At 40.0% G+C, this 144,179-nt stretch overlaps 2 protein-coding genes and 1 non-coding gene across 9 annotated transcripts in view; all 3 read left to right on the top strand.

Annotated features, from left to right (window-relative positions):
* Positions 1-17,250, top strand: part of STRAP (serine/threonine kinase receptor associated protein) — a 22,378-nt gene extending 5,128 nt beyond the window's left edge. The window contains exons 3-10 of one of the 2 annotated variants that reach the window (XM_081589142.1): positions 5,749-5,830; positions 6,647-6,719; positions 8,904-9,000; positions 9,652-9,789; positions 13,714-13,850; positions 15,370-15,519; positions 15,904-15,966; positions 16,684-17,250. In XM_081589142.1, coding sequence (XP_081445268.1) covers positions 5,749-5,830; positions 6,647-6,719; positions 8,904-9,000; positions 9,652-9,789; positions 13,714-13,850; positions 15,370-15,519; positions 15,904-15,966; positions 16,684-16,745 — 802 coding nt within the window. In that variant the 3' untranslated portion in view covers positions 16,746-17,250. Of the gene's footprint in view, positions 1-5,748; positions 5,831-6,646; positions 6,720-8,903; positions 9,001-9,651; positions 9,790-13,713; positions 13,851-15,369; positions 15,520-15,900; positions 15,967-16,683 lie in introns of both variants that reach the window. The other variant, XM_081589140.1, reaches the window with a different exon arrangement.
* Positions 8,427-8,610, top strand: LOC145504095 (small nucleolar RNA SNORA23). Its single transcript, XR_014052074.1, has one exon. It is a non-coding gene; the product is annotated as a small nucleolar RNA SNORA23 (small nucleolar RNA).
* A 14,578-nt stretch (positions 17,251-31,828) lies between the features above and the next one.
* Positions 31,829-143,328, top strand: DERA (deoxyribose-phosphate aldolase). Of its 6 annotated transcripts, XM_081587326.1 has the most exons (11): positions 31,829-31,924; positions 39,038-39,111; positions 58,822-58,985; positions 70,713-70,810; positions 72,276-72,423; positions 74,301-74,396; positions 76,470-76,604; positions 94,003-94,131; positions 135,041-135,153; positions 139,639-139,788; positions 142,637-143,328. In XM_081587326.1, the coding sequence occupies exons 3-11, from the start codon at positions 58,877-58,879 to the stop codon at positions 142,691-142,693; spliced, it is 1,035 nt and encodes a 344-aa protein (XP_081443452.1). In that variant the 5' UTR covers positions 31,829-31,924; positions 39,038-39,111; positions 58,822-58,876; the 3' UTR covers positions 142,694-143,328. The 6 variants fall into 6 exon arrangements, with proteins under 6 accessions (XP_081443452.1, XP_081443451.1, XP_081443454.1 ...); XM_081587325.1 differs by lacking the exon at positions 39,038-39,111; XM_081587328.1 differs by lacking the exon at positions 58,822-58,985.
* The last annotated feature ends 851 nt before the right edge of the window (positions 143,329-144,179 follow it).

Below are 144,179 nucleotides of genomic sequence, written 5' to 3'. Positions count from 1 at the left end.
TATTCCCATTTAATGACCTGCATGGGCTCTGCTATTACGGAACTTGACCCGATAAAGAAGAGCTCCTTAGTGTAATTTTAGGTGTCATGTTTATCTAAAGGAGAATTTTGTCCATTTTTCTTACAGAGAAAGTATATTCAGCAGGGCTGGTCCGTGAGTCAGTTTGGAATGTTATCTTGAAGTAATTTGGGCAGTCAAGTCAGCTAAAACTATCCCTGAAACACCGTTCTCTTTATATCTTTTAATTCATAGAGCTAATGTTACCACCACATCTCCTGATCCTCTTCTCAGTCCTTATACTGCCTTCATGCGGAGAGGGCCAAAAGAAAGAAGGTTCCTGTGCTCTGTCCACAGAGTGCTTAAGTAGATCTGAGTTCAGGTATCTTTGGGTAATTAAAGCATGATCGCCTTTTTTTTCCCCCTCTTGTAAAAGCCAATAGGAAGAGCAAAATTTTCTCTGAATAAGGTTCTCAATAAATCAAAGGTGCTATTGTCTCCTTTTTGATGGCTTGGCCGTCATGTTAAGACAGGCAGTCATTTTCCCGAAATAGCTTAATTTTTTGTTAAGGCCTTAGAGAAATAAGTTAAGCAGCCCCTCTTTTGAGACAGGAGACAGAAATCAAGACCATCCGCAAGAAAAAGAAATGGAAAAAAGCAAAATGGCTGTCTGAGGAGGCCTTACAAATAGCTGTGAAAAGAAGAGAAGCGAAAAGCAAAGGAGAAAAGGAAAGATATATCCATTTGAATGCAGAGTTCCAAAGAATAGCAAAGAGAGATAAGAAAGCTTTCCTCAGCAATCAATGCAGAGAAATAGACGAAAACAACAGAATGGGAAAGGCTAGAGATCTCTTCAAGAAAATTAGAGATACCAAGGGAACATTTCATGCAGAGATGGGCTCAATAAAGGACAGAAATGGTATGGACCTAACAGAAGCAGAAGATATTAAGAAGAGGTGTCAAGAATACACAGAAGAACTGTACAAAAAAGATCTTCACGACCCAGATAATCACAATGGTGTGATCACTTACCCAGAGCCAGACATCCTGGCATGTGAAGTCAAGTGGGCCTTAGAAGCATCACTATGAACAAAGCTAGTGGAGGCGATAGAATTCCAGTTGAGCTATTTCAAATCCTGAAAGATAATGCTGTGAAAGTGCTGCACTCAATATGTCAGCAGATTTGGAAAACTCAGTAGTGGCCACAGGACTGGAAAAGGTCGGTTTTCATTCCAGTCCCTAAGAAAGGCAATGCCAAGAATGCTCAAACTACCGCACAATTGCACTCATCTGACACGCTAGTAAAGTAATGCTCAAAATTCTCCAAGCCAGGCTTCAGCAATACGTGAACCATGAACTTCCAGATGTTCAAGCTGGTTTTAGAAAAGGCAGAGGAACCAGAGATCAAATTGCCAACATCCGCTGGATCATCGAAAAAGCAAGAGAGTTCCAGAAAAACATCTATTTCTGCTTTATTGACTATGCCAAAGCCTTTGTGTGGATCACAATAAACTGTGGAAAATTCTGAAGGAGATGGGAATACCAGACCATCTGACCTGTCTCTTGAGAAACCTGTATGCAGGTCAGGAAACAACAGTTAGAATGGACATGGAACCACAGACTGGTTCCAAATAGGAAGAGGAGTACGTCAAGGCTGTGTATTGTCACCCTACTTATTTAACTTATATGCAGAGTACATCATGAGAAACACTGGGCTGGATGAAGCACAAGCTGGAATCAAGATTGCTTGGAGAAATATCAATAACCTCAGATATGCAGATGATACCACCCTTATGGCAGAAAGTGAAGAAGAACTAAAGAGGCTCTTGATGAAAGTGAAAGAGGAGAGTGAAAAAGTTGGCTTAAAGTTCAACATTCAGAAAACTAAGATCATGGCATCCAGTCCCATCACTTCATGGCTAATAGATGGGGAAACAGTGTCAGACTTTATTTTTCTGGGCTCCAAAATCACTGCAGATGGTGATTGCAGCCATGAAATTAAAAGACGCTTACTCCTTGGAAGGAAAGTTATGACCAACCTAGATAGCATATTAAAAAGCAGAGACATTACTTGGTCAACAAAGGTCCGTGTAGTCAAGGCTATGGTTTTTCCAGTGGTCATGTATGGATGTGAGAGTTGGACTATAAAGCTGAGCGCCAAAGAATTGATGCTTTTGAACTGTGATGTTGGAGAAGGCTCTTGAGAGTCCCTTGGACTGCAAGGAGATCCAACCAATCCATCCTAAAGGAGATCAGTCCTGGATGTTCATTGGAAGGACTGATGTTGAAGCTGAAACTCTGATACTTTGGCCACCTGATGGGAAGAGCTGAGTCATTTGAGAAGACCCTGATGCTGAGAAAGATTGAGGGCAGGAGGAGAAGGGGATGGCAGAGGATGAGATGGTTGGATCACATCACTGACTCAATATCCATGGGTTTGGGTATACTTCGGCAGTTGGTGATGGATAGGGAGGCCTGGTGTGCTGCGGTTCATGGGGTCACAAAGAGTCGAACACTACTGAGTGACTGAACTGAACCGAAGTCCTTTCTCAGAGTATGAAAAGTATTGAACAGATAACATTGATCATATGCAAAAAACTGGGGAGTTAAGAGGTATCGCTAGTTTAGGGAGATGGCAGGTACATCTTGAGTTGTGCAGAAATGAATGCTACAGGATTCGCTGTTGAGAGGGTATTGTTAATGCTGTTTCATTAAGCGTCTTCCTTCATGGACCCTTCCTGCCGTTTCTCTCAGGGGAGCTCTATGGAGGATGTCCTTTCCCCTGCTTTGATTTGATCCCTGTAGCCAGCTAGTTAATAACCGGTTTCTTGCCTGGAGTTTAGGTTATTCCAGGTTCCTTTTAGGATTCTAAGCTGTTTTTAGGACTCTTATTGTGAATAACGGAAATGTGCCAAAGTTAGTACAAGTGACTAGAACATGCTGTGTTGGAGAGTGTGGCACTCAATTTTACTAGTTCATCTAAGTGGGAGGAAAGCGAGTGTAGATACCTTGGCCCTCTGGATGGTACTATACAGTCGCTCCAGTTCTTGCCTCTGCAACAAATGAATGGACATGATCTAAGCAGAATAATTAGATTTTGGGGAGTTTGGGGAAGATGACTGAATATTCTTGAAATTAGTATCTCTAAGGACATCGCCCAGAGTTTCTTTTGAGACTCGAGAGTATGTGAATAGGATAGAGATTTCAGGTATATGTGATGTTTTCTTCACTTTTGATGTGCTTAGTCGCTCAGTCATGTCCAACTCTTGGCAACCCTGTGGACTATAGCCTGCCAGGTTCTTCTGTCCATGGGGATTCTCCAGGCAAGAATACTGGAGTGGGTTGCCAGGCCCTTCTCCAGGAGATCTTCCCGACCGAGGAATCGAACCGAGGTCTCCTGCTTGGCAGGCGAATTCTCTACAGTCTGAGCCACCTTGGAAGCCCTTTGATACCTTCTGTTATTATAGCAGTCTAATCTATGTGAACTCTTTATCACTGATTTCCCTGTGATTAAGAGTAAACATGTGGACAGAAGTAAAAGTAAAATAAACACTGTATAAGCTGAGTTCTATGGAAGAACAGAAAGGAATGGTTGATGGAAGTGAGAAAAATAGAAGGTTTAGTGAAAAAATAGTTTTAGTGCTGAACCCTGAGGATGAGTAGAACTGGGATAGCTGAGAATGTAAAGTTTGTTGTTGTTGCTTAGTTGCTAAGTCGTGTCCAACTCTTGTTGTGACCCCAGACCTTTGTCCATGGGATTTCCCAGGCAAGAAGACTGGAGTGGTTGCTATTTCCTTCTCCAGGGGGTCTTTCTGACCCCGGGATTGAACCTTCGTCTCCTGCGTTGGCAAATGGCTTCTTTACCACTGAACCACCAGGGAAACCTAAGATTATAAAAATACAGACTTAAGTAGAACACTATGAGCAAAGACAGAGGAGCCATGGCTTGTTTGAGGGATTGTTTATAATCTGATGTGACTACATTCAGAGAAATAATCCAAAATGAGGTTGGGAAAGTAGGGTTGGACCAGAGAGTTGAGTTGGAAATGGCAGAGGGTGGAATAGGTTTCCTGTGCAAAGAGAAATTAATATTTGAGAGTTTAGTAGCAATACCACTTACGGTTGACTTTGTTTCTCTCAGAACATATTTACTCAGCCACTCATGACTCAAATCTATGATTTCCAAGATTTATATTGTATCATAAGCATTTATTCCTGTTAGATGCTTCATGTTTCTTTAAGTTGCACATACTGTTATACTCCTCTACAGTGTTTCCATTTTTTCCCCTGGTGTATCTCTACATGCTCGTTAAGGCTACTGGTTTTGTTGCTTAGATTTTCTGGACTTTCTGACATAAATGGTGGTGTGGTTTTTGTTTGTGTCTCTATATCCATGTGTGTTTGTCTTTTATTTCTTTTCTTTTCTTTAAAAATTTATTTATTTGACTGTGTTTGGCCAGGTCCTAGTTGAGGCACTCTGGGCCTTCATCGTGTCATGCAGTATCTTTCGTTGTGGCTCGCAGACTTAGTTGCTCCCCGGCTTTTGGGATCTTAATTCCCTGACCAGGGATGGAGTCCATGTCCCCTGCATTGCCAGGCAGATTCTTAACCATTGGGCCACCAGGGAAGTCCCTTAATTGTATTTCTTAAACGTATTACTTAAAAAAAAAAAAAAATATATATATATATACACACACACACACACAAATATATATAGTTTTTCTTCTCTGCTAAAGGTAACACTACTGAGGCAGGAACTTTGGGGTCATGTTTTTTTTCTCCTTTTTCGGTCTTAGCACTGAGTCTTGAGTGATATACTTGTTACGTTTATTCTATGTTTAATGAGTGAAGAAAAAATACTCCTTTTCTCTACTTTTTTCTATTTTTCTTTTGCTGTCTCTGTTTCATTGTTCACTTTATTCCTAAAAATGTCAGTTACATTAGAATGGAATTACTAGAATAATTATTATGGAGTGTAACTTGTTCCTCATAACAATTTCTTTTTCCCATGTGGAAGGTTTTCTTGTTTATTTTTCAACCACCTCTTCTGATCTAAAATGAATTTTTTCTTCTTCTTTATTGTTCAAGCTTTTTTATTTGGGGGAACTTCTTAACAGTATTTCTGTGAACTATTATTTAATCATTATCCCCCGGCATACACATACATACATATATGTGTATAGACACACAGCCACACATATACTTTGGGTTGGGATGGATTTGTTGGAAAACCTACAATTGAGAGATTTGAAAACCTACAATTTAAAACTTCAACACTAGCATTATGTAATCAAAGGCTGATACTTTGTATGGAAGTTAATTGGACTAGGATTTGAAAATTAAGTCAACTTTGAGGAAGATATGGGAGAGTATTTTTTTCTCTACTGTCTTGATCTAAAATTTTATGTGATATCTTGTCAAGGCTTTTTATTCTCCTGTAAAAGTATTTATTGTTTTTCATTTATTGTTTCTCATGTATATGAGAGTATAGACGAAAAAAATTGGAAAGGTGAAACTGAATTGGTTAAAATGTTTGCAGTCGTGTTATAAGGATATTATGGCTACAGGCTAAAAGGAAAGTAAGGATTTATGGTTCATGGATCTTATTTACTTAAATTTGATCTTTTCCATTGTCAAAATTATATTGCCGTATTGTTTTTACCTTATGATACATTTATATAACATCTCAAGTATCTAACTTATTTGGTAACTAATTATCAAAATTACTATATGTTTGTCTTTTACTTTTAGCAAAGTGTGGGATGCTGTCTCAGGAGATGAATTGATGACCCTGGCTCATAAACACATTGTCAAGACGGTGGATTTTACGCAGGTATTAGAAAGTGGAGTTTGTTTTAGGGAGTTAAATTGCTGTTATTATAGGATATGGCTGTGGTTTTATATTTGATTGGTTTGTATTTAGTTCATGTTTGATTTTGTGGGGGAATATTTTGTATATTCTGGCTTGCATTTGATTTGACTCTAGATTAAACTATACACCTTTACAGTTAACTCTTGAATAACGTAGTTTGAACTGTACAGGTTCACTTAATGTGAGTTTTCTTCAGTGGTAAATACTGCAGTTTTACACAGTCCACAGTTGGTTGAATCTTTGGATAATGGAGGAACTGAGTGTGGGGGGGAACCACCTATATAGAGGACTGACTGTAACTGGTATGTGGATCTTCCACCGTGTGGAGGGTGGGTGGGTCCCTTAATCCCTGAGTTGTTTAAGTCAACTATTTTTTCTTGGTTGATGCTATGAGATTTTTAAGAACCCTGGAACTCTTGTATCAACAATAGCAACAAACATCTAAAAAACCCAAGTAATGTTTCCCAGTGACTTAGAAGGGAGAGGATAACTGAGATCATCACGGTCATACTACTCAGGAGGCAGCGGGACCAGAGCCAACCGAGAGGGGCCACATGGTTGGTGGTGCGACATTTGAACTGGGAAGCTTACAGGATTTGGCAATTACGAGAAAGACAAATGCTCTGTAATATTTTCTCAGGAATAATTGGTCTGTGTGCATCTCTTTGTAACATCTATGAGCTTTATTTGCACTTTATGTAGTGTTGAAGAAGCTGCAAAGAAATGTAACTATTAAAGTAGTTAGTCTAATACCATTTTACTTGTATGTGTTTTCAGGATAGTAATTACTTGTTAACCGGGGGACAGGATAAACTGTTACGCATATATGACTTGAACAAACCTGAAACAGGTAATTTTAATTTATATGTATTTGTGGTTTTGTTTTCTTTTCATTTAAATAACTTTTCCTGATTAAAGAAATTCATGTTCAGTACTCAAATTAGGAAAATGTAGTCACAAAGAGAAAATTAAATTTTAATCCACCATCCAGTCCATTCCCCCCACCCCCAGTCATGTGGCATCTTTTATTCCCTAACCAGGGATCAAACCCACACCCCCTGTACTGGAAGTGCACAGTCTTGACCACTGGACCACCAGGAAAGTCTCATCATCCAGTATTATTAATTAATGTCTTTAGGTTTTGGTTCATGTTTTTCCAGTCTTTTTTTTTTTATTATTTCAGATATTTTTAAAAAATGGATTTTTTTTACACTATTTAAAAAAAAATTTATCCTGATAAACTTTTATTATGACACTAAGTGTTAAAAAGGTACATAACAGTGTTAACTACCTTTCAGTTAGAAGTAGTGGTTATTATCTGTAGAAGGTGAGAAGGGTAAGAATTCTCAATGTATATACATACTTGGATTTTGAACTACATGGGTGTATCAGCTATTCAGAAGAATGTTTAAAATCTGTAGTAATTGTTTCATGTCTTTAAATACTCTATTCATTCTTTCTAATGACTTGTGTGACTTTCCATTCTATGGATAAGCGAACTAACCAATCTCCTATTATGGCCTACTTGGGCTATTTACAAATTTTAACAATTATAAGCAGTGTTATGCTAAACATTCTTATAGTTGCAAATATTCCACAATTGTTTCTGTAGGATATCTACATAGAAATAGAATTGTTGGGACAAAAAGGACATATACTTGGAAGCCATTAATAGATATTATTACCAACGAGGCCACCAGTGAAATATAAAAATGCCTATAGCCAACCTGTTCTAGCAAACACTGATAACTAGCTTTATCTTTGCCAGTTTAGTAGAAAAATTCTTATTAATGTGAACTTGAAAAATAACTCAGGTTAAAATACTGTTGAATACCATTTTAATTTACTTTTGTGGACTAAGGACCTGTTCATTCTCTTATTACCACTTTTAAAATTTATTCTAATTTGTCATTTGCCTTTACGTTTTGTTAGTAAGGTTTGTGGTATACACATTTTTAATAATTGGATGGTGAAATCTGTCATTTACTCTATAAATTCTCTCAGTGCACAGAAGTTGTAAGAGATACATTTTCTTCCCTAGTCCAGATATTCACCTCCATTTTGTAGTGTTTCATTGCTTTCCTAGTCACATGCTACATATTTTGAAAGCTACCAAAATATAAGAAAAAGAATTGTATTTATTATATATTAATTGGGTTCTTAAATTTTGTTTTGTGGGCACAGTTTATTCATAAGTCAGTAAGCTTTGGAAGCTTATAACAAAGTCAAAGCTACATTGGAAATTAAGCAGTTATCCTTGAGATAACCTTTTCTAAAGGTACTTCTAAGGTGAGGAAACAAACTGCATTTATGGTTTATTCTCCTTTGGTACCTGGGAATTAATAACTTTATGCTAAAACATGACAGACTACTCTGACCTCACCAAATCAGTGTACCTTTTGACTCAGTAAGATAGTCCAAGGGTTAGGCAGATATCTTTTGTCTTCTTTTTCCTTTCTCAGAGCTGCCTTTTGAAAATGACCCTTCCACTGTCTTGCATTAGGAAGAAGAGCTTTCACCCTGTCAGACACCAGATTAGAAACTTCAGGGGATGGCTGCTGTAATGTGTGCACGGTTTTCATCTGTGTCTGATAGCAGTGTCTGTCTGTGTTTTGCATTCAGCTCTTGCTATCCACACAAACGTCATGCAGCCAAAGAGGAAGTTGGGATCATAGTACTGGTCTAGTGTTGTCTCTTTGGACCTGCCCGCCACTGGCCAGCCTCCAAATTCCCACACACAAAACTTTGGGAATAGAGATTGTCGCTTCAGGGAATTTAATATAAGATATCTATAGTAACTTTTTCTTTTAAGTGGTGGTGCGGGGCAGGGGGAGCAACTTTAAATGTTTTGATTTTAAACTCTGAGGTATGTAACTATTGTTAATCCCAGTTTACCAGTGAAGAAGTGTAGTCTTCAAAAGGTTAAGTGGTTTGCCCAAAGTCAAAGTTGTATTGAATGGTATTGCCTGCAACATCTTTTGCCCAGACATAGCAAGTTTATTAACAATTGTATTTTAAATTGTTTTATCTGAAGAACCTAAGGAAATCAGTGGTCACACCTCTGGTATTAAAAAGGCTTTGTGGTGCAGTCAGGATAAACAGATCCTTTCAGCGGATGACAAAACTGTTCGGTGAGTAATTTTTCTTTAATAATTTAAAGTTTGAAAATATGTTTGACCTTGGGGCTTATAGTTAAGTTTTCTATAACTGTCATGTAGGAAGAATTGTGTCTGAACATTACAACTGTGGCTGCATCTGGGTCACATTTTTTCGGAGTTGTCTGCTATAAACATAGAGTGGGATTCACAAGACTCAATTAAAACTATTGACATCTTTATAAGCAGGTGCTCTTAACCTGGGTGAGTGGACTGCCTGGCCATAGTGTGTCCATTAAACCCCTGAAATTCTATACAAAGTTTTGTGAACTGTATTTTTCTGTGAAAAGATATAGTTATCATCAGACTGACAAAAATAAGAGTGTAAGAACCATTATATAGAGCAATGCTGAAATTGATTAAATTAGGAGATGTGTCTTAATAGCATAATCATTTGGGAAGTATATTTAAAGTATTAGTTTTGACTTTACCCACAAGCTACCAAATAATTTGATGTTTTATGTGAAAGCCACATTTCTCAGTATCATCTGTAATTTGTGAATTGGAGTGGAGGTTGTTTTACTAGCGTTGTGGTTATTTTTTCATTGGTTAATCTGCAGGTGTAATTTAAGCTGTAAGTATTTTTCTTAAATGAGTAAATACCATCTTCTTTTGTTTTTTATGCAGCCTTTGGGATCATGCTACTATGACAGAAGTGAAATCGCTAAATTTTAATATGTCCGTTAGCAGTATGGAATACATTCCTGAGGGAGAGATTTTGGTAATAACTTATGGACGATCTATTGCTTTTCATAGTGCAGTAAGGTATGTCTGAGAAGTATCTTCATTTTCTTTCCTGGTAACAAAGGGGCAGTTTAGTATACCTAACATTTAGAACGCATGTACTAAGGTATTTAATGCTTTTAAAAGCAAATCATGGTGTATATGATGTAATATAGAAGAAGATTGTTTCCATACCTAATAATGAGTTTTTTGAAAACGTGGTAGGCTTTAATCAGAAGAATTAATCAGGTTAATTTCCAGGTGTTTGGGACATATATTGGTAAAATTTAACAATTTTTAATGTATATTTTTCTTTAAAGATCCCTAGACTGATGCTATTGGAGAAGGCAATGGCAACCCACTCCAGTACTCTTGCCTGGAAAATCCCATGGATGGAGGAGCCTGGTAGGCTGCAGTCCATGGAGTCGCTAAGAGTCTGACACAGCTGAGCGACTTCACTTTCACTTTTCACTTTCATGCACTGGAAAAGGAACTGGCAACCCACTCCAGTGTTCTTGCCTGGAGAGTCCCAGAGACGGGGGAGCCTGGTAGGCCACCGTCTATGGGGTCGCACAGGGTCAGACACGACTGAAGCGACTTAGCAGCAGCAGCAGTAGACTGATGCTATAATTTATATTGTTCATTACTCTAAAACCTCTATGATCTTGATTCTGCCATTTCACTTTAAAATTTCAGAAAAATTAGTGATTTTTCTTTCTGTTTTCAAGTAGGGCATAGATTTAATGATTTTTTTTTAAAGCTGTTTTCAAGTAGGGCATAGATTTAATGATTTTTTTTAAAGCAGGCTTAATTTTTATGACTATAAATATATTAAATGTTTATGTTGGAAATTTAGAAAATATAATTTTGAAAAACTTAGGTATAATCCTATAGCCATAGAACCAGAAAGTTACTGGTAGCTGTATTTTTTGCTAGTCTTTTTTCTTTGGGGGGTGTGTGTGTGTTTGTGTGTGTTTTTTTCTTTAGTTACTAGGACCCTAAAAAGTATAATTTTCATTTTTTTATTCTAAGATACTCTTAGCCATTAAAATTCTTTGAAAACATTTTTACTAGGTATATTATTATAGAGTCTGAGTGAGTGAGTGAGCGAGAGTCCCTCAGTCGTGTCCGACTCTTTGCAACCCCATGGACTATACAGTCCATGAAATTCTCCAGGCGAGAATACTGGAGTGGGTAGCCATTCCCTTCTCCAGGGGATCTTCCCAACCCAGGGATCAAACCCAGGTCTCCCGCATTGCAGGCGGATTCTTTACCGTCTGAGCCAGTGGGGAGGCGTTATAGAATCTACCACGTCACACATTAGTTCCCCTGTTTCAACTCTGCAGTGAGATTGATGATACATCTCTTGCATGTTTCTTCACAAGAGAATCCTGTCAGTAGAATTACCAGTTCAGAGGTCAGGAATGTCACGGCTGGCACAGTCTGCAGCCTGCATGCAGCTTTGTCGCCTGCCCCTGCCTGCCCATCCCAGCCCCGGACAGGAGCCTCCCACTCATTGCACTGCTCTCGGGTGGGTAAAATCACAGAGAAACATGAGTGGATAACAACAGAAGATGGTGTTGGAATAGTTGGGATCAACAATTTTTCACAGGAATCTTTGGGAGATGTTTAGTCTGCCTGAAGTTGGAACAAAGTTGAACAGACAAGATGAGCAGGTGCTTTGGAAAGTGTGAAAACTACTCGTGAGTTCTGTTCTCTATCAGGAGAAGTAAGTTCAATTAGTGAAGCTCCTGCAGAAAAGCCAGGACTTGCCAACAGATCTTGTTATGAAGATGATGGCCACACTGAGTAACTCTTCAGAATTAAATGAACTGATGTGTGAAGAAACACGTGAGAAATACAGAAAATCTATTGAGGAATAAAAATGGAACTCCTGAATAAACTAGTTTACACAAACAAAACAGAGGGTAGGAATGTGTTTAAAGTTCTTAGTGTACATACCACTGATTTGATTTCCATAAAGAATGTACCACATTATATTCTGACCACTGATTTGATTTCCATAAAGAATGTACCACATTATATTCTGACCAGCAGTCCTGACCTTTTTCTCTGTAAAGGGCCACTTGCAGAGCTGAGCTTCACTAAATGGCGAAGAAATGAGAAGGCAATCAAGATGGAGATGAGCAATTAAGAATGCTAGAGAGTTCACATACACACACAGTGCATTGACAGTAATAGAATGTTACTGCCCAAAACCATTAAATTGTGCAACTGAGTTCATTGGTTGCTTCTGGACTTGGGCAGCGTGCAGCCCTGCTGTAGAACCTTGCCTGAAATGGTGGTGGAGGAGGTTTGCTGGCCTATTAAATATTCTGCCATTTAAGCCAGAAAGTTGCTATTCAGTGATCCTGTGTAAGTCATGACTAACTTTCATTTTCATGCTTTGTAGTGTAGGATGGCAACATTTCGGAGCTGGAATGCTCCAATGTTTTGTGTTGGAAGCCTTTCAGGATTTTAGGGTTAGACTGGAAAAGAGCCGATCCCCAAACTCATTGACATTCAGGGGAAGCTGTTGTTATGCATTGATTTTTATTATGTAGCTATAGTCTCAGATTTAGTTATTATTTTATAGCCTAATATTTAAAAACTGAGCCGTTTTGAGCAGTTTTATGTTTCACAGTATTAAAGCTTTTTCCTTTGCAGAAACTTAAAAGTTCTCAGCAGCTGAAAATAATATACAAATAATCCTTTATGTTAATTACTTGCTGTAAAGATTTCTTCTATTTACAAAGATAATGCATGTTTGCCCTGGAAAAATTAAACAATGCAGAATTAAAATTTTTATTTTTTTTCAAAGCAAAAATCCTAGTATATTAGCCATACTGTTTTCATTAGCCAGCCTAATCATTTCCAGGAAGGCATTCACTGCACAAAATGGATATCCCTCTATGGAAGGGGCTGTGTATTTTGAGGATGAATTTCACTTGGGCATAGTAGCCTTCTGTTTTGTTTTTTTTTCCCTAATATTATTTAGATGTATTTTTGTTTGGTGTTTTTCCTCTTTTAAAAATTACAGTTGATTTATAAGACTTAATTTCTGCTGTACAGTAAAGTGATTCAGTCATACATATACATTCTTTTTTATATTCTTTTCTGTTAAAGATTTATCACAGGATATTGAATATATTTCCCTCTGCTCTACAGTAGGGCCTAGTTCACCCATTCTCTATATAATAATTTGCATCTGCTAACTCCAGACTCCCACTCTATCCCTTCCCCAGCCCCCAGCCCCCTTGGCAACCACAAGTCTATTCTCTGTCTGTGGGTCGTTTTGTAGATAAGTTCATTTGTGTCATATTTTGGGTTCCACACATGTGATATCTTACAGCATTTATGTTTCTCTTTCTGACTTACTTCACTTAGTATAATAATCTCTAGTTCCACCTATGTTGCTGCAAGTGACATTACTCATTTTTATGGTTGAGTAGTATTTTGTGTTTATGTACGACATCTTCATTGTCCATCCATCTGTCAGCGGCCATTTAGTTTCCAGGTCTTGGCTGTTGTAAACAGTGATGCTATGAACATAGGGATGCCTGTATCTTTTTTAATTATATTTTTGTGTGGATCATGACCAGGAGTGGGATTGCTGGATCATAATGGCAACTGTATTTTTAGCTTTTTGAGGAACCTCCATAGTGTTCTCCATAATGGCTGTACCAACTTACATTCCCACCAACAGTGTATAAGGATTCCCTTTTTTCCACACCTAGAGGGTTTTTTTTTTTTTAGCAGCACTTTGTTGTTCAGTCACTGCATCGTGTCTGATTCTTTGCGACCCTGCCACACTCCTCTGTCTTCACATATGTCATTATGTTTGACTAAATGGATATTGGATTATTCCTCAAGTTTTAGAATTTAGGAACATTTTAAATGTAACATTATTTCTTCATATTATTTATGAAATATTCAAAACATACATATTAATAATTTTTTTTCTAGTTTGGACCCAATTAAATCCTTTGAAGCTCCTGCAACCATCAATTCTGCATCTCTTCATCCTGAGAAAGAATTTCTTGTTGCAGGTGGTGAAGATTTTAAACTTTATAAGTATGATTATAATAGTGGAGAAGAATTAGGTAAGTTGTCTTTTTTTTTCCTTAAGATTATGTAGGTACCTTGATCAAAGGTTAGGTTTCAGTGATTAACACCTCAGTTAGCCAATTTTTTAGCTCCTACTTGGTTTCTAGCTATCCTGCTTTACAGGCCAATGAACTTAAGCTTGTTAGGATTGTACACAGAGAATAAAACACAGTTTTGTTTTGTTTCTTTGGGAAAGCTGATGGATTGTGTTGGGTAAATGGAACGTCAATGAATACACTACATAGAATCTATTTTAATTGTTCAGTGTTCATAATTTATTGGTTGAATGTTAAGTGACTTAAATAAGAGATTCTTTCCCATTGTTTTTATTTAATGTCACTTTTCAAGTTTTAGAATGTTTTGGCCACATGTTTTATTCTCTGAAGAAAAGAAAGTAAATTATTTGTTGGGTATCTGAGGTTGCAGTTAGTGAATATAGAACCTTGGATGCAGACATTCTTATTTCAAAATCTCATATTCTTTCTACTCTTATGATAATTTTTTATATTCATGATAACACAGTCATGATATTCCCTGAGAGAAGCTAGTGCATGAATGTCTTTGGGTCAAGTGGACATGGAGACAGAATAAGAACATTGGTCTAGTAAACAGTTTTGAAAACTGGTTAAGGTGATGAAGCATTAGAAAGTAAGAGAAAAAAGTTTAGAAATAAGGATATGCCTTAAACAGAATAACACCACTACTAATGTGTACATTTTCTCATTAAACTTCATATAGGATCAGCATTGATCCTGTATCTTCATACTCTGTGTGATCGAATGACTAGTGGACTCAAGATGGTCTGCTAGGAGAGTATGAGAGGCAGAGTGTGTAAAAGAGCTCCATCTGGTGGTTCTCTGTAGTCATAGTAAGAATTGCTTCCCTGGTAAATAAAGCAGTGAGTTTAGGATTTGAAAATGGGGATTGAATTGATAGACTTTAGACTTGCTTTTCGTAGACTTGAAGTGGGGATGTCATTTACCTCCCTTTATCTTTTTTTTTTATTTTAAAAGAGATTTCTATATGTCTTTTTAAAATGTATTGTTTTTGGTTGTGCTGTGTGCAGGCTTTGCATCTAGTTGTGAGAAGCAGGGGCTCTTTCCTGGTTGCGGTGCTTGGGCTTCTCATACTGGTCTTTCTTCTTGCAGAATACGGTCTCAGTAGTTGCGGCTTGTGGGCTCTAGGGCTTTGGCTCAGTAGTTGAGACACACAAGCTTAGTTGCCCCGCACATGTGAAATCTTCCCGGACCAGGCATCAAACCCACATCCTCTGCTTTTGGCAGGCAGGATTCTTAACCACTGGACCGTCACGGAAGTCTCCTCTATCTTTACTGGAACATGAAGGCTTAGGGGTTTTTTTGTTGTTTTGGTTTTTTTATGATAAGAATCACTTTAGTTTTAATTCGGTATAGTTCTTTGACTTTGCCCCCGGCAATTTCACATCTACTCTAGTGTGTCAATACGTAATGTTCTGTTTTAAGTATTAGTTTATCTAATAGCCCTTCTCTTTCTCAGAATCCTACAAAGGACACTTTGGTCCTATTCACTGTGTGAGGTTTAGTCCTGATGGAGAACTCTATGCCAGTGGTTCTGAAGATGGAACACTGAGACTGTGGCAAACTGTGGTAGGAAAAACATACGGCCTTTGGAAATGTGTGCTTCCTGGTGAGAATTTTTATTCATGATTTTGTATCATTTTTCATCATTGATTCTCTGTTTCTTTCTTCTATAGAATATGGTTTAAGCAAAGAGTAGCCTGATGAATAAATCATCCAGTAATCTCTGAATAATACTTCTTATTGATCCTTACTAATAAAGTAGACATGTTTTTAATAAAAAGACTGTTATTGATCCCAAGTAGTTATAGTTTGGATCTAAAAGTATGAATCTGAAAGATATACTATTTTAGAATTACAGTTATTAAAAAAGGTGTTTTGTAGTTTATTGCTTGCCATAGTCTTGGTGTACTCTTCTTAGTTGTTAAAATACTAGAACTTGCTCATGACATTGTAATTCACGTAATCATCATTGCTTTTCTTTTCATAGAAGAAGATAGTGGTGAGCTGGCAAAGCCCAAGATCAATTTTCCAGAGACAGCAGAAGAGGAACTAGGTAAATACTAACACTTAACTTCTGTAGGGTCCTGGAGGATGGAAAAGTGAAGTGTTAGTTAACTCATTGACAAAGAAAATCTATTCAATGTAAGCATATACTTAAATAATAGGAAGTTTAAATATATGTATATTTATATATACATATAAATACATAAAAGATAAATCATTTTAAATACCTACTGCATGGTACTAGCCACGGAGATGTATCATGGAGGTGACTGATATGGTTACTCTTAAAGGACTTAGAGTTTGACTTAGGAGACAGATGCTAAAATAGACAGACTGTTGCAGTTGTAATTTTTACTTAACACTTGTTAAGCACCAAATGCTCTTTCCCAAATATAGAATTAAAATTGTAATGTGCTCTGATCAAATATAATATTGATTGAAATTCAAATCAATAAAGGAGGGAGCCAGATCTTCAAAAATATGACTTCAATTCAGTGTTTACTAGACAGTTGAAGTCACTGAAAATGTAGCCCAAAAGAGAGCCCCCTTGGAGTGGAAGAGCTTGATGGGAAATGGTCAAGTCTTTCCTCATTGGCTCTTAGTGGCCTGGGTTCATCGTTCATGGCATGTGCACTGTTCTCTTTTGCTTCCCCTCACCAGCACACTTGAAAAACTTTTTCATTCATTTCTTCATCTCACAGAAATATAGAGTGGCCTCTTTCCTTCCTTAAGTGGACTAACGTGACTTTCTGTTTTTGAATTGTAGAAGAAATTGCTTCAGAGAATTCAGATTCCATCTATAGTTCAACTCCCGAAGTTAAGGCCTGAGCGTCAGGCAGATGCCACAGACAGTACACAACTTACGGACTAAAACAAGCAGGGAAAAGCGTCAGCCTCCAGAGTTACTCTCTGCTTACAGCAGCATGAGCAGTAAATAATGAGGAATATGAATAGCTCCAGTGCTGGAACTAACCTACTTGGTGATACCTGTGAGTGAGAACACAAGAGTATTAGCTAAAGGCAGATGGAGTTATGCTCTTATTGTGTGATGGTCTGTTGTCTTTTTAATGAGTATGTGTAAGCCAACATCCAGTTTATCTTATTACAATTAGATTTCTTGTAGCTGTTTATGTTATTATGAAGAGGGAAAATATATTGGCCTATTTTTCTGACTTTTCCCTTAAAAGCAGAAAGCTTTTTTTTTTTTTTTTTGCTTTAGTTATAAAGAAGAGGGAATACATGATAAAGTAACAGTTTGATTTCTCTTTCATTGTACACTGCTTCTGAACACCTAATTGTTTTTAGTTGTCTCAATAAAATGGCTCTAAAACAATGCTGTGTGTGTTTCTTGGGGAAATTGATAGATTTGAGTAGTTGGGATGTTTGGCAGCGCACTTGACTGTAGCACTTGGGATCATTTTTTCAGTTGCAAATGCAGGCTTCTAGTTGTAGCATGTGGGATCTAGTTTCCTGACCAGAGATTGAACCCGGGCCCCCTGCATTGGGAGTGTGGAGTCTTAGCCACTGGACCCCTGGGAAGTCCCCATAGATTGTAGTTTTATAAATGGAAATGGCCAGAAAGTTTCTCTGTATCATATCAAGAGACCACCCAGTTAAAGAATCTGTAGTGAACAGAAATTGTTTCCTGATTTTGAAATTCAGTTACTTGTACTGGAGTTTTGAAGTATTCATGTGCTTTGGTAGAGTTTTATATACCTTTCTCCCTCCTAGATTGGACAGAAATGCTTGAACTGCCTTTTAAGAAAACTTTCAGGGAAAAAAATGATTTAAATGATAGATACTTGTTATAAGAAAAAAAAAGTTCAGAATTAGCAGAAAGATAGTAGAAAAATCAGGCAAAATCCCACTAACCCCTAAAATCTATTAAAATTATCATTGCACATTAGCATACCTTTGTGTGTATATATACACATAGAAGAGATTTTATAAAAATGGGGGATAATTGTAGTCCTGCATTGTTTGTTTCACTACCATTTTAAGTTCAGGTGATACTCAAAAACCCCTTCTACTAACCTTCTAATAAAATGGATCAACTGAGTTTAGATTTGTGATACATTTATTTTTTAATAATATGGGAGGAATGCTGAACTTGTTTGGAAATACTTCAGACAAATGAATAATATCTCTGCCAAATTGCTTTTTCTCTCCTCATTTATCTTGTGAATGATCCTTGATAATGTTCCTTAAAAGAAATGACCGACCCAAAAATAAGTCTTTGAGGATTTCTGGTAACGGGAAGAAAGCACAGTAGGCTGTGACTGCCTTAGAGGGCCGAGAGGTGTGTTGTGGAGAGTCAACTGATGGTCCACATAGGGTCACCTTGGGGGGGAGGAGGGTTGTATTTTCTTATCAGCTTGCCACATGCCTGATCCTTTGCAGCAGCAGTATTCTCGGTGTACCACAGATTCTAATCATACTCTGACTTACTGTAAATAAAGTTGAGCTTTATATGCACCAGATTGGAATTTTGAAATTGCGTGGTAGTTTATGAAGTTTATGACCAAAGAGAATTTCTTCTACTTAGGTTTCCTAAAGGTCGAAAGACCCTACGTAGATGCATACTTACACCATTCCTGGGTGGCAGATAGCTTGAAATCTCTAAACGTTTAAGCATGGAAGCAACCTAGGTGTCCATCAACAGATGAATGGATCAAGAAAAAGTAGCTGTACATAAATGCAATGGAATATTACTCAGCCATAAGAAGGAATGAATTTGAGTCAGTGCTAGTGAAGTGGATGATCTTAGAGCCTGTTACATACAGAGTGAAGTAAGAAAAAAATATCGTATATTAATGCATATATATGGAATCTAGAAGAATGGTACTGATGAACCTATTTGCAGGGGAGGAATAGAGACCAGACAGAGAACAAACTTGTGGATGCTATAGGGGAAGGAAAGGGTGGAATGAACTGACAGAGTAGCATGGAAACATATATTACCATATGTAAAGTAGATAGCCAGCAGGAAGTTACTGTATAGATCAGGGAGCTCGGCTCTCATGTCTGTGCTCTGATGACCTAGAGGGGTAGGATGAGAAGGTGGGAGGGAGGGGATATATGTACACTTGTGACTGACTAATGTAGGGCAGTAACCAACACAACACTGTAAAGCCAGTATCCTCCAATTAAAAAGTTTTAAGTTGAATGTCGGGCCATGGCAAGAATATACAGTGGAGAAAAGACAATCTCTTTAACAAATGGTGCTGGGAAAACTGGTCAACCACTTGTAAAAGAATGAAACTAGAACACTTTCTAACACCATGCTGCTAAGTCGCTTCAGTCGTGTCCGACTCTGTGCGACCCCATAGACGGCAGCCCACCAGGCTCCACCGTCCCTGGGATTCTCCAGGCAAGAATACTGGAGTGGGTTGCCATTTCCTTCTCTAACACCATACACAAAAATAAAATGGATTAAAGATCTAAACGTTTAAGACCAGAAACTATAAAACTCCTAGAGGAAAACATATGCAAAACACTCTCTGACATAAATCACAGCAGGATACTCTATGACCCACCTCCCAGGATATTGGAAATAAAAGCAAAAATAAACAAATGGGGCCTAATTAAAAGCTTTTGCACAACAAAGGAAACTAGAAGCAAGGTGAAAAGACAGCCTTCAGAATGGGAGAAAATAATAGCAAACGAAGCAATGGACAAACAATCTCAAAAATATACAAGCAACTCCTGCAGCTCAATTCCGGAAAAATAAATGACCCAATCAAAAAATGGGCCAAAGAACTAAACAGACATTTCTCCAAAGAAGACATACAGATGGCTAACAAACATGAAAAGATTCTCAACATCACTCATTATTAGAGAAATGCAAATCAAAACCACAATGAGATACCATTTCACGCCAGTCAGGATGGCTGCTATCCAAAAGTCTACAAGCAATAATTGATGGAGAGGGTGTGGAGAAAAGGGAACCCTATTACACTGTTGTTGGGAATGCAAACTAGTACAGCCACCATGGAGAACAGTGTAGAGATTCCTCAAAAAACTGTAAATAGAACTGCCATACGATCCAGCAGTCCCATTGCTGGGCATACACACCGAGGAAACCAGAATTGAAAGAGACACGTACCCCAATGTTCATCGCTGCACTGTTTATAATAGCCAGGACATGGAAGCAACCTAGATGTCCATCAGCAGATGAATGGATAAGGAAGCTGTGGTACATATACACAATGGAATATTACCCAGCCATTAAAAAGAATACATTTGAATCAGTTCTAATGAGGTGGATGAAACTGGAGCCCATTATACAGAGTGAAGTAAGCCAGAAAGAAAAACACCAATACAGTATACTAATGCATATATATGGAATTTGAAAGATGGTAATGATAACCCTATATGCGAGACAGTAAAAGAGACACAGATGCATAGAACAGTCTTATGGACTCTGTGGGAGAAGGTGAGGGTGGGACGATCTGAGAGAATAGCATTGAAACATGTATATTATTATATGTGAAACAGAACACCAGTCCAGGTTTGATGCATGAGACAAGCGCTGAGGGCTGGTGCAATGGGATGACCCAGAGGGATGGGATGGGGAGGGAAGTGGGAAGGGGTTCAGGATGGGGAACACATATAAACCCATGGCTGATACATGTCAATGTATGGCAAAAACCATTACAATATTGTAAAGTAATTATCCTCCAACTAAAATTAATTAATTTAAAAAAAAAAGAATTTCGGGCTACAGAACTCTGTCATACCATAGCTTATACTTGTATAACAAAGTTCAATGGTCATATCTCTGGTTGATTGTATGGTATTAATTGTCAAGTTCTTAGGTTATTAGATTCCAATCATCCAGTTAAGTCATTTTAGGTTTTGGCTTTTGCCAGATTAATAGAGTTGATCGTTAGCTACTTTTGTTTCAACAACAGAAGATATGTTTTTAGGGACTTGACTAGTTTAGCTCTGAGGGATACCCTTGTTTTTCTTGGTGGCCTTGCACATGCTAAGTATACAAACCACCTGACAGGCTGTGGGAACAGCCAGTGTTTGGTATCCTTTGTGTCTTAGCTTTCTATTGCTGCTGTAACAAACTTATCACAAATTCGTGGCTTGAAACAACACAAACTCACCTGACGGTCGAGGCAGTCAGAAGGCTGAAATGAGTCTCACTGAGCTGGAATCAGGTGTTGGCAGAACTCCATTCTTTCTGGTAGGAGAGAATCTGTTTCCTTACTTTTTCCAGCTTCCAGAGGCCCCCGGCATTGCTTGGCTCATGGTCTCTTCCTCCATCGTCAAACCCGACAATGTAGCATCTTCAAATTTCTGAGTCTCACACCACCCTCTTTCACATCAAAGACATTTGTGATTACGTTGGACCCACGTCAGTTCAAGATCTTTAATCCCAGCTGCAAAGTCCCTTTTGGCATATAAGAAACATTCGAAAGTTCCAGAGGTTAGGATATGGACATTTTTAGGGGGCCATTACTCTGCTTACCACACTTTATAATGCTAGAACCCTTTAGTAGAATTTATTTTAGCAAAAAGTTCAAGTTTGTATTTTAAAATTGTATCTGTCAAAGCCTCCAGTGTCCTGCGTGTTTCTAACCTAGTGGTTAAAAGCTTTGTTGCTGCTATTTAGTCACTCGGTCATGTCAGACTCTTTGTCGATCCCATAGGCTGTAGCCTTCCAGGCTCCTCTGCCCATGGGATTTCCCAGGCAAGAATACTGGATTGGGTTGCCATTTCCTTCTCCAGGGGATCTTCCTGACCCAGGGATTGAACCCGGGTCTTCTGCATTGGCAGGCAGATTCTTTACCACTGAGCCACCTGGGAAACCCCCATAACTAAACTTTTAGCAACATTCAATTGTCTTACTTCCTTGTTTTTGAAGTTTTTTTTGACTTTATGAAACTTCTATCACACTTCTGATTTTCCTTACATCTTTTTTACTGCTTCCGTATCTGCTAGCTCCTCCTTTTATGCTTGACCTCAGGTCTGGTCTGTACTTTCTAGCTCTGGTCTCCAAAGAGAAAATGTAGGATTCAGTATCTTCTGAAATCTTTCAAATTCCTATATCTGCCTGCGGCCCTGAGCGCCAGAATTTAATATCACAGTTGCTGCTCCACCATAACCGTTAGTAAGCATCTCAGGTTTACCTGTGGAAAACAAATCTTAATTTCTTAACCAAACCTATTTCCCCTCAACTTGTTACCCATTCCACGCATGGGAATACTTCTTCAAGATGAAAGACATAAAGTCCTTGAGTCTGTTCTCTTATCCCTTTAGTCTCTGTGTAAGTCCTGTGGGTTCTTCTGAGTCTGTACTTGTCTCATCTCCACTGTTACCACCCTAGGCCAGGATATTCCCATGTGGACTGTTCTAGTGCCCAACTGTTCCCCTTTTTATCCCTGCTCCCTCACCTCGCCCTCATCCCATCCATCCTCTACATAGGAAATCTAATTACTTGAGGATTTGAAGAGGCTGAGTGACTGTCTTGTATAAGTCCATAGTATCTTCCTATTATACCATATTTTTACTATTTTCTGACTGCTGCCATCTGTGACTTCATTTTTCCTTGTTTGTACTTGCTTTAGCCGTAGTGGCTTCATTTCTCAATATCTTTTTTTTTTTTTAAGATTTTTGTTTTTGATGTTGGATCATTTTTAAAGTCTTTATCGGATATGTTACAATATTGCTTCTGTTTTATGTTTTGATTTTTTGACCACAAGGCATGTGGAATCTTAGCTCCCCAACCACGAATCGAACCTGCACCCTCTGCATTGGAAGGTGAAGTCTTAACTACTGGACCACAAGGAAAGTCCCTCATAAGGCCTTTGACTTGGCTTTCTTGCTATTTCTGCTACTTGGGCCACTCTTATTTAAATATTTGCATGGCTGGCCCTTTCTTCAGGTGTCAAGTCCTTGTCCCTTGCTATTTTGTCCTATTTAATCTTCCTGCTATCTGAAATAATCTTGTTTATTTTTTTGTCTTCACCAATAACCGCTTTGCTTAGAAAGGTGGCTGGTATATTGGAAGTGCTCTCATAGATGTTGAAATAAGTCCCTAAACAAGCATCAAATCGCCACAGACCAGGGAGATGATTTTTCACCTATCCCCCATGGAGCAGACCTTTCTCTCCACTGAAAGTTGGATATGGCAGGCACCTACTCAAAGCATGTGCCTCTCTCCAGTGAATTCACGTATAGCTTCAGCTAACCTGAGATTCAATCACCTACAAGGATTTCAGCTCATGTGATGAGAGTTTCCCCATCTCCACTCTGTTTCCCATTATATTCTTCCTCTGCAGCTTCCTCTCCACATCCTAATCTCATTATAGTTCAAATCCTGCCTAATTTTTAATAATTTACCCTATGCATCATTGCTTCGCAGTTTTAGTGTCATTTAGAGGTTTTTTTTTCTAAGAAACCAGGATTGAGTACAGTCAACTCTCAAGAATATTTCACGTCAGTAAATAAAAGTTAAACACATTCTTTTTTTTTTTTTTTTTTTGTTTGGCCACACATTATGTGTTATCTTAGTTCTCTGACCAGGGCTGGAACCTGAGCCCTTTGCATTGGAAACTCAGAGTCTTACCCACTGGACTGTCAGGGAAGTCCCAACACATTCATTTTAATGGCTACGAAATAACTTACACATTACATTTTTTAACAGTTCAAATTCAGTGGAATTATTAACTTAGTTGCCTGATCCTCTTTGAGACCAAGGTGGAGGCAAATGGGTGTAACTTTTCAGGACAGAGCAACACTAAAATGGGGAATTGAAAATGCAGATCAAGGGAAAATATTTCTTCAGTAGGAACCTTATGTTCTACACCTGAATATTTTCAGACAGTGGTTCTGTTGTATTACTATATGTTACTGCACCCTAGGGGGGATTCCTGAAGGAAAAGAATTACTGGAACACAAACATTCTCAGATAGGCCTAGCTTTGCTGAGCTATAAGAATGCACAATTGCCAGTGTGACATAGTATCACCTAGACAAGTGTGAGTTTAAAATCAATAGAGTTCCTGAAGAAACAAATGAGACAGCTAACAAATTTACTTGAGTAAACAAGGCCCAAGTATGCATCTAAATGATAGCTAATGGACAGTAACAATACTTTATAGGCTGAACCAATTTATGTAATTAATGAGAGAATGGAACTTGGTCAAGCGGAAAATAACCGGTTTAAGTTTACAGATGTGTGTGGAAATAGTATTTAGTTAAGTGCCTTATGTTAGATTTACCACTTGGTTTTAAAATACTGTTACTTTTTAATTTCTCCAATAAACCCATGAGATAGGTAATATCTCCATTATGCATATGGAAAACTTCATTTCAGAGATTAAATGACTTGTCTAATGAGTTTGGCTTCAGAGAAATAGTAGGAACAGTAAGTATGTGTCTGTGAGTTATACTGCTGCTGCTGCTGCTGCTGCTGCTAAGTCGCTTCAGTCGTGTCCGACTCTGTGCGACCCCGTAGACGGCAGCCCACCAGGCTCCCCTGTCCCTGGGATTCTCCAGGCAAGAACATTGGAGTGGGTTGCCATTTCCTTCTCCAACGCACGAAAGTGAAAAGTGAAAGTGAAGTCGCTCAGTCGTGTCCGACTCTTAACGACCCCATGGACTGCAGCCTACCAGGCTCCTTCTTCCATGAGTTATAATGCCTGGGTTTAAATCATCCTCTAGCACTTATAGACTAATCTCTTTGAGCCTCAGTTTTTTTTATAAAAGGAGATGACAGTTTTCACACATAGATTTGCCTAGGGGCTGCTGCTGCTACTGCTGCTAAGTCGCTGCAGTCGTGTTTGACTCTGTGCGACCCCACAGATGGCAGTCCACCAGACTTCCCCGTCCCTGGGATTCTCCAGGCAAGAACACTGAAGTGGGTTGCCATTTCCTTCTCCAATGCATGAAAGGAAAAGTGAAAGTGAAGTCACTCAGTCATGTCCGACTCATCGAGACCCCATGGACTGCAGCCTACCAGGCTCCTCCCTCCATGGGATTTTCCAGGCGAGAGTACTGGAGTGGGTTGCCGTTTGCCTAGTGGGGAAGAGATCAAATAATTGATGGAGAGGGCTTAACTCGTAGGAAGTATATTAACTAGGCTAATATAACCTAGTGCGTGCATGCTCAGTTTTTTAGTGGTGTCTGACTCTTTGTGACCCCGTGGACTATAGCCCTGGACAGGCTCCAGAGGACAGGCTCCTCTGTCCAGGGATTTCCCAGGCAAGAATACTGGAGTGAGTTGCCATTTCCTCCTCCAGGGGATTTTCCTGACCCAAGGATCAAACCTGTGTCTCCTGCATTGGTAGCAGGATTCTTTACCACTGTGCCACCTGGGAAGCCCCAATATTATGTACTTATTCTATCAGTGATCCCTCCCAACTTTGGGATTTGTTGGAAAAATAGATGAAAAAGATGGGGAGTTGGTGTGAGTGACAAGATAAAACGGTCTGCTTCTAATTTTGCCAAGTGAGTCTATTAAACATCACCTACCACCACAATCTTCATGAAAGAAAGGACATTTTGAAATCCTAGTTGGTAGTGAAGGGCAAAGTCTCAGAATAAAGGGCTATTCCTTAAATCGAATAAATTTAGCTTCATAAAAAAGACAATATAATTCTTTTTTTATTTTTGGCCATGCCACACTGCTTGTAGGATCTTAGTTCCCTGGCCAAGGATTGAACCTTGGCCCTCAGCAGTGAGAGTACAGAGTCCTAACCACTGGACCACCTGGGAATTTCTTCTTATTTCACCATGAAGTAGGAATTAGAAGCTCTAGAAGTCACTCTACAGTTCTGAAATATTTCAATTCTAATATTCATACTCTTTCCCAACCCTCCCTGTTTCTACACTTTCCCCCATCTGATTTAGAAATACTATTGACAATCCACAGTCTAAGTGAATTTTTACCTAAGGAACATGTGAATGACTGCTCTAAGAAATCATACAGACTGCAGTTGAATATTGGACTTGTTAAAACAGCGGGCACTATGAGAAAGTAGCACAAACTGTAATAAATAATCATTCATCTAACAAATATTCTACTAGGCCTGGGTGTGTGACTAAGCAAACACAACTAGTTCATTCCCTTTGATCCTTAACATTTGGATTACTCCCAGGTCAGGTAAGTTCTTAAGTTTTCAACGTAAATAGAACATATTCTTAGAGCTTGAATTTTAATTGAAGGAGTCAGGGGTGGAAGGGTGGGGAAAAAATTAATTTATCTAACAACTTGAAATTTTTATTAAAAAACATCCATGGATTTCCCTGGTGGTCCAGTAATTGGGGTTTACGTACCAATGCAGGTTTGATTCTTGGTCCCGAAAGACCCCACATACCTGCGGCAACTAAGCCCAAGCACCACAACTACTGAGCCTGTGCTCCAGAGCCCATGCTCAGGAGTGAAAGAAGCCACTGCAATAGGAAGCCCACACACTGCAACTAGAGAGTAGCCCCCGCCCACTTGCTGTAGTTAGAGAAAGTCTGCATTCAGCAACAGAGACCCAGGGTGGCCAAACAAAAACCCCACAAAAACAAAACCCCATAGCCACGAAAAGGAATGACATGCAGAATTTGCATGGGTAAAAAGAATACAATAAAGACAGTTTTACCCTTTTAAAGACAGTTCGGGCCAGAGCTCCATATTAGCGTGCATGGTTTATTCTCTGCCTCTACGTTGGTGACTCTTCGCATTTAGCTTGCGTGAATACCATCTGAGGGAATGTTTTAAAAATAAAGATTTCACGGTCCTAGAGATTATTATTCAGTAAGGCTGTGGTGAAGTCTAGAATCTGCTTTAGGAAAAATCTTTTGGGAGAGTCCAACATAGCAGTAGTGGCCCATGGATCTGAGAGGCCTTACCTTAAGGATGGATACTTCAGCAGTTTCAGAAGGCAATAAATGTAAAACTGAAATCCACAGAGTGAAACTTGGCAACGTTTCTTCATTTAAAAAAAAAAAAAACAAAAAATCCTCGACTTCCCTGTTGGCTCAGTGGTAAAGACTCCACCTGCCAATGCAGAAGACATGGGTTCTATCCTTGACCTGGGAAGATCCCACATGCCTCAGAGCAACTAAACCTGAGAGCCACAACTACTGAGCCCACTTGCCTCAACAGCTCAAGCCTGTGCATCCTAGAGCCCGTGCTGCACAACAAGAGAAGTCACTGCAATGAGAGACCCATGCACTGCAACTGGAGAGTAGCCCCTACTCTCTGCAACTAAAGAAAAGCCCGTACAGCCATGAAGACTCAACACAGCCAAAAATAAATAAATACAAAATTTAAAAAAACCTTACTTTTTGCATTTTATCCCCACTGTCTCTGAATGCTGCCAATTTAAGATACAGTCAAACTGTAGAGATTAATTCCAGATTCGGTTCAGTTCAGTTCAGTCACTCAGTTGTGTCCCACTCTTTGAAACCCCATGGACTGCAGTATGCCAGGCTTCCCTGTCCATCACCAACTCCCGGAGTTTACTCAAACTCATGTCCATTGAGCCGGTGATGCCATCCAACCATCTCATCCTCTGTGGTCCCCTTCTCCTCCTGCCTTTAATCTTTCCCAGCATCAGGGTCTTTTCTAGTGAGTCAGTTCTTCGCATCACGTGGTCAGAGTATTGGAGTTTCAGCTTCAGCATCAGTCCAGATTAGTCCTGTGCAACAAGTTAGTTTTAGAGAAAGTTCTGGAGAAATTCTTGTCAGATGCACTGGCTAGAGGAGGCTGCTCTGATTTTGGTTTTATCTCTAAGTTAGGATCTCACAGCTTTTTGGATTTAATGAATTTACATTATTCATGAACACATACTGAGTGGCTCGGGATCTGGCTTAAATGTTGTTCAGTTCAGTTGAGTTCAGTTGCTTAGTTGTCTCCGACTCTTTGCGACCCCATGAACTGCGGCACACCAGGCCTCCTTGTCCATCACCAACCCCCTGGAGTTTACTCAAACGCATGTCCATTGAGTCGGTGATGCCGTCCAACCATCTCATCCTCTGTCGTCCCCTTCTCCTCCTGCCTTCAATCCTTCCCAGCATCAGGATCTTTTCAAATGAGTCAGCTCTTCACATCAGGTGGCCAAAGTATTGGAGTTTCAGCTTCAGCATCAATCCTTCCAATGAATATTCAGGACTGATTTCCTTCAGGATTAACTGGTTGGATTGCCTTGCAGTTCAGGGGACTCTCAAGAGTCTTCTCCAACACCACAGTTCAAAAGCATCAATTCTTTGGCACGCAGCTTTCTTTATAGCCCAACTCTCACATCCATACATGACTACTGGAAAAACCATAGCTTTGACTAGATGGATCTTTGTCAGCAAAGTAATGTCTCTGCTTTTTAATATGCTATCTAGGTTGGTCATAACTTTCCTTCTAAGGAGTAAGCGTCTTTTAATTTCATGGCTACAGTCACCATCTGCAGTGATTTTGGAGCCCAGAAAAATAAAGTCAGCCACTGTTTCCACTGTTTCCCCATCTATTTGCCATGAAGTGATGAGACCAGGTGCCATGATCTTAGTTTTCTGAATGTTGAGCTTTAAGCCAACTTTTTCATTCTCCTCTTTCACTTTCATCAAGAGGCTCTTTAGTTCTTCTGCCATACCTGCCGTTAAGAATAGAATTCTATTTATTGTCTTTGTATCTTTCTGGGATGTCAGGGCTTTCTAGTCAAAGATCACCAGGAACCACCTGTAGCTAGACAAATTTGTATTTACTAACTTGCTGCAATAATAGAGAGCCCTCACTGTGGGAACTGTGAGGTGTCTCAGTAAGAGGGTGTCAAAAATGACGTAGAATTTGGGCTTGTGTTTTGTGTTTGGGGAAGGTTCAAGGAAGTGGGCCTGATGTTGGTAGGAAGAGTTGATAATTCTGGGAAGGGCATTTTAATTCTTATCTAAAATATAAGAAGAGTGGAGTGAGGCTAAAACCAATAAGTAAAGACGTAAAAGACATCTTAGCCAGGATTAGGTGGCTGGTCATTTTTGTGGTTTGGACAACATTCACTTTTTGTGTTCAGACATGATTACAAATAGGGTGACAATATACAGCCTTGAGAAATCTGGCTGTATATTGTCACCCTGCTTATTTAACTTACATGCAGAGTACATCATGCGAAATGCCAGGGTGGATGAAGCACAAGCTGGAATCAAGATTGCTGGGAGAAATATCAATAACCTCAGATATGCAGATGATACTACCCTTATGGCAGAAAACAAAGAAGAACTAAAAACTCTCTTGATGAAATTGAAAGAGGAGAGTGAAAAAGTTGGCTTAAAACACTACATTCAGAAAGCTAAGATCATGGCATCTGGTCCCATCATTTCATGGCAAACAGATGGGGAAACAATGGAAACAGTGACAGACTTTATTTTTTGGGGCTCCAAAATCACTGCAGATGGTTACTGCAGCCATGAAATTAAAAGTCACTTGCTCCTTGGAAGAAAAGCTATGACCAACCTAGACGGCATATTAAAAAGCAGAGACATTACTTTGCTGACAAAGATCCATCTAGTCAAAGCTATGGTTTTTCCAGTAGTCATGTATGGATGTGAGAGTTGGACTATAAAGAAAGCTGCGTGCCAAAGAATTGATGCTTTTGAACTGTGGTGTTGGAGAAGACTCTTGAGAGTCCCTTGGACTGCAAGGCGATCCAACCAGTCAATCCTGAAGGAAATCAGTCCTGGGTGTTCACTGGAAGGACTGATGCTGAAGCTGAAACTCCAATACTTTGGTCACCTGATGTGAAGAACCGACTCATTTGAAAAGCCCCTGATGCTGGGAAAGATTGAAGGCAGGAGAAGGGGTCGACAAGGATGAGATGGCTGGATGGCATCACCGATGCAATAGACAGGAGTTTGAGTAAACTCTGGAAGTTGGTGATGGACAGGGAAGCCTAGCATGCCGAAGGCCATGGGGTCTCAAAGAGTTGGACACGAATGACCAACTGAACTGAACTGATGATTACAAGTGATCTTGTTTTTCTTAATTTATCATGGGCCCAGTGGCCTTGGCTGATGTTGGTGTTCTGTAAAACTGTATTATATTCTACTGGGGAACACGGTGGTCTAGCTTTAAGTGCTAGGCCAGCTCCGGGCTTTCAGGGTGAAGATAAAAATAGGTAAAATACTATTATATGGGACTTACCTGGTGGTCCAGTAGTTAAGAATCTGCCTACCAACGCAGGAGACATGGGTTTGATCCCTGGTCAGGGAAGATCTCATATGCCTTGGAGCAGCTAAGCCCGTGCGCTACAAATAGTGAAGGCTGTGTGCTGCAACTACTGAAGCCCGGGTGCCTAGTGCCTGTGCTCTGCAACAAGAGAAGCCAGTTCAATGAGAAGTGTGCAAGAAGGAAGAGTAGTGCCTGCTTGCTACAACTAGAGAAAGCCCATGCACAGCAGCGAAGACCTATGGCAACCAAAAACTAAAATAAATAAAAAATTTTAAAAATGTTGTTTTATGTATGAATGGGATGTAGACACATCCAAAATGTTCAGCAATGGCTTTGGGCTGACAAGGGTGAGAGGCAGTTCCATGTAGGGGAAAAAGACTGACATTACTTTTCCTATGAAGCTTATAGTTACTGTGTGGAGCTGACAATAACATTAACAGCTTCCACTTGTTGAGACCCTACTATGTGCCATAATGTGTTCTGTACTACTGCTTTATACACATACAACTTTGCAAGTCAAATCTATTTTGATCATCTGTATTTTACAGGAAGTAACATTCTTAGAATCAGCTAGTCATTAGATGGAATTGCTGGTGTATTAAGGAATTGGACCCATTTGGAGTCTGCTCACTTCCCACTGGTCTTCCCCAGTGGCTCAGCTGGTAAAGAACCTGCCTGCCGATGCAGGCAAAGCAAGAGACGTGGGTGGGGAAGATTTCCTGGAGAAGGAAATGGCAACCCACTCCAATATTCTTGCCTGGAAAATTCCATGGACAGAGGAGCCTGCCTGGCTACAGTATATGAGGTCGCAAAGAGCTGGACAGGACTGAGCACACATGCACTTTCCACTACGCCAGGATCTCTCTGTTCATAACTTTGGTGTCTCTAGGTACAACAATGGACAATACAGTACATGCTTGGCAGGATTGTTCCCAGACTCCACTGCTATCATCTCTCTGAAAGTACCTAGCCTAGTAACTGGCTCATGGTATACAAACTGTAGCTAAGTTTTCCCTGTTTCATCAGAGTGGAGCTGCTTCTGATGCTGAGTACGGAGTTGGTCAAGGGTCTGTGTTAACAGGTTAACTTTAACCAGGTAACTTTAACCTCCAGGTCATAAAAAAGTGAGGCTGAAAAAATTCACAGAGTCAGAGTTTTAGGGCTCCAAGATGTTGCCAAGGTGCTTTCTTACAGATGAGGAAAATGAAGCTTAGAAAGGCAGTTACAGCCAGTATCCCACTTAATCGCTGTCAGAGCAAAGCTGAGACCCCAGGTCTTCCCATTCCTAAACCCCCTGGTTTTTCAGGCCACAGAGCTGCTTCTCTTCAGGAAGCCTAGATTAGAAGTCACAGGACTTGGGACTCCGGTTTGCAGGTTGGTCGCCCTTACAAAGCTCGGGGACCACCGATGCCCTTTCAGGTGTGGGGCCGCAGAGCTCTGTTGACAGTAACTGGGAGGAGCTTCTCCCGTCTTGTTTTGTAATCCGGAAAAAGTTTCAAAATGCTTTTTGTTCAGTGCAGTCGGTAACTGAAGTATTTGACGACGAGTTCTCGCAGCATGATTTGCGGGAGTTAGTAGGGGAGTTTCGCGCCTGGTGGAGAGGACCGAGCAGGCGAGGCGGTGCGATTTCCTCTTCAGTCCAGGGAGTCGGGTTCCAGCCATCCGGGGCTGTTCAGTGGTCCCGCCCCCAGATGGGCGAGGCCCGGCGGAAGAGGGGCGTGGCGTGGCGAAGCAGGGGTGGGGCGAAGTAGGAGCTGGAGGAAGGAGGAAGGGCAGTACAGAGGCGGGCTCCCGGAGCCAGCTGTGCTGCGGTCTCCTCGACATGTCGGCGCACCAGCAGGGCACGGAGCTCGGTAAGGGCCCGCAATCGCTCCCTCTCCTCTCCATTGCTCTCGATCCCTTGCTTCCTCCAGCCTTGCGGCGCCCGGTGCCCTGGTCAGGGGTCTCCGAGGCGCGTGCTAGACCGATCGAGAGGCGCAGGCGCGGGGGTTAGCAACCCAGGAGATTCAACCCTTGGGCACGTGGACCCTGCAAGTCTTGACTCACAAGCCTTATCTTTATAAGCGGAGGAAGTAATCGGAAGGGATTCGCCTTTGATCTTTCAGCTCATTCGTTCACCTGGTTGCAAAGAACAACAACAGCAATAACCAAAAAACCCAAAGACCCGCAAACAAACCAGATTAAAACCTCCGTTCCATATTCTTAATAGAATTACCTTGCGTTATAATGCTGGCTTCCCATGGGTTATTGTTGGCACAGCTGTATGTCCAGAGTGGTTGTACTGTTGAAAAAGTTGGCAGGTCTCTGAACTGTGTGCTGCGTGCTAAATCACTTCAGTCGTGTCCGACTCTGTGACACTACTGATTGTAGGCTCCAGTGTCCATGGGATTCTCCAGACAAGAGTACTGGAGTAGGTTGCTATTTCCTTCCCCGGGGGATCTTCCCGACCCAGGGATCGAACCTGCGTCTCTTATGTTTTCTTGCATTGTGAGGCGGGTTCTTTACCGCTAGCGCCACCTGGCACTATATAGTCCATTTGCAAGAACACTGGAGTGGGTTGCCATTTCCTTCTCCAAGGATTATATAACTTAATGGAATTTGTATGATTTTATAGGTACAATGATTTCTAAAAATGCTTGGATTATTTTGCCATTTATTTCATTTCATTGATATTATCAAATATTTCTGGCAAGAAAACTTAGTTTTGATTTTCCTGAATGTGAAAAATTTGTAATTCAGACATAGCAAAACCATGATGGAGCCAAAGGTTAGGGATCTTAGTTTAAGTATGATAGCTTGGTTATGTGTATTCTGAATCTTCACTTTAGCTATGTGACTTTGGACAAGTAATTTACTCTGCTTAAATTTCTTAATCTGTCAAATGGTTATAATAGTGGTTTGGAGATTAAATGAGAGTGTGTTAACTGATACATTGTGAGCATCTAGTAAACTATTATATACCATATACTTACTGCTGCTGCTGCTGCTAAGTCGCTTCAGTCGTGTCCGACGCTATGCAACCCCATAGACGGCAGCCTACCAGGCTCCGCCGTCCCTGGGATTCTCCAGGCAAGAACATTGGAGTGGGTTGCCATTTCCTTCTCCAATGCATGAAAGTGGAAAGTGAAAGTGAAGTCGCTCAGTCGTCTCCAACTCTACGCGACCCCATGGACTGCAGCCTACCAGACTCCTCAGTCCCTGGGATTCTCCAGGCAAGAGTACTGGAGTGGGGTGCCATTGCCTTCTCGGATATACTATTTGTGTGGAGAAGGAAATGGCGACCCATCCCAGTATTCTTGCCTGGAGAATTCCATGGACAGAGGAACCTGGTGGGCTACAGTCTATGGGGTTGCAGAGTCGGAAACAACTAAGTGACTAACACACACACACACACACACACACTATTTGTGAGTACCTAGTAAACGATTATATACCACATATATCGTAAGTATAAGGTATATAATCGTTTACTGCTGCTGCTAAGTCGCTTCAGTTGTGTCCGACTCTGTGCGACCCCATAGATGGCAGCCCACCAGGCTCCACCGTCCCTGGGATTCTCCAGGCAAGAATACTGGAGTGGGTTGCCATTTCCTTCTCCAGTGCATGAAAGGGAAAAGTGAAAGTGAAGTCGCTCAGTTGTGTCCGACTCTTAGGTACTCACAAACAGTATATAATAGTACTCACAATGTGCCAAGTAAGTATGCAATAGTATAAGGAGAATTCTATTTTTAGGGGCCAGTTTTGAGAAAATTAGCAATCAATTTATATATATAATACATATGGGTACTTTTTTTTTCTCTGAAAGTGAATGTTCTCATTAAATAGCCTGGACTTCATGAGATGGTCCAGAACTTTTGTCGAACGGTAGAAGCTTGTTTTTATGAAGGCAGGTGATTTCCTCACCACATTGAGTCACCTTTACTCACTGCTCTTTAGTAGGTTATATTTTAAACTCTAGTTGTATCTTTGGAATGTGGACTTTAGTTGAAAAAGGAGTTTCCTAGATTGGAAGATCCAGAAAGATGATGGATGGAGGATAAGAATGGGCATAGGCCTTAGTCACCTTGGTATCTTCAGGGTATGGTGTGACTCTGTTTACCATTTGATGCAACTGTTGTTTCACCAAAACATAGAAGTTTTTCTTTCAAGAAGCACAATTAAACCATTTTTTGCTTTTTTTTCTTGAGTTATAATTGACATAGAACATTTTAATTTTATTTGCAAGAATTAGAATCATGTCCATTTCTTTGGTGAAAATAATAGTACAGACAAAAGAAAAGAAAAACAATAGCTATGTATAAACTATAGAAAAATTGGTTTTTGTAGACAAAAACCAATTGCTATGTAGAATAATAGTATATGTAATTTTTATGCAGCTATTTAAATGATCATAGTTTTGTTTTATTCTCTTTCTTTAAATAACATCAGATATTTTTCTTGTGTGTTTTTCCTTCACTGGTATTAATCATTAATCCACAAAGAGATTTAGCCTAAAATGCTAAAATAAGTTATTTGAAATGTTTATGTAGTGGGAAAAATCATTCAGTATTAATTTATGCAGTATATTACTTACTGCCTTAGTCTTTTGAAATAAACACTAACATTTTTAAAGAAGTGAACTTTTATTCCTTTATTGGGCTGGGAAGATCCGCTGGAGAAGGGATAGCTGCCTATTTCAGTATTCTTGGGCTTCCCTTGTGGCTCAGCTGGTAAAGAATCTGCCTGCAATGTGGGAGACCTGGGTTCGATCCCTGGGTTGGGAAGATCCCCTGGAGAAGGGAAAGGCTACACACTCCAGTATTCTGTCCTGGAGAATTCCATGGACTGTATAGTCCATGGAGTTGGAAAGAGTTGGACACGACTGCGTGACTTTCACTTCACACCTTGATTATAATTATATTATAGATTGACCTATGGTTCTCAAGTGAAGTTGCTCAGTTGTGTCCGACTCCTTGCGACCCCGTGGACTGTAGCCCACCAGGCTCCTCCGTCCATAGGATTCTCCAGGCAAGAATACTGAAGTGGGTTGCTATTTCCCTCTCCAGGGGATCTTCCCGACCCAGGGATCGAACCCAGGTCTCATGCATTGCAGGCAGATGCTTTAATCTCTGAGCCACCAGGGAAGCTCAAACTTGAGTGCCTTTCAGAACCACTGGAATGGCTGGGCCCCATGCCCAAGCTTCTGATTCACTGAGATCTCAATCTGTATTTCTAATGGGCTGTCACCTAATGTTAATGCTGTAGGTCCAGGAGCCACACTCTTAAGAAAGCAAGCACCTTGGCCAAAGCCACAGGCTGCTCAAAAGCTAGACCAGCTCTAGGGTTCTTTTTCCTTCTGATTCCAAACTGGTCAAACCTTCTCCATAGGAAGACACAGCTGTCACCTACCCACTTACAGCCAACACTGCTCAAAGCAAAAGATATAATCTATCTAACTATAATCTTTATAGTTCTGTGGTGCACCTTTGGCCCTTTGTTGTTGTTATTCTTTAGTCGCTAAGTCATCTCCAACTCTTTGCGACTCCATGAACTGTAGCCCACTAGGCTCCTCTGTCCATGGGATTCTCCAGGCAAGAATACTGGAGTGGGCTGCTATGCCCTCCTCCACGGGATCCTCCTGACCCAGGGATCGACCCACGTCTCTGGCATCTCCTGCATTGACAGGTGGCTTCTTTACCTCTAGAGCCACGTGGAAGTTTGAGTGATGTTCTACCTTCTTTCTCTTTTCTGAATATCATTAAAATTCAGTTTTGTTACTTGTGTCTTTAAAGAGATCTCAAGAGGCTTATGAAGGATGTTGGCAGTGTGGCTTCCTTCCAAATGTGATATTCTTTGGGGGCATCTGGAAAGTGGGGTTGTTGTATTAGGTGACTTCTAAGGATCTCTCTGCTCTGTGTCTGCCTGTATATCTGCAAGCTCTTGTGTAATGTGCTTGTGTGCTGAATCATGTCTAACTCTTTGCAACCCTGTGGACTACAGCCCGCCAGGCTCCTCTGTCCGTGGGATTCTTCAGGCAAGAGTACTGGAGTGGGTTGCCATTCCCTTCTCTAAGGGATCTTCCCAACCCAGGGATTGAACCTGCATTTCCTGCATTGCAAGAAGACTTTACCTGCTGACCTATTGGGGAAGCCAAGCTCTTGTGTACAGAAATTAAATTTTCAACGATTTCTGAAAAACAATAAAAAAAAAAAAGAAAAAACTCATTGAAAACTGATTTTTAGCTGGGACAGGATGGGGACAATTCTATGAGTTTCCTGTTTTGCTGTAAAAAGAAATTGTTTTAGGCATATATTTACAATTGGAATGATCAGGAGCCATGATTACTGAGGAATCTGTTTTGCTCTGTAGAAGCATTTTTTGTAATTCAAGTCAGAACAGACAGGGCAGTTTATTTGCTTAAAATACAGATAAAGGATATCAGCTTTGGATTAGTTGCTAAAGAAGAAGCAAGATGGAATTTTGTATTTTACGAAATACATTTATTCATCCAAAAGTTGTTACTGAGTAGCAGTTGTGAACTGGTTGACATTACCTTGGCTCTAGGGATACAACATGGACAAGGGGAGTCCCTGCCTTCACAGAACTAGGTCTGATGGCTAACTGCATCAAGCCAAGCTGCAGTTAAAATAAGTGCAAATGTGATACGCTGTTACTTTCCATTTATTTTTGTCTCTTTAAGAAATTAGATAATTGTGCCTAAATTGTACCTTAAATGAGTTACCATAACAGAGAAGACTCTTAAGAACCCCTTGAACTGCAAGGAGATCAAACCAGTCAATCCTAAAGGAAATCAACCTTGAATATTCATTGGAAGGACTGATGCTGAATCTGATGTTCTAGTACTTTGGCCACCTGATATGAAGAGCCAACTGATTGGAAAAGACCCTGGTGCTGGGAAAGATTGAGGGCTGAGGAGAAGGGAATGACAGAGGATGAGATGATTGGATGGCATCATCAACTCAATAGACGTGAGTTTGAGCAAACTCCGGGAGACAGTGAAGGACAGGAAAGCCTGGAGTGCTGCAGTCATGGGATCACAAAGAGTTGGACATGACTTAGTGACTGGACAACAGCAACAACAACAAGGGCAAATTCCTCAAAGAGTGCAAACTGTGGTCCTCAAATTGAAAACTTTAACATGAATTTATTATTATCATCCAACCCACAAACTTCAAGTTTAGCCAGTTGTCCAAATAATGTTTGTTTAGTTCAAAGAAATTCATTTCAGAATCATGTGTTGCCTTGAATCGTCACGTCTCTTTAGTTGTCTTCAGGCTGAAATGATTGCTTAGTGTTTCGTTGACTTTTGCCGCACACAGGCCAGTTGTTTTATAGAATGTTCCCCTGTTTCTGTTTGTTTGTTTTGTGATTAGATTTAGATTATGTATCCTTGGCAGGAATTTCACAGGAATGATGCTGTGTGCTTCTCATTGCATCCTATTAAGTAGCCCATGATGTTGATTTGTCTTTGATTTTGATAATTCGATTAAGGTGCTGTCTCCTAGGCTTCGCCACTGTAAAGTTACTTTTTAACCTCTGTAATTCATATATCTTTTGTGTTGTGGTACTTTGAAATTGTTTAAGTACCCTGTTTCTCCGCAAATTTTCCATTTATTTATGTTTGTTTATATTAGTATGCATTTGAGGTTTCCTATTTTTTTCAAATGGGTTGTAGTTTTTACTATTATTATTTAATATTGAAGTCATTGAGGTTTTGCTAATGAGATTCTCTTCATCCTAGCTCCTCTCTCTTTTTAACATGTCTCATTATTTTTGAAGTACTTCATTCTTTTCTGGTTTAACAAAGTGTCCCAGGCTTCTCTTATATTGGATTGACTAAAAAGCTCGCTCCGATTTTTCCATAACATCTTATGGGAAAGCCCAAATGAACTTTTTGACCAACTCAATACTTACCCTGGTGGCTCAGATGGTAAAGAATCTGCCTGAAATGTGGGATGCCCAGGTTCAATCCCTGGGTTGGGAAGATTGCCTGGAGAAGGGCATGGCAACCCACTCTAGTATTCTTGCCTGGAGATTCCGTGGACAGAGGAGCCTGGTGGGCCACATACAGTTCATGGAGTTGCAAACAGTCAGAAACTTCTGAGTGACTACACTTTCACTTTCAATACTTTCTCTGTCCCAGCACTAGAGTCAGCTCTTTCTCCAAGGAATGTTTTTTTTCAGTGGATAATGGTATTTAGAAGCCATGATCTGGGCAGTAGGTATGTTCATGGAGACTGGTGTGTCCCTGCTCCTAAGCCCCTCACTTGGTAGAGTTAGACTGTGTACACACACACACACACACATTTACTTCTGTAACTACCTACTTATCATCTATCTATATCTCGCTACATAGTGAAAACCAAGAATTCACACCAATTCTTCCAATTCCAGTCCAACATCACAAATTTATTCAGTTTTTCTTCCTTTGCATGTTTGAAACCCTTCACATGCTGGGTTGTACATACTCCATGCCCAGTAGACATTCTTCTTGACTTTCTCAAGTTCTGACCCCCTGCACTGGGCACCTGCATCCAGCCTGTACCCCAACTGCTACATCAGGCTGCTGCCCACATCGATACCCCCCAGCAGGTGGTTCTCTGGTTCAGTGACTCCCCCTGCTTCCCAGGGTAGGGGTAGGGTTAGGACAATTGTTAGGAGAGGATGGGGACCAGAATACATTTACAAAATTTATTTTTATCTATTATAAACTTACACACATTAAGAAAAAAAGAGTGAAGTAGAGTTCCTGCTGTTCCTAGCACCTGTTCCTTGTTGCTCATGATAATGGCTGGGATGCCAAAGTGAGCATAGCCTGGTCTCTGCTTTCCGGAAGCTCACAATCAAGTAAGGGAGACTGTCATGTATAAAAAATTATCACAGGATGATACAGGTGGCCATATTGTTGTGGTTATTTGTTTAGTTGCTCAGTTGTGTTTGACTCTTTGTGACCCTGTGGTCCGCAGCACACAGAGTTTCCTGTCCTTCACCATCTCCTGGAGTTTGTTCAAGCTCATGCCGTACAGAAGTAATCAAATTGGTAAGTTACAGAGGAATTTACAGGTAGTCCAGGGCAGGTTTTTGGAAAGGATGCTTTTGACAGGGAGTAGTTTCTGCAAAGGAACTGACCCAAAACAGCCTAGCATGTTTCATTAACTATAGGAACCCAATTTTCAGATTTCTAGTGCAATCTTCTCATTCTGTAATGACTAACCATAATATTTTAGTGAAGAAAAAAGAAAAAAGTCCTTCATATTCTATGTATGAAATTCATACACAGAGTCAATATATAATTATGTACAGTTTTAGGTTTTTTAAAAAATATTTTCTTTATTTGTTTAGGCTGCACTGGGTCTTAGTTTTGGCATGTGGACTCATGGTTGTGGGATGTGGAATCTAGTTCCCCGACCAGGGATCGAACTCAGGTCCCCCGCATTGGGAGCTTGGAGTGTTACCCGCTGTACCACCAGAGAATTTCCATACTTTTAGATTTTAAATGAGACCTCCTTTTCTGAACTTGAACTTTGATTTTATATTAGAAGTCTTTTACCCTTTGCTTATAAGCACAAGCAATAAAGCTATCTTTTATTATTCTGATACTATTTTGATAAATGGCTTCCCACGTGGCTCAATGGTAAAGAATCTGCCTGCCAATGTAAGTGACGCAGAACATGTGGGTTTGATACCTGGATTGGAAAGATCCCCTGGAGGAGGAAATGGCAACCCACTCCAGGATTCTGGCCTGAAAAATCTCATGGACAGAGGAACCTGGTGGGTTACAGTCCATGGGGTCACAAAGAGTCGGACACGACTGAGGAAGCACGTGTGATGCATGATTTTAGTAAATAGAAAGCACTATAAAGGAATCATTTGTGTTTATGGTATAATTAAATAATTAACAGTCCTGCATGGTGCCTGCTAAGTTAAAAAAATAAAGCATCTGAGCTCTGTGGATTTTAATTGTTAGAAGGGAAGACAGACTTCAAGTGCTTATGTGAAACGGGATGCCTCTGCCAGGAAAGAAAGACTAGTCAGCGAGACAGCGCAGAGAGCCCCGGAGGATGCAGTTTAGACGTGTCACTAGAAATTGTTTAAGTGGAGAGCGTCGGCGCTTTTAAAACACTGCCTGTCACTGGAGGATTGGGTCACCTTGAAATGTGTTCATCTTTGAGTTAAAGGCATGAAAAGGCACTTTGAAATTTTCCAGTTAACTTTGGTGTGTGTCGTGTGCGTGTCTGCAGTTGTATCTCTCCTCCGCCCGCCTCAGCCGTTCACAGGCAGCTCCCTGGAAACCAGAGTGGTCGCACGAGAAGGATAAATGTTTCATCTCCATTCCAGCAAACTATACAGACTTTTTAAAAATGTGGAGACACTCCAGGCTGCAAGTTCTGACTCTCTTTGTAGAGTCAGGCCTTCCTCCCCTAAAGCAGAGTCTGAGATAAGAGCAGCCTCTGGTAGTCCTTCCTAAAAAGGTGCCACTTAGCTGGTGCTTTGGTTCTCTTGGACTGTGGTTAATAATGTCGAGATTGCGGCCTTTAATGTGGGGCGAAAATAATCCAAATTAACTGCTCTTATAATCTAGGTTCAGATAAGGTTTTCAACTGAACACCTAATGGACCCAACTCTTGCTCCATGGCCACACGGTAGGGGATGTGTGTGTGTGTGTGTGTGTGTGTGTGTGAGTGTGTGGTTTCATTCAGTGTCTGGCATGTTTCAGGTAGAGAGACTGTTTATCTCTGATGTAGAAATCTATGTATAAACATTACTTAGGAATAGTCAAACACTGTTTTCTAGGAAAATAAACAGTGTCCACGTTTATAAGCCTACTTTTTTTTTTTTTTTTAACATGTCACAATTTCCTAGCAGGAAGGCATCTTAGGTATCAGTTTAACATCCCTGTGTTACAGACGAGTAAATGGAGACCTAAGGAAGTTAAACCTGTGGGCACATGACTGTTGCAGGTGGTACTGGCTCTCTCTCTGCTGATTTATTCCAGTATGCAGCATTACCTCCCTCCTGTTAGATAGAGAAGTGAAAATATTGTATGAGATCCCTTATATGCAAAATCTAAAAGGAAATGATACAAAGGAACTTATAAAACATACTCACAGACTTAGAGGATGAACTTATGGTTGCTTGGGGGAAGGGATAGTTAGGGAGTTGGGGATATATATGGACACACTACTATATTTAAAATGGTTAACCAACAAGGACCTACTGTATAATACAGGGAACACTGCTCAGAGTTATGTGGCAGCCCGGAGGGGAGTTCAGGGAGGGAATGGATATATGTATATGTATGGCTGAGTTGCTTTGCTGTTCACCTAAAACTATCACAATATTGTTAATTGGCTGTACTCCAATATGGGCTTCCATAGTGGCTCAGGAGTAAAGAATCTGCCTGCCAATGCAGGAGATGCAGGTTTGATCCCTGGGTTGGAAAGATTCCCTGGGAAGAAATGGCAACCCATCCCAGTATTCTTGGCTGGGAAATCCCGTGAACAGAGGAACCTGGTGAGCTACAGTCCATGGGGTTGCAAAGAGTCAGACTTAGTGGCTAAACAGCAACCCTCCAATATAAAATAAAAAGTTTAAAAGAGGCAGATTCCTGACCTCCACAGTAGCTTTAACTATCCATATGAGAGGAGAAGCCCAGGAACTTGCATTTTCACAAGCTCCCCAGAAGGTTCTTAGGAACATTGCAGATTCAGAACCCTGCAGTAAGCCAGAGTGACCCAGATTAATTGGAGTTTCAGAGAACCTTCAGTGACTATTCAGTTGGCCTATATCTGCAGGTTCTGCATCTGTGAAGGGCTGATGGTACTGTGCCGTTTTCTGTAAGATGTTTGAGCATCCACAGATTTTGATATCCACAAGACTCTCAGAACCAATCCTGTGGATACCAAGGGACGACTAGATTATTTTTTGATAAATCCTTTTTCTGTAACTTTTGCCTTAATATTAATATCTTTATATGTCATCGTTTTTTTTTTTTTAATCTTTGGTTAGCTAAGTTTCTGTAAGCAAATTTGGGGAGAATTTATCCTTTTATTTTCTACTCAACATATGTTGCATGATGTCTAAAGCATATTGTGAAGGCAGTGTTGGAAGCATCAGGAGTATAGGACAGTTAAGTAGGTGTATTTATCTGAAAAGTGCATTAGATCTGAAACGGAGCACATTTTATTCAAATAATGCCACTGGCTAATAGAAAAATGTGATCAAACAGTGGTCTTTGTGATGATTTTGGAAACTGACCCGAGAGCATCTTCTCTGTGACCTCAGAGACTGGACGGGCCAGACCCTGAAGATCTAATACCCAAAGGCGCGATGTTGTCTACCACAAAGAGTAATTTAGTTAATTTTCTGGTGGGAAAACGAACATATTCATGTTTTGTTGGAGATTACTAATTAAGTTTGTATTGTGGACTCAGGGAGGAAGGGGACAATCCTCTTTACACTTGTATTTGGCAAAGTAGCTCCAGCTCTGTGTATTTTGGTGCATTTGAGGGGAAATTTTTTTATTTTCTTCAGTATTTAAGGAGAAACTTAAATGCTTCTGATAATTTTTTTTAGAAAGAAAACAACATATTTCAGTCTTCTGTGTCTTCATAAGCAGAGTTTATTTTCCTTTTGCAAAAAGTGTTGACTCTTCAGGAAGTAATCGTTATTATACTCTCAAATCCTTCCATCCAGCACAAATATGTAGAGTACCTAGTGTGTATTCAGCATTGTCGTGTCTTTGTGAAAGAGACCAGGGCCATAGAAGTTGGAATGCCCCACCCTTGAGAAACCTCTTCGTCAACCTTTAAAACGTCGCTGGGAAGGCATAAAGCTTCACTCTGGCCAAGGAAACCAGACTTGGCTCATCCTTGGGATGTGCATTTGCCCTGTTTCAGATCATGAATCTGTCAACATGGTATTTATTACTGACCTTGGGGTAATCATTTAAAAGTACTGTGGGAAATCTCTTGGGTGAGACAAATGAAGATCTCGTATGGGTTTTTATCAGTGGCAACACCTCATGGATCTGGCTCCAGGAAGAAAAAGCCACAATTTCAGTCTGCAGAGGAATGTTGTTGGCCTGGTTATAGTATTACACTAGTCATCACATAAAATAGAGAAGTTGTGGAAGCTAGTGTTTAATATGCAGGGTCCATGCAATAAGCATCAGTTCTTTCTGCTTCTTGTAGAAAGTGCTGACAGTAGTACTTTGACAAGCCAAGTAAACTCAGTCATCCCACACTGTGAATGTCCAGGGATCTGTGCTTGGCTGGATATGCTTCACCAGGTTTATGCATTGTGGTTTTTCTGGAAAGCACACAGAATTGGGACCTGGGCATTTTAATCCTTACTCTGGCAGCATCTGGCTATGTGACCTTGGGTAGGGAACTCCAGTGCACTGGCTTGTACTTTACAAGTCAGTGGAAAGGATGCATGACAGTGTACATGTATCTATTGTAGCAATTGTGCCACTGTAGGGGGAACATTGATAATGGGGTGAGTATGCATGTGTGGTGGCTTTTTGTTTGTTGTTGTTTAGTGGCTAAGTTGTTTCCGACTGTTTGCAACCCCATGGACTGTAACCTGCCAGGCTCCTCTGTCCATGAGATTTCCCAGGCAATAATACTGGAGTGGGTTGCCATTTCCTTCTCCAGAGGATTCTCCCAACCCAGGGATTGAGCTCGAGTCTCCTGCATTGACAGGTGGATTCTTCACCACCAGGGAAACCCAGTGGGGCAATCAGGAGGTGATAAACAGGTTTACCAACTAGTAATTCTTTAAAGACTGGAAATAGGAATGTCTGTTAACATCTGTTAAAGTGAAAGTGAAGTCGCTCAGTCGTGTCCGACTCTTTGCGACCCCATGGACTGTAGCCTACCAGGCTCCTCCATCCATGGAATTTTCTAGGCAAAAGTACTGGAGTGGGTTGCCATTTCCTTCTCCAGGGGATCTTCCCGACCCAGGAATCGAACCCGGGTCTCCCGAATTGCAGGTTACCATCTGAGCCACCAGGGAAGCCCTACATCTGTTAAAATTTCATGCCAAATAGTTGAATTAAGTAAATATACTTTATGCTCTAAAGATTCTATATACAGCATCCTAGAAATAACTTTGAGTTTGGAATCATAGAGATCTGTTTAAATCTTAGTCCTGACATGTGCTGTGTGACCTTGGACAAGTAATTTAATCTCTGAGCTTCAGCTTCCCTGGTGGCTCAGATGGCAAAGAATCTGCCTGTGATGCAGGAGACTGAGTTTTGGTCCTGGTTGGGGAAGATCCCCTGGTTCTCCAGGGGAATGGCTACCCACTCTAGTATTCTTGCCTGCAGAATTCCACAGACAGAGGAGCCTGGTGGGCTACAGTCCATGGGGTTACAAAGAGCTGGACGTGACTGAGCGACTAACACTTTGACTTTACACTTTTTCAGTTTCCTCATCTATAGAATGGACCGAATGTCTTCGTGGCAGAGTTAGTGTGAATATCCAAAGAGAAATATAGTTAAATCACCCTTAACTTGATGAGTGGTAGCCATTATTCCAGTGATCTTCTGAAAATATGGCTTTCATTATTACTTCACCTCCTCCTCTAAAGGCTTGCTTCATTTCCTTTGCTGTTTACCGCTCATCTCCCAAAGTCCTTTGCCTTCTCTTATGGCACCGACTGATTTCTGTCTTGTGTTTGCATTTTGTAGTGATGCTTTATTATTATTATTTTTGGCCATGCCTCATGGCTTGTGGGATCCTAGTTCCTTGACCAGGGACTGAATCCCCACCCACCACAGTGGAAGCTCAGAGTCCTAACCACTGAATTACCAGAGAATTCCCTGTTGTGATGTTTTATTAATATCTATGTTTGTAAGGTCTCTACATCCCTCATAGTACTTGTTGTTGTTCAGTTACTCAGTCATGTCCGACTCTTTGCAGCCCCATGAACTGCAGCATGCCAGGCTTCCCTGTCCTTCACTATCTCCCGTAGTTTCTTCAAACTCATGTCCATTGAGTTGGCAATGCCATCCAACCATCTCATCCTCTGTCATCCCCTTCTACCTTCTTTTTCTGTGCTCAGTCTTTCCCAGCATCAGGGTCTTTTCTAATGAGTTGGCTCCTGGCATCAGAGTACTGGCCAGAGTAAAGACCCTGGGAAAGATTGAAGGCAGGAGGAGAAGGAAATGACAGAGGACGAGATGGTTGGATGGCATCACTGACTCGATAGACGTGAGTTTGAGGAAGGTCCAGGAGATGGTGAAGGACAGTGAAGCCTGGTGTGCTACAGTCTGTAGGGTCCCAAAGAGTCGTATATGACTGAGTGACTGAACAACAAAAAACTGGATCTTCCCCTTCAGCATCGGTCCCTCCAATTCAGGGTTGGATCCTGGACCTTTAACCTCTGGGTAATTAAGAGTCAGCTCATGTTAGGGATTTTCCTTATGAGGCAGGGGAAATTTTGACTCTGGGGCACCTGCCTCTTGCTGCAAGTTTTCCTTACCCCTGCAATATATGGAGGGTGCCTCTCCCTTTGTTTAAAAGCTGTCTGGGAAATCTCCTTAGTAGTCCAGTGATTAAAACCCCCCCTTGCAATTCGGGGAACTGGAGTTTGATCCCTGGTTGGGGAACTAAGATCCCACATGCCACAGGCCAGCTAAGTCTGCAACTGCAACTAAGACCCTATGCAGCCAAAAATAAGTGTTCCTTTTTTTAAAAAAAAATGTTGTCTGGAATAAGAACAGAAAATTCCCTCCTCACCAATGAGTGAGTGATTGATGATGTAGAGAGTTCCTTTTCCCTAGGAAGGGTAACTTTAATAAGTACCAAGGAGTGATCCTTTAGTTGTGCAGCTGGAAACATTTAACCAGGGGGAATATTGGGTGGCTGGCGAGGAACCTTCTCGCTATTCCCTGCCATTTTGACTTCTGTCCACTCTGTGTTTGGTACAGTTGACCTTACAGAAGATCTCTCAGGCTTCTAGTCTTCCATAGCTGTTAGATCGTCCCCTGCAGAGGGGAGCAGCCTTGTTTGTAATACTTGGACCCAGCTCCTGTGGAGAGCTGACTCAGTCCCGTGACTGCCTCAGGAGTTTCCGGTTCTGGGGCCGGCAGTGGGGGGCCTGTGTTCCCCGGGGTACACCCTGAGGGGGACTGCTTCCCCGACGTTTCCCAATGAGGAGCGTGGCCTCAGAGATCCTCTTCAACAGCTGATTCAGCTGAATTTCCTAGTTGGCACATCAGATCCCTTCTTGTTTCAAGTAGGGGTGATTTTAAGTTTTTGGTGATGTGTCCCAGAGGGTCTGGTAGAAGCAGCGCCCTTGTCAAAATCCTGTGCCATCAGAGAACTTCTTCCCGAGGAGAAATTGTGGAAGGCGATCAGGTGCTGCTGCAGGAGGCAGAGTTTTGATTATGCACCAGGAGTGGGAATTGCTGCCCAACTTCCGTTTTGAGCAGAGATCCCCAGGCAGTGTTGACAGTCACTGTGTTTCATCACGTGGTGGGGGTTGGTGTGTTTGTTTGGGAGGCAGCATCAGCTTCAGCCCTGCCTGCTCACCGGCAGGGTGTTTTAGCACGTGTTAGATGCCTGCTGCGGAGAAGGCAATGGCACCCCACTCCAGTACTCTTGCCTGGAAAATCCCATGGACGGAGGAGCCTGATAGGCTGCAGTCCATGGGGTCACTAAGAGTCGGACACGACTGAGCGACTTCACTTTCACTTTTCCCTTTCATGCATTGGAGAAGGAAATGGCAACCCACTCCAGTGTTCTTGCCTGGAGAATCCCAGGGACGGGGGAGCCTGGTGGGCTGCCGTCTATGGGGTCGCACAGAGTCGGACACGACTGAAGCGGCTTAGCAGCAGCAGCAGCAGCAGCAGATGCCTGCTGTTTAAGGGGTACTCCTACATCCCAGGATCCTTCTGCATATGTGTAGATATATGTATTTACACACAGATAAAGGCATTTCTGGAGAGCAGGATACTGTGGTATGTAGGGCTGTGGAAAGCATTGATATTTTCTGTATATCAGAGAATATTGAGAAGGTGATATAAGGCATGTATGGTACATAGAGTAGCTATGCAATAAATGTTTCTTTTTTCAATTTTTCTTTCAAAACTTCGTTCACTTCACTTTCAAAGGGTGACGTCCCAGTTTGAGAATTTGGGTATGTAGTTGTAACCCACTTAGGTTAAGTTTTTTCTGCAAATAAATATATATGTTGGGATGGTTACCCACTTAAGTATATAGCCTCTTTTTTGGAAGGAGATTGGCCTTTGAAGTCAGACTGCCTGGGATTTGAGTCCTGATTCTTCTACCTATGATTTTTGAGTTTTCACAGCTAAAAATATGTGGTGAATAAAAGCTGGGTCACAGACTGAAGATTAAATGAGGCATTATGTGTAGGGCAGCTGGCATGGTGCCTAGAACGTGGTGAGCTATGGTAAGGATTACTTACCCTTCTCTTTACAAGAGATGTAACAGAAATGTTGAAAGGTTTTGACCTTAATGCTCAAGAATAACTGGTTGTGAACAAGAGTATTGCTGATTGGAGTATAACCTGGGGTTGTTAGGGAGAAGTTCAAAGGATCTAGGGCATATGGAGGCCTAGTGTATGCTGGAGTCTGATGTTGAAAGAAGGGATGTAGTCAATAATGCCAACTCTTTGTGGCTCCATGGACTATAGCCCGCCAGGCTCCTTTGTTCATGGGATTCTCCAGGCAAGAATACTGGAGTGGGGTGCCGTTTCCTACCTCAGGGGATCTTCCCAACCTCCTGTCTCTTGCATCTCCTTTGGCAGGCAGATTCTTTACCACTAGCACCACCTGGAAAGTCCTTTCTAGTGACTTGCTTCTCTTCCTTTGGAAATGTATTATAGGTGGTTATCATTTGGAGGCTTTTCCCCCGCCTCCAAAGAAGGGAATTTATTCATCCCAAATTCTTTTATTTTTCTAATTCTTGGGGGGTGATCAGCATCTTTGAAAATTGTTAAATAACCAGACTACAAAGTAAATGTTTATTGGCTAAGCATCGTTGATGTCATCCAGTAACTGTTTTAGGCAAGTAATCCCAGACAAGTCAGTTCAGTCCAGTTTACTTCAGTCGCTCAGTCATGTCTGACTCTTTGCGACCCGGTGGACTGCAGCACCCCAGGCTTCCCTGTCCATCACCAACTCCCGGAGCTTGTCCATTGAGTCGGTGATCCTACCATCTCATCCTCTGTCTTTCCCTCCTCCTCCTGCCTTCAATCTTTCCCAGCATCAGGATCTTTTCCAATGAGTCATTTCTTCACATCAGGTGGCCAAAGTATTGGAGCTTCAGCTTCAGCATCAGTCTTTCCAGTGAATATTCAGGACTGATTTCCTTTAGGATTGACTGGTTTGATCTCCTTGCAGACCAAGGGACTCTCAAGAGTTTTCTCCAACACCACAGTTCAGAAGCATCAGTTCTTTGGTGCTCAGCTTTCTTTATGGTCTGACTCTCACATCCATACCGACTACTGGAAAAACCATAGCTTTGACTAGACCAACATTTGTCAGCAAAGTAATGTCTCTGCTTTTTAATATGCCATTTAGGTTTGTCATAGCTTTTCTTCCAAGGAGCAAGCATCTTTTAATTTCATGGATGCAGTCACCATCTGCAGTGATTTTGGAGCCCAAGAAAATAAAATCTGTCACTGTTTCCATTGTTTCCCCATCTATTTGCCATGAAGTGATGGGCTCAGATACCATGATCTTAGTTTTTTGAATGTTGAGTTTTAAGCCGCTTTTTCACTCTCCTCTTTCACTTTCATAAGAGGCTCTTTAGTTCCTCTTCGATTTCTGCTGAAAGTGCTCATCTACTGTTTTTGTTTTGGTAAAAGTGGGTATTGGTTTCAAAATCAAAATACACAAAGTTTAATAGCAAAATTCTGGTGATTCTCCTTAGGACATTTAAAAAGTATTTGCCTGAAAGGTGAAGTGTCAGGAATAATATGAACTCACAAACTTTAGGAAATAAGTTTATGCCTCTCTTAAAATGTGTTCTTCATAATTTACTACATCTTACCTTAGAGACAAAACATAAAAGTAAATGTTCCTATACACAACTATGTATACAGTAGATAACAAATGAGAACCTACTGAATAGCACAGGGAACTCTACTCATTGCTCTGGTATGACCAAAGTGAAAGTAAAAGCGCTCAGTCGTGTCCGACTCTTTGCGACCCTATGGACTATACACTCCATGGAATTCTCCAGGCCAGAATACTGGAGTGGGTAGCCTTTCGCTTCTCCAGGGGATCTTCCCAACCTGGGTTGGATCCCTCCCAACCCAGGGATTGAACCCAGGTCTCCCTCATTGCAGGCAGATTCTTTACCAGCTGAGCCACAAGGGAAGCCCAAGAATACCAGAGTGGGTAGCCTCTCCCATCTCCAGGGGATCTTCCCAACTCAGAAATCGAACCAGGGTCTCCTGCAGTGCAGGTGGATTTTGTACCAACTGAGCTATCAGAGAAGCCCCATAGTGACCTAAATGGGAAGGAAATCCAAAAAAGAGGGGATATATGTATACTTATGGCTGATTCACTTTGCTGACAGCAGAAACTAGCACAATATTGTAAAGCAACTACGTTGTTTAGTCACTAAGTTGTGTCCGACTCTTCTTCGACCCCATGGAGTGTAGCCCTCCAGGCTCCTCAGTTCATGGGATTCTCCAGGCAAGAATATTGGAGTGGGTTGCTATTTCCTCCTCTAGGGGATCTTTCCGACCCAAGGATCGAACCCATGTCTCCTGAATTGGCAGGGGAATGCTTTACCACTGAGCCACCTGGGAAGTCCCAAAGCAACTATACTCCAATAAAAATTAAAAAAGAAAAAGTAAATCTTCCTGGGAGAGCTTACGTATTGCCTTACATTTACAAGTAAGTGAGACGGTGTGTTATGAGAACAGAAGGACAGGGCAGGAGTAATGGGGGAACTGGTTTCAGGAAAAACAAGTATAGGTTTTAAGTAACTGTTGTGTTCCATTAACGTATTTGTTCTTTCTTTTTGGAAGGGAGCTTAACATACTTGTTTAAATTGAAATGAAGTAGCTTTTATTCTTGTTTTAAGTTCTGTTCTGCAGCCTTTAAATAAATTATGTTTATACTTTGATAGGATTAGTTGTGTGTAAGTCTGTTATAGCATTTAAGTATCCTTGCAGACGAACTTGTGTGACTGGCATGACATCCAGCAGAGGTACAGCTTTGTGAATAATGTTTTCTATTTTAAAAAATGCCCAAGGCCTTTTGGGACACTGTCAGATTTTAATTAGGAAAGTCTGTCATCCAATCTCTCATTGAGAGGAAAGAGTTAAATAGGTTTTCTCTGAGGCTCTTAGCTCCTAGAACAATCGATCAACTCTTCTCAAAGGACTGAGAGATGGATCTTTACCCAACAGGGGGCCAAAGTTTTCCAGCTTTTTGATGAATTTCTCTGAGGTCTAATGATTCCTTTTGAACACTGGGCACACTTAGGGGCTTGGAGAAACTCTGATAAGAAGTTTTCCCAAAGTTCATTGAATTGAAAGGCTAACTAAGTAGCTGAACATACTTAAAACCAAATGTGTAAGCCTTATAGGGTGTCTTTATGAAAGGGTATAGTGGTAAAACCAAGATCTTGGCAAGGAAATGTCTTATAATATGGGAAATTTTGTCGATTAGCAAATTTATTTAAGATGCTAATTTGTGTAAAAAACATGTGCTTTCCAAATTCAAAAAGCCTATGTACCTTCCCAACTTGCTTTGCCTGGAAAGGGTGTAGATAGAGGCTGAAAAACCAATGCTTGATTTAGGCTGATAGAATAAGTCTGTTTCATAAAGGTAAAAAATAAGGTAGAGTGTCAAAGAAATTGTAAAGGACCTTTTGTCTTCTTGCTTCTTAGATTTTTTTTCTCCTATCGTTACAAAGCAAAGCATCAGGGATATGATGAAGTGTCAATTATCATGTAAGTCCATATGTTAAGTCCTCCAGAATGTGAGCCCTGGTGGTCTATAAGCATGGAGAAGCTTCATCTTTTAGGAGTATAATGGTATACTTCCTAATGACATTTCTGAAATAGAGGGAAAATGAAATATAGGAATGCCTTGTTTTATTGCACTTTATTGTACTTGGCAGAAGTTATACTTTTTACAGACTGAAGGTTTCTGGCAACTTTGCATCGAGCAGATCTACCCTCACCATTTTCCCCATAGCATTTGCTTATTTCTTATCTCTCTGTCATGGTTTGGTAACTTTTGCAGTCTTTCAAACTTTTTCATTGTTATTGTATTTGTTATGGTAATCTGTGATCAGAGATCTTTCATGTTACTCTTGTAATTGTTTTGGGGCACTGTGAACCATGTTCATAGCAAACTTCATCAATAATTGTTAACTGGGTTCTGACTGTTCCAGCGACCTGCCATTCCCCCATCTCTCTCCGTCTCCTCAGGTCTCCCTATTCCCTGAGAGTAAATACTATTGAAATCAGCCCAATTAATTACTCTACAAGCGTGTGTGGTAAATCGCTTTAGTTGTGTCCTACTCTTTGTGACTCTGCCAAGAAGGGGGTCCTCCCTGGCATCGCAAAGAGTCGGACATGACTTAGCGGCTAAAATAACAATCATAGTAACAAAGAAAGGTCAGGAAGCTGCAGAAGAAAAGTTTGAAGCTAAAGAAACTATCTCCTAAACATCAAAGTGCAAGGTGAAGCAGCAAGTGCTGATGTAGAAGCTGCAGCCTGAAGGTGGCTTCACTGAACAATAGATTTTCAACTTATAAATGATGTGAGAAATGTTGGTTGTCCTGGGAAAATTCCTCCCAGTGTTTGTATCAGTAAAAAGCTCATTAGATGCTTCTGGGGGCATGGATGGGCTTATCAACCAATAGGATGGTTCTGCTGGGCTGTTTCGTTGAAAGACTCTCAATTGTTCATTAATCTGTGGTCTTCCCTTGGCCTGGTCCATTTCTGTGGAGGTGAATCCTCCAGTCTTTTTCCTGGGGGAACATAAGCTAGATGGCTACTGTTCTCAAAGTGGAGGGGAAGCAAGCTGGTGGTGGCTCTGGATATCAACCTTCACTGTTCCTTCTATCTGCTCTGCTATAATCTTGACGACAGAAATAGTACAAGGTGTTGGGGGAGCACGTTAGCAGGGGCACCCAATGTATGTGGGGTGATAGGGAAGGCCTCCTCGAGAATGATTATACTGATATCTGAAGGATGAGAATGGAGCCAGCTAGTAGGAATGCTGCTGCTAAGTCGCTTCAGTCATGCCCGACTCTGTGCAACCCCATAGACGGCAGCCCACCAGGCTTCCCCGTCCCTGGGGTTCTCCAGGCAAGAACACTGGAGTGGGTTGCCATTTCCTTCTCCAATGCATGAAAGTGAAAAGTGAAAGTGAAGTCACTCAGTTGTGTCTGACTCTTCGAGACCCCATGGACACTACAGCCACCAGGCTCCTCCGTCCATGGGAGTTTCCTGGCAAGAGTACTGGAGTGAGGTGCCATTGCCTTCTCCGAGTAGGAATGAGGGGAGAGTATTCTAGGCAGCATGCGTGTATGCTCAGTCTGGAAGTCATGTCCGAATTTGTGTGGCCTCGTGCACTGTGGCCCACCAGGTTCCTCTGTCCATGGGATTTCTCAGGCAAGAATAATGGAGTGGGTTGCCATTCCCTTCTCCAGAGGATCTTCCTCACCCCAGGATCAAACCCATGTCTCCTGCATTGCAGGCAGATTCTTTACCACTGAGCCAGCTGGGAAGCCCCGTTCTAGGCAGAGGGCTTATAAATTTATTTGAATAGATGTGTCTTGTAAGGGGGACCAAGTAAGTTGTCAATTTGTTATAGTAGTTCATATAATCAGAAGAACAGCACCGGGGATGTAATACCAAAGGCACTCTTTCTTTTGGTGGTTAGCTATATTAACTAATTAATGTACTTAGTCGCTCCATCATGTCTGACTCTTTTTGACCCCATGGACTGCAGCCTGCCAGGCTCCTCTGTCCATGGAATTTGCCAGGAAAGAATACTGGAGTGGGTTGCCATGCCCTCCTCTAGGGGATCTTCCCAACCCAGGGATGGAACCCAGATCTCCCTCATTGTAGGCAGATTCTTTATCGTCTGAACCACTAGGGAAGCCCAACTAATTAATACCATGTCCTTTTCAGATATGTAAATAACAGCAATGAGGTTCTAAATGGAATGTTTGCTTAGGAATTCAGATTTACTGAATTGAGTATGAGAAGTTGGACTTTGTGAGGAGTTGAATGATTACATTAGTTGCAAGGTTTTCTTGTTAGTTTGTCTGTTGCTTGTTGACTTTGCCTTCTGGGTGTCACCTGAGATTTGTTGGTTCGTTTCTGTAGTGGTGATATGACTGATTAGACTGGTTTTAAGCAGATACTGAAATTTAGATTAGCTCTTATGTATACCTAAGTATTCAAGCTGAGGGTTTGAAGAACTTTTGAAATGCCTTTAGAATCCTAGGGCAGATTATAATGACGCATCCCAGATTTAAAACTTTGATGTCTCCCCTTTTTGTATTGACTTAGATATAATTGTCTCATTCTATCAATCTTGACCTTTCATGAAATGTTCCCAGCCTGTCTTTCAGGCTCCATTCCTGTTTCTCTCCGATATGTTCTCTTGATTCTTCAGAAAAGAAAAGACGTTTAATTTTCCCTAAGCTATATTTGAATTCTTCCACCTCAGGGTCTCACTTAGAATGCAGCTCTTTGCCTTCTCGGCTGCCCCACCCTCCCCTTATCTCTACCCCTTCACAGCTGTTGGGGTGATTCTTTCAGCCTGGCATTTTTTTAGTTCCCGCACCAGCAGACTCTCACTTTCTCTCTCTCTTTTTTAAAGAGGGATTTTTCTTTTGGTTTGGCTGTACCTTGTGGCATGCGGAACCTTAGTTCCCTGACCAGGGTGCAAACCTGTGCCCCCTGCATCGGAACTTGAAGTCTTAACCACTAGACGGCCCGGAAAGTGCAGATCCGCACTTTCTCTTAAACTTTCATAGCACTGTGTCCCTTGTTTGTTCATTAAAAAGGTAGAATAAGACGTAAGGTCCCTATTTCTGGTCTTATTTTCACATCTTTTGGTTGCAACATATCTATAATTTTGGCCAACTCAGTAATTTTGGCGTCTAGTGTGATGTGTTGTGCCATGCTAAGTCTCTTCAGCCATGTCCGACTCTTCGTGACCCTATGGACTGCAGCCCACCAGGCTCCTCTGTCCATGGGATTCTCCAGGCAAGAATACTGGAGTGGGTTGCCATGCCCTCCTCCAGGGGATCTTCTTGACCCAGGGATCAAACCCTCATCTCGTACATCTCCTGCATTGGCAGGCGAGTTCTTTACCATTAGCGCCAACTGGGAAGTCCGTCCAGTGTGATAGGGCTTACTAAATCTGTTTCTAGCTGATTTGAATGCAGATTCCTATTTATTTCCCCTGTGATCTATCTTCAAGTTTTCTCAGTCATATATTAGAGAGTATATGTAAGTGTTCCAAGTTATCCTTGTTCTAAACATCTTCAGAATGTCCCCATTTTATTTGTATCTTCATTTGACATTATCATTTGATATCAAAGGCAAAAGAGCCTACCCATTTGGCCCTACTTCTTTTTCCCATTTAACCATTTCTTTTAACTATTTTAAACTAACTTTTATTTTTTTCCTCCCAGATTTTGAGAAAGTAAGTGTTCATTATGAGGCTTCCCAGGTGGTGCTAGTGGTAAAGAACCTACCTGCCAACAACCCACTCCAATATTTTTGCCTGGGAAATCCAATGGACAGAGGAGCCCAGTGGGCTATAGGCCTTAGGGTCGCAAAGAGTTGGACACAACTAAAGTGACTTGGGATTGGCCTTGGTGGTTCAGATGATAAAGAATCTGCCTGCAATGTGGGAGGCCTGGGTTCGATTCCTGGGTCAGGAAGATTCCCCTGGATAAGGAAATGGCAACCCACTCCAGTATTCTTGCCTAGAGAATCCCCGTGGATAGAGGAGCCTGGTGGGCTTATAGTCCATGGTGTTGCAAAGAGACCTGACTGAGCAACTAACACACAAAGTGACTTAGCCTGCACACATGTGTTCATTATACAGTTGGCAGAAACTGGGCTATAGTTCCTGCCCCCGCCACCCTCCCGGCCTTTCTATTATGTCTAACATACCAACTGATCAAATAAATTCATAGTAGTTCTCCAGTACTTCACATGTGGAGTCCTCTGGCTAAATTTCAAGATTCGCTGTGACCTGATAGCACCTTACCTGTGCTGCTGTAACTTTACTCCCAAACAGAACTTTTGGTCATTCTTAGTGGTTCTGTGAACAAGCCATCACAATTCCCATATTTGGTCTTTATTCATATTATACCCAGTATGTGAAATGTCTTCCCTCTCCTTGACTTGTAGTTCATTTCTGCTAATCTGTCAGTGCAGGTGGACTCTTTGAAATCTTCTTGACTGTCCTAGTCTTCTCATAGTGACGGATTTGGAGCCAGAACCCAAGCTCCTGCCTTGTTCTGCACTGTCATGTCCTCTGTTTAGCATTCCTGCTCAGATCCATTGAATGATGGCTGTCACACCACGCTGGCTGTTTCTTTCCCCCTTGTCAGCAATGGCTTTCTAACTTGGTGGGTAATTTAATCACAGAAGACCTGCATCATCACACCACAATAAAAACATTGTGAGATAGCTAACAAGTGCATGACACGGAGGCAATGGTCCATAAACAGCCGTCCATGGTTTTCCAACTCCAGACCCAGTGATGCTCGTATCGTAGAGCCAGAAGCTAAAATTCCTTTCTTCCAGGGCACTGCTGTGTCTCCAGAGCTGATACTCCTTACACTTCAGTTAATCTCTATCCTTGGCAATCTAGTACAAGGTCTCAGTAGATGGCCTGGGGGTTTGGTCGTGTTACCACTGTGCTGTTTAAGTTTTACAGTGAACTCACTCGGAACTCTAGTAAATTAAAAACGAAAAGGGTGGGGAACTATTGGATATTTTAACTGCCTCTTTCTTTGATTTCTTGGTTCAAGCCAACAGTATATTTTTCAAACAACTTTGATATGTAGACTGCTGAGGAAAGCTATATGGTCCCAGCCTGGAAGGTTAAGAGTTCTTTGAACTAGTTAATGAAATGCTTCATACTGGGAACCTGGAGAAATATCAGCTTAGTTTCTGAAAAGCCTTTTGATAATGCTTCCCTTAAGGGTTTAAGAAAAATGCCAACAGAGTAAAAAGTATTGCTTTTCTCATAGATTTCAACATATTTAAACAATAGCAAAAAAGAGTACAAAGGAAAAACTGCTGTTCTTTGCCCAGGGAGGTCAGTCATTGGTTGATACCAGTTTTATTATGGCAAATAATACTGTTAGTGCTAACAGAACTCTTTGGAGGAGAGATTAGAAAGACAATTGATGGAAGTCAAGTTAAAGATATTTTGAAAAGTGAAAAATGTGTTAGCTTTGTAAATACATTGAGACGAATTTAAAAACATGGGCACCCACTGCTGTGATATTTTAACCTGTAGCATTTCACTGTAATTTTTAAAAACAAATTTTGTTGAGGTATGTTTAGGATGCTTTAGCAGAAATACCGTGGAATGTGCAGCCTATAAGAAACAGAAATTTATTTCTCATAGTTCAGGAGGCTAGGAAGTCCAAGATCAAGGTGCTGGCAAATTTGATGTTGGATGAGAACCAGTCTCCTCATTGGTGGCTGTGTTTTCACTGTAAACTCATGTGGCAAAGGGTCAGGGGATCATTTGGGGCCTTTTTTTATAAGGGCAGTGATTCTATTTGTGATGGCCCCATCTCATGACCTGGTCACTTCCTAAGGGCCTAACTTCTGAATATAGTTACTTTGGTGATTAGGTTTCAACATATGAATTAGGATCGGGGGAGGGTAAAGCCATAGACCTGGTGCTGCTGCTAAGTCGCTCCAGCCATGTCCAACTCTTTGTGACCGCATGGACTGTAGTCCACCAGGGACCTCTGTCCGTGGGATTCTCCAGGCAGAATGTTCTAATCCTAAATGTATAGTTTAGTTTTTACATACCTATACAAGTGAATTTCAGTGTAATTTGATTTACACATTTGTATTAGTAGAAGGTTAAATATTTACATTTTTAAAAATGTAGTGTATGCTATACACCACTTTTATTTAGTATATTTTAAATATTTACTTATTTATTTGGTTGTGCTGCATAGCACAGCATATGGAATCTTAGTTCCCCGCCCAGGGATGGATGGAGCTTCATGCACTGGAAGCTCGGAGTCTTAACCACTGGACTGCCAGGGAAGTCCCAGATACTTAGATTTTAAAGTTTGGGAAGGAAAAAGCATAGCTCTTAGTCTGCTATTTTATAGTTGTGAATCAGTTTCTTACTACAAGCTTTTCATATTGGTTTCTGTATGTTCTGTATGTTAATTATTGCTATAAAATAAATTGCTATTTGATGATGCTAGGTTACGAGACCTATGGATTGACCCAGCTTCTAGATTTACCTGATTATTTCCTCATGATATCCTTTAACTTACTTCTGTATCTTCTATATTTTAAGTTGGAAGTTACATCTTATATTAATCTACTACTAGAACCAGTAGTAGATAGATGGATAGACATATAGATACATACCTAGCCACAAACACACATATGTGGTGTGTGTGTGTAGCTTTTTATTCTAGTCAGATCTTTCTTCATTAGATTGGCTGAGACCCACCTACCTTGGGGAGGGCAATATGCATTACTCCATCCACCAATATAGGCATTGACCCCATCCATAAACACCCTCACAAGACACACCCAGAAATAATGTTTAATCACATATCTGGGCACCTTGAGGCCCAGTGAAGTTGATGCATAAAATTAACCATCACAAATCTAAGACTTGATTTGTTCTTTGTTCAGTCACTAAGTTGTGTCCAGTTCTTTGCGACTGCATGGACTGCAGCACGCCAGGCTTTCCTGTCCTTCACTATCTCCCAGAGTTTGCTCAGACTCATGTGCATTGAGTCTGTGATGCCATCCAATCATCTATCCTCTGTCACCTCTTCTTCTCCTGCCCTCAATCTTTCCCAGCATCAGAGTCTTTTCCAATGAGTTGGCTCCTCACATCAGGTGGCCAAAGTATTGGAGCTTCAGCTTCAGCATCAGTCCTTCCAATGAGTATTCAGGGTTGATTTCCTTTGGGATTGACTGGTTTGATCTCCTTGCTGTCCAAAGGACTCTCAAAAATCTTCTCCAGCACCACAGTTTGAAAGCATCAGTTCTTTGGTGCTCAATCTTGTTTGTGATCCAACTCTCACATTATTTAAAAATCTGTAAAAAAATTCATTGTAAAAGAATATATATTCACATGCACAAATAAAAATATATTTGTATAAATTATTTTAGCACTATAGTGTAAGTTGATAATTACTCAGCTTTAGTTTCTTAGTTGTATCAGTCTCTGATATCATGCCATTGGTAGGTTTTTTTTTGAACAGTAGTTTTTAAAAATTTCTTAAAGTATTAAAATGTTCAGCAATTTTTCAAGCTTTCATTTTATATTTCTTAAATTTGAGATCCTTGACACAATCAGTTGATTTTTCTGTGTGGAACATAATATTTTTAATTGAGAAAATATGTACAAATACATGGTACTTGGTACACTTAGAACAGATTCTATAAATGGAGACTATTCTCAATTCTCATTTTTTTGATATTGAAATGTGTAAATATTTTAGTACAAATAGTTTCACGGTTAATGTATTTTTCTCCATTTTCCTGATAGCTCAGTTGGTAAAGGAACTTCCCTGGTGACTCAGACGGAAGAGCGTCTGCCTACAATGCAGGAGACCTGGGTTCCATCCCTGGGTCAGGAAGATCTCCTGGAGAAGGACATGGCACCCTACTCCAGTATTCTTGCCTGGAGAATCCCATGGACGAAGGAGCCTGGTAGGCTACAGTCCATGGGGTTGAAAAGAGTCAGACATGACTGAGCGACTTCACTTTCACTTTTCAGTTGATAAAAGAATCTACCTGCAGCGCAGGAGACCCTGGTTCAATTCCTGGGTGGGGAAAACCCCATGGAGAAGGGAAAGGCTACCCACTCCAATATTCTGGCCTGGAGAATTCAGGTCGAAAAGAGTTGGACACGACTGAGCGACTTTCACTTTTCATAAGACAAATCTTGTCAAAAAAGAGGTCTTGATTTGATTCCTTGAGTGTTTTGCTAAATTTATATACTATAAAATCACAATCTGTCTCAATTTCATTTTTGTGGTGTTGTGATTTATAATAAGAAATATATATTTGGTGTTCATCCATTCTTCTTGGCACAGAACTCCTAAACTCTTTGGATTTCCTGTGATAAGAGCTGTAAAGGTGTCTTGTTACGTTAATGGAACTTCCCTGGTGGCTCAGATGGGAAAGAATCCCTCTGCAATGCGAGACCTGAGTTCAATCCCTGGATTATTTAATGAAGTGACTTTTGGGCCTCAGCTAAGCATGGTGGCTGGTGCTTGGAGAACCAACCACTGATTGGGGAGTTGGAACTTTATTTTTTTTAACTTTTTGTTTTGTATTGGAGTATAGCCCACTGGGGGTATGGACTATGGGCTTCCCAGGTGACGCTAGTGGTAAAGAACCCTCCTGCCAATGCAGGTAGACATAAGAGACCTGGGTTTGATCTCTGAGTCAGGAAGATCCCCTGGAGAAGGAAATGGCAGCCTACTACAGTATTCTTGCCTGGAGAATCCCATGGACAGAGGAGCCTGGCAGGCTGTAGTCTATGGGATCCCACGGAGTTGGACACAACTGAAGTGACTTAGCATACACTCATCAAGGCACCTGGCAGATTCTGTGTCTGCTGAGAGGTCGTAGCCGATTAGCAAACAACGTCGTGATAGTTTCAGGTGAACAGAGAAGGGACTCAGCCACACATATAATGTATCCGTTCTCCCCCAGGGGAGTTGGAACTTTCTATCTCATTCCCCCAGCTGACCTCTGGGTTAGGGAGAAGGGCTGGAGGTTGAGTTCAGTCATCTGTGACCAGTGATTTAATCAGTCTTGCCTATGTAGTGAAGTCTTCATAAAATCTCAAAAAAGATGGGGTTTGGAGATGTTCTGGGTTGGAACACGTGGTGATTCAGGGTGATTCAGGGTCCCTTGGAGAGTACTTGGAAGCTCTTTGCCCTTTCTCGTACCTTTCCCTTTGCATCTTTTTCATCTATTTTCATCTGCTTTCATCTGGCTGTTTCTGAATTACATCCTTCTATAATAAACTGATAATCTAGTAAGAAAAATGTTTCTCTGAGTCTTGTGAACCACTCTAGCAGATTAATTGAATTCAGATTAATTGGAACTTCCAATGGTAAGTTGGAAGCTTGGGTGATAACCTGGACTTGCACCTGGGGTCTACCATGGAGTGGGATGGGGTGGGGGGTTGGGCAGTCTTGTGGGACTGAGCCCTTAACCTGGGGAATCTGATGAAAATATCTCTGGGTAGATAGTGTCATAATTGAGAAGAATTGTAGGACAATTCATACTACATTGTTGTCTCAAGCATTGCATGGTGGTATAAGAAACTGCTTCTCCCTACATTGGAATTAGGTGTAGACCCCCCACTTAAGTTCTTTCCAGTACAGAATATCAGTGTATTCAGTTTAATGTTGGAGCTTGTGGTAGCCAGTCTCCAAAGATGGACCAGGTCTCTGAAATCAATGACTTTGTGTTGTCCTCCACTGCATTGATTCAGGCTCTCCCTGAGACTCCCTGTAACCAAACAGAAGTGATTAATAGCTGTGGTATGACTGGGGAGCCCTGAGCAGCTCTGTGAGAAGTTCAGCTGCCCTGTTGGAAATGGCTGGTAAAGAAGGGGATGCTCTGGACTGACATGGAGGTGTCCTGGCAGAGCCCAGGCTCCTGCCACTCCCTCTGAGGCACAGGACTTGGGAGTGCAGCCCCATCACCACCTGGCTGTGGTCACAAGTTGCCGATCTCAAGTGAGAGCAGCAACAGAACTGCCCTGCTGAGCCTAGTTAACCAATAGAGTGAGGAGAAGTCATAAAAGAATTGCTGTTTTTAGGCATGACATTTTGAGGTAGTTTGTTACACAGTCACTTCAGTCATGTTCAGCTATTTTCGACCTCATGGACTGTAAGCCTGCCAGGCTCCTCTATCCATGGGATTCTCCAGGCAAGAATACATGCCCTTCTCCAGCGGATCTTCCCAACCCAAGGGTTGAACCTTAGTCTCTTACATCTCTTGGATTGGCAGGTGAGTTCTTTGCCACTAGTGCCACCTGGGAAGCCCTTACACAATAATTGATAATAATCAAATCAGATAGGTTGAGATATTCCCAAGTACAATTTTAGAATTTTAAAATTAAGCCTTGTACACGGGTTGAAATCTCGTTTAATTTGTTCAAGCCCTCTCGTTTGCAGAGGGATAAATTTCAGGGTCTTCTTCTTTGCAATATTTGCAAACAGTTGTCAACAAATAATTGTAGTTCACTATGTTTAAAAAACTGGAGGATTTGGATGTTTTATTTACATAATAGGTTTTGTTTTTTTGTTGTTAATTTTAGTTTTGGTTGCACTGGGTCTTCGTTGCCGTGCAAGGACTTTCTCTAGTTGCAGTGAGTGTACAGTTGAGTCTAGTTGTGGTGTACAGTCTTCTTGTGGTGGTGGCTTCTCATGTTGCAGCGCAGGGGCTTTAGAGCAGATAGGCTCAGTAGTTGTGGCACATGGGCTTAATTGCCTCGTGGCACATGAGGTCTTTCTATATCAGAGATTGAATCCCTGTCCCCTATACTGGCAGGCAGACTCTTAACCACTGGAACACCAGGGAAGTCCGTACTTAGTTGTTGTTCAGTTTCTAAGTCATGTCTGACACTTTGTGACCCCATGAATTGCAGCACGCCGGGCTTCCCTGACCTTCACTATCTCCTGGAGTTTGCTCAAACTCATGTCCGTTGAGTCAGTGATGCCATCCAAGCATCTCATCCTCTGTCGCAACCCCCACTTTGCTTGCTCTCAATCTGTCCCAGCATCAGAGTCTTCTCCAGTGTGTTGGCTCTTTGCAACAGGTGGCCAAAGTACTGGAGCTTCAGCTTCAGCATCAGTCCTTTCAATGAATATTCAGGGTTGATTTCCTTTAGGATTGACTGATTTGATCTCCTTGCAGTTCACGGGACTCTCAAGAGTCTTCTCCAGTGGTTTTTTTAAAAAAGATTTTTCAACTGATTTTCAAAAAAAATAAAGCCAATATTTAAAAGTCTAATTTATAAAATAGTTCATGACTGACATATGTCAGCTTAGATTGGTTGACAAAATGGTTCTTCCTTTTCAAAGAGTCAGATGTTCCTAACATTCAACTGATGATAACCAGGAAAGAGATAGTGCACACTGCCAGGAAGAAATATTTATTTTTAATTAAACATCAGTTTTCTCACAAAGGTCAGGTAGTTCATTTATTCTGTGTATATATAAAATATTTAAAATTTGATAGTAATAGCTTACACTTTGATTGTTAGACATTGGGAACTTATTTGGATGAAATTATAAATTATGTGTCTATCACAACCAGATCCAACTGTATTTCTGCTGTCTCAGTTTCTTAATAAGAACATTGTTTCTATTTTGATGCTATATTCCAACAAAATTTGCATCTATGGCATCTCTGCAAAATCAAATAATTGATTCGTTCAGTGCTAACCTGTTTAAATTTATAGTGGTGGTCACAATAATGTCAGGTCAACAAAATAGACTCTTAAATTTTTTCTTGAATTTAATGTTAGATTTTTTAAAAAATGAGCCAATATTTGAATTAATTTAGCTGATTTTTCTCTTTAAAACACCCATGACCGATATAAAATGGCGTTTTCTAGTTGTTTGTAAAATTCTTCTGCTTCTGGAGCCGACAAATTAATAAATACTGCCTTAAACATATACTAGGAATTTGGGGTGTAAAAACAAGCACTATATAGAATACTCATTTTATCTAAATGAGAAGTCATGCTTCATAGTTTTATATAACTGTATCTGCTGAGGCTGTATTAAATTGCCATCGTTAAGCACAGGCTTCTTAACATAACTGCTAATTTTTTAAGTAGGTATGAATGCTTTTAAGCAGATTTGGGTCTTGGAATCAGTGATATTTTTGTAGAGATATTTTGGCATGTGATAAATGTTGAAAAGCATTTTGTGCAAACAGCAGATCATGAACTTTTCTGAGAAATGGAAATTCAGAATTTAATTTTTCAAAAGAATATTTATTTATTTGGCCACTCTGGGTCTTAGATTCGGCACACAAGATCTTTGATCTTTAGTTGCGGCATATGAAATCTAATTCCCTGATCAGGAATCGAACCCTGGCCCCCTGCATTGAGAGTGTGGAGTCTTAGCCACTGGACCACCAGGGAAGTTCCTAATTTTTCATTAAACATACTATTTTGAGCTCATTGTTGCTGATAGACTTTTTTTTTTTTTTTGGAAAAATAAAAAACCCTAATCCCAAATGCATAGTTTATGCGAGTTTGATCCTTGGGTCAGGAAGATCCCCTGGAGAAGGAAATGGCAACCCACTCCAGTATTCTTGCCTGGAGAATTCCATGAGCAGAGCCACCAGGGAAGCCCCATTGGTATCATATACAGTTCATATAATAGTAAGGTTCTGTCTGGTGACCCATGGTGCTAAGGTTTTTGGTGACCTTTTCTATGGAAGCAGTTAAAGTGGCATCTGACCTTATCATATCTGCCTGGCACCTTGTAGTCATGTCAGGTTGGCTTTGTTGGAAGAGCTCTGTGGCCAAAGATTGGTCATGAAAGTGTTGGTGTGGTAAAATGCCCCAGAGAGACATTACATGTGCTAATGCCTAGGCTACAGCAGCAATCTTACTGGTCTACCTACTCTAGTCTCCCTCCCTTTCTTCCTAACCTGCACACTGCTATCTGTCAGTGCCTCTTAATTCCAAAGAGTTAAGTATATTTTGCTTTTACTGTTCAATAAGGTAATGCATGCTCTTTGTAAAAACTTTTAAGTAAAAAAGAAAAAAGTTTTAAGTATTATGTAACTATAAAGCATGGGGAAGTAAAAATCTTATCTGATTCTACCTCTGAAAGCAAACATTGTTATCAATTTGGTCTATATTCTATTATTTTTTTGCACATATACCAACAGAAATATATTTTGTATTTTTGGATATTAGATTAGACCTTCAAATGAAGACTCATTCTAGACCCCACCTGTTGGAAATGATGAAGCTCCTAGCATAGTCTCTGTCTTATATCTCTACGGTGTAGAAACTGGGCAAGGCTGAGTCATCTCACTAATATAAACTGAATATTTTCTGAGCCTGACTGGATCAGATATATATTGACATCCAAGGCTTTATTTAAAAAAAAAAACACACAAAGAAACAAAGCTAACCTTTTCCAAAGTTAAGGTTGAAAGACTAGACACGATGAAGTTGATACTTCAGTTGTTCAGTGTCTAAGGTAAAAAAATAAATTTACTGTGGTGTGGTGGGCTTAGTGAGCACCTATTTCCGTGCTTGGCATTTGTGACTGATTCCTAGCAAGTTGCAAATTAGAACTGAAGATAAACAACATAGGAAAAATAGACATCTGGGTGCCTACAATAGGAAGAGGTACTCTGTAATAGATGCTGGGGTTAAAAATGTACTATGAAAGTGTATCTCAAGAACCGACTGTCTGGGGACAACCACTAAGGCACAAATTTAGTGGTACAATGAGGTATAAAAACCCAGAAAGAATGAGAAGTGAAAACATAGGAAATTTAATCTTTATTACTTTTCCAAACTTGAGAAAGTCTCTGATGAAGTATCACCATGTATTTTTCTCCATTAGGAGCAAAGATAAAATCAAAATACAATATAAACTTCCCTTTGTGGAGTTATCATTTGGTATTACACTTTTTAGGAATATTGGGAAGAAGTACAGGAACAGCCGTGAACATAAGAGGAAGTCATGGAAAGGTGAAGTGTCAATTTTCAGGGAAAATGATGTCTGTCTCCACGGAGACTTAAGTAAGAAAGACAATAATGATTAAAAAAAATGTGAAAAGAGTGTTTAAGAACAAATTTATAATTGAAAGAAGGGCCTGAAAGCCCCTGAAATGGCATACTGAGAGGAGCACTGGGATTTTCTCCCTGGAAGAGTTTTCTAAAAGGGGTATTATCGTCTTCCAATTATGGCTTTACGCCTGTTCTCCCCAAAGACACATGTGCTTGAAACCCCTCCTGGCCCCGTAAGAGAAACTTCTGTGGTCCTGATGAGATTGTGTGCCTTAGAATCACTTCTCCGAGAAAGGAGATGCTAAAGGGTACTCGAATAAAATATTAAAAATTATGAAGGACATAACAAAGGCCAATCAGTCCTTTCTTTTCCCCAGACCCCGTAATAGGAGAACAAGGGTTATCTGATGAAATTAAAGAGTAGCAAATTAAGTGCTAATAAAATGGGATAGTCACTTATATAATTCATTATCATGGGAGGTCACAGAGGCAAATTCCATGGCTGGATTAACTGTGGGGCTGGCTGATTTTATGACCACTAAAGATATTTTTAGCAGTGGAGGCTGATATTGTGAGAGAAGTTATCCTATTACATTCTCCCAGAGATGGTTTGCAAGGACCTCTAGCAAGTGGTTTCTGAGACATGTGAGAGCCAGCCTCGTGGGTTCTGATGTTTGGTGGGAAATTGTAGTAAAAATTAGTTTTTAAGGGGAATGTCCTCAGGTATTGTATTCATGTTTCAGTCCCAACTTCTCTTGTAGAGATCCAAAAGTCCTTTAATGAGAAGCAACTGGGGTACAAAGTTTTGTTACACAAGATGGGGAATTCCTGAAGATCTTTTATCTTTTGTCCAGCAGAGTGACTATAGTTAACAGTGCTGTGTTGTATACTTGAAATGTGCTATGAGAGTAGATCTTAAATGTTCTCAGCATACATAAAAAGGAAAAAGAATATGGTAAATGTGTGAAATAATAGGTAATGTTCATTAGCTTGACTGTGGTGATTCTTTCACAGTGTATATATTTATCAAAACATACACCTTAAATATATGCAGATTTTATTTGTGAAGCTGTGTGTGCGCTCAGTTGCTCAGTTGAGTCTGACTGTTTGTAACCCCATGGACTGTAGCCCTTCAGGCTCCTCTGTCCATGGGATTTTGCAGGCCAGAACACTAGAGTGGCTTGCCATTTCCTCTTGTAAATCTTTTTGACCCAGGGATCAAGCATTTGTTTCCTGTCTCCTGCGTTGCCAGGCAGATATTTTACCACTGAATCTCCAGGGAAGCCCTACAGATAGGAGAGAGCATTTCAAAACAGAAGCAACAGAGATGTCTCTGGGAATTTTGCTGTTGATTTTGTTTCTGGCTGTGCCGGGTCTTAGTTGCAGCTTCAAGATCTAGTTCCCTGACCAGGGATCGAACTCCCGGCCCTCTGCATGGGGAGCATGGAGTCTTAACTACTGGACCATCAGGAAGTCCCTCTCCCAGAATTTTGAGCAGCTTGTTTTTTCTTTTCCCTCTTTTGACTTTTTTTATTTTAATGCTTTAATTTCTAATACACTTTGAGAAATTCGCCTTTGGGGAAAGAATAGGGGTATCCTATCAGCATCTAATAGATATTAATCTTATCAGTGAGGGGATATTGATCAAGGGTTCCTTTAAGCCCCAGTGTTAATTCATTTATATGTTTATTAACCATTCATTCTCTTGGACTGGGCACTCCCAAGTAACTCTCTGCTGGCAGAAATGAGGCCCATGACATGAATAACACAACGTTTTCCTCCACCATTAGGCGTATCTGTGTAATGAGTCAGTACAGGTTCTCCTAGTTCCAATTGTATTTGATCCAATACAAGCGTTAAGACTACGCTTCCAATGCAGGGGAAGTGGGTTCGATCCCTGGTCGGGGATCCAAGATCCCACATGTTATGGAACCTTCTCCAGAATAGATCACATCCTGGGCCATAAATCTAGCCTTGGTAAATTCAAAAAAATTGAAATCATTCCAAGCATCTTTTCTGACCACAATGCAGTAAGACTAGATGTCAACTACAGGAGGGAAACTGTTAGAAATTCCAACATATGGAGGCTGAACAACATGCTGCTGAATAACCAACAAATCACAGAAGAAATCAAAAAAGAAATCAAAATATGCATAGAAATGAATAAAAATGAAAACACAACAACCCAAAACCTATGGGACACTGTAAAAGCAGTGCTAAGGGGAAGATTCATAGCAATAGAGGCTTACCTCAAGAAATAAGAAAAAAGTCAAATAAATAACCTAACTCTATACCTAAAGCAACTAGAAAAGGAAGACATGAAGAACCCCAGGGTTAGTAGAAGGAAAGAAATCTTAAAAATTAGGGCAGAAATAAATGCAAAAGAAACAAAAGAGACCATAGCAAAAATCAACAAAGCCAAAAGCTGGTTCTTTGAGAAGATAAATAAAATTGACAAGCCATTAGCCAGACTCATCAAGAAACAAAGGGAGAAAAATCAAATCAACAAAATTAGAAATGAAAATGGAGAGATCACAACAGACAACACAGAAATACAAAGGATCATAAGAGACTATTATCAGCAACTATATGCAAATAAAATGGACAACTTGGAAGAAATGGACAAAATCTTAGAAAAGTACAACTTTCCAAAAGTGAACCAGGAAGAAATAGAAAATCTTAACAGACCCATCACAAGCACAGAAATTGAAACTGTAATCAGAAATCTTTCAACAAACAAAAGCCCAGGACCAGGCTTCACAGCTGAATTCTACCAAAAATTTAGAGAAGAGCTAACACCTATCCTACTCAAAACTCTTCCAGAAAATTGCAGAGGAAGGTAAACTTCCAAACTCATTCTATGAGGCCACCATCACCCTAATACCAAAACCTGACAAAGATGCCACAAAAAAAGAAAACTACAGGCCAATATCACTGATGAACATAGATGCAAAAATCCTTAACAAAATCCTAGCAAACAGAATCCAACAACATATTAAAAAGATCATCCATCATGACCAAGTGGGCTTTATCCCAGGGATGCAAGGATTCTTCAATATCTGCAAATCAATCAATGTAATACACCACATTAACAAATTGAAAAATAAAACCCATATGATTATTTCAATAGATGCAGAGAAAGCCTTTGACAAAATTCAACATCTATTTATGATAAAAACCCTCCAAAAAGCAGGACTAGAAGGAACATCCCTCAACATAATAAAAGCTATATATGACAAACCCACAGCAAACATTATCCTAAATGGTGAAAAACTGAAAGCATTTCCCCTGAAGTCAGGAATAAGACAAGGGTACCCACTTTCACCACTACTATTCAACATAGTTTTGGAAGTTTTGGCCACAGAAATCAGATCAGAAAAAGAAATAAAAGGAATCCAGATGGGAAAAGAAGTAAAACTCTCACTGTTTGCAGATGACATGATCCTCTACATAGAAAACCCTGAAGACTCCACCAGAAAATTACTAGAGCTAATCAATGAATATAGTAAAGTTGCAGGATATAAAATCAACACACAGAAATCCCTTGCATTCCTATACACTAACAATGAGAAAACAGAAAGAGAAATTAAGGAAACAATTCCATTCACCATCGCAACGAAAAGAATAAAATACTTAGGAATATATCTACCTAAAGAAACAAAAGAGCTATAGACAGAAAACTATAAAACACTGGTGAAAGAAATCAAAGAGGAAAAATATACCTTGTTCATGGATTGGAAGAATCAATATAGTGAAAATGAGTATACTACCCAAAGCAATCTATAGATTCAGTGCAATCCCTATCGAGCTGCTAATGGTATTTTTCACAGAACTAGAACAAATAATTTCACAATTTGTGTGGAAATACAAAAAACCTCAAATAGCCAAAGCAATCCTGAGAAAGAAGAATGGAACTGGAGGAATCAATCTGGACTTCAGGCTCTACTACAAAGCCACAGTCATCAAGACAGTATGGTACTTGCACAAAAACAGAAATATAGATCAATGGAACAAAATAGAAAGCCCAGAGATAAATCCACGCACCTATGGACACCTTATCTTTGACAAAGGAGGCAAGAATATACAATGGAGAAAAGACAATCTCTTTAACAAGTGGTGCTGGGAAAACTGGTTAACCACTTGTAAAAGAATGAAACTAGAACACTTTCTAACACCATACACAAAAATAAACTCAAAATGGATTAAAGATCTAAACGTAAGACCAGAAACTATAAAACTCCTAGAGGAAAACATAGGCAAAACACTCTCCGACATAAACCACAGCAGGATCCTCTATGACCCACCTCCCAGAATATTGGAAATAAAAGCAAAACTAAACAAATGGGACCTAATTGAAATTAAAAGCTTTTGTACAACAAAGGAAACTATAAGCAAGGTGAAAAGACAGCCTTCAGAATGGGAGAAAATAATGGCAAACGAAGCAACGGACAAACAATTAATCTCAAAAATATACAAGCAACTCCTGCAGCTGAATTCCAGAAAAATAAATGACCCAATCAAAAAGTGGGCCAAGGAACTAAACAGACATTTCTCCAAAGAAAACATACAGATGGCTAACAAACACATGAAAAGATGCTCAACATCACTCATTATCAGAGAAATGCAAATCAAAACCACAATGAGATACCATTTCATGCCAGTCAGAATGGCTGCTATCCAAAAGTCTACAAGCAATAAATGCTGGAGAGGGTGTGGAGAAAAGGGAACCCTCTTACACTGTTGGTGGGAATGCAAACTAGTACAGCCACTATGGAGAACAGTGTGGAGATTCCTCAAAAAACTGGAAATAGAACTGCCATATGACCCAGCAATCCCACTACTGGGCATATACACCAAGGAAACCAGAATTGAAAGAGACACATGTACCCCAATGATCATCGCAGCACTGTTTATAATAACCAGGACATGGAAGCAGCCTAGATGCCCATCAGCAGATGAATGGATAAGGAAGCTGTGGTACATTACACAGCCATTAAAAAGAATACATTTGAATCAGTTCTAATGAGGTGGATGAAACTGGAGCCTATTATACAGAGTGAAGTAAGCCAGAAAGAAAAACACCAATACAGTATACTAACGCATATATATGGAATTTAGTAAATCGGTAAAGATAACCCTGTATGCGAGACAGCAAAAGAGACACAGATGTATAGAACAGTATTATAGACTCTATGGGAGAGGGCGAGGGCGGGATGATATGGGAGAATGACATTGAAGCATGTAAATCATCATATGTGAAACAAATCGCCAGTCCAGGTTCGATGCATGATACAGGGTGCTCGGGGCTGGTGCACTGGGATGACCCAGAGGGATGGGATGGGGAGGAAGGTGGGAGGGGGTTCTGGAAGGGGAACACATGTACACCCATGGCGGAGTCATGTCAATGTATGGCTAAACCAATACAATATTGTGAAGTAAAAAAATAGATAAATAAATAAATTTAAAAATAGAGATGCAGCCAAAATAATAAAATATTTAAAATATACAATTAAATTAAAAAAAATAGAAAAGTAAATAAAAGTTTCAATACTGATAAGTCTTTCCTTTTGAGGACTGTGTAAAAAACAAGTGAATGTATTTAATAAAATCTTCAAGTTTTAAATTGTTGTTCTTTTTGCTTCTAGACCTTAGCTGGATCTCCAAAATACAAGTGAATAAACCGGCAGTGCTAAGACGTGCAGAACAAATCCAGGCTCGTAGACCTTTGAAAAAGGAGTGGCAGGTAAGGGCTTTTCTTACAAACTCTCTCCCTTGGTTTATAGGCCTGATCTCTTCCCTCGAGGCCAAAAGACTGAATGGCACTCAAGCTGCATCTCAACTTAAAAGATTGCAGCTGTCCATGACTTATTTTAATAATTCATATATGATGAAGATGGGTTGGAGAAAGATAACATGTTTATCCAAACAGGTTAAAATCTTATCATTCTTGAGTGGCAAAGCTGCAGATGAATTTGAGGCATCTTTATTCATGAGTGAATTAAATGGCATATTTTCTCAACATACTTATTCAGTTTCTTAGACACCTTTGGTTGTCTTCTATTTTAATTTTAAAAGCGTAACACCTAAACCTGGTGGGTCCATTGTTGGAAGCCCTGAGGTTATGAGAGTTGATCTTCTTGGATCATCATGTTTACAGTACTGTTAATTTTCCCAAATTATCTTTCAAAATTTGAAAAATGGTGTTTTGTAGAGTACTGGTGGTCAGCATATTCTTCAGTATGCACCAACCAAAGACATGCTATGCATCTCAGGACTGAAAGGAATTCAGAGTTCATTCCACAAGTGAGGCAAAATATCATGATTGAATCCTTTAGGGTGACAGGTTGCATTTTGCTCATCCTTAGAAATAATCTGATTGAAAAGATAAAAGGAATTTATTTGAATGAGTTGTGAAATGTGAATATTGTTTTAAAATTGAAATTGGATTAAACTGGAAAAAAAAAAAAAAAAAGAAAGTAGAGACTCTTTATTGTGTCTCATTCCAGGTCTCAGTGCTGGAGGTCTAATATAGATGGAAACTTTTGTTCCCGAGTTCTCCCTTATCAGGGTTGAACCTTCCCAGGTTGCTCAATGGTAAAGAACCTACCTGCCAATGCAGGACATGCAAGAGACATGGGTTCCATCCCCGAGTCAGGAAGATCCTCTGGAGAAGGAAATGGCAGCCCGCCTCTGAGTCTCCTTGTGGTTGAGATGCAAAAGTCACACATGGGGAGACTTGTTCTATTAGGAATTTCCATTTGGGTTATCTGTGGAAGAAAAAATATTTGTAAGCTATTTTTTTCCCCTTTTATTTTACTCTATGTAACATTCACCTTTTTGGTTAAGCTTGAACACATCAGAATGTATGCCTCAGAACAGCATAGACAGGAGATTTTATTTTATTTAAAGCAGTTTGTTTTTAAAGATTTTTTTGATGTGGACCTTTTTTTTTTCTTCCGGTTTTTGTTTTTTTTTTTAATGTTTTGGTTTTTTGACCCCAAGGCATGTGGGATCTTAGCTCCCCTGCCAGGGATTGAACTTGAACCCCTCCTTACCTTAGAAGGGGAAATTTTAACCACTAGACTACCAGAGAAATCCCTAGACATGAGATTTTAGCACCCATATGTGCCTAATGGTTTTCTACTAACTAACTGGATTGGAGATTAATTATTTTTTTTAAACCTTGTTTTTACTTTTCTTCAAACCAGGCTGCATGGCTCCTGAAGGCTGTTACCTGTATAGATCTTACTACACTTTCAGGTGATGACACAGCTTCCAACATTCAAAGGCTGTGTTATAAAGCCAAGTATCCAATCCGGGAAGACCTCTTAAAAGCTTTAAATATGCACGATAAAGGTAATGTGTACAGTCTGTCTGGTGTTTACCTTTTTTACAGTAGCAATCACTGAATCTAAGAAGACTTAAGATTTGGATGCTGAAATGATAGTAACAATAAAATCTGTGATAGAATTGAGTATGCAGAGTAATAATTGAGATTCTTCTGTGAAAAACAGCAGAGAGAGAATCTGAGTCTCATTTTTAGGTCAGTTCTTTCCCATCATGGATTAAAGTTGCAAGTATTGAGTTTCTTTATTTTTCGTTCCAGTTCTTCAGTTTTGGAAATTTTCTGTCTAGTGACTCAAATACTATGATTCTGACTCCCTAGCGACGTGTGAAAAAGCCAGTCTCATTACTTAATAATCACATCTCATACATAAAGTATTTTCTGTGAGTAAATGAAATGCTTTTGAGAATAAAATACAAATGGGAAATATTGCCAGCTTGTATATTGGGTTAGATCTTTTGAAAAAAAAGTTATATTCACTCTCTTCATGTACATGAAAGAAAGGACTTTCTAAAGTTGCCATAAGTTTAGAACCTCAACCTTTTAGAAATGGAGGAGACTTTGAGAGTTAATGCCCTTGTTTCTAAATGTGTAAACTGAGACCTGGAGGGTGAGAGGACAGTGTGCCTTGTTCCTCAGTAGGCTAGTTTTAGGAGCCAGATCTAAACCATGAAGGGATCTTTCATGGTTCCTAGGTGCCTGTCTCTAATGAATGCAACTAATGCCGCATTGACCCAATGCAGGTATTTTTTTCACAAATATTTTGTATTAATAGATAACTTATAGATCTAAATAGCTGCATAGCATTTAAAAAAGTATTTAGTATGTTTCTTTTATGCTGACAGTAAAACACCTACCATTTATAACACTTAAAAGCAGCAACTTTATATGAGTCTTATGCTACTGTTTTATAGTGTCTCTTTGACTTTTTAATTTAAGAGCTTATTCCTCAAACTGAGGGCTCCAGATCCAGATTTTATTATTTTCTGCAAAAGAGACAATAGGATTAGTGACATATCATTTTGCAGTGCAGGCATACCTTGTCTTATTGCACTTGGCAGACTGTATGTTTTACATATTGAAGGTTTGTGGCAACCCTGCATTGAGCCAGTCTGTTGGCATTGTTTTTCCAACAGAATTCGCTGACTTCTTGTCTCTGTCACATTTTGATAATTGTTTCAGTAATGCACACTTTTTCATTATTGTAATACTCATTATGGTCATATCTGATCAGTGATCTTTGACGTTACCATTGTAATTATTTGGCATTATGTTTTTAAAAAGTACGTACCTTAATTTAAAATTAAGGTACGTACTTTTTAAAGATAATGCTATTGCACACTTAAAATTGACCACAATATAGGGTAACCATAACTTTTATATGCACTAGGAAACCAAAAAATTCCTGTCACTCACTTTATTGAGATACTTGCTTTATTTCAGTGATCTGAAACTGAACCTGCACTATCTCCAAGGTCTGCCTGTATTATCTTGCAAGGTTCACTTATATTTTTCTTCATCTACTGTCCTGTGTGAACCCTGTAAAAACTTAGACTTTGTTATCTACATGAAATAAAACATTTTCATTGAGTCAAAGCCGCTAAGTTTACCATTTAGGATATTTTTTCAACAAATGGTACTATATTAACCTCCAGGAACAATGTATTAAAAATATTTTATTCTCTAAGGATGAGAAAATGATCCATGTTGTCAAGAACTAGAAGGGAATGTGGAAAGTAAAAGCCTTTTAATTTGTTGCAATGTTGTGGGAGGATTATTTTTTTCTCTGATTTTGATTTCTGCCAACGTTGAAGTATAAATAATAATTAAAAGCATATTGTGTGACTTGAACTTTACATGAAGGCCATTATGCCTCCTTTCTCCATAGGCATCACTACAGCTGCCGTTTGTGTTTACCCTGCCCGCGTGTGTGATGCAGTGAAAGCTCTAAAGGCTGCAGGCTGTGACATCCCAGTGGCATCAGGTAAAGTCTCTGGTTTCTGTTGTAGCTTTTTCAGTATGTTTCCCTTCAACTCAGACACCTTGGGGTATTATCTATATTCTTATTTTATTTTATTTATTTTTGACTGTGCTGAATATTCATTGATGCACTTTAACTTTCTCTAGTTGGCCTTGAGCGGGGGCTACTCTCTAGTTGCGGCGCGCAGGCTTCTCACTGCAGTGGCTTCTCTTGTTGCGGAGCACAGGCTCTAGGTGTGTGGGTTTCAGTAGTTGTGGCATGTGGGCTCAGTAGTTGTGGTGCATGGGTTCAGTTGCCTGAGGCATGTGGGATCTTAGTTCCTACACCAGGGACAAACTTGTATCCCCTGAATTGCAAGGCAGATTCTTAACCACTAGACTACCATGTAAGTCCCTATCTATATGATTTTATGCTGCTGTACTGTGTTCAGTTATTTCCAACTCTTTTTGCAACCCCATGGACTGTAACCCACCAGGCATTCTGTCCATGGGATTTTCCAGGCAAAAATACTGGAGTGGGTTGCCATTTCCTTCTCCAGGGGATCTTCCTGACCCAGGGATCTAATCTGCCTCTCCTGCGTCTTCTCCATGGGCAGGCAGATTCTTTACCTACTGAGCCACTTGGGAAGTCCTATATAGTTTTATATTATGACTTTAACCAGTCTTGTCTATTTAATTGATTGTATTTGTTTGATTGGATCTCCTTGCTGTCCAAGGGACTCTCAAGAGTCTTCTACGCCACAGTTCAAAAGCATCAATTCTTTGGCACTCAGCTTTCTTTATAGTCCAACTCTTACATCCATACGTGACTACTAGAAAAACCATAGCTTTGACTAGACGGACCTTTGTCAGCAAGGTAATACCTCTGCTTTTTAATATTTTTCATTAGGCTCAATCAGTTCAGCTTTTCCTTTATACAACAGGGAAACATGCTTTCCTGTGAGGTAGCAGACCCAAGGAATTTAATAACATCAAGGAAACATGAAAGGTTACCTTTAGACACAAGAATGAAATCAGTGATGAGCATGTTAAAAATGTTAATACTTTTTCCAAAAGTGTCATTTTGTTTTTATTTTCCTTCTGTTCAATATGGAAGACTGAGTTCGATCCCTGGGTTGGGAAGATCCCCTGGGGAAGGGAAAGGCTACCCACTCCAGTATTCTGGCTTGGAGATTCCATGGACTGTATAGTCCATGGGGTCACAAAGAGTTGGACGTGACAGAGTGACTTTCACTTTCATACTTGGCCCAGTTCTTCCCGACTCACCACTGCTCCAGTTTTGTGGACTAATTAGGTGCTTTTCCATCATGCAGTTACTGCTGCGAAGTCGCTTCAGTTGTGTCCGACTCTGTGTGACCCCATAGATGGCAGCCCACCAGGCTCCGCCGTCCCTGGGATTCTCCAGGCAAGAATACTGAAGCGGGTTGCCATTTCCTTCTCCAATGCATGAAAGGGAAAAGTGAAAGTGAAGTCGCTCAGTCGTGTCTGACTCTTAGCGACCCCATGGACTGTAGCCTACCAGGCTCCTCCGTTCATGGGATTTTCCAGGCAAGAGTACTGGAGTGGGGTGCCATTGTATCTCCCCTTTATTCTCATCTGCTCGACTGTTCATTTGAAGATGGGCAGTGGATGGATTTGTTTACAACAGCTATAAATATGAATGTGTAAGTCATAATAGTGATAGCCAACTTGGTCAAGGGTAGGATTCAGAATTAACTGGTGTCCATCCACAGGACTACTGCTACTACTTTATGAGTATCACTATGATGATGACATATCTTCTTAATCACTATTTTCCTAAAGCTCCCCCATTAGCATCTCTGCCAGCAGCTTAATTTCAGATCTTCCAAAAGATATACTGCTAGTATTTATCCTAACGTCAGTGCTATATAAGATCGCATTCAGTTTCTTCACAGTTCACTTTGCAAGGTATGCATGAAGTTCTAAAGTGTCATTTATACTTTGGTCTGAATACTGATTTTTTTTGGTCTGAAATTCTTTGTTGAGATGCTGACCAACTGAAATTTGTCTCCCTCCCTCTCGTCCTTCCTTCCTTCCTTCCTTCTTTCTCTGCTAGTGGCCACTGGCTTTCCAGCTGGACAGACTCATTTGAAAACACGATTAGAAGAGATCAGATTGGCCGTGGAAGATGGAGCTACGGAAATCGATGTGGTGATTAACAGGACCTTGGTGCTGACAGGCCAGTGGAAAGGTGAGTGCACGTGCTTACCTAAGAAGGGGCTTAGTTATTCTCTGGTCAGTCAGATGGCAAGGATCTGAAAAGAGGCAGCGTGGTTTGGAAGTCACTGTTTTAGATTACAAGTCACTAGATCAGAGGGCGAATGGAGAAGAAAACACGACCAAGACTGCTCATCCTGTCCCTTGTAACTCTGGGCAGTTGCCCACCTGCATGAACTTTTTAGATCCCCTTTAAGGAATCAGTTATTTCCAGGCAGTGAATTATTAACTTTTGCTCTATTCTCTGCTGTTGTGTTACTCAGTACAAAAATCACCCCAGGCAAGTATTTTATGCAGAGTTTATTTTAATATGCTGGAGGAAGCTTCCCTTTTTTATGTTAATCTTTGTGGATTTTGAGGATGTGGGATTATTGATTAGTTTATGAAGTCTGTTTTTACTCCTGTTCTTGAACATAGCTCCTTTGGATTTTATTATGTATTCACCTTCAAGATTTGTGATTTACTATCAAGTCAATTACAATAAGACATTGCCTAGTCCAGTAACAAGCTATTTCTTTTTTTTAAGGAATTGATTTTACTTCTGCCTTAAATATATTTTATATACTTAGAGATTGGTTTTTTTTTTTAAGTTAATAGACTATTTTTTAGAGCGGTTTTAAGTTACAGGAAAACTGAGCAGAAAGTATACAATTCCCATGTACCCCCTGTGCACACTCCACTACATACAGTTTCCCGTATCATTAACATCTTATATTATTGCAGTATGTATGTTAAAATTGCTGAAGCTGAACTAATAACATTGATACATTACTTAATCAAAGGAAGTAGGACGTGCTCAATCATGTCGACTTTTCTGACCCCATGGACTGTAGCCCGCCAGGTTTTTCTAGACAAGAATACTGGATTGGGGGTTGCCATTTCTTACTCCACAGAGATTGTTGATAGTTAAAATAAATACAATTCTGTATTTAAAAAAAAAATCATTGTAATATGTAGCTTAACTAAAAATTTTTAGTGAAATCATAGGATAAAACCAGAATAATATATTGTCTCTTTAGCTATGTGGATATCAAATAAATGGCATATTTTATTCTAATTACAAAGGGTAATTTGTAATTAATTAATTAAAATTAATTCTTACTGTTAATTAACCAGTAATAAAGGAAGTAGGTGTTCTACTTAATCTCCTCCCCTGCAAATAACCCTTGATAACACTGCAACACACAACTTTCCAAGCCACCTCCCCTTCATAGACACACATGCAACTCCTACCATTTTGTAAAGTTTGAAATAAATATTTTTTTTAAAAATGAAAAAGTTATAATTAAAAATAGGATCATGTTTAATGTATTTTCCCTTAACCTAACAATTGGACTTGCCAATATCTCATAGGTATCTCTAGAGTCTTATCTATCAATGCATCTAGCTCATCTTCTGTAAATTCTAATTCCATTGTTTATCCATTAAAAATTGCTTTTGGTTAGGCAGCAGCAAAGATTCAGTCAGTGGTTTAAATGCTCAAGGATTTACTCTATCATGTAATGTCTATGTTCATGCATAGTTACTCAGTCCTGTCTGCCTGTTTTGTGACCCCATGGACTGTAGCCCACCAGGCTCCTCTGTCCATGGGATTCTCCAGGCAAGAATACTGGCGTGGGTTGCCCTCCTCCAGGGGATCTTCCTGACCCAGGGATCGAACCCATGTCTCCTGCATCTCCTGCATTGCCAGGCAGATTCTTTACCACTGAGCCACTTGGGAAGCCCCCTCACATAAAGTCTAGGCGTAGGTATTTCGGGAGTATTGTGGCAGTCCCTCAGAGTTCTTAGAGACCTGAGCTTCTTTTACCTTCAGCTTCCAAAGATCATAGCATCTGATCTCAGTCTCAAGACCATTCCATTGTTTACAATGGCTTTTGAAGCTCCAGCCCTTACACTTGTCTCCCAGATGACAGGAAATAGGGACTTGTCCTGTCTCTATATCTCACACACCATCTTTGCTTACACTTCATGGGCCCGAAGCGAGTTCCATGGTCAGGCTTGACTGCAAGTGAAGCTGGAAAATGTTATCATTTGGCTTGGAATATTCACTATGTTTCCATTCATTCTTTATACGTTAGATGGTGCACATTTCTGTGCCTCAGTGGAAAGGAGTGAGGGAAATACTGGTTCAGAAAGAGACGGTGCCACAGGAGCTAAATAGGATGTGATCTTAAAAAACTTGACAGCAAAAGTTGAGGCAAGGGGACTTCCCTGGTGGTCCAGTGGCTAAGACTCTGCATTCCCAAAGCAGGTGGTCCGAGTTTGATCCCTGGTCAGGGAACTAGATCCCACAGGCCATAACTAAATAATTGCACCACAGCTACTAAGGTCATGCACTCTAGAGTCCTCACACCGTAGCTGTGGAATCCAGTGCATTGCAACCAGAGAAGTCCTTGTGTTGCAATGGAGACCCAGCCAAAATAAATAAATTAATTTTTAAAAAGTTGAGGCAAAACAACAATAGCAACATTTAAATAAAAATATTTATAAAGTCAATCTGGACCATGAGCTATGGGGCAGGTTGTCTCAGAGATTTCCGTAGCCTCTGGGGAGCATCACTGTATTCCAGGAGAATCCAGTCACTAGTACAGCAGTTCTGAGTGAAAGTGAAAGTCACTCAGTTGTGTCTGACTCTTTGCGACCCCATGGACTATACAGTCCATGGAATTCTCCAGGCCAGAATACTGGAGTAGGTAGCCTTTCCCTCCTCCAGGGGATCTTCCCAACCCAGGGATCGAACCCAGTTCTCCCACATTGCAGGTGGATTCTTTACCAGCTGAGCCACAAGAGAAGCCCACAGCACTTCTGAAGGGTCTCGGAAAAAATGTCAGGTTGCTCCCCTTATCTGATACTCCCATCTGTACCCACCAACGTTTTTAAATCCTTAGCAGTTTTCAATATTTTTTTTTTCAAATTCTTTGTTATTTATGTATTTGTCTGTTTTTGGCTCTGCTGGGTAATTGTTGCTTTTTGTGGGCTTTTCCCTAGTGCAGTGAGCAGGGGCTACTCTTTGTTGTAGTTATGGGCTTCTCACTGATGTGGCTTCTCTTGTTGTGGAGCATGGGCTTAATTGCCCTGAGGCATGTGGGATCTTCATGGGCCAGGGATTGAACCCATGTCCCCTGCATTGTCAGGCAAATTCTTAACCACTGAACCACCAGGGAAGTCCAGGTTTCAGTTCTTGACAGTGCACAAATACCTTTTTGTGCTTTCGATTTTTGTCCCTTGTCTTATGGGTCATGTGTGCCTTGGGCATTTACAACCATCCTTAAATGGCTTATTATAAGTAGACGTCCCTTGTCCCTATATATTAATTCTGCTTGTCTGCTTCTTGTGACAGATTTCAGTTCAGATTTAAAGCTAGAGTAGGAAAAAAATGAGTAAGCTTTATGTGCTAAGTTGCTTCAGTCATCTCTGACTCTTTGCAGCCCTGTAGATGTAGCCCCCCAGGCTCCTCTCTCCATGGGATTCCTAGGGTGGGTTGCCATTTCCTCCTCCAGGGGATCTTCCTGACCCAAGGACTGAACCCACGTCTCTTACATCTCCTGCAAAACTACTAGCGCAAATTTAGAAGTAAACTCTGTGTCATTTAGTTGGATAAAAAACTGTATGTTCTTTTTCTTTTATTAAGTAATTATAGACACAGAAGTATAGATTGTATTATAACTTGTGCTCCTGCCTTTAGAATACTACTAATTGGAAAATCAAATACAATAGGAGATGAGATTTGATGTAATTGGCTTTCCCTTAATGAAGCAGAAATGGTTGTTTTTAAGAACTGATAATTTCCCAATAATGGACATTCATGTAAAATATAATAACATACCTTTGTCCTAGACCATACTTGTCTATTAACTCTTTCTATGGTGTTAATAACCTCTTGACCCCAAACAAATTGAAAAGGACCATTGAATATGAGAAATTTAATTCTAACTAGAAGCCTGCAAACATCTTGCACCCTTTTTCACTGCAATATTTTGTCTTAATTTCAGTTCTGAATTTGATTACATATTGTGTTTTTCAGTGTCATGTTTTAATATTAGCTGTTTTCTAAAATATGAGCCTATCATCGATTTCTTGGAATTTGCTGATGGAGGCATCTATGAGGCTGTTAGACATTCCAATCTAGGTCCCTCTTCTCTTTGCACTAAGGTGTGGAGGACACTGGTTAAAAACCAAGAGAAAGAATCCTGTTTTTAAAACCTGGCCATTCAGAGTGTGTCTTCACCGTTTCTCATGGTCACAGGGGTTCACAGTTTAGGATCTGAACTCAGAGGGGAGATATGAGAAGGACTTGTTATTCCTCTGCTTGGATTCTCCTTGGTGGTCATTTAAAATCTACTTCCTCAGGACTTCCCCAGTGGTGCAGTAGTTAAGTGGAGAAGGAAGTGGCAACCCACTCCAGTATTCTTGCCTAGAGAATCCTGTGGACAGAGGAGCCTGATGGGCTGCTGTCCATAGGGTCGCATAGAGTCGGACACGACTGAAGTGACTTAGCGTGCATGCATGCGTTGGAGAAGGAAATGGTAACCCACTCCAGTGTTCTTGCCTGGAGAATCCCAGGGACAGAGGAGCCTGGTGGGCTGCCATCTATGGGATTGCCCAGAGTCTGACACGACTGAAGTGACTTAGCAGCAGCAGCAGCAGTAGTTAAGACTTCGCCTTCCAGGTCAATGCATGATACAGGGTGCTCAGGGCTGGAGCACCGGGATGACCCAGAGGGATGGGATGGGGAGGGAGGTGGAAGGGGGGTTCTGGAAGGGGAAAACATGTACACCCATGGTGGATTCATGTCAATATATGGCAAAACCAATACAATATTGTAAAGTTAAAAAATAGAAAATAAACTAATTAAAAAAAAAAAAGACTTTACCTTCCAGTGCAGGGGCTGTGGGTTCAATCCCTGGCCAGGGAGTTAAGATCCCATATGCATCATGGCCAAAAAACCAAAACATAAAACAGAAGCAATGTTGTAACAAATTCAATAAAGACTTTAAAAAATGGCCCACATCAGAAAATTAAATAAAATCTACTTCCTCAAACTTTTAACTTTTCCACCCACCTTGCATGCATGCTAAGTCACTTTAGTCACTACTGAGTCTGTGTTCCCTAGAACCCATGCTTCGCAACAGGAGAAGCCACCACAGTGAGAAGCCCTCTCACTGCAACTAGAGGGTAGCCCCTGCTTGCCATGACTACAGAAAAGCCAGTGTAGAGACTAAGACCCAGCACAGCCTAAAAAAATCAGTGAATCGTCACCATAGCAGAGAATCCAGCCATTTTAGAAATCCATTAAAAATATTTTCATTTTCCCAACTTTATTTACTTATTCTATTAAATACAGCTTATTTTTGTCTAGGTCATTCATAACAGTTGTATCAGTGATTACGGGCACCTCATTTGATTTGGCTTTGCTCTATTGCACTTCACAGATTTTTACAAACTGAAGGTTTGGGGCAACCTTGGGTTGAACAAGTCTGTAGGCACTGTTTTCCCAACAGTGTTAGTTCGCTTCATGTCTGTGGATCACATTTTGGAAATTCTTACATATTTCAAACTTTTTCATTATTATTATTATTATATGATGGTGATCTATGACCAGTAGTCTTTGATGTTACTATTACACAAGGATTGTGACTTGCTGAAGGCTCAGATGATGGTTAGCATTTTTTAGTAATAAAGTATTTCTTCCTTTAAGGTATGTACACTGTTTTGTTTAGACATAATGATGCTTTACACCTAATACAGTACAGTATAGCATAAACATAACTTTGCGTGCACTGGGAAACCAAAAATTTCACGTGACTCATTTAATTCCATTACTTGGTTTATTGCGGTGGTTTGAAACTGAACCAAAGTATCACTGAGGTCAGCCTGTGTATTATTCTGGAACACAGTGATGCTCTCAGGGGCTGAAGTCTGCGAGATGACTTGCCCCATAGCTAATGGTCCCATAGCTGATGGTCCCATAGCTGATGGCTCCATAGCTAATGGTCCAGGTTGCTATGCTTTTTTTTTTAGACTTCATATATCTTTTTATTGAAACATCTTTGTTATTGTTGTTGTGCCTGGTCCTTTGCTCTTAGGCTTTTTCCTGTCAGCTGGTTTCACTGTCCTTCCCTCACTCCTTTCCATCTGGGCAGAGAAATGTACACCATCTAATTTGTTGCTCGGGACAGTAGTTCTGACTGGGTAGGATGTGGAATGTCTTGCTCGTTCTCAGACATTCTCAGATTATTTGCCTCAGCTCCCTGCCTCATAGAATCCAGGACATCCCCCCGATTATGTGTACTGTCAGAATTGGGGGCTGGATTTAGGCAGGTGTAGGGTCTACATTGAAAGTCACTCCAGATCATTTGGATTCCACATCCACCACCCCCCCGCCCCCTCCAGCCATCCCATATATTCCTAAGGAGAAGCACTAACTTGGAGCATCTTTTTTTTTTTTTAAACACACTTCTAGTTCTTGATTCTACATAGGTTAGGCATGTGTGCTCAGTTGTGTCCGACTCTCTGCGACCCTATGGACTGTAGCCTTCCAGGTTCCTCTGTCCATGGAATTCTCCAGGCAAGAATACTGGAGTGGGTTGCCATTTCCTCCTCCAGGGGATCTTCGTGCATCTCTTGCATCTCCTGCATTGGCAGGCAGGTTCTTTACCACTGGCACCACTTGGGAATTAGGTGCCACATAATTGAAGCATTGTTGAAATTGCATATTCATTAATTAATACAAATCATATTTCCCATGTGTTTGTTATTTATTGAGCCTGGTTCTGCACTGTAAACAGGAGGCTTAAGGAACAGTGTTACTTTGTTGAGTTTAGCCAGGAAGACATCTACTTTTGTGCTCTTGGGAGGCTAGTTCTTCTCTGCCTGGGAAGACTGTGCCTTAGGTGAAAAGAGTAGTTGTCCTGTGCTGGACCCAGAGACAGGTGGGGTCAGCTGGCCAGATGAGCCAACCATCACTGGAGTCACAGTCAGACCCAGAAAGTACCCAGGACAAATATACTGTTGAGTAAGAAGGGTGGGAGTGCTTCCCAGGTGGCGCTAGTGGTAAAGAACCCACCTGCCATTGCAGGAGATATAAGAGACAAGAAGTTTGATCCCTGAGTTGGGCAGATCCCCTGGAGGAGGGCACAGCAACCCACTCAGTATGCTTGCCTGGAGATTCCCATGGACAGAGAAGTGATTCATAGTATCACAAAGAATCGGACACAACTGAAGCAACTTAGCACGCACGCAAGCAAGAAGGTGGGGGATTGCTCCAGGAGACCGGAAATCTTTGGGTCTTTGCAAGGTCTTTGCATTAGACAAACCCTGGTTGGAATCCTAGTGCTATTGTTAGTAGCTGTTTGCTCTTAGATAAGTCAGTTAGCCTCTCTGTACCTTCTGTTCCTTTTCTGTAAAACAGGCATAGTGGCATCTGCTTCATAGGGTTATATTAGTAATAGGGATTAAATTAGATGATGTCCATAAATTGGTCATCCTCTTGCTTGGCCCAGATGAATCTCTCCATGCCCACTGTGGTTTTCTCTCTCTCCCCCTCCTCCTGATGAAGGTAGCGTGTTGCCAAGGGAAGTAACGACATAGCAGAGGCATCGAGTTGATGAAGAAGAATTCTAAAGACGTAGGTTTTAGTACTTATCATTTAGCTAATTTACACCTGGTCTGTGAGCACTTCTCTTCTGTCTGCCTCCCTCCGTTTAAATAGGCTACCAGGGACTTCCCTGGCGGTCCAGTGGTTAAGAATGCTTCCAAGCTTCCAGTACAGGGGATGCTAGTTCGATCCCTGGTTAGGGAGCTAAGATCCCACATGCTGTGCAGTGTGGCCAAAAAATAAAATAATAAATTAAATTACTAGTGAGGGGATAAGACATAAGGATTTTCTACAGGTGTTTCCAGCTGTAATGGCCTGTGATTTTGTATTTGGTGTTGTTCCTTGTCTGTGTGTATTATTCCCATGATAAGTCCTTGTAATACAGTATTCTTTAATGATGATATTGAGGTTGACACCTCAGTTGCATTCCTTAAACAGTTCTTTGAAGAAAGAATTCACCAGAAGAGGTTCATCACATCATAAATCTTATTGAGCAAGTTTTGAAAATTAAATGCATTCCATGCTCTGCAAATATACAGAGGTTTTCAATTTTTTAAAACTTTTTTATGACCACTCTCTGCTGCATATATTTACCTAATATATTACCAGTGACATGGGAAGAATATCAGATTCAAGCATCTTCCAGGACCTAGAGCTGGTGTTACTAGTTTTTGGAAACCATTCCACACTGAAGCACAAGCAGGTGGTGGGGGTTTAGCCACTAAGTCGGATCCGACCCTTGAGACCCTGTGGACTATAGCCCGCCAGGCTCCTCTGTCCATGGGATTCCCCAGGCATGAATACTGGAGGGGATTGCCATTTCTTTCTCCAGGAGATCTTCCTGGCCCAGGGATAAAACCAGCATCCCCTGTATTGCAGGCAGTCTCCTGCATTGCAGGTGGATTCTTTACCTACTGAACCACTAGGGGCTCCCTGGTGACTCCAAAGGTGGCTGCATCTGGGACACTTTTCCAGCATTATGTGTTCAGAATCACATCTGGGATTATCGTTTGTCTTCTGTATCCACAGCCTCACATACCTTTTACCCTGTTCAGTTCCATTTTTTTGCAGTTGTTTTATTATTTTTTTCTTTTAGTTGTTTACTTATTCAGCTGCATTGTCTTAGTGGCAGTACGTGGGATCTTTGTTGAGGTGCACAGTCTGCCTAGTTATGGCATGTGGACTTAGTTGCCCCAAGCCATGTGGGATCTTAATCTTAGTTCCCCAACCAGGAATCATACCCTCATCCCTTACATTGCAAGGCAGATTCTTAACCACTGGACCACCAGGGAAGTCCCTACCCTGTTCAGTTCTTTAGCTCTCCTAAACTTGGTTTGTGGAGTACATGCCTCGTGACTCTCAGGAGCTTTAGGATGGTACAATTTATTTTTCTTATTTGCTTAGTTTTACAAAAGAAGGGTGGTAGAAAGAATATCTCCTAAAAGAAGTTAGGGTTTTTCTTTGTTTTGTAGAGCTGTTAATCATAATATCTTATGAGAAAAGCAATCTCTAAATCTATAGACACTTTTTTGGGAAAGAATCACATAATCTATAACCTGGGCTTTCTGTTTTGAGGGTTGTTTATAACAGAAACCCTTTGGAGATACTTACGACTGCTGTATGCTTTTATGGTTTTTGTTTTTATGCTATGATTCTTCAAAACTTCAAATACTATTGACAAAAATGTGTGTGTTTTATCTCTTGTGGGTTGTTATTTTACTACCTAGTGTTTTAGCTCATCTCTGTTTTAGTCTTGCAAGATTAATTAGTTGCCTTAGTGGATGAAAACTGTGCTTGAACATTTTGTGACTTTTTTAGATTAGAAGGTTGCCGTGTAATTTTATATTAAGTGTTTTACTGTACATATAATTATCTTAAGAGTGATTTTGAGGCCACTCTTGCACAGTGTTGAACATCTTTCTGGTACTCAAAAAATAATTGCTTAGATATGTTCGTTAACAATTATTTTTAAGTGCCTTTGAATAGCACAAAATATAAAGGCAAATCTACTTTATGGCTTTTAGATGGGCAATATAGTCTTTAAACACTTGGGTTCTTAACTTCAATCATAATTTCTATACACTAAAGCTTTACTAACACAGTTTTCTATGTCTATGTGCTTTTGTGTTCAGTGTCTCAGTTGTGTACAATTCTTGGCAACCCCATGGACTGTAGCCCACCAGGCTTCTCTGTCCATGGGATTTCCCAGGCAAGAATACTGCAGTATTGCCAGAAATGGCAGTTTCCTCTTCCAGGGGATCTTCCTGACCCAAGGTTCGAACCTGTGTCTCCTGCATTGGCAGGCAGATTCTTTATCACTGAGACATCTGGCTAGCCCTTTTCTATGTCTACAGTAGTACTTTCTCCAGAAAGCTTACCAGGTTGCCAGCAGCCTCAGGATGAAGAATTTGTTTTCCTTTTAGGTAGGAGCTGGAGAGGAAGAAGAGACTTTTAGATAGAGAAAAGCTGAATTCTTGAGATGCAAGTTCCTGCTGGCACAGGCAGCCAGTGGATGCTTGTTTTGGATGCTCTTTAAAACCAATGCAGTGTGACCTCCTCTGTCCCCTTGGGTCAGCATCCAGGCCTTTCCCAGAGTGGCTGAATTTTCTAAATCCTGCCAGGGACCACTCCACCGGCTCAGCCCCACTTGATTTTCCTGCTGGCAGGGACAAGCAGAAAGTCAGGTTATGACCTCCACGTCTCCGCAGTGTGGCAGCAGTAGGAAGGACAAGGGGGGACAGACAGGAGACCACGCCTCTGCTGATTGTGCCGTTATATTGATTAAGCATCTGCAATGTAATCCATCTTGGGTTTCTAGGACACTCACTTTTGCTACTCCTGAAAACTTCATTGTAAGTCAAAACATTTATTACCAGGTTTCTTAATGTGACATCACTCTGCCAGCCACTGCTCTGGCGTGTGTGTTTTGGTAAAGTTTTCATTATTCTGATAATTTGCAGTCGTGGTGTTTGAATTCCATTTTCATTAGCCAGTCACCTTTTATAATAGCTTTCCAAATTATTATTTTTCTGATACGTGCAAGAATTGTTCTTTTTTTTTTAAATGGGGAATTTTCAGTTTCTGTAATGTTTGAATTTTTAACAATGAATGTGTATTATGAGAATGTGAGCAGAAAAATTAATAAATGCTTTAGGGAACAAGGTCACGATATATGCAGAGACTTAACCATAAAGGGGTTTACTGAAGTATTGTTTATAAGAGCAAATAATCTGAAACTTTGAATATCCAGTAATAGATGGTTGAATACATTGTTTATGACCATGCAATGGAAGATTGTGCAGCCATTAAAAATTGTGCTACAGACATAAATTTATTAATTTGGAAAGATGTCTATGATATATCAAAGGGAATAAAAGCAGGTTACAAATAATATGTACTATATATAATCAGACATTTAAAAATAAAAACACTACTACAATATTGTAAAGTAATTAGCCCCCAACTAAAATAAATAAATTTATTAAAAAAAAACAAACAAACAGTAGAATAGTTGATAGTTTCAAAAGCCCTCCCATGAGATAACTACCTGGATGCTAAATAAACTACAACAGTATAACAAACATATCTTTTTTTAACTTTTATTTTTGAATAATTTACAACTTACAGAAAGGTTACAAAAATAGCACACAAAACTCCCATTTATTCTTCACTCAGATTCCCCAGTTATAAAATTCTACCCCATTTATCTTTTTGCCTTCCCTCTTTCTCTCTCTGTCTCTCTATACATGTATGCAGAGAGAGAGATAAATAGCTATAGATGTATTTTTTCTGAATTATTTGAGATTAAGTTGCTGACCTATTGATACATTACTATTAAGTACTTCAGTGTGTATTTCCTAAAAACAAGGACACTCATATGAAGCCACAGTAAACCATCAAAATCAGGAAATGAACATTAATGTCATTAATGTTACCCTTAGATCTCCTGCATCTTCTGCATTGGCAGGCAGATTCTTTACCCCTGAGCCACCTGGAAAGCCCACATGGCTCTTTAGGCTTCTTCATTCTGGAATAGCCCTCAATCTTTTCTCATGTTTGAAGAATTGAGGTCTATTTTGTAAAGCGTACCTCAGTCTGGGTGTGTTAAATGTTTTTTCAGGATTAGATTCACATTAGGTATTCTTCATAGGACCACCACTGAAGTTTTGCTCTGTTCTTCTCAATGTCCTCTGCTTTCAGGAGTCCTGAAATGTTGATCTGTTCCATTATTGACGGTGTTACACTTTTACTTGGCTAAGATGGTTTCTGCCAAGTTTCTCCATTGTAAAATTAATAAATATTTTGTATTTTAGTAAGTAATTAACATCCACTGAGAATGGAGATATGGTTAATATCCTTTCTTCATCTAACTTTTACTCAGTGGTTTTAAGTGTTCATTGATAATTCTTCAGTTATACTCTGATAGTTGGCAAATGGTGATTTTTTTCTGATTCCATCATTTCTTTTATACTCATTAGTTAGCATTGCCTTCTTCTCTCTCCCTTTCTTCCTCTCTTCAAGAATTCATAGATGCCTGTCTTTTTTTTCAGTTGGTTATAATCCATTACTATCATTATTTATTCTGATATTCAAATTGTCCCAGATTTGGCAAGTGGGAGCTGCTTCAAACTGGCTCCTCTGCCCTTTTGACATGCTTTTGTTATTCTTTAAGACCATGCTTTGTTATTCTTTACATTTATTTAAAAGATATTTCAGGCTTATTTTTAGCTTTCTCTGCCCCAGGCTTGGAATCAGCCACTTTCCCAAGGAGCTTTGCTTGTTTTCATGGAAGGCTGGTGTTTAGAAACCAAGATCTGGGTGCTACAGGGTGCTCATTGCTACAAGGTTGCTGCTGTTTCCATGCCTCCTCAGGGGATAGATCTACGAAATACATAAATGTATACAACGCACACCTATAAACATACATACAGCTCTGTCTATCTATCTGTGATGTTAGGAAAGACTGAGGGCAAGAGGTGAAGGGGGAGACAGAGGATGAGATGGTTGGATGGCATCACCGACTCAATGGACATGAGTTTGAGGAAACTCCGGGAGATAGTGAAGGACAGGGAAGTCTGGCGTGCTGCAGTCCATGGGGTCACAAAGAGTCGGACACAACCGAGTGACTCAACAACAACAGTAGTAAGCTAGACATCTCTTCTTGTGCCCCAAGGAGGTTGTATCTTATGTTCTTTAGGAAATGTGGATCATAGTGTCCTCTGCTTTTTACTTATTTATTTATTTATGACTGCACTGGGTCTTTGTTGTTGCACATAGGCTTTCTCTAGTTGTGACGAGTCGGGGGCTATCCTTTGGTGCTGTATGCAGTCTTCTCATATAAATCCAGGCAGTCAGAGCACCCACACTATTGTCCATTATACCATACTTCCCAGTGTATATGTGTTATACTGGAGTCATAGGTTGAAGACTAATAAACCAATGTTGATGATCCCATGGACTGCAGCCCGCCAGGCTCTTCTGTCCATGGAATTCTCCAGGCAAGAATATTGGAGAGGGTTGCCATGCCCTTCTCCAGGGGATCTTCCCGACCCAGGGATCGAACCTGGGTCTTCCACATTGCAGGCAGATTCTTTCCTGTCTGAGCCACCAGGGAAGCCCCATGGTAAGCTGAAAGGGGTTTATTATTTATTATTAGGAGAATCTGGGGTAGCTTACAGAATCAGTGGGAAGCAGACTTGGAACACAAGCAGGAACATGAAGACTGGGGAGCAGAGAATAAGCCAGATGTGTCACAGAAAGAGTTTGGTTACAAGACCAGTGCTGTTGCTGCTGCCAGTGGCCAGCGTGGGTACCATGCTAGCTGGTGACCACTCTGGACTCTTGGATCTACTGCCATTGTTGATATTGCATTACTGATGAAAATCTCTAACTGTCCTTCATCTTTGCATCACTCAGTAAAATGTGAAGGATTATGTAGAAGCATTCCTTTGAAGAAGCCTAGACCTCATTTTGGGCTTCCCAGGTGGTGCTTGTGGTGAAGAATCTGCCTGTCAATGCAGGAGACTTGCTTTTAGTCCCTGACTCAGGAATATTTTTGGAGGAGGGCATGGCAAGCCACTCCAGTATTCTTGCCTAGAGAATCTCATGGGCAGAGGAGCCTGGTGGGCTACAGTCCATAGGGTTGCAAAGAGTTGGACACAACTGAAGCAACTGAGCACAGCACACACAGACTGCATTTTAAAAATGAACAGTGTGGAGATTCCTTAAAAAACTGGGAATAGAACTGCCATATGACCCAGCAATCCCACTGCTGGGCATATACACCGAGGAAACCAGAATTGAAAGAGACGCGTGTACCCCAATGTTCATCGCAGCACTGTTTACAATAGCCAGGACATGGAAGCAACCTAGATGTCCATCAGCAGACGAATGGATAAGGAAGCTGTGGTACATATACACAATGGAATATTACTCAGCCATTAAAAAAATACATTTGAATCGGTTCTACTGAGATGGATGAAACTGGAGCCCATTATACAGAGTGAAGTAAGCCAGAAAGAAAAACAACAATACAGTATACTAATGCATATATATGGAATTTGAAAGATGGTAACGATAACCCTTTATGCGAGACAGAATAAGAGACACAGATGCATAGAACAATTTTATGGACTCTGAGGGAGAAGGTGAGGGTGGGACATTCTGGGAGAGTAGCATTGAAACATGTATATTATCGTATGTGAAACAGAACACCATTCCATGTTCGATGCATGAGACAAGGGCTCAGGGCCAGGGCAATGGGATGACCCAGAGGGATGGGATGGGGAGGGAGGTGGGTGGGGGGACCAGGAAGGGGAACTCATGTAAACCCATGGCTGATTCATGTCAATGTATGGCAAAAACTATTACAATATTGTAAAGTAATTAGCCCCCAGCTAAAAAAAAAAAAAAAAGACCAGATTTGGTATGCTTTCTGATTTAATTGTCCTGGTAGACTCTGGGCAGAATGGTAACAGAAACAAATAACAGCTTTCCCAGTGTTGATCTTTAAAGATGTAAGATACTTTCTCGGTTAACCTTGATCCTGTTATGTGATGAAACAGGTCAGTAACATAATTTAAGGAGTTGGCAATTAAAGAATCAGAAGGCACGGGTTGCATATTGGTTAAATCCAGTGAAATTCAGAGTGACCATTTTTGATTCATTCTGTTTGGGTCATGGATTAAAAAGCATGAATTCCAGGTGGTTGATAAGTGAGTCATAAAATACATCTGGGTTTTCTGGTTAATTTTAACTCTAGGTGAAGAACTTCAGTGGATATTAAAAGGTAATATATTTTAGAAAAAGGCTGGTGATTTTGCTCATAAATATGCTCAGGATCAATGTTTTAAGAATTTTGTTATACAGGCCAAAGTTCCCTTTCACAAATGCTGTAACAAAATATTTTCAAGCCTTATCTGATGGTTCACTGAATGTAAGCACTAATCCATATAATAAAATTTCAGTGTAGTACAAAAAGTTGGGTCAAGCCATGAACCAAATTTCACTTTTATCAACAACACTTAGTGGAAATTCATTTTACTAGAATTCTGAACTTAATAATAATGATTAAACTTTTTGAATGCTTACAATAAGCCAGGCAATGTACAAAGTTCTGTGTGTGTGTATTCCTATCTATCTGTATGTATCTTATCTTTTAATCCTCAAATAACATATAAAATAAATATTATTATTGATACTTAAGGCTGGAACTGAGGCTGGGAGAAATAACTTGCCTAAGGTCACACAGGAAGTGATGGAGTTGAGTGTTAAATCCACATTTGTTTGACCCTTGAGACTGCTCATTGTACTAGGAAGAAAAATCCTTAATTAGATCACAACTTAACTCCAGATTATCATTCTTGAATTTTTAGCTCAAGAGGTTTCCTTGTCACTAGTTCTTAGAGGACAACTTTCTATTTTCAAGAACTGTTATTCCATCCAAGATTCATTCTCTGAGTTAAAAGAATATAAATTGTTACTGCCACATACTCTTTTGCTATTTATTCCTATTCTTGCATGTTATTGTATTGAATGTGTGGCTGATATGATTTTCTCATGGTTTAGGTGGGACATGCAGGGTAAGGTGGGCAATGTGGCATCTCAGGTCATTTCTGATACAACTACTGACTGTTAGGAATTTGTGAAAATATTCAGTCCTTTCTTGAAAAAACCATGGGTACCTCTTGGAGGCAACAAACATTGTACTTTTCCATGCGTCTTGTAATAAAATCCTTCGAGCTTCAGGTTAAGTCTGGGTTTTCTAGAATTGAGAAGACAAGTTTTGTTCCATCTTTATCTTTCTTGGTCTGGGGACTTGCCTGGTGGTCCAGTGGTTACGACTCCATGCTTCCACTGCAGGAGGCATGGGTTCCATCCCTGGTTGGGAAACTAAGATCCTGTATGCTGTCTGGCATGGTGCATATCCCCTTCAAAAATAAAAACACCAAAAACTTGAGTGGTTTGACTTAGTTTTCTGACTCGAGACTGATTTTTAATCTTTTATAGGTACTTTAGAAAACCTGTGAATTATACAACTCTCATTTTGGCATTGAAAATGCTTCTCCTAACCCTAATGTTTATTATTACCCTAATTCTGGTAGTGTAGCAATAACCGAAGTTCAGGAAATAAGATGTGGCCAATCTGATGCAGGGTAAGAGCTTGGTGTTATTGGCAATAGACAATCTTAAATAATTTTTCAGAATTTTAATACTCATTATATTGTACTGATTTTGTTTGCTAATATTCTGTTACTTTGAATATGAAATATTTACCCCTCAATTTAATTTTATTGAGTATAATGGGTTTGGGGGGTATATATGTGTGTATATGTATAAAATAAATATATATATATTTTCAAGTCAGGTGCTTTAAGAGTGCTTTATGGAGCTCCAGGAGGCAAATGTGGTAATGGGGTCAGAGGTTAATAGATTCAAAGCTGCATCTCTGAATTCCTCTATAGCTGAATTTGTGTACATAGACCCATCACTCCCTGTCTAGGCTCAACGCTTTTTAGTCCGATATATCGGTGGCTCTAGTGATAAAGAACCCGCCTGCCAATGCAAGAGATGTAAGAGACCCAGATTTGATCCCTGGGTCGGGATGATCCCCTGGAGGAAGGCATGGCAACCCACTCCAGTATTCTTGCCTGGAGAATCCCATGGACAGAGGAGCCTGGCGGGCTATACTCCATAGGGTTGCAAAGAATCAGACATGACTGAAGCGACTTAGCACACATGCATGCATATACAAATACCCTGGCAGAGAGTGGGGCAAACTGTTATGTCTTTATTTTCATTAGCAGAGCTCTCAGGAAAGGCCTGCTTTATGTTCCAACAAGAGAACTTATTATATGTGAGTGGGAGAATTCAAAAGGACTAGAGGATTTTTTTTTCTTTAGTTTGCAAAGTGATACACCCCTGTATATATGGCAGATCAATTTCTTTTTTTCTCCTAAGTAACCATCCTAGGGAAGCAGTAGAAATTATTTGTAATTTGCATGTCTTTCTAATGATTCTTTAAAAGCTCTGTGGCTCGGGACCTGGGGCCAGGGCATAGAAACTGTTTCATGGTAGCAAACGAAGGAGTTCCTTAGAACAGGAGGCGAACTGCAACAGAATGCTCGAGGCAATATTAAATCGGGGTGATTTTTTAGAAAGTGACAAATGGTTTATGTTTCCTAAATCTGAGATGGGTTCTACCAGTTCTAAACAGCTGCCAAGTTATGTTATCACTTGCCGGCTTTGTAATGGCCTCAATTATTTCCTTCCTCAGCCCTGTATGATGAGATTTGTCAGTTTCGCAAGGCCTGTGGGGAGGCTCATCTCAAAACCATCTTAGCCACAGGAGAACTTGGATCTCTCACCAATGTCTATAAAGCCAGTATGATAGCCATGATGGCAGGTAAGTGTTTTATATTGAAATGATGGTATATATTGAATGGATGCTTTTAAGAGAAATTGGTAAGTCGAAGCGTTTGGCTATTAACTGAAAGTGCTAACCACTTGGAGTTTTTTTTTTTTTTTGTGGGAGAGGTCAGCTATTTTATGAATACACGTGCAGTGGGAAATGGTCACAAACTTGGCTTTCTTCTGCGTTTTTGGGTGGCGTTTCATCACTGCATTATCCTTGTAAGGCAGTAGATGGCTCTCTTGTTAGTGAATTGCCTTCTGCGTTAGTCTTTGATTATTCATTCATCAACATATGTTAGACAGGAATTTCTTTAACTCTGACTTATTCCTCTCTGTGAGTTTAAGTGTTTGATATTTTTCAGAGATCCATATCCATCCTGTCTAAGGCAGTCTGAGCTTTTGTCTGTTTTATTTTTTTTTTTCTTCTTAAATTTAGGGCAGTGTCATTGTTTTTTGTTTGTTTTTTTTTTTTGAAATGTAGCTGGACTCAGTCTTTGTCTTCACAAACAGCAGGTCTAGCTATTCATACACCCAAGCCTGACACTGATTCCTTTTTTTTCACCTTCGTAGGAATCAGTGAATCAGCCTCGAGAGTTCGGTTTTTCGCTGTATCTCATACTTGCTCTCCATCCTGTGTGCTGCTATGTTAGGCCACTGCCATTCCCCGCATGGATCACTTCAACAGTCATCTAAGTAGTTTCCCAGCCTCTGCTTCTGTCCCCTTTCAATCTGTTCTCCACACTGTTGCCAGAATGATCTCTCAGGAATGCTAATTGGGTTGTGGTACTGCTTGTCTAAAATCCTTCGGTGGCCGCCCTTCGTTTTCAAGATACAGTATGAATTCCTTCAGCTTAGCTTTGATAAAGGTCCTTCCCAAGACCCTGCCTGAGCCTCCGCGGTCTCCTCCTTCTCATATGCGGGGCTCCATGGCATTACCTGTCGTGCCCTGCAGGTGGCGCAGGCTCTTCCGTTTTTGTGCACAGACTGTAGCTCTGGCTCAGGGGCTCAGTAGTTGCGGCGTCATGCTGGCTTTCTGGTTGTGGCACATGGGCTCCAGAGTGCGCAGCTCAGTAGTTGCTACCCTTGGGCTTAGTTGCTCTGCAGCATGCGAGATCTTAGTTCCCCAACCAGGGATCAGACCCTCATCCCCTGCATTGCAACGTGGATTATTAACCACTGTACCACCAGGGAAATCCTCCCCATAGAGGTTTATTGAAACCTCTGTCAGATAACTTACTATACCGTGACGGAGTGTTGCATCTTTAGCTGCCCTACTAGTGGCTCCATGTTTGGATGAACATATGTGACTTCTTGGTTCTTAAATTCAGGCCTCTATCGCAGTCACCCTCTGGATTTTTCTACTCTTGTACTTTTCATTGAAGACTCTCTCAGACCTAGCATGGTTCCCTGCAATTGTACTGAAAATCAGCCGACCAGGCATTAATGAAACTGTTGCTCTGGTTTGCTGCTGTATCCAAAAGATCTGTGCTCTGCTTATTTTATTTAGAGTGAAATCTCTGAAAACCTGAGGATAGGGAAGAATGGAACATTGTAATGAATGAGTCATCAGTTATATTGGCATTCCAAAGGTCCCCAATGATAGAAGATGCTGGAACCCTCAGGAGCCTGGGGAAAGCCCACTGGAGTCTTAGGTAGACAGGTAGCCTCCCTTTTCATGCTCCTAGAAACAGGACCAGGGAGTTAGCCCAGAATAGCGTGATCCAGGTCACAATGAAAGCATATTCATTCTGGGTGAGCAAGCCAACCCTGTACCTGTTGCCTAAAACAGGAACATTATTAGGTCCTCATGCTTGGACATGTCTGTTCCCCCCTCCACCCCACCCTTTGCATCCACAGACAGAAATGTGACTAGAAACATGCCGTCACCTGTCTCTTCCTGTTGGCTCGTATCCCTGTCAATCTTGTTTACCTCCTTCAGTTTTTCATCTGACTCTGAGTGATAGAACTTGTATTTGTGATGTGCTTTACTAGATACTTTAAAATTATTTTCCTTTACCTCCACACCAGCCCTGTAGTTGATGAAGAAACTTAAGATGGAGGGACTTGCCTGATGTCCCAAAGCTAATTGATCATATAAGTCATTATTTGAACCCATGTGTTCTGGCCTCAGGTGTATTGCTTTTTCAGTTTTAACTCAGCTGTCTCCCAAGGCACTGTGCCAGACCTTATCATGAATTAAAAGCACGGTCTTTGTGAGATATCATGTATGAAAGCATCTAGCACTTCCTGACCCACAGTTTTTGCTTCTCATTCTGTTACGGAGGTATATAATAGAAATGAAGTAATTTTTGAAAAAATTTTTAAATGAAATTTGTGGACTGCCTTCGTGTTTCATCCTGTTTCTGTATTATCTAAAAACTTTGTTTTCTTCAAAATCAGCTTCATTGAAGTAAATTTATATTCAATAAAGTTCAAGTGTTAACATGTAGGATATGATGAGTTTTGACAATTTGTATGTTCCATTTTCCCAGGAACAGCCTTTGTTCCCCTTTGCCATCAGTTCCACTCTTTTTAACCTCCTGCTCCAGGTGCAATAACTGATCTGATTTTATCACCATGGATTAGCTTTGCCAGTTTTAGAACATCATGCTTATACAGTATGTATTCTTCTGTGTTTGTGCACCCACATGCCCTGAGGTGTAATACCTGTGAGATCTATTCATGTTGTTCTGTGTATAAGGAGTTTGCTTGCTTGTTTTTCATTGTACAAATATATGAATTGCTGAATTTATTGATATAAGGTGTTTATAATATTCTCTTACTAGTCTGATGTCTGTAGGGTCCGTAGTTATATCTCCTTTTTTATTCCCAATATCAACCATTTTTCTTTTCTTTCCTGTTATTGTTGTTGTCCTTTGTTTTGTTTTGGTAGAAAATATAGTCTTGCTAGGGATCTGCCAGTTTTATTAATCTTTTCAAAGAACCAATATTTTGCTTTTTTTGCTTTATCATTCAGTTAAAAATGTGTTCTAATTTTTCTAGTTATTTAGAATGTTATTGGAGTGTTATTTAGAATGAAATGTTTAATTTCCAAATATTTTATGTTTCTATGGATATCTTATTATTACTGACTTAAAATTTGAGATTCTTTTATGCTCAGAGAATATCCATTTTAAGAATCTTTTGCCTTTTGAAATTAATGAGATTTATTTTATACCCCATTTTATGGTATATTTAAGTATCTGCTTCAAGTGCACTGAAAAAAGTGTCATTTATTTGCCAATATCAGTCGTAATGTTCCATAAATGTCAATTAACTCAAGTTGGTTGGTCACATTTTTTAGATCTGATTTTGTTTGGTTTTATTTTGGTCTACTTGTTCTATTAATCTATTAACATCAAAGATTTCTGATTGCAGATCACCATAACAAATACAATAGTAATGAAATTTTTTGAAACATTTCAAGAATTACCAAAACATGGCACAGAGACTTGAAATGGTACTGACAGACTTACTTGATAAAAGGTTACCACAAACCTTAAATTTGTAGAAAACGCAGTATCTGTAAAGTGTAATAATGAAAAGCACAATAAAATGAGGCATACCTATATTCCTCTTTACACTTCATATGTCACAAATATAAAAACCTTACAGCAGTTCCATTTATACCCTCATTAGTCCCCAGAATTATTTTACTATTCTTCTTCTTCTACCTGTTTATAAACCCCTCCTCAAAGTGATGTGATTTTTAATAGTCATTTGTCTTTTAAGGAAATTAAAAGAAGAAACCTAGGTAAAACCAGTCTTTTGCATGTCATTTCTTTATCTCTTATTCCTGTAGTCTGCTGGTGATTAGTTCTCTCAGATTTTGTTCATTGGAAAATGTCTTTATATTATTTCCATGTTTCAAGAGTGGTTTGCTGACTATAGAGTTTTAGGTTATAGTTTTATTTTTATTTCTGTACTTAACCTTATCATTCCATTTCTTGGAACTCTGTTTCTTCTTGTTTTCCTGTAAGTAATGTTTCATTTTACTCTGGCTGTGGCCAGCCAATATTTCCCCCTATTTTTCACTAATTTGACTATGATGTGCCTAAGTGTGGGTTTCTTTGTATTCATCCTTCGTTGGAGTTTATTGCGCTTCTTGGATTTGTAGGTTGTTTTAGACATTTTAAAAAATATTTTTTCAAATATATTTTCTTCCCCAGTCTTTTTTTCCTTCTAGGACCCAAGTTCCTGAATGTTAGATATTGTCCACAGCTTACTGGGGCCTGTTAACTTCAATTTTAATCTCCCCTCCGACCCCTAGCCACCTTTTTCTGAATGGCTAATATACATGGATCTTTCTTCAAGTTCATTGACCCTTATTTTCTACCTTAAATTTACTTTTATGCCCATCCACTGGAATTTGTGCTGATGAACATTTTTAGTTTTAGAATCCATTTTTTATTTTTTAGAATTTTAATTTTTCTGCTCTTTTCCATTTTTTCATTCATTGAGATCATACTTTCTTTAAAATTCTTGAACGTATTTGTAATAGCTGATTAAAAGTCCTTATCTGCTCGTTTGTATATCTGAATTATCTTAAGGTCTTTATCTTGAGCTACCAGTTTCCCACTGCCTAAAAATAGTTGCCTTATATGTTTTGTTCAGTTGTATAGTTATTTATATAACTATTTATAGCAGAAGGGCAAGTCTCATAACATTTATTCTATCATGTGTGGAATTCTTCATGGCTTTTGTTTTCCCATCGATTTAGCATCAAAAATCTTGAAAGGAGTTTGTCATTTACATTCATAATAATTTTTATCTTATAATTTTGATAGCCATTTCTATTTTTATAAACCCAGTTCTCTAAAAAGAGAGGGGTAAAAATATATATAACTGCATTAGTCTGATGTTATACATCACTGTAAGTAAACACTTAGTTTTCCAGGGTGTGTTTACATTTTTGGTCAACTAAGTGATTAGTAGCCTACTTTTTGGTTTAATCTAGGGCTTCCTTGGTAGCTCAGTTGGTAAAGAATCTGCCTGCAGTGCAGGAGACCTGGGTTTGATCCCTGGATTGGGAAGATCCTCTGGAGAAGGAAACGGTAAACCTCTCCAGTATCCTTGCCTGGAAAATCCCATGGACAGAGGAGCCTGGTGGGCTGCAGTCCATGGGTTGCAAAGAGTCGGGCATGACTGAGTGACTAACACTGAGGAATCTTTCAAAATGTTTTAGGGGAAGGAGCCATGGTCATAGGAGTTAGAAGACTTGGACTCTTGTTCTATCTTACAGAATTTGTGACCCTTGAACAAATAAATTCATCTAATTATCAGTTCAAATGAAGTAACACACGTGATGTTTGGTGTAACTGTGTGTGCTCAGTCGCTTCAGTCATGTCCAACTCTTTGCGACCCCACAGACAGTAGCCCGCCAGGCTCCTCTGTCCTTGTGATTCTCTAGGCAAGAATACTGGAGTGGGCTGCCGTTTCCTTCTCCGGAGGATCTTCCCAACTCAGGATTGAACCCGCGTCCCTTGAGGCTCCTACGTTGCAGATGGATTCTTTACTACTAAGCCACCAGGGAAGCCCTGGTATAGCTGTAGGAGATAAAAGATACTGAACTGGATTCTATTCTGTACTGATCGTAAAGCTTATTGTATTAGTAGAATTGTTTAATGAATCTTACATATGAACTTGTTTTGCCAACTTTTGACTCTCGTCTTAAAAAAGAAAGCTGTGGAAAAAAAAAAATCTGACTCATTGAGAATCATAATTAGATGCATCATTTTTTTTTTTATGGTATGCTTCTCAGATATCCTTGTCATTGTTTCTAATTCTTTTATGATGAAAGCTGTAGCAGCCACCTCAGCTCTTCAGCCGTGTATGAGATCACTTGTTCAGCAGCCATAGTGATCCACAAAGATCCAAGAACCAAAAAAACAAAAAAAGAAAATATTTTGAATAGATGAAATATATGTGATATAATCTGTAATACAACAATAATATAGGTAGCATTTCTTGAGCATTTACTGTGTGACAGGTACTCTTTAAGGATTTTATTTATATTTAACCTTTACAATAACTCTACGGGGTAGGTATTCTTCTATGGTAAAATAAGAATTAAATTAAATCAATTAAAAGGTTATCTTTATTGTAGGGACTTCCCTGGTGGTCCATTGGCTAAGATGCTGCACTCCCAATGCAGGGGGCCCGGATTCAATCCCTAGTCAGGGAATTAGATCCCCCGTGCCCCAACTAAAGCTCCTGCATGCTGCAACTAAGAAATTAATAAAAACAAACAAATAAATAAATAAAACCCCTATATTTAAAAGAAAAAAAAAGGTTATCTTTACTGCTGTTTTGTATGGTCATTATTGCTATTTGTAAATATCCCAGGTATTTCTGTCTTCCTTACATCATTTCCTCTGTCTGATGTAGCCTTCTCCCCTCCTGATAGCCGTTTTTAAAGATTTAAGTGAAATTTTTATACTCTGTCAGATTTCTCTATGATCTTTTAAAGGCAAAACTAATTGTTCATACTATCCTCCTCCTTGGATAGTTATAAATACCAGTAGCATTTGTCATATAGTAGCATCATCAGTTGTTTTACCTGTTAAGGGTATGTGTTTGTATATATGTATATAAAACTATGAACCTCCTTGAGACCAATGAGGTTCTTATCTTACTTATCTGTATTCCCCTGTGATTGCTACCATGTCTGACATCTAGAAAAGCCTAAGGAAATATTGTAGAATATACAAATGAATCAATGAGAAAGAGGTAAAGAAAAGTGAAAACAGGCAAGATGAAATTAGATTAGATTAGATCTAGATTCCTCTTTCTTGGTATGTCACAACTTTGTAGAGTTTGGACATGTTGTTTTGAGAGCAAATTTCTATTTTAGTTGAACAAAGAGATAGAAAAAATATACCTTTGGCAAGTAGATTATGTATACAAAGTATGGTTTGAGCAATCCAAGCAGTATGGTATGATGTCTAAAGGGTTTCTTAGGATTCTCAGGTAGTTCCAGAGGCAAGGAAAGGACCAAGGAAAAACTGTTTTCCCTTTACTTTTTCATCAGTGAATATGGATCTTGGGACTTCCCTGGTGGTCCAGTGGTTAATAATCCACCTCGCAGTGCAGGGGACTCGGGTTCAATCCCTGGTTAGGGAACGACGATCCCGAATGCCATGGGGCAACTAAGCCCTTTTGCAACTACTGAGCCCTCGCGCTACAGCTAGAGAGTCTGTTCTCTGTGATGAAAGGTCTCACGTGATGCAACAAAGATCCTGTGTGTTGCAGCTAAGACCCGAGGCTGTCAAATAAATAAATAAAGTAATTAATTAAAATAAAATATTTCAAAAAAAAGAGAAAATGGATCTTACTTTTACATTGGTGGAAACATGGTGAGAGAAATACAAAAAAAGAAGATGGTGAAGTAGGAGTAAACAGTTTGAAGGGAATATAATCAGGGAAGAGAAACGAGCACCATATTTTTTTCATCAAACAATCTAAGAACAAGGTGATAGGAAGTAAGATAGAAAGGGAAACATGCTTATAGAAAAGAGAAGTCGAAAGCAGGTCATCTACTGCTCAGGGATTTCCGCCCAGCAAATGTACACATTAAGAATAACGCCAGATTGTAGGCATGTGGCTTTATCTTTCAGTAGCCTGGACTGTTCATACACACGCAACAGCTAACAAGCTCTGCTCTGAAGTTATGCTAGACCTTATCTTTGGAAATAATGCAGGCATGATAAATAAGGCTGGAGTAGAAAAGCACTAAAGATGTAATCATAATGTCGTCAGGTTTGAATTGCTGATGAAGATCTGTGGGAAGAGTACAAACATAAAAATATGGGGCTTGAGAAAAGCAGGCCTTGAAGGGAATGCAAAATGAGTTTTGAACTTGGCTGGGATTTTGTAACATATAGGAAATCAAAAATGAAAAAAGTAGGAACCAGGGGAGGGAATACTCGAATTGCAACCCAATAAGATCAAAGTAATACAGAAACAATGAGATGAAGCTGAGAAAAAGAGAAGAAAATAGAAGGGAAGCCATTAAATAAATAAAAAAGTGAGAAAACAGTGGGAAATTTGCTGTGACTGAAGGAAACCAAAACCCTAAAAAAAAAAAATGCTGTGATTAATAGCAAATTAACATCTAAGACTTTTTAAAAGTTAAAAAAATTTTAAATATGAATCAATCCTAGTATAAATGACAGTATAGATTTATTTTTCTAAAGACTGTCGTAAGTCACACTGAGTCCTTCATCTTAGGCTGCAAATCTTTGTATCCTGAAGGAGTATTGATCCAGATGGCACATCCAGACCCCTGTGGTGTTTCAGCCTGTTTTTTTTTTTTAAATAAGATCTTGCCTTTCATACGAAAAGCATTTAATTTATGAAAAAGTTTGCTTCAGTTGAAAGTTTATCACTGGGAAAAGCATAAGAATATAGATGGGTATTAGGTTAAAAAGTAAAAAATTTAAAGTGTAGATTTATTTACAGCTCCTTAAACCAGCCCTGAAAATTAAACCACTTATAGAGTAAAAACTAATTAACTTGCCATCCTATTCAAGGCCCCAAGCAAAAATTTCAGAACCTTTACCTTCGCCCACCCACGCCCTCCCCATCCTTTGTTGAATGTAAAATAAAAAACTCTGCAGAAGAGAGGACTTTCCATGTTTGGTGGCCTCCCAGCAGGGCAGGAACTCCTGATGGTGCATTTTGGTCTATGCATGTCATTTTTTAAAACAGGTTAAGTCTATTTAAGCATTTAAGCATAAAGCATTTTCTGTGCCTCCTCATGGCTGGACTTCTAGGGAGGAGGGGCAGGGAAGGAACAGCTTCTAAGCTTAGCTTTTTATGTGGTGTATACTAGTCTGTGTAAAATTTTACTATGTGAAATTAAAAAAAAAAGTAACCCACCTTGTTCCAAAAGCATATAACCGCCTTTTACAGACCTGGCTTGCTGAGAGAAATCCCCCGGGCAGAAAGACTTGCACACAGCCAGTGCCTAGAAAATACTTCTTTATGGGATAGGTCATCAGGTACAAGGACATCAAAATATACAATTGTAAACAACATATATAAAATTCATTTTTTAAAAGAAATCTGTATTTTTCTCAGCAGAAGAATTAGGGATTGTTTTTTTTCTTAGTGAAATTCTGGTTTATGACTTGGAGGTGAGACCCATAGGTAGGTGCTTGTGTCTCTGAGATTGTTATTCATTTGTCTTTATTTCCTAACATGTTGATTTTTGTTATTTGTCATATAGTATCTGTGCCAGTTACTCACCTATTAGCAAACTCATAAATGCTGTGGAATTGAAATCCTCAAATGGGCCCCTTAGTCTTTTGCACTGGCGAGATACTCGATACACATATTTGGGGTTTCCCTGTTGGCTAAGTGGTAAAGAATCTGTCTGCAGCGCAAGAGATGCGGGTTTGATCCCTAGGTCAGTTGGGAAGATCCCCTGGAGGAGGAAATGGCAGCCCACTCCAATATTCTTGCCTGGGAAATCCCATGGAAGAGGAGCCTGGCAGGCTTTAGTCCATGGGGTCATAAGAAGCAGACATGACTTAGCAACTAAACCACCACCATACGTATTTTTTGAATCATTTCGTGAACAGAGGTTAATAAATCTTGTGAAATGAGTGGTTCACCAAATTCTTTTTGCAGTTGTCCTAAAGGAAAGTAGGGGAGGTACCTTATCAGCATTGAGTAGCTTGGAGACCTGAGGCTTGGAGGTTAAGTGACTAGACTGAGGCCACACATGGAAGACAGAGCAGAATTCTGAAGGACTCAACCCCACAGTCCATACTTTAGACACTGCACCATCCTGCTCTCCGCCCCGCCATCGATCTAGATTATGAAAGATAAGTTTAAGCTATGTTTGACCTTTGGAGGCCCAGAGGTATTTCTCGAGTCCCTGGATGAAATTTATATGTTGAACGGTACTTTTCTATGGAGGACAAGAAAAATAAATCAATGGAGAAGAGAATGTTTGGAGAAAAACTCTAGGGGGTGAGTGAGTGAGATAGTCGCTCAGTTGTGTCTGACTCTTTTCGACTTCATGGACTGTAGCCCACCACGCTCTTCTGTCCATGGGATTATTCAGACAAGAATAATTGAGTGGGTTGCCATTTCCTTCACTAGGGGATCTTCCCAACCCAGGGATCAAACCCGGGTTTCCTGCATTGCAGGCAGATCCTTTACCATCTGAGCCATCAAGGAGTCCCCTAGGGGGTGGTAGACATGAAATACTCATGAAAGAGCCACGTAAGGGCAAACCCAGAGCCCCACTCATGATAGACCCACAGCAAATCCTTGCTGAAATGAAAAGGAAGATTGCAAGAGAACCCTGAGCTCAGGTAGCTTCCACTGTATTTTTGTATCTACCTCCTCTGCTGATGGTCCCATGATGATGCACGTGCAGGGTCATGCATATCAATGGCCACTTAAGTTCTGTACAAGGTTCTAGCTTGTTTTTAGATTCCCCTCCTTGGGGGTGCCCAGGGAGCAGCTCACAGGCAGCAGTTGAAGTGGACCTTTTTCTTGTCCACCTGAGGAAGGATGAGGAGAGAGGTCAAGGCTGAGGGCCGTATGAGAATGAAGGAGCAGAGGGGTATGATGAAAGGGTGTGGAGGATGGAAATGGTACTGGAGCATGTATAGAAGGATGGCTGAGCATGGGATGAGGGAAGCTGAAACATCCTCATGCAGAGTGATTGAAAGGAAAGGGGACATCTTATCTGGGAAGAATGCGAGCCTTGGGGTTGTGATATTGTGTTTACATGCTTTTATGCACGAATATACACAACAAGGCATGAAAAGACATGATTTTTGCCTATTACCCAAGGACGGAGGACTGGGACTTTACTTTTAGAAGATATAGGAAGATGGATTTTAGCCCAGCATAAAGCAGAGTTTTGATAAAGTCCAACTTTTCTGGAATTTGCATGGCCATGTCAGGAAGTAGGAGGTATTCAAAGAACCAGCTGGGATGACAGCCCAGTGCAGCCAGTGTTAGATACATGATACTCAGCGACCAGTGGGATGCTTTCTGCTTTGGAGGTAAATGTGATCCTGAAAGAAGAAACATTATATATGATCCTTTGAATCTAAATGTTAAATGTGATCCTTTGGATCTAAGTGTTAAATATGATTCTTCAGTGTTGAGTCTGATACTAAAGGAGAAAAATGTTTCACATTGCCTGCACACACACACACAGGTTGTGTGTGTATGAAATTTCTGGGTAGACTTAAATCCAGGATAGACAGGGCTTGCAAATATGGGATTGATGGGAAAAGAAGGAGGGTATTGGTTTGCTAAACCTGCACCCTAACAAAGTTCCAGGAACTGGGTACCTTAACACAACAGATGTTTGCTCTCACAGTTCTGGAGGGCAGAAGTCTGAAATTAAGGTGCCCACAGGGCCTTCTCCTTCTGAAATCTGTAGCAGAGAATCCTTTTTTGCTAGAAAGCTTCTGTTGTTTGCTGGCAATACTTGGCATGCCGTGTGTGTGTGTTAGTCACTCAGTTGTGTCCAACTCTTTGTGACCCCATGGACTATATGTAGCCGGCCAGGCTCCTCTGTCCAAGGATTCCTCCAGGCAAGAATACTGGAGTGGGTAGCCTTTCCCTTCTCCAGGGGATCTTCCTGACCCAAGGGTCGAACCTGGGTCTCCTGTATTGCAGGTAAATTCTTTACTGTCTGAGCCACCGGAGAAGCCTTGACATATATTAATAGATGTGTTACTCTCATCTATGCCTCCATTGTCACATGGTCATCTTCCTGTATATTTCTGTCTCTTCTCTTAAAAGGACACCCATCGTGTAATAGCCCAGCTTACATAGTAAGACTTTATTTTTATCTAACTGGTTGCAATTGCAATGACAGTATTTTCAAATAGGTCACTTTCTGAGGTTCTGGGGATTGGAACTTCAACATGTCTTTTTAGGGAACACAATTGAACCCATAACAAAGAGAAGCAGCATTTTTGCACTATGGTTCTCTTGTTTCCTGTCAAGACCTGAATAAGTTTTGAGAAAAATACATTGAGTCAAATCAGCAACTTAAATTCAGGTACAAAAGATTGATTTTCCCCCTCTAAGCAGTGTTGGATGGCTTTGTGGATAGGGGAAATCTAGTAGATATTAAATATTTTTATCTGCAAAAAGCATTTGGTAAGGTTCTCAATAGGAGATTAATGGCTAAAATAAAGAATGAAGCATTAGGAGATAAATTTGCTTATGAGCGAGAGACAGAGACTAACAGTAGAAGGAAATACTTTTTAGATTGGAAAGGAGTGACATACAGCACTAGCCAGGAATCAGTTTTGGGACCTATGGGTTTTTCACTTTATTTTTATTGGACTTTGTAATAAAAATACAGATCTTCAAACAGTCCAAGACAGGGTGAGTAATACTACAAGCATCAGTAATCAAAAGTTATTCTCTATCATAAACTAAATGACTGATAATAAATACTGACACGAGACTACACAATGTACCATAATATTATAAAATGGAGCAAGCGATTCTCCTGTGTTCTCTTTTCTTCTGCAAGGGTGAATATTTCTTTATTTGTTTTTCACAAAATATTTGCAGGTTTCTCGGTTTATTTTATAAGCCAAATCAATGAAAGAAATATTTTTTTAAACTTGGAAAGATGTGTTAACTAAGAGAAAAATTGGTCAAAGCAAGACAAAGGTTATATTGCCATCCTTAGAATAAAGAAATTAGAGACCCTGTGTGTTAAATTGCTCAGTGAGCTACTGAATAAAAAGACTTCGGGAGTGAGAGGGCATTATTGAAATCATCAGCTTACTCTGCAGTCATGGCTTTAATGGAAGCATATGCAAAAAAAGGCATTGTTAGAATGATAAAGCTATATATCTGAGGGAGTGAAATATTATATAATATGGAGACTTTTTTCTTTTCCTTTTTAAAAATTTTAATATAATGGCTCTTAAAAAACTATAAAATTAAGTAATTGTACATGTAACTTTTGTCTTCCCAGGAACTAGTTAAGTATGTGGGAAAAATACTTTTCAAATTGGAATTTTGCCTGCAACTCCTTCTGTCTCAGTTACTAAAAGGTCTTTGCAGATTTCTGTCTGTTTTTTCTTGATTTGTACATCGTCAGATAAGCCAAGAGGAATAGAGCAACTAAACGTTCAAAAATTAACTCATAAAAGTTCCAAATGTTTTGAAAACTGGAAAGAATAAGAGAAACTTATAGGATATAGAGAAACTTTTGTTCATCTCAAAGCTTTCCAAGATTCAGACAAGTCAGATTCATGAGGAAATTACCCCAGAACAAATGAGTCAAAACACGGTATAGACCGGGGTTCTCCACCCAGCTTGCAAATTAGAGTTTCCTGAAGAGCTTCTTCCATAAACTGTTGAAAAGATCCTACCACCCAGAGATTCTGATTTTAACCATCTTGAATGGGGGTATTTGAATGAGTACTTTAAAAAACTCCCTTCGTGCGTCTACTATGTAGGCGGGAATGAGAGCCTTTGATCTGGAATATAGGTTTCTTGATGATAAGACAAGAGTTCTTCCCACTCACCTTAGTAGTTTAGAAATTATTCAGGGAGAGAATTACAAATTCAAGGGGAAAATCCTTTAGCAAAAACAGTCCACAGTGAACAAGCTGAATGTTCTGGTAGTTAGTTACCTTACAGAAGGCTCGTTGGGAACTCTGAACCTGTATTCCCATAGAACAAGATCGTGAATGGTTATTTGATCTCTGTGCCAGCTCTGAGTTTAGCCGACAGAGTAACTGAAATTTCACACCGCAACAGTAGTTCTGTAGGTCCTAACCAACACATAACAATGTTTTATGGAAGGACTCGAATTTGTATTTATAATTAGGTCTCTATGAACATTTTTTATCCTTTTTTGCCGCCTTCATAATACTGAGGTCCCTCTTCCTTTCATCTGCAAGGTATTAGGTTTAGGACTTGAATGGGGACTCCCCGCCCAGGTCCGAGCTGTGCTGGGGAGTGGAAGGAAATGAGAGAGTGAGAGGTGGTAAGGGATGGGGTGAAGGCACAGGGGCTGGAGGAGGGACTGGTGGGAAAGAGAAGAGTGAGATTTTCTGTCCTGCTAATACCTAGGGTATTTGTTTTCCTTGAACAGGCTCATCCAGCAGGTATTTTATGAGCAGCTAATGTTTATCAGATGCTGTTCTGGGCATGGAGGGCCACAGGAGTAACACACAACTCTACTATTAATAAAACAGCAACAACATTCTGGGCATCGGGAAGGGAGACGACAAGAGAGAGGGGAGAGAAAAATAAGGAGTAGCGCCTTCCCTTTAAATGCCAACAGTGTCTCTTAGTCTGGCGAGGAGGTGAAAAAATGGGGTTTATGATTTGCCCTATTGGGAATGGTAGGAGCTGTGGGTACACTTACTCTGGGGCTTCAGGAACATGCCACCTCTCTGGAGGTCTCACAGAGGGATTCACAAAGCAAGTGACCTGTGTGGAGGAGTCATTAGGTGCAGAGGAGGAGGAACATTTCAGGCAAAGAAGCTCATGCCCTTTTATACCTGGAGCTGTGAAGAGTTTGCCATGGTGAGAACACTGATATGATTAGGGTGGAGACGTGGCAAGCGAGTGGATGAAGAGAGTAAGCAGCCTGAGGCTTACGGCTCTGCTATAGAATTTGCGTTCCATCTGCCGGTGTGGAAAGTTTTTAGCCTTGGCAGTTTATAGCCAGGAAGTGAGTGATCGACAAATTCGTTCATCCATTTCTTACTAGGTGCTAGGCACTGGGGATGAAGATCAATAAGGTGCCCTTTCTCCAGACTCCCCGTCCTCCCTTCTTGCTCTCTGCAGCAGTGGAGCAGTGATCAGAATTTCATTTTCAGGGGAGTGAATTTGAGGGGTGACCAGGAACCCGTTAGGAGGCTGTTGTCACAATCTGGTGACCAGGATGAGGAGCTGAACCTGGGCAGTGCGGTGGGGCTGGAGAGGAGTGGACAGCTGAGGGGGCTATTAAAGGGGTGGGATGAATAGTATTTGATGAAGGGTTGTCCGCTAAACAGTGGAGGAAGAGGACAAAACTGCTCATGATGGTGCAGTTTGTCAGGATAGGGAGTTCAGGGGAAGCAAGGCCCCCAAAAGGGGGTGCTTCCCAGATGGCACTGGTGGTAAAGAGCCCACTTGCCAATGCAGGAGACATAAGACTCGGGTTTGATCTCTGGGTCGGGAAGGGACCCTGGAGGAGGGTATGGCAACCCACTCCAGTATTCTTGCCTGGGAGAATCTCCATGGACAGAGAAGCCTGGTGGGCTACAGTCCCTAGGGCTTCAAGAGTCGGACACGTCTGAAGCGACTCAACACACAGTGCAAGGCTTTTTTCAGCCCAGGAGGCTGAACCTCTGCCTCCTGTTACAAGGTCCTCCCACCTGTAACCATCAGGGTCCTTGGCTTTCCTCAATCAACAGAAATTGACTAGAGGCCAGACAGGAAATTCAGACAAGGCTTTACTGGGGTCTATGCTGAAGTGGGGGGAAGGGAGGAGTGAAATCAAGTAACAGGTTCCCTGTTCCCTCTCTGAGTTGGGATGAGGTGGTTCCTTATATGGGATGAGGGTAGGGATGTGTCCAGGGGTCAGGCTGGAGGGGTGACTTAGGTGTTTTGCTCACCCCTTGGATGCTGTTGTGTACAAGGGTACATGTGTAGTACCCTGCTTTTGCTCCCAGATCTTCAGAAGTGGCAGTAGGGGTGTTTTGGTCTCTGTTATCTTTCATCCAGAATTTGTCCCAACTGCTCATGCACACAAGGTGTGTCTAGGTGCAGTTGTTATTGTTTAGTCACTAAGACCTGTCCAACTGTTTTGAGACCCCACAGACTATAGCCCCCTAGGCTCCTCTGTCCATGGGATGTCCTAGGCAAGAATTCTGGAGTGGGTTGCCATTTCCTTCTCCAGGGGATCTTCCTAACCCAGGGATCGAACCCATGTGTCCTACATACACAAGAGGGTTGTTTACCACTGAGCCATCTGGAAAGTCCGTCCAGGTACAGGCATTCCAGCAAAGGGTCCCAGATCCTAGACCTGTCTCATAACCTGTTCATTTGTCCAACCAGCTTGTTGCAGAACCAATCCACCAGAGTCTCACCACTTCTCCTCTACTCTTCTGTTCTTGTAACAAGGAGAAGAATTTTAAACGAAGTCTGAGTAAGGCTATGAGGATAAAAGAAAGAGAAATTATTTTTATGTTTAGAAAACATTAGCAAGACAAGGCACATAAAGCAAAATGGAGAACGAATACAGTTATTTCAGTGATTTGGGAGCAAAAAGGAAATTCATGCTTTTACTTGAATTATCTTGATGCTTTGGTTTCCCAGTGACCTAAGAATTCGTGTTATAGTATGCTTTTTGTAAAATATTTATCATCAACTGGGACATCGAAAGTTAAGTTTCCTGTGTTACAAAGCTGCTAAATTGGGCAGGGGACAACGAGGGAGGCACTGAATAGTCAATGAAATGGGGAAGAATTTAGATCATACGTGTCACACCAAGCCAGCAAAAGGCTGTTTGTAGAATGTTAGCTGCTATCACACTGGTTTTATATTAACATTCTAGTGAATAATTAAAATTTGCCTGTTTATTTTTTAATAAAAAGGAAAAGCATATAAATTACCTCGGAGTTTATAATGTTATCTCTAGTCGCGTTCATGGATGTGGCAGTCTCTGAGTAGGACTGCGGATGAGATAACTTAGTTAAAAAGCAGATTTTCTTCTGCTTTTTCCCATGTCCTCATCTCACAGCGTTCATTATTCTAATGCCATTCAAAAATATAAAATGAAAATCCTTAAAACTATCACTTGGAGACATTTTCATTAGAGATGGTATTTTCTAAATTGAGTGGTTATTAAATACATTTTTCTGCTGAAATTATTTTTGAAGTACATTTCTCACTTTCATCCTCTGTGCTTATATAGGCCCACACCCAGGCGTGGCTGATAACTCTATCTTCCCTCTTTGTTTTTTTTCCTTGTTTTTTAACCATACAGACTCCCATGAGGTGATCAGTGTGCTTAGTTGCTCAGTCGTCTCTGACTCTTTGTGACCCTTGGACTGTAGCCCACCAGGCTCCTCTGTCCATGGGATTTCCCAGGCAAGAATCCCGGAGTGGGTTGCCATTTCCTTCTCCAGCAGATCTTCCTGACCCAGGGATCGAACCTGCATCTGCTGTGTCTCCTGCATTGCAGGCAGATTCTTTACCTGCTGAGCCATTGGGGAAGCCCCAGGAGGTGATCAGGGACTCCTTTATAATTGAATATAGTTTTCCGTTGAACCCACCCTTCTCCACTATTGCTTTTTGTGGTTATTCCTTCAGGACTAAACTAGAAAGATTCTGGATTTTTATTCAAGTAATTGACCTAGGGGAAAAGCACCTCACACAGAGATGGGAAAGAGATTCAGGCTCAGAAACAAAGAAAAGGACACAGGTGTTGCGAAGCCGCAGTCTGTGGTCTTGGGTGATGTTGCATTTGATTCTCTTAAGGATGTACATTGTTCAAGTAATTCTACACCCAAAAGGGATTACCGAACCCCTCCAATTTCCAGAGGTGGGTGGTGGTCTGAATTTGTGTCTGTTAGTAGGAAGAGTGTTAGTAGGTAGTAAGGGGGGAAATACAGCTGAGGAAAGACAGGAAGAGAGTCAATGGTATTAGAGGAGGCTCAGTAGTTGCGGCTCATGCTTTCCCTGCTGCATGTGGGATCTTCCTAGACCAGGAATCGAAGCTATGTCCCCTGCATTGGCTGGTGGATTCTTAACCACTGGACCACCAGGGAAAGTCTGACTAGGAGAATATTAATGTGGAATGCCTTGTCTCCTGTTCCCCGGGGTCAGAAATGGGGGAGAGAAAGCGTCTGGCTGGAGACTCATTCAGAGTTCAGATGATTTGGGAGCTTAGAAGGGAATTCCCAGTGTGGACTTTTCAGACAAAGTGTCCCTTTCCTTAGCGCCCCAGATAAGTCCAATCAAATAAAAGTAGAATAATGGGCTTCCCTGGTGGCTCAGACAGTAAAGAGTCTGCCTGCAATGCAGGAGACCTGGGTTCAATTCCTGAGACAGGAAGATCCCCTGAAGAAGGGAATTGCTACCCACTCCAGTATTCTTGCCTGGAAAATCCCATGGACAGAGAAGCCTGGTAGGCTACAGTCCATGAGAAATGACTTAGCAACTAATGGTAATCAGTATTCTTGACTGCAGAATTCCATGGACAGAAGCAGTCCAACACTTACTTTCACTTTCAACAGTTACTAGGTACTTGATAACCAGAAGGTTATAAGCGCTGAACTATTTGCTAGAGAGATTCCAGATGGGTAAAGCAATACCAGGTAGGAGCCATCGGGTGTAACCTTGACTTCATGCATGACCAGGAATCAGCAAGATCATTGGCAGAGGCCATGGGGATACCCCTGCTCTTCAGAGCCTGCTGCCCTTTGGGAGTATCCCTTTTCTTTCCTATCCCTTCTTCCTTAGCTGATCCCTGCCTGTAACTATGTTCTTGTCCTCTCCTGAAATTCTTGAAATTCAACCCTGTCTTGGGCACGAATGCAGTCCATTCCTCTCTTCTCTTCCTCTGCATCTGATGCTCTGCTTGGCCCGGGGCTGCTTTCCTGGCTGTGCCCTCCTTTCTCATCTCTTTGTTCATCCCCTGCTTCATCCTGGGGAAACACCCTGGAGAGCTGACTTTGGATTTGTTCTGAAACATAAGTGACCTAACTTCAGTCTTTGAACTGTTCAAGACCCACTCCTGAGACTTCCCTGGCAATCCAGTGGTCTGCCTTCCAATCCAAGGGATGTGGGTTTGATCCCTGGCGGAGGAACTAAGATCCCAAACACTGCAGAGAAACTAATCCTGTGTGCCGCAACAAAACCTAGCATAGCCAAAAGTAATAATAATAATAGACGCATTCTTTATCACCTGTGCATGTGATGTCTTTTTTTTAAAGTTTTTTTATTGAAGGATAATTGCTTTACAGAATTTTGTTGTTTTCTGTCAAACCTCAATATGAATCAGCCACAGGTATACATATATCTCCTCCCTTTTGAACCTTCCTTCCATCTCCCTCCCCATCCCACCCCTCTAGGTTAATACAGAGCACCTGTTTGAGTTTCCTGAGCCACACAGCAAATTCCCGTTGGCTATCTATTTTATGTATGGTAATGTAAGTTTCCATGTTACTCTTTTCGTACAGCTCACCCCCTCCTCCTCTCTCCCTATGTCCATAAGTCTGTTCTCTATGTCTGTTTCTCCATTGCTGCCCTATAAATAAATTCTTCAGAACCATTTTTCTAGATTCCGTATATGTGCATTAGAATACGATATTTATCTTTCTCTTTCTGACTCACTTCACTCTGTATAATAGGTTCTAGGTTCATCCACCTCATCAGAACTGACTCAAATGCATTCCTTTTCATGGCTGAGTAATATTCCATTGTATATATGTACCACAATTTCTTTATCCATTCATCTGTCGATGGGCATCTGGGTTGCTTCCATGTTCTAGCTATTGTAAATAGTACTGCATGTGATCTCTGTTTTAAATATAGGTTCTTACATTGGTTTTTTAGGGCTGCTGTGATAGTACCACACACTGAGTGACTTAAACAATAGAAATTTAGGCAGCCTGGATGGGAGGGCAGTTTGGGAGAGAATGGATACATGTATGTGTATGGCTGAGTCACTCTGCTGTGCATCTGAAATTCTCACAGCATTGTTAATGCGCTATACTCCAACATAAATAAAAAGTAGGAAAAAAAAAAAGAACTCTGTCTTGCAGTATTTATTCTGGACCGTGAAGGCTGAGCAATAAAGAATTGATGCTTTCGAATTGTGGTGTTGGAGAAGACTCATTGAGAGTCTCTTGGACTACAAGGAAATCACTCCTAAGAGAAATAGACCCTGAATATTCATTGGAAGGACTGATGCTGAAGCTCCAGTATTTTGGCCACCTGATGTGACATGTAGACTCATTGGAAAAGACCCTGATGTTAGGAAAGATTGAAGGCAAAAGGTGGAACATGGGCTCTATGCATGCGGGCTTCAATAGTTGCGGCTTGTAGGCTAAGTAGGTGCCGCTCCTGGGCTCTACAGCATAGGCTGAATAGTTGTAGCACAGGGGTCTAGTTGCTCTGCAACATGTGGAATCTTTCCAGATCGGGGATAGAAGTCAGGGCTCCTGCATTGGCAGGTGGATTCTGTACCACTGAGCCACCAGGGAAGCCCTCCAATTTTAGCTTTTAAAGAGTTGAACTTTAGTTCCTTCCTCCATATTTTACTCTCTTGAGCTCCCAGTATTTTCTCTCTGTTGATAAAAATGGTTCCTTTCTTTGCTTCTTTGGTAACTTCTTCAGACAGATTGCTTTATAGATTTGCTAGTCCTCAGAAGTTACTTCTCTACCAGAAATCTCTGATGTTCAGTGACTTTGTACTTTGAGCTCTTCCTAATAATTCCTACCAACTTCCTCAAATCACTGTTCACCTCCTGCTTTTCCTTCCACGTTTTATTTAGTTGGACTTTGACTTCTGTCATCCAGGGTGGATGGAGAGTTAGGGGTCCAGACAGACATAGCTGGTAGTTCCTCGAGATCTCAGCCAGGCAGGGCAGACCATGTGTAGGGGGCGATACTTTGTGTCTTTGGCTGCAGAGAGCAACTGCAGAGAGAGAGAAAAAGAGACATTAATAGATGTAGTGTACCGTTGAATTTCTTTTTTTTTTTTTTTATTTATTTTTTATTTTTATTTTTTTTTACAGTGTTAGCTGTTGGAGATATTCTTTACCAAGCTGAGGAAATTCCCCCCCCTTTTTTTTTTTTTAATAAATTTATTTATTTTAGTTGGGGGCTAATTACTTTACAATATTGTAATAGTTTTTGCCATACATTGACATGAATCAGCTAAGTCAGAAGAGTGAAAGCAAACAGTTACAGATAGCACGGAAGTGAACAGTGATGGCTCAGATAAATAAGGAATTATTTTTCTCATACAACAAGAAGTCTGGAGGTGTAGCTGGCTACTGCTGTTGGTTCATCATCATTGTCTACATTGGTACCTCAGTTATTCGCTTGATGTCTCCCTCATGGTTGAAAGATGGCTGCCAGAGCTCTGGTCATCACATTTACATTAAAAACTGGAAGAAAGCAATGTCAGTGCCACTTTGTATTGAAGGATATAGTTGAACTGGGCTAGGTAGGATTTTGACAGGCAGAAAAGAAGGAGGGTATAAGGCAGAGGATGTTTTTGCAAAACAGTAATGAGTCTGGTTTAGAAGGCAGAAGTGTGCAGTGGTGAAAAGCCTGGACTTTGACTTAGAAAAAACTGTGTTAAATTCCATTCGTGAGACTTAAAACCTGTTATCCTAGGTTCCTCAATATCTATAACCCCTTGTTTCATCATTTGTAAATGGAAATAGTAACAGTAACCTGCCTTCCTAGTTATTGAGGAGATCAGATGAGAATACATTCATAAAGCCAAGCACCTAGTGAGTTCTTAGCAAAATAAAAGACCCCTCTCCTCCTGTTGTTATATTATCATCATCAGAATTAGCTAGAGTCCAAGATACTCTAGGGTGGGCAGAAGAAGGGAACAATGGAATATTTGGCTAAATTCAGACCCTGGACAGTGGAAATTCTAAGATTTTACTCTTTAAGCAGTTGAAGGTTGTGAAATGAAAAATGCCACCATCAAACCTGTCTTATCTGTTTATTCCATATTTCAACACTTTTTAGGGCTTCATACTTAAAAAATTTTGTGCTCTTTTGTTTTCATGTATTAAATATAAAAACCTGGGCCAAGTCAACCCAGAGAACCTTCTTCTTCTCAGGAATAAATTGATGGTATTTGTGACAGAAGCACAAGTAAATGGATCACTAGCATAAGTTGACACTGTTTGCTGTCTCTAACCCAGTTTTCTAAATGCCTTTTTCCCTTATAGGTTATCATTGTGAATCCCATTTCCCGTTTTTGGTAATCAACTTAACAGCTGAAATTTTTTCTTCACTGAGGTTTTACATTTTAAAGTTACCTATATATTCACTTTGAATTTTGACATTTAATAACTCCCCTGAAATACCTGGGAGAAATTACATCTATGATAAAACATGTACTTCAGAGGGAGGGAATAAATGCCACACTCAAGGCAATTATATAGGCAGTATTAAAAACATTAAATATGTATCGAAATTTTAAAATATAGGTTTAGAAGGAATGTAAATGAAGACCTAACTTATACATATTAAGAAACTATTTCTATTCTGTTTGTAGGGGGAGGGGAATCTCCTAAAAAACCAGTAGCCTTAAATCAGACTTATTAGTTTTATAATAGAGAGTTCTGTGAGACACAGATAAAGCCTCTGTGTTAAGTGTGTAGTGTAAGCTATTTGTCTGAAATATACTTTCTTACTTTATGAGTATATGCAATTTCTACTTGAGAATTTCAGAAAAGGAACGTATAGCCCTTCTGCTATAAGGGAAATACAGTATATGAACATATATATTTACTTATTCACTGGCAAGTCAGTGCCTTGGAAAAAAAAATGTCATAGCTGTTTCAGGGAGATCTTAGATGTTGCCGTTGTTCAGTTGATAAGTTGTGTCTGACTCTTTGCGACCCCATGAACTGTAGTGTGCCAGGCTTCCCTGTCCTTCACTATCTCCCAGGGTTTGCTCAAACTCAGTCCATTGAGTCGGTGATGCCATCCAAACATGTCATCCTTCTGTTACCCCCTTCTTCTCTTGCCCTCAGTCTTTCCCAGCATCAGGGTCTTCTCTAATGAGTCAGCTCTTGGCATCAGGTATCCAAAGTATTGGAACTACAGTTTTAGCATCAAGACCTTCCAATAAATATTGGGGGTTGATTTCCTTTAGGGTTGACTGGTTTAACCTCCTTGCTGTCTAAGGGACTCTCAAGAGTCTTCTCCAGCACCACAGTTCAAAAGCATCAGTTCCTCAGCACTCAGCCTTCTTTATGGTCCAACTCACATCCACATATGCTACTGGAAAACCCATAGTTTTGACTATATGGACCTTTATTGGCAAAGTGATGTCTCTGCTTTTTAATACACTGTCTAGGTTTGTCATAGGTATTCTTCCAAGGAGCAAGCATCTTTTAATTTCTTAGATGAGTTCTGATTAATATGTAAAATGGGTCCAGCGGGGAGGCACGTTGTATTTACTCAGGACTTTTGCACAGTCTGGGTCAGAACCTTTCTTCCTGCCCAGTTCACAGACTTCTTTTTCCTCCTCCTTCCTTGCCTTGTGTTTTTGGGAATTTGTGAATGACCCTAACATCCTGATGGTGCATATAACTTGGCAAATGTTTGCGGTGACCCGTCCCAGTGGTGCCCTTACCCACAGATGAGATCTGCTAGGCTCTGTTACTTCTTCCTTTGCCAGCTTGTTTCTCTTTTGTTGAGGACTCAAGGTCTCTAGTGGTGGCTGAGGGAAAAGAAATAAAGATAAAAATGAAGGCGTGACTAGTTGAAAAATAGTGAGAATTTTAACTTGAAAATGATTTGTGAACGATCAGAGGGCAGCATTGTCTTTGTAAGTAGTTGGTAAGTGGTCACTGCATAACCCAGATGGCTGGCCAGAGAGCCCCACACGTAAATACTTCTCATTCAGAGCTTTTCAAGGTTCACCCATCTCTGGATCTGCTATTGGGAAGCGTGTGAATCTCCAGGTACAGTGAAACAATCATCTAGAGATAGAAACACCCCTCAGGAAAATTAACACAACTCCTTTTATGAAAGACAGGTCACTGTAAAAAGTCACTCTGCTTACTTATCATTAAGTGTTGGGGGAAAAAAGATTTATGATGACATTGAGGTATGATAATCTCAAATATGTTCTGCATTGTTTTTTAGAAGCTTTGTGTTTAAAATTCATAGCACTTTCTAATCCTGATAAAGTAGACTAATTTTCTCGCTCGCTTTTGTTCAGTAAAATGTATTTCTAAATCCATTTTAAGCAGCGATTTCTTCAATTTGAGTAATTTTCTCTCAAGTTAATAGATTCCACACAAGCATACCTGACTTTTAATGTTAATATACACTATATATTCCAAACTTGCTATGACAATAGAAAGCACAATCAGAAGGAAATTCAGTTGTTTAAAGCATATCTAGCTTGTTATTTTGTTAAAACGCTTCTTCATTTTCCTCTTTTTTGCCAAAGTATAGTGATACCGAATCACTTTTTACCCTGTATTGAGGTTTCGTCTGCCTCTTCCCTCCTAGCAAATGGGAAAGGAAAAAAAAAAGTTAGATATGTCATTTTAAGATAAGATGACTTTAAAACTACTCTGTCAATAGAGGACATTTACTTACCATAGTAAATCCCTACATCAGTAGGTTCAGCTCTAGGCAGTGGCCCAAAAGGAAAGCATTTTGATTTTGAGACATCTGGCAATGGTACCTTGATTTATAGATTGATGTTTTCATTTTATATTGAGACTAAAACGCTTTACTGTTTTATCCAGACTGTTAACACCTCCACAGTGACAATGCCTGTGCATATTTTTGGCATCTTCTTTTGATCATAGGGTACCAGCCTAATGTCATGACTCTCATTTTTTTTTTCTTCTCAATGGTGCCACCAGTTTTCTGAAAAGGAGGGTACTGTGATAGAGACAGATAAAGAAAACTTTTTAGAAATCAGACCAAGAGAAAGAGGAAACAGATGTCACGTACATAACTAAGTCATTGTTTCCTCAGTGGTGCAGAGCCCCATAAAGGGAAGTCTTGTCTTGTACACTGCTGTGTGCCCCGCCCCCCCCACCTTTTTCAAAATAATTTTATTTATTTTATTTTTGGCTGCACTGGGTCTTTGTTGCTAGGCTTTCTCTAGTTGTGGTGAGCAGGGGCTACTCTCTAGTTGTGGTGCTCAAGCTTCTCATTGCGGTGGCTTCTCTTGGTGTCAAGCACAGGCTCTAGGGCGTGCGAGCTTCAGTAGTTGCATCTCCCAGGCTCTAGAGCACAGGCTCAATAGTTGTGGCACATGGGGACTTGGTTGCTCCAGGGCATGTGGGATCTTTTCGGACCAGAGACTGAACCCATGTACCCTGCCTTACATGGCAGATTCTTAACTGCTGGACCATCAAGGAGGCCCCGTGTCCCCCTTTTTACAAGAGTACTAACACACAGTATTTTTTTTTCTTCTTAGTTGCCAAGTCATGTTTGACTCTTTGTGACCCCATAAACTGTAGACCACCAGGCCCCTCTATCCATGGGATTTCCCAGGCAAAAATACTGGAGTGGGTTGCCATTTCCTTCTCCAGAGGATTTTCCTGACCCAGGGATCGAACCTGCGTCTCCTGCATTGCAGGCAGTCTCCTGCATTACAAGTGGATTCTTTATCGACTGAGCATAGTAAGTGCTCAGTAAATACTAGTTGGATGGGGTTGGAATAAGGTTGGGGTAGAGTGGCTGGACTGAGCATAGAGCTGGGAGCATGTTATACATTGTCATCAGTTTGCAAGTGTAATTTTAGAGTTCCTCTTATATGTTTGAAAACCAAAGGCAAGGCCAGTTCTAAATAGGATTAAGGAACTAGTCAGCTGGCCAGTTTCCTAGGGTGCCAACCCATAAATGGCACTGAATCACTGAGAACATTCAAGAAAGAAAAAATTGTATTTACTAGAATTTCTCTGTAACATGATTGGGATTGGGCCTATGACATTTTAGGGTCACGCTCTTTTGTTCTCCAGACAGATCTTCTCTGCTTTCTAAGGAGGGTGGGTCCAGTTCATTACAGAGCTTTTGTTTGGCTGAGTGCAGTATTCAAATCAGGAGTTGCAGAGTCAAATTTTTTGGACAAGAGAGAATATAGTTAAGTGCTGGTGCCAAGGATCTTCTTATTCTACTTTAGGCAGGATTAAGCCTTTTTAGCTAAACGAACTTAAAGCAACATTTAAAGGTTGTTAGTTTAAAAGGATATCAAATAGGAGCCTATATAAGGTGATTACAGATTTTCATGTCTCATTGAAGCCTGGCGGGAGTGCTCTCTAATTGAGATAAATAATTAAAAAGAAATTAATAGCCCTAGTAATAAAGTAAAATGAAACAGGTGAAAGTAATTATAAAAATATATATTATTTAACCCAATAAATCCATAATATTTCATTTCAGCATATAATCAGTATGAAAATTTTTACTGAGATATTTTACAGTCTGTGTTTTGTATTGCCTTCAAAACACCATATGTATTTTATATTTGTGGCACATCCCAGTTTGGACTTAACCACTTTTCCAGCGCTTAGTAGCCACACAGTTGAGTGACCACCATCTTTGACAAAGCAGTACTAGGCTATGCACTGGGTAGTCAGTGACCCCAGGGCACATCATTGAGCTGGTCCTAAAAGGCCTTTTTATAAAAATTCCCTCTTTGGCCTGCAAGAAATTCTCAATTTGGGTACCATTCTTAAAAAATTTTTTTTAAAGGAACAATAATGATAAGTGTATTGAAGTATTTTCCTTCAAACATAATGCTGTAGGTTGTTTAATGCTTGAATATGAATGTTGTTCATTTGGTTGTGTTGTGTGTTAGTTGCTCTGTCATGTCCGACTCCTTGCAACCCCATGGACTGTCGCCCACCAGGCTCCTCTGTCCATGGAATTCTCCAGGCAAGAATACTAGAGTGGATAACCATTTCCTCCTCCAGAGGATCTTCCCAGCCCAGGGATTGAACCTGGGTCTCCTGTATTGCAGACAGATTCTTTACCATCTTAACCACCAAGCTTACCTACAGAGTGAAGCATTATCAGTAAACAACCACAGTTGAGACCAATGATCACTAAATGTTACGTTATAATCATTAAGAAAGATGAGAGAGGAAACCTGGTTTATGGATGTCATACTTGGGAGCTGATGGAAAACCCCTTGGAGAGACTACTGGGAGTAGCCTAAAGACATGAGTTCAGCAAAGGGTTGAGGGTACAGATGATTATATGCACTTAGTTTGTCAACTGATCAATAATTTTACCTAGAGTTAGTTGTACTAGTTTTCTTTTCTCTCCTGCTTTCTCCCTCGTGAACAGACTTCCATTTTTCTTTTTCTTTTTGTTTTAAATTGAAATGTAATTCCTATAGGGTGAAATTCACTTTGAGAAGGTGCAGTTCAGGGGATGTGTGGTATATTCATGAAGTTGTGCAACCACTCCCAGTGATCTAATTTCAGAACCTTTTGTTTTAGTGACAAATCTAGGGCTCACTTACCCCTCACTTTCCTTCCTTGGCAACTTTACTTAGAAGACAGAGAAGGAAGCCAAGAGGTGGAAACTATGAGAGCATGATTTGAGGGAGCCCATTTCTGAACTGTTGACTGTACGTGGATACACCCTCAGGAGCATTAGTAATTAATACAATAGTAAAAATTGGAGGAGGTTTAGAGCTCAGTTTAGAAGGCATTCTGCTGTATCCCATGGCCTATCGTGGCCCCAAATGCTGATGATATGACCTTGTAAACATTTGAGTTAAACAATCCTTTTATCAAATTGGAAAAGCAAAACTAAACTATTTAAAGTCATTTGAAAAATTACACAATTTAAATCCACTATAAAATAGATGTTATTTGCATCGATTGGTAACTCATCTCTAATGTTATTCCAGTTCTAAAACTCATTCCAAAGAATCTAAGTTTTAGAAATGAAAGGAAACTTCGGGCATATTAGACATAACTTGAGGACTCTTGTTTGTGTCATGCCGTTCTAACACATATCTTTGTATGGTTGGCATAACTGTGTAGAGTATTCTCCCAGGGACATTACTGTCAATTATCAAGGATTATATAGTCAGAGTTTCTACCTTGCATTTCATTTGAATCATACTGTTCTGCATTGTTTTAAATGGCCACATTTTAATTTTTATTGAGGGCAAGGCAACTGCAAGGAGTGTGGTTATCATGAACTAATCTTCCCCTTGGGGTATGTGAGATATTTTCTAACTCTGAGATTATGATTGCTTTCTGATTACCATTCTGCTTGAACTTGCCTTACTGCTTAATTGTGTTGCTCTGTTGCTTTTTTCACATGATGGGCTGGACCAAATGAGAAAGATTGAGTTGACCAAAAAGTTTATTTGGGTTTTTCCATAACATCTTATAGCTACTCTTTGAGATCCCATAAGATGTTATGGAAAAACCTGAATATTGGCCAACCCAGTATTTCCAGAGCTCATTCTTCAAATTGAAGGAAAGAACTGAGAGAGCTACTGTTTCTATTTTTTTTCATCTGGCTCTTTTCTCTTCCTTTTAGCAGACATTTCCCCCACTTTTCATAAGATTAGCCAATATCCCTGAATCCCGTAAAGATGCCTTTGTGGTGTACTTGTCCCCAGACTGAGTATTAGCGCCATGTTGATACCTCCCTAAGGGCCATCAGCTTCCAACCATCCTCTGGCCAGTTCTTCAACCATACTCTGAATCTTTTATGTCTCAGGCTTACCTGGTAGCTCAGCTGGTAAAGAATCTACCTGCAATGCAGGAGTCCTGCATTCGATTCCTGGGTCGGGAAGATCCACTGGAGAAGAGATAGGCTATCCACTCCAGTATTCTTAGGCTTCCCAGGTGACTCGACTGGTAAAGAATCCCCCTGCAACGTGGGAGACCTGGGTTTGATCCCTGGGTTGGGAAGATTCCCTGGAGAATGGAACGGCTGCCCATTCTAGTATTCTGGCCTGGAGAATTCCATTGACTGTACAGTACATGGGATCACAAAGAGTCAGATATGACTGATTGACTTTCACTTTATGTCTCACCTCAAATTATTTTCAAGCCTATGTTGAGTGGAAGAATACAATATCTAAGAATATGGTTTTAATTGGGGGCTTCATATTTTTGTACAGTATATTTGTTTCTTTTTAAGTGTCCCATTGCAGATTTTTAGTATAAATTAGTGTCATAATTACCATACAAAACTCTCTTGCTAACTTTAATCGGTGATTTCTTACAGAGGAGTAGAAAACATAGTGCTAATGAATAATGTGCCCAGAAGCTCTTATTATAGGGTTGGCATGAATTCCACTTAATGACAAGCTTTTTCAAGCAGCAGTTGATTTTAAATCCTATTTTTCATTAGTGAGGTATAAAATGTTAATCATACCTTCCATTGTGCTGTTCTTTTGTAGCCTAGTAGCATATATCTTCCATGTTCACCAAGACTCCCTTTAAGATACTACCAGTAACTTCCTATCTCATAAAAAAAGATTTGTTCAGGAAATAAAAATGTATGTTTCCCCATTGTTAGCTATATGTTTTTCTAATAATCACATCTGAAGCTGATTATGCAGTAATAGCCTTAAGATATTATTTTTTTAAATGTACTACTTTGGTCTTAATTCTAGTTTTTAATCTCTTCTTGTTTCTATGAAGTCTGAATGAGATTTTCAAAATTGAATAATAATTTGATCCGTTAATCTTTTGAAGCTAGTAATTTTATTTTCCTCTCTTTGCAGTCTCTGAGGTTCACAAATGAATAGAGCTTCATTACTGCAGTCTGCATTTAATAACCATTATCCATTATCTTGTAATTAAGACTCCCTGTAACGAATCATGAGGACAATGCAAAAATACATAGTACATTTCTTTAATGAACTGGAAAATGTTCATCTTGTTCTATTTAGTAATGAGTTGCTGAATAGTCATTAAATCCACTGGAGAATAGAACTAGATGGATTTTGAAGACTGTCTTGAGTTTGTGGTTAATCTATTAGAATTAAAATTTCATCTTCTATTTTTATCAACAGCTGATTAGAAGTCATTCTGTTTGACCAAATTGATTAGAAGACCATATACAAGGGCAGCTGTTGTTTAATGAAAGTTTTTAATGAAACTGTACCATGGAGACTTGTAATTATAGGCCTTAGAAAAGCTTTGAGTTGCTTTAGACCACGAAAAAACTCTTGTGCTAGAGATTTCAAATTAAGAAAATAAAAAAATGTATAATTTAATATCATACTATAAATTTATTATTAATTTTAATTTCAACCAAGCACATTTGAATACTTGTCTTATTTAATGTGTTCCTTTTGACCCTTCAGGCCTTTCATCTCCTAGTTTAGTTATTTCACTGAAATTATGGGCACTGATGAAAGAATATTTATATGGATAGCTATTTTAATTGTGAGATATTTTCTTATAAGGTTTTTTCCCCCAAGCTGAGCAAAGGTGAGCTTGGTTAATGTTGGATTTACATGAGCTCTGAGGAGAACCTCTGGTGCTCTGTGGTGTCAGTAATTCCAAATCTAGCGTTTATTTCTCTAAGGTAATTTTGGTTTAGCAGAGGGGCAAAGGAAGCAATATTAAAATAAGTAAAACAAAGTGTGTGCCTACTCATTCCCACTGGAAAACCCATTGTTATTTTGACTGTTGTAAGATACAAAGGTACTTTCTAAGGTGTTTTGTGTAATTAAAGCTAGATCATATCCCTGGATTTAAAGAAGTAGCCAGTGGTACCTGCATCTACCTGCTCTTTGAATCTCTTTTGTAGTCTCTGATTTTCAGTTGTCCTTCTCAGCCTATCCAAGCACCATATTTAGCATCTTAAACATTGATTTCAGATGATTAGACCTTATATTTCCTATGGGATTGTTACAGTCAGATTTTAAAACCCACATTGACACACACATCCCAGATATCACCACTCTGTACCTCTATGCTCCCTGTCCCTCACAGAGATTCCTTAGATGGATCCATTTATTACTGTTGGGATATGTCTTGAACTTTCTATGCTTTTGGTGTTTCTTCTAGTCGTATTTTTCTTCTATCTGCTCTCTCATCTTCACATTTTATCTCTCCTTCAAGGTCTCTCCCAAATTTCACCCTTCTCTTATTTTTGCTAAAGTGAATCTGAACCTTTCCAATTCTTGTTGACTGTAATCTTATACTCAAAACACACAAATACTGTATATGATTTGTATCTTCTTCCGTATGTGACTTCCCAGACAGTAAAGGCTTGCCTTAAAATTTAAGAACTTCTGGTGTCAGCTTTGACATGTGAAGATCTTGGATGCTTTCATAACTGTACTTGGAGTAAGAAAAATCCAAATAAATTGAAAAGCAATGACTTTTCTCAAACTTTTCTCAGAAAATAAATGACTTTTCTCAGACATTAAGAATTTAAATCACAGGGCAAACTGCCACCTTGAAATCTGTAGAGACAGGCAGATTCTGAGAATCATAGCAGAGATCTGCTCTCCTGTGAGATTGAAACTAGTAGGAACATGTAAATGGTGATTTTGGCAAAGTGTTGGAGGCTGCATGTGGCCCCTACATTTTTGTGAGTTTTCTCTCCAGGAACCCCAGGTTCTCACAGTGAAGAGCCAAGAAAGATCTTCTCTTGGCCCTAAGAGGGAAAGAAGAAGATAATCATGGTGAAATATGCCCAGATCATTCTTCTTAACAAAGGTCCACTTTCCAAGGCAAAAGGCTTTATTAGAGCCTCATCCTACTGGGGAGGGCATTTCACTCTAGTCTTCCTAAATCATCAAAGTCAGGGAGAAAAGCTAAGACACACTTATGAAGGTTACAGCCCAAGGACAAAGACCCACTTAAAGACTGAAATTTAATAATAAGATTATAAAATACTTCCTCTCTCCCATGCATTATCATCACAGTAATAGGGCTCCAGTAATCCAGTGGATTACAACTGACAGAGCTAAAAGACTCTCTCTAAAGAGGAAGATTTAGGAAGACTGAAGTAAACATGAGAGACAAAAACAAGGATGTTATAGGATTCAGAAACTCTGATACCTGTGGCTACAGCAGACAGTAAACACAGCCTGACTCTTAGCCAGATTAACATAAAATCTCACACTGAATTCCTCCCTATTCTCTGTTCTTATTGCCTGATGTCACATCTGGCATTCAACAGAAAATTACAAGAGGTGCTAAAAGGCAAGAAAAAACACAATCTGTAGTGGCAAACAAACATTAAGCCAGAGTTAGATATGGCAGATATGTTAGAATTATCAGGAAGAGAAATTTAAAAGTAACTGTGACTGATATGTTAATGCTCTTGATGGGGAAAGTAGACAACAGGAAGGAATGATAGGTAATGTAAACAGAGAGACAGAAACCCTAAGAAATACTCAAAAGAAAAAGCTAGAAATCCAAAACACTAAAACAAAAAGGAAGAATACCTTGTCAGTAGACTGGATAGAACTGTGGAAAGAGTCAGTGACTATGAAGATAGATCAAAAGAAACCTCCTAAACCGAAATTCAAAGGGAAGAACAGGTGAAAAAAATAAAAGAACATCCAAAAACTGTGGGGTAATTTCAAAAGGTGTGGCACATGTAACTGGAATAGTTGAAGAAGAAAGAGAAAATTGAGCAGACAGCATATTTGAAGTAATAGTGGCCAAGAATTTTCCAAAATTAATGATAGATACCAAACTATAGATCCAGGAAGCTCACTCAGCAGAATAAATAACAGAAATGAGCAAACAAAAAAAACTATACTTAGATATGCATGTTCAGTTGCTCAGTTGTGTCTGACTCTTTGCAACCCCATGAACTGTATCCCACCAGGTTCCTCTGTCTATGGGGTTTTCCAGGCAAGAATACTGGAGTGGGTTGCCATTTCCTTTTACATAGATATATATGTATATACTATTCACACTGAAAAAAACTGAAGACACATAGAAAATTTCATAAAAAGCCAGAGAAAAGAAAAAGGAAACAATTGCAATGGACTTCCATTGAAAACCATGTCAAAATAAAATGAAGTAAAGTATTGAAGGTAAAAAACTCCACCAATCTAAAACTCTGTATTCAGTGAAATTATCCTTAAAAAGCAAAGGGCTTAGACATATTAAAAACTTGGGGAAATCATTGCCAGCAGAGCTTTCCTATAAGAAATGTTAAAAATATTATTCTGGGAGTAGGAAATTATTTAAATCAGAAACTCTGATTTACATTGAAAAAGAAAGAACATCAGAGAAAGAATAAGTGAAGAACAAAAATAAATTATTTTCTTTCTCAATTGATCTAAAAGATAACTGTTTAAAGTAGTAACATTGATAGAATATTGGGTGATTGTACCATTCAGTTCAGTTTAGTCGCTCAGTCATGTCCGACTGTTTGCGACCCCATGGACTGCAGCACAACAGTCCTCCCTGTCCATCACCAACTCCTGGAGTTTACTCAAACTCATATCCATTGAGTCAGTGATGCCATCCAACCATCTCATCCTCTGTCGTCCCCTTCTCCTCCCGATTTCAATCTTTCCCAGCATCAGGGTCTTTTCAAATGAGTCAGCTCTTCTCATCAGGTGGCCAAAGTATTGGAGTTTCAGCTTCAACGTCAGTCCTTCCAATGAACACTCAGGACTGATCTCCTTTAGGATGGGCTGGTTGGATCTCCTTGCAGTCCAAGGGACTTTCAAGAGTCTTCTTCAACACCACAGTTCAAAAGCATCAATTCTTCGGCACTCAGCTTTCTTTATAATCCAACTCTCACATCCATACATGACTACTGGAAAAACCAGAGCCTTGACTAGACAGACTTTTGTTGGCAAAGTAATGTCTCTGCTTTTTAATATGCTGTCTAGGTTGTACCATAGGTATAAATGAAAATGAACTACAGCAGTGTTATAGGGGATAGGAGGGAAAAATTAGGAATACTTGGTTGAAAAATAACTGTAGTACTTGTGTAGCAATATATAATGTTATTTGGAGGTAGATTTAGATTACTTAAAATGTATATTGAAAGCTATAGGGCAACCACTAAAAAATATACAAAAGAAGTGTAATTGATATGCTGAGAGGAGATAAAATGGAATCATATAAAATGTTCAGTTAAAGCTAGAGAAGGTAGGAAGAAGTGTAACAATAAAAATACAACACATAGAAAATTTATAATTAATTATAAAAATAAGACGCTATTGTATGTTGTTTGTAAGGAATCTACTTTAAATATAAAGACTTTGAAGGTTCAAACTAAAAGGTTGGAGGAACATATACCATGCTAACCTCAGAATAAAGCAGAAGTAGGGGTATTAATTTCAGACAAAGACTTCAGAAAAAGGAACATTTTTAAGGATGTAAGGACATTACATAAAAATAAAGGGGTCATTTCTCAAAGAAAACATCCTGAACAATCCTAAACACATATACATCTAAAAACAGAGCATCAAAATCTGAGGCAAAATCTGGCAGGACTGAAAAGAGAAATAGACAAATCTATTATTATAACTGTGCTTCATGACCTGTCTTTCAGTGGTGGATAGCTCAAGCAAGCACAATTATCAGCTAGGATGTAATTAACCTAATAGCCTTATTAATCAAGTTGACATTTATAGAAAACTATCCAATAGCAGCAGAATACATATTTTCAAGTTCACATGGAACGTTCACCAAGAAAGGATACATCCTGGTTCTTAAAGCACACTTAAATGAATTTAAAAGAATAAGCAATAGAAAGTATGTTCTTGGACTACAGTGAAACTAAAGTAGGAATCAATAGCAGAAAGACAGCTGAAAATTTCCCAAATAGTTGAAAATTAAACAACGTGCTTCTAAATAACACTTGGTTCAAGATATTCTTAAAAGAAGTTTTTGAAATTTCTTTTTAATTAAATGAAAGTTAAAGTACAACTCATCAAAATTTGTAAAGTGTTGCAACAGCAGAGCTTAGAAGGAAATTTTTAACTGCATATGTTAGAGAGAACAATGATCAAAAATCAATAATCTCAGCTTCTACCATAGGGCGTTCAAAGAGAAAGAACGACAATTTAAGTCTAAGGCAAGCAGAACAACAGAAATAAAATTTAGAACAGAAATGAAATTGAAAACAAAAACAATATAGAAAATTTGAAAACCCCAAAACTGGTACTTTGAAAAGATCAATCAAATTGATAAAACTCTAGTTAGAATAACCAAGAATCAAAGAGAGAATGCTAATATCAGAAACAAGAGATCATTACTATTCCTATTATCATTAAAAAAAATAAAGAATAGTATGAACAACTCTTTGCCCACAGTTTGATAATACAGATGGCTCAGATCAATTTCTTGAAAGATATAAATAACCAAAACTCACACTATGAGAAATAGTCTGAATAGACCTATGCCTATTAGTGATGTTATTTTAATTTTATTTTAAAAAATATTTTAATTATAGTGTTATAATAAATTTTCTTCTGTAATAGTATAATATTTGATAATGTATCTAATAATATTATATTTGATACTTTAATAAATTGTTGAATAAATATTAAGCAAATTATTAAAGAAAAATATTTAAAACCTTCCAAGAAAGAAAGCACTAGCTCTTGATGGTTTAACTGATGACTTGTACAAAACATTTAAGGAAGAAAATAATACCAGTTCTCCACAATCTCTTCTAGAAAGTAGAAGAGAGAGCACTCACTCTGTGAGACTATCATTACCCAAATATCAGTTATGAGAAAGAAAAGTGATAAATGAATATTAATATCACTCACGAACATAGATGTGAAAGTCGTCCACAACATAGTAGCAAAAATGAGTCCAATATATAAAAAGAATAATATACCACAGCCAACTTGGATTTACTCCAGGTGTGCAAGACTGATTCAATGTAATATAATCTACCATATCAATAAGCTAAAAAAGAAAAAAAATTGTATGCTAATATCAATTGGTACAATTAAAGCATTTGATATATTCCAACACCTAATCCTAATAAAATCTCTCAGCAAACTAGGAATAGAGAGGAACCCCCTCAACTTGATAAAACATATCTACAAACAAACTTCAACTAATATGCTGAGAAACTGGATGCTTTTTCCCTAAGACCCTTCTAAGAACAGGGATGGATGTTCTTTCTCAGCAATCCTACTCAACATTTTACTGTAAGTCCTAGCTGGTGCAATAAGACAAGGAAAGGAAAATCAATGTATAAAGATTGGAAAGTATGGTAGGCTGATAAAGGCTCCCCAAAATAGATTTACATCCTCATGCCCAGAACCTGTGAACATTACCTTTTTTTGGTGGGGAGAGCCTTTGCAGATGTGTTTAAATTCAGGATTTTGAAATGACATTACTATTCTGGCTTATCCAAGTGGGCTCAAAATGTCATCCTATATGCTCTGGGTTGGGAAGATCCCCTGTAGTAGAAAATGGCAACCCACTCCAGTATTCTTACCTGGAAAATTCCACAGACAGAAGAGCCTGGTGGGCTATGGACCACAGAGTTGCAGAGAGCCAGACACAACTGAGCACTCATGTACACACATGCCCTTATAAGAGAAAGGCAAAGGAATATTAAGCTCACATACAGAAGGGAAGGTAATATGCAGTTGGAGACAGAGCTTGGAGTGATGCAGGCAAGGAATGCTGAAGCTACAAGAAGTCAGAGACAAGGAAGATGTTCTCTTGAGCGCCTCCACAGGGAGAACAGCCCTACTGACTCCTTGATTTTGGACTTCCTAGTCTCCAAAACAGTGAGAATAAATTTCTGTTGCTTTGAGCTACCTAGTTTGTTATAATTTGTTATAACAATCACAAGAAATTAATACAAGAAGAAAGGGATAAAACTGTCTCTCTGTGTAGATGACATGACTGTTTATGGAGAAAATCCCTCCAAAACAACGAACTCCTAAAGCTACTAAGTGAGTTTACCAAAGTTGCATGATACAAGTTTAATATACAAAGGTCTGTTTCTTTCCTACTTACTGTAATGGACAATTGGAATTTGAAATTTAAGAAAAACTGATTACAACAGTAATCCATAATTGAAACAGGTGTAATCTAATCTAACAACATATGCCCTTGATTATATACATACTTGTTAGATTGCCAAAAATTGACACCAATCACTAATGAAGATACAAGAGCAACAGGAACTCTTATTCATTACTGTTGGGAATGAAAAATGGTATAACTACTTTGCAGGATAATTTGGCAGTTTTTTTCCAGGCTAAATATGGTCCTACTGTAAAATCTAGCAATTGCTCTCCTTGTTATTTGCTCAACTGATTTGAAATTTTTTTTTTTAATAATGTTATTTATTTATTTTTGGCTCTGCTGGGTCTTCGTTGCTGTGTAGGCTTTTCTCTAGTTGTGGAGAGTGTGGGGCTACTTTTCATTGCAGTTCATGGGCTTCTCATTGCAGTGGCTTCATAGGCTCTAGGGTGTGTGGGCTTCAGTAGTTGCAGTTCCTGGGCTTGAGAGCACAGTCTCAATAATTGTGATGCCCGGGCTTCGTTGCTCCTCAGCATGTGAGATCTTCCTGGAACAGGTATTGAACCCGTGTCTCCTGCACTGGCAGGCGGATCCTTAACCACTGAGCCACCGGGGAAGCCTTGTATCCAATTTGGTACCCAGAGCCTTCTAGTGAATCAGAAGACACTGACGCCTATTAGGAAAACACATCTTGGTATCAGTGTGAATCTTTGGTGATGTTCTTTTACATCTATTTTCTGGCTTTCATTTCTTCTCTCTGCTTGTCATTTCTGATATTGTAGGGGCAAGGTATTGGTTCTCTAGTCCCATTCATTCATTCATTCATCAACTTAGCACATGCCTACTTCAGGGCCTTTGCACTTGCTGTTTCCCTCCTTGTGAGGCTCTTTTCAAAGATTCCTTTCATCAGTCTCTGGATTTCACTCATCAGAAATACTTTTATGATGACTGTTTAATTACAGCTATCTCTCCCCACCTCCATCACTCCCCTGCTCATTACATTGCATTACTTTTCTTCATTGCACTTACCTCCACCTGGCCTTCATTCATTCAGTCAGTCAGTTCAGTCACTCAGTCATGTCCGACTCTTTGCAACCCCATGGACTGCGGCACGCCAGGCCTCCCTGTCCATCACCAACTCCCAGAGTTTACTCAGACTCATGTCCATTGAGTCAGTGATGCCATCCAACCATCTCATCCTCTGTCATCCCCTTCTCCTCCCACCTTCAATCTTTCGCAGGATCAGGGTCTTTAAAATGAGTCACTTCTTCGCATCAGGCGGCCCTTATTATGTGTTTATTTATTTATTGTCTTTTTCTTCTCGAGAATCTAGTCACAAGAGCAGGAACTTTGTTTTGTGTACTGGTCTGTTCCCAGCAGGTAGGACAGAATGCAGCCCATAGTAAGCTCCCAGTGTAAATACTTCTTGAATGAATGCAGGCGTGACAGGCACATCTCTATTTCTTCCAGTGGGCCTTCAGGCCCAAAGGAAAGAAAGTTTCTGATGACCTGATTGGGTAGATCAGAATTCTCATAGTTCTTATACAGATTGCAGCCCTACCTAGGTCCCTGCTCAATATTGGTTTGTATAACATTGATAATTTTCAGAATCCTTTCACAGAGACTGTCTCTTTTGATTACTTCTATAACACTAGGAGGCAAGTAAGGATTTCCAGACATATTTTATAAATGAGAAAGGTGAGGTGATGGAATATGCAAGGTAAATGTCAGCCAGAGCTAGAAACCAGATCTCCTGACTTCTGGTTTATCAAGTGATTACGCGGGATTTATGCTGCATCTCCACCAGCTCCTTGCATGTATGCTTTTGAGGGAAAGAGCTTGAATGATTTGTGTTTATATTTTCTGCTGTTCCTTTCATACTGTGTTTACTCAAGGCATGTCAATTTGAACTCTATCCACAGAGTCGTCCTGGAAGTGCCTTGTGCCCTTGAAACAAGAGGGGGAAGTTTTGGCCACTTCTTTCCTCTACTTCTTTTGACCACCTTGATGGACCTTAGGAGAATCTCAGAGATTAGATTACATATGATTTCACAGATTCCATGGAGCGTGGGCCATAAATTGCCCAGGAATCATCTGGGAACCTAGTTTCTATTCAGATTATGATTTAATTGGTTCAGTGTAGGATCCGAGAGTCTGCATTTTTAACAAGGTCTCTGGTAGTGCCTGTGATGCTGAGCTGTGGTCCACAGAACAGTTTGAGGGTAGATTACCACATGAAGGATGGACTTGGTGTCTGACTGTGTGACCCTCATTAAGTTTTTTGGAGGCATTGTAGCACATGGGTTAAATTCTATTGCTTTGGTTAAATTCTTCCTCCCTCACTTACTGTTTGACCTCAAGCAAGTTACTTTCCTTTCAGTTCAGTACAGTCGCTCAGTCGTGTCCGACTCTTTGCGACCCCATGAACTGCAGCACACCAGGCCTCCCCGTCCATCAGCATCTCCTGGAGTTTACTCAAACTCATGTCCATTGAGTCAGTGATGCCATCCAACCATCTCATCCTCTGTTGTCCCCTTCTCCTCCTGCCTTCAATCTTTCCCAGCATCAGAGTCTTTTCAAATGTGTCAGTTCTTTGCATCAGGTGGCCAAAGTATTGGAGTTTCAGCTTCAGCATCAGTCCTTCCAGTGAATATTCAGAACTGATTTCCTTTAGGATAGACTGGTTGCATCTCCTTGCAGTCCAAGGGACTTTCAAGAGTCTTCTCCAACACCACAGATCAAAAGGATCAATTCTTTGGCGCCCAGCTTTCTTTATAGTCCAACTTTCACATCCATACATGACTACTGGAAAAACCATAGCCATGACTAGATGGACGTTTGTTGGCAAAGTAATGTCTCTGCTTTTTCATATGCTGTCTACGTTGGTCATAACTTTTCTACCAAGGAGTAAGCGTCTTTTAATTTCATGGCTGCAGTCACCATTTCCTCCTTAAAAATAGGGATCATATTTAGTACTTAACACATACAGTCACTGTGAGGATTGAGTCAATACTTGTAAATCACTAAAATAGTGCATAGTACCCAGAGCTCAGAGACTCCTAACTATTACTCTCCTCTCTTTGTCTCCTTTTGTTAAACTACATCAATAGGTTGAAGATACATTTGAGAGACAGGAAGTTGTTTAAAATACTTGCAAGTTGAAAATATGTGGTGTCTTTCATGAAAGTCACAGTCTAGTTGGAAGACAGCTTTTGTTAAGAAACAATGCAGTAGACATCAGCTAGTGATGATTCTCCTTGTATTGCCACAGCTGTACTGCACTTTCTACCACACATAAGAAGATGAGGGAAAATGAGTAGGCCCTCCAGTTTTGTAGTAGTATGATGATCTTTGATGGTAGCTGCTAAGTCACTTCAGTCGTGTCCGACTCTGTGCGACCCCATAGACGGCAGCCCACCAGGCTCCGCCGTCCCTGGGATTCTCCAGGCAAGAATACTGGAGTGGGTTGCCATTTCCTTCTCCAGTGCATGAAAGGGAAAAGTGAAAGTGAAGTCGCTCAGTCGTGTCCGACTCTTAGCGACCCCATGGGTCTGCAGCCTACCAGGCTCCTCCATCCATGGAATTTTCCAGGCAAGAGTACTGGAGTGGGATGCCATTGCCTTCTCCGATATGATGGTAAGCACAGGGCAAAAAATTGTTCTATTTCTCTCAGTTTTCCATTCAATAAACCAACTTGGTTTTAGTTGATGGTATGGAAATGTAGAGGCAAGAGCCCCAGGGGTCTGGGAGAATCCATTTGGTGCCTAGTTTAAATCATTTTATAGTAAGAGGAACTTGGGAGACTTAGGAGACATGGGTTAGATCCCTGGGTCAGGAAGATCTCCTGGAGCAGGAAATGGCAACCCACTCCAGTATTCTTGCCTGGAGAATCCCATGGACAGAGAAGTCTGGGGTCGCAAAGAGTCAGACATGACTTAGCGACTGAGCATACACACAAAGTAAGAGGAAAAAAATATATGGACAGAATGACTTTAAAGAGAGGTTTGATTTTGACGTGACTTAGCGACTGAGCATACACACAAAGTAAGAGGAAAAAAATATATGGACAGAATGACTTTAAAGAGAGGTTTGATTTTAGTTTTTCAAATAATTGATGAAAAATAAATTCCTCAGGGGAAAAAAGGTACATGACTTGCTCCTTCCACCGACTCAAAAGTGAAAAAAAAAAGTAAGTGTTTTAATTAATAAATTTTTAAAATTAATGTGGAGTTTTTCTTCCTTTTGTTTTAGGATCAGATTTTATTAAGACTTCTACGGGGAAAGAAACAGTAAATGCCACCTTTCCAGTAGCTTTAGTTATGCTTCGGGCCATTAGAGATTTCTTCTGGAAAACTGGAAACAAGGTATTTTATTGCCAGCAAATCTTTCTTCCTTCAGAGTAAAGATAATGTTATTTATAATATTAGTCACAGCCACGATAGCTGTCTTTATATGCAGATGCTGTGAATGCATTTCCTTTGTTAAGATACACGTTTAATTTACCTTTCATGACAAAAGAATACATTCATGGGGAAAGAATGTGTGATTCACAGAAAAGTGAGGGTGAGTGAGGGAGTTAGTAGGTGTGATCAAGATGTAAACTCACTTTACGTCCTTTTATTAACCGAAGATAATGTTATCACTGACAAGAGATTCCTAAATGGGTTCTTTAACGAACTAATTCTGCCACAACACAGAGGCTTTCTGCTAAGGCGTTGGCTGGTGAAAACAGGTTAATGCAGAAATTAAACTTCCTTGAGGAATGGAAAGAATTGCAGAGTAACATTTATTGAATGATAAGCTGTGGTGGTGATATGAAAAGTATGCAATATAATGGGAAATAATCTTTTCCTGTCATTATTGAAGGACACACATAAATTGGTTTTTCTGTTGGGAAACCCCCGGTCCAGAAAAACTTATTACTTTTAATAATATGAGGTGAAGAGAAAATTCTCGAGGAGATGAACTTATTAAACAAAATAATGAAATGCTGTGAAACAGCAGGGAAAAGGTAGCTAGACGTTATATAGCTCTTGAATTAAATATCCATTTTTGCGTTTTATGGCAATCAGATGTGCTCTTTGGAAGACTGTTAAGCTGAGGAGGGTATATGCTCGCTTTTGTCAGCTTTTCGAAAAATAATACATATTTTTTGAAACATATGAATTTAAAAGGAAAAAATGCGTATGAGGTGTTTTTTTAAAAAATGAGTTTGGATTTTCCTTTTCACTTCAAGTTGCTTGTTTAGCTGCAAATTATCTCAAAGGATTATTTTTTTTTTTACATCATGGGAGAGAAAGGCAATTTTTTTTTTTTCTAAATGAGACTTTGCCTTCACGAAAGGCATCTTTCAAAACCAATCTCTTGATGTTTGCTGAATAGAAACCCAAAAAAGAACTTTAATCCTTTGCCAGCTGGGATGTGATGACTTTATATGTGACTGTATTTCAGTTTATTTTGGAATCGGAGACCTTTCTTAGAAGGTACCTAGGTTTAAGAGGAGATGAACTCCTTCCAGAATTTTCCTTCAGAATACCTTCATATCTTAGAAGAGTACAAATAGGATAAATATCTACTGTGACCTACATACGAAAGTTGACCTAACTTGAGTAACCTCTACTTGGTAGCCTTTCTGCAATGATCCAAATTTAAAAACAATTTTTTTTTTTTTTTTTTTTAAATAAAGAAAGGCTGTAAATATGAGAACTCTAGCTTTGGGACCCTCAAATGAGACCACCACCATTCACTAGACCTGGGATTACTCTCAGCCAAAAAACATTCCAATAGATGCATAGTTTTTTGCTTTTTTTTAAAAGAATTTTTTGATGTGGGCCATTTTTTAAAAGTCTGTATTGAATTTGTTGCAATATTGCTTCTGTTTTGTTTTGATTTTGGGGGCTGTGAGGCATATGGGATCCTAGCCCCCTGACCAGGGATTGAACCCTCAGGTCCTGCATTGGAAGGTGAAATCTTAACCACTGGACTGCCAGGGAAGTACTGATGTGAAGTTTTTCATACTTCCAAATGCCTGGGCCCTCACCCCCGGCAGCCGTGGGTCAGGGATAGTCCTCAGGCATCTCTACCTTCATAAGCTCTGTGATGTTGTTATTTAGTTGCTCAGGTGTGTCTGACTCTTTGCAACCCCATGGACTGTATCCCACCAGGCTCCTCTGTCTATGGGATTGCTCAGGCAAGAATACTGAAGTGGGTTGCCATTTCCTTTTCCAGGTGATCTTCCTGGTCCAGAGATTGAACTCATGTCTCCTGCATTGGCAGGTGGATTTTTTACCATTGAGCTACCAGAGAAGCCCTCGTAAGCTCCACAGTCGGGGCTAAAATTCTCCATTGGGCACCCAGTCCTGTATTGTTTTTAACAAGCATTCACTGAGCCGTTACCTTAAAAGTGAACACGTCCCTTCCTGAAAGAACCCTTACACAAGAATTTCAATAAAAGTTTTAACTGTTCAATGATCTAGATCAAGGTAGTGAGGAACAGTTTGCTGTCTTTCATGACTTTCTTTTTAACTGTATTGCTCCTTTCCTTAGCTAATAAAGTTCATCCTCGTTTTACTGAGAAGCAGATAGAAGTCAGTTCACATTCATCTGGCTCACATTTGACTTCACAAAGAAAGGACCCGTGTGTGTATCTGCAAATCAGGGGCATTTTCTTGGAGTGTTGACTAGCTGTCCAGGCAACCCTTAGATGGTGAAGCTTCCACATCATTGATTTAAGGGATTTTTTTTTTTTTTTTTAAGGGATATTTTAAAATGTAATGGGTTGCCTTCCAGACCATGATTGGTGTCACTCTTGAGAAACAGAGGTTTGATATTTCATAACTGATTTCATTGCAGATTTATGTTTTCCATATTCTCCCCCTTAAAAAAAGACAGGATCAACTTATGCTAGAAACTCTGTTTCAAAGCATTGCCAAAGAGACTTGCTGATACAACAGAATTATATAGAAAAATCTGTGTGTAGTACTGCCTTAATTGACAGAAAATGTTCCTATGATTAACATGTATGCTAATATCAGCTCACTGATTTTTTTTTTCTTTTTTGCCTTATCTCAATAAATAGCTTCACTCCACTTACCTCTCCCACCCTCACCTCCCCTTACTCTTACAAGGTCACCTGGGCTCCAGAGTGATAGGCAGATATAGTTAGAATCTCTGTGTGGCTGTTGCTTAGCTGTGTGACATGTGACTGAGGCAGGGAAACCAGTGAGGGGACTTCTGCTGATGTTCCCGTGAGGACTGACGAGGGTCTGAACTAAACCAGTGGAACCGAGAGTTGAGAGGAAAGCGTGTGTGTGTATGGAGAGGAATTCAGAGGGTGGGCTTGGTGAGACTTGACTGTTGGTCATTGGATGCAGTGCAGTGAGGAAAATGGGGGAGGCCAGTTTAGCTAGAAATTTCTAGCTTGGGTTTGTTGACCTAAAGCAAGTAGACTGCCAGCTATTTCTCCAGCAAAGATGGATTTATTGGGGATCAGTGAACGTGGGGAGCCATGTGCAACTTCCTGCAGGGCAAGGGAAGAAGAATGCTTGAGAGAAAAAGGAAGATGGGAGGTATAGTAAACAAGGAGTCTGGGACTATTCACGGACTGAGTCCTTGCCAGGAAAGAAGAGTCTCTCTTCTTCCTGTTATCTGGGAGTAAGAGCCCCCGACTCTATTGAGGTTTCCTTTTCTTTTTTTTAAATTTATTTGGCTGCATTGGGTCTTAGTTGCGGCATGGGGCATCTTTCCTTGTGGTGAATGGGCTCAGTAGTTGCAGAAACGCAGGATGTGGGGTCTTAGGATGAGGGATCAAAACCATGTCCCTGCATTAGAAGGCAGATTTTTAATGACAGGACCACCAGGGAAGTCCCTAATTGAGGTTTCTGTTTATTCATTTTTTTATAGGCTGATAATGGACCGTATACTTATTGTGTCCCTTCTTTGGCATTCTATTAGCAACACCCCGCCCCCCACTCCCCCTCACTGGTGCTCCCCAGCAAAGCAACCAAACTCTTGAGTGGTCAAATGTGCGAGCTTCAGTCCTTGGGCTTTGGGTATTTACTCTATCGGATAGTCAAGTTCTTAAGAAAAGTATTTCCAGATAAGCAGATTTGACTGTATATAGGACACATCTCTCCTTTTCTAATGGACTCAGGGACATCATTTGTAAACATCAGATACTGGCTGAATTGTGCTGTTGGTGGTCACCTTCAGAGACTGCTGAAGTGTGAAGGACCCCTACACTGTCTTTTTCTCCTGAACTTATTTAGCTGTTTGGCTGTTTTATGCAGCTCCGTCTACTGACAACTTAAAAATCCCTGTAGTTAAGTTGATTAAAATAACTGTCACCTGTCCTTGATGGTTGCTGTGGTTTGGTTAGTATGGCCTCACTGATTCTTTCTTCTCATTTTAAATCCACAGATGTATCTTTTGCAGCTCAGATTGAAGGGCCAAAAGGTTTTCCTTTTTCCCTGGCCTCCTGATAGAAATGGAGAATGAATGGGCTCTTGTGTTATGTTTCCCTGTTTATTGACACCTCTCTTGTTTATCCCAGGTTCACAGCTATAGTCTAGATGGTTAAGGCTTATGACTTTTCAGCAAGTGAAATGTTAATGAGGGTTATTAACTCTCATTAGTGTCTCCTTGGAAGCAGTGACATTCTTCCCATTAATCTTGGAAAAGTCATTTTGTCCTGCGAATGGGCTTGAGTCAGTGCTCTGAGTGCTGGGGGAAGTGAAATAGGCTTTAGAAAAGAGAGAGAGGATGGAGACCCTGCATTAACGCAAGACCGGTTTTTAAAGCAACGCAGTAACAATACTAAGCATTGTTCTCTTTCCCATGACCCCTTTCAGGTAGGCTTTAAACCGGCCGGAGGCATCCGAAGCGCGAAGGAGTCCCTTGTGTGGCTCTCTCTCATAAAGGAGGAGCTGGGAGATGAGTGGATGAAGCCTGAACTCTTTCGAATAGGTGCCAGCACTCTGCTTGCCGACATCGAGAGGCAGGTGAGGAGCCACAGCCCACTGTCCTTGGAACACCTGACAAGTATTTTTAAGAGAGAAATAAAAAGTCACTTATTTAAAGAGGACTTACAGATGGACAACGGGCAAATGAAAAAGTGCTCAACATCACTAATCATTAGAGAAATGAGATCAAAACTACAATGAGGTATCATGGCACACTGGTCAGAATCAGTTCAGTACATTTTAGTCACTCAGTCGTGTCTGACTTTTTGCGACCCCATGGAATGCAGCAGGCCAGGCCTCCCTGTCCATCACCAACTCCTGGAGTTTACTCAAACTCATGTCCATTGAGTCGATGATGCCATCCAACCATCTCATCCTCTGTCATCCCCTTCTCCTCCCAACTTCAATCTTTCCCAACATCAGAGTCTTTTCAAATGAGTAAGTTCTTTGCATCAGGTGGCCAAAGTATTGGAGTTTCAACTTCAACATCAGTCCGTCCAATGAATATTCAGGACTAATTTCCTTTAGGATGGACTGTTTGGATCTCCTTGCAGTCCAAGGGACTCTCAACAGTCTTCTCCAACACCACAGTTCAAAAGCATCAATTCTGTGGTGCTCAGCTTTCTTTATAGTCCAACTCTCATATCCATACATGATTACTGGAAAAACCATAGCCTTGAATAGACAGACCCTTGTTGGCAAAGTAATGTCTCTGCTATTTAATATGCTGTCTAGGTTGGTCATAACTTATCTTCCAAGGAGTAGGCGTCTTTTAATTTCATGGCTGCAGTCACCATCTGCAGTGATTTTTGAGCCCCCAAAAATAAAGTCTGACACTGTTTCCACTGTTTCCCTATCTATTTGCCATGAAGTGATGGGACCAGATACCATGATCTTAGTTTTCTGAATGTTGAGCTTTAAGCCAACTTTTTCACTCTCCTCTTTTACTTTCATCACAAGACTCTTTAGTTCTATGCTTTCTGCCATAAGGGTGGTGTCATCTGCATATCTGAAGTTATTGATATTTCTCCAGGCAATCTTGATTCCAGCTTGTGCTTCCTCCAGCCCAGCGTTTCTCATGATGTACTCTGCATGTAAGTTAAATAAGCAGGATGACAATATACAGCCTTGATGTACTCCTTTTCTTATTTGGAACCAGTCTGTTGTTCCATGTCCAGTTCTAACTGTTGCTTCCTGACCTGCATACAGGTTTCTCAAGAGGCAGGTCAGATGGTCTGGTATTCCCATCTCTTTAAGAATTTTCCATAGTTTATTGTGATCCACACAGTAAAAGGCTTTGGCATAGTCAATAAAGCAGAAATAGATGTTTTTCTGGAATTCTCTTGGTTTTTCAGTGATCCAACGGATGTTGGCAATTTGATCTCTGGTTCCTCTGCCTTTTCTAAAACCAGCTTGAACATCTGGAATTTCATGGTTCATGTAGTGTTGAAGCCTGGCTTGGAGAATTTTAAGCATTACTTTACTAGCGTGTGAGATGAGTGCAATTGTGCGGTAGTTTGAGCATTCTTTGGCATTGCCTTTCTTTGAGATTGGAATGAAAACTGACCTTTTCCAGTCCTGTGGCCACTGCTGAGTTTTCCAGATTTGCTGGCATATTGAGTGCAGCACTTTCACAGCATGGTCTTTTAGGATTTGAAATAGCTCAACTGGAATTCCATCACCTCCACTAGCTTTGTGCATAGTGATGCTTCCTAAGGCCCACTTGACTTCACATTCCAGGATATTTGGCTCTAGGTGAGTGATCACACCATCGTGATTATCTGGGTCCTGAAGATCTTTTTTGTATAGTTCTTCTGTGTATTCTTGCCATTATCAAAAATGGCCATTATCAAAAAATCTACAAATAAATGCTGGAGAGGTGTGGAGTAAAGGGAACCCTACTACACTGTTGGTGGGAATGTAAATTGGTATAGCCACTGTGAAACACACTGTGGAGGTTCCTTAAAAAAGTAAAAATAGAGCTACTATATGATCTAACAATCCCACTCCTGGGCATTATATCCAGAGAAAACACTAATTCAAAAACATACGTGCACACTGATGTTCATAGCAGCCCTATTTACAGTAGTCAGGGCATGGAAGCAACCTAAATGTACATTGATAGAGGAATGGACAAAGAAGATATATGCAGTAGAATATTATTCAGCCATTAAGAAAGCATGAAATAATGCTATTTGAAGCAATGTGGATGGACTTGCAGATTATTATACTTGGTGAAGTAGGTCAGAGAGGGAAGGACAAATATTTTATGAAATCACTTATATGTGGAATCTAAAAAAATAATATAAATGAACCTATTTACAAAAGAGAAATAGTCTCACAACTTAGAAAGCAAACTTTATGGTTTCTAAAGGGGAAAGGGGAGGTGGGGTAACTTACGAGTTTGGGATTAACAGATACAAACTACTATACATGAAATGGATTAGAAACTAGGATTTACTGTATAGCACAGGGAACTCCATTCAATGTCTTGTAATAACCTATAATGGAAAATAATCTGAAAAAGAATACATTTGTGTGTGTGTGTGTGTGTGTGTGTGTGTGTGTGTATAAATCACTTTGCTGTGTGCCTGAAGCTAGGACAGCATTGTAAATCAACTTCAGTTTTTTTTTTTTTTTAAAAAGGCATTTATTGGACTGTGAGAACCAGAGATGAAAACTCAGCTCATTGACCTAATCATACCCCACCTGCCTTCTTCCAAGCATATTTCCACCTGAAGTAAAGTTGGAAGGAGATTCTGCTGAAGAACATAATAGTGGGGCTTCATAATGAAATATGAACTAAAATCACTATGTAATAGTATAATTATTAATTGATATGAATAGGAATATAGTAACTGACAACTAAACTCTGCTTTCCCCACAGATTTACCATCACGTGACTGGAAGATACGCAGCCTACCATGACCTCCCCATGTCTTAGATCATCAACAAATTCCAAAAACATCCTTTGCAACAATGTGTAAAAATTATCTTTCTATGTGATTGCTAAAGTTATTTAATTAAAAAATGGGGGGATAGATAACTTTTTTTTTTCCCCTTTAAATTTCCATTGAATTTAGGTTAAAGAATGAATGGAAAAAAACCAACTAATCTACACATGGTCCCCATTTCAGGCATATCTGAAATGATCTGAATTACTAGATCTCCAGGGTTAATTTTGCAAAGGTTTTCTCTTAAGAACTCGGAGTAAAATGTTAATGATAGCTTTGATAATGTTAAATCCTAAGGGAGCAAATATTGACTTGCCCAAGAACCACAATGTGGCAAAAGAAAATGAAGCACCCCGAACTTCTCTTGCTCTTCCAAACTACTTCAGGACTAATTTCCTAATCACTCAGCACGAATTTCCTGCCATGATAATTCGTCTTTAATTTTCACAACAGATACGCTCTTTTACTAATTGTTTTGCTAATGAAATATCTTTCATTTTATATGAAACTATGGATATCATTGATTATTTTTAAGGAAAAAATTCTTATCATTTATTAAAAAAAACTTTAAATTGTAGTAATACATATTGAAAAGTTAATCTATTAAACTTGAAAAGAGATTTTATCAGTGGCTTTCTAAGTCTCTCTAGTAGAGTCCTTGTGTCTTTATCTAGATAAAGCACCTGTGTACATTATTAACAAGTACCACTTATGTCTTATATTCTGAAACTTTTTCCTGGTAGTTCAGTTCAGTTCAGTTCAGTCGCTCAGTCGTGTCCAACTCTTTGCGACCCCATGAACTGCAGCACACCAGGCCTCTCTGTCCATTACCAACTCCCGGAGTCTACCCAAACCCATGTCCATCGAGTCAGTGATGCCATCCAACCATCTCATCCTCTGTTGTCCCCTTCTCCTCCTGCCCCCAATCCTACCCAGCATTAGGGTCTTTTCTTCGCATGAGGTGGCCAAAGTATTGGAGTTTCAACTTCAACATCAGTCCTTCCAATGAACACCCAGGATTGATCTCCTTTAGGATGGATTGATTGGATCTCCTTGCAGTCCAAGGGACTCTCAAGAGTCTTTTCCTGGTAGAGTGAATAGGAAAGAAACGGCAGACCCTAACATAGTACTCAGTATGTGTGAAGCTCCTTATGTATATCAATTTATTTTAGCCTTTATTTAATCTCTTGGTACAGTAAGGTTAGTATAGTAAGGTTTTGAATCCTCATAACAGTCAGCATTGATGTTATCATCCTTTTATACAGATAAGGGACAGAGGAACATAGAGCTTAAGCAACTTGCCAAAGGTCACAGAGCTCAGAATTAGCAGAGTCAAGAATCAATCGCAGGCAGGCAGGCTGGCTCCTGAGTCTGTGCTGTCACCACAGGTACATAAAATTGCCCCCTGGCCCTCAGAGACACATAGCCAGAGCCCCCAGTCAGCTATGGGGAACAGTAATCTACTTTGGGGGCTAC

The sequence above is a fragment of the Giraffa tippelskirchi genome, chromosome 4 (assembly GCF_054371585.1).
Source record: "Giraffa tippelskirchi isolate mGirTip1 chromosome 4, T2T-mGirTip1v1.2.pri, whole genome shotgun sequence".
NCBI classification, from domain to species: Eukaryota; Metazoa; Chordata; class Mammalia; order Artiodactyla; family Giraffidae; genus Giraffa; species Giraffa tippelskirchi.
This window is presented reverse-complemented; position numbering and strand designations above follow the sequence as displayed.

Bases quoted from the DNA above. Each gene is read 5' to 3' on its own strand.
- DERA (XM_081587325.1), top strand. From the start codon at position 58,877: ATGCAGGAGACCTGGGTTCCATCCCTGGGTCAGGAAGATCTCCTGGAG. The intron at 72,424-74,300 runs GTAATGTGTACA...CTTTCTCCATAG, and splicing joins TTTAAATATGCACGATAAAG to GCATCACTACAGCTGCCGTT. The intron at 135,154-139,638 runs GTATTTTATTGC...GACCCCTTTCAG, and splicing joins TCTGGAAAACTGGAAACAAG to GTAGGCTTTAAACCGGCCGG.